This window comes from Macaca thibetana, chromosome 8, assembly GCF_024542745.1.
Source record: "Macaca thibetana thibetana isolate TM-01 chromosome 8, ASM2454274v1, whole genome shotgun sequence".
Classification (NCBI taxonomy): Eukaryota; Metazoa; Chordata; class Mammalia; order Primates; family Cercopithecidae; genus Macaca; species Macaca thibetana.
The window spans coordinates 91,993,622-92,137,800 of record NC_065585.1 but is presented as its reverse complement, the minus strand read 5'-3'; the positions used below and the strand labels follow the sequence as shown (position 1 = coordinate 92,137,800).

Sequence of the window (144,179 nt, the reverse complement as noted above, 5' to 3'; positions counted from 1 at the left end):
CCTGTTTCCCTTTTTCCCACAGGATATAAAGACTAGAAGCAGTGGTTCTCAAAGCGGTTCCCCCAGGCTCCCCTGGAACCTTAGAAAGGAGAGCTGTCCACCTGCTGAGTCAGAATCCTGGGGTGGGACCAAGAGTCTGTGCTTCCACAAGCCCCACAGGGATGCTTGATGCTCACTTGCTTGAGAACCACTTGATTAGAGGATCAGCCGGGGTCCTAGTAGAAAAGCATAGGTAATGAGGACCCCAGCAAATTTGTACAAGCTTGCTAGTCAGTATCAAGCAAGATCATGTAGATTGAATTCAGAAAGAAAAATTTTAAGTTTTATTTAATATACTGAAAGAGGATATTTTTGACTGGCTTGGAGAGGAAACAACGTTGTTTGTTTGTTTGTTTAGAGACAGGGTCTCAGTCTGTTGCCCAAGTTGGAGTGCAGTGGAGTTCAAGCTCACTGCAGCCTTGAACTCCTGAGCAGCTGCAATCCTGCTGCCTCAGCCTCCTGAGTAGCTGAACCTACAGGTGTGTGCTGTTGTGCTGCCATTTTATTGTTTGTCTTTGTTTAATCCCTCTGATTTTTGTTTCTCTCTTTCCCCTTCCCTGCCTTCTTTTGAGCAAGTAGAATAATTTTGGCATTCCCTTTTACTTATTATCTAAATCATTATTAATTTGGTGACTTTTTGATTAATCTGACTTCACAGTATTTTTTTCAGAGGTTGTTTTCAGGATTATAATACACATTACCTAATCTAATTATAATACACATTACCTGTACTTCTAGTTAGTATGTTACCATTTTAAGTACAAAATTGAAGCCTTACCACAATTAAAGTCCCTTTATTCTTCCTCCTTTGTATTATAGTTATTGTATGTATTATAGCTATCTGAAACACTGAATTGACATTGCTATAACTCTCAAATTTCAACAGCCATACATCTTTGAAGGACTTAGAAGAAAAACGTAGTCTAACTTATTTACCCAGATATTTATCATTTCTGTTGCCTTTCCTTTAGTTCTGAAGTTCCATGTTTTTCTCTGGTATATTTTTCTCTAAGCTTAAATAATTTTCTCTAGCATTTTTTAGAGTGGGTCTGATGGTGATAATTTTTTTTAAGTTTCCCTTCTCTTAAGAATTTTTTTTAAGTTTTCCTTCTCTTAAGAATTTTTTTTAAGTTTTCCTTCTCCTGTATTTTGCCTTATTCTTGAAGAATATTTTCTCTGGATATAGAATTCAGAGCTGATAGTACTTTACTTCCTGCATTTGAAAAGTGTACTACTTCCTTCTGGCCTTCATGGTTTCTTATAAGAAATTCACTGTTGCCCGGCGCGGTGGCTCAAGCCTGTAATCCCAGCACTTGGGGAGGCCGAGGCGGGCGGATCACGAGGTCAGGAGATCGAGACCATCCTGGCTGACACAGTGAAACCCCGTCTCTACTAAAAAATACAAAAAAACTAGCCGGGCGAGGTGGCGGCGCCTGTAGTCCCAGCTACTCGGGAGGCTGAGGCAGGAGAATGGCGGGAACCCGCGGAGGCGGGCTTGCAGGAGGCTGGGGAGGCACCGGGGCAGCAGAGCAAGACTCCGTCTCATAAAGGAGGCGAGGTGGTGGCGCCTGTAGTCCCAGCTACTCGGGAGGCTGAGGCAGGAGAATGGCGGGAACCCGGGAGGCTGAGCTTGCAGTGAGCCAAGATCACGCCACTGCACTCCAGCCTGGGCGGCAGAGCTAGACTCTGTCTCAAAAAAAAAAAAAAAAAAAAAAAAAAAGAGTAAAATTTCTGACCAGGCACGGTGGCTCACACCTGTAATCCCAGCACTTTGGGAGGCCAAGGCGGGCAGTTTCACCTGAAGTCAGGAGTTTGAGACCAGCCTGGCCAACATGGTGAAACCCGATCTCTACTAAAAATACACAATGAGCTGGGCGTAGTGGCACATTCCTGTAATCCCAGCTACTTGCGAGGCTGAGGCAGGAGAATCGCTTGAACCTGGGAGGTGGAGGTTGCAGTGAGCTCAGATTGTGCCACTGCCCTCCAGCCTGGGCTATAAGAGCAAAACTCCATCTCAAAAAAAAAGAGTAAGAGTAAAATTTTTATTTAGCTCTTCATGCCTTCTGTTTCCTTGCTGAGACTTTCCATTATCTCATTTGTTTCAAACATGACTGTAATTACTTGTTGTCACATTTTATGATAAATATTTAAAATCTTTGACCAAAAATTTCAACAGCTGCATCATCTTGGTGTCTGTTGGTTGTTTTTCCTGTTAAGGTTGAAATTTTTCTTGTTCTTTTAATGAAGGATGAATTTCAAATAGGCATTTGGAGTATTCTGTTATGATACTCTAGATATTTTTTAAATCTTCTGTTTAAGTGCCAGGTGTTGTAGCTCACGCCTGTAATTTTAGCACTTTGGGAAGCTGAGGTGAGAGATTGCTTGAGGCATAGTGAGATCCCATCTCTACAAAAACTTTAAAAATTAGCCAGGCATGGTGACACATGCCTGTAGTCCCAGCTACTCAAGCAGCCGAGGTGGGAGGATCACTTGATCCCAAGAGTTCAAGGCTGCATGGAGCTACGATTGTGCCACTGCACTCCAGCCTGGGCAACAGAGTTAGACCCTGTCTCTAAAAAAAAATTAAAATTTAAAAATCTTCTCTTTAAGCAGTCCTGCTCTGACACTACACTTGTGAGGCAAGGTGGGCACTACCTTGTTACTGTCAGTTGGGGTGGAAATCCAGATCTTCCCCTAAGCCTCTATTAGCATCTTAAGTGGGTATACATCTCACACTTCCTGAGTAGGAGTGAAAGCAGGATACTCACTCAGTCTTCTCTGACACCTCAGCATAGGAGAAGGATTGCCTTCTGACATTTAGTCAAGAATGAAAATATATTCTAATTTTGCTAATCGGGATGCAGCTTCTTCCATCATGTTTGCCTTGAGTGCGGTGGTTGTTATGTAAAATTCTCTCACTTGCTAGGCTTCCCCTTTCCTGATTCTCTCACTACATAGAACAAGCTTTACAAGGCAGAGTTTTGTTGTTGTTGTTGTTTGTTTTGTTTTTCTGTACCCGCTTGGCATTTCTTTGTTACCACCTTCTCCTGAATCCAGTCTGAGCTATATGAGGCAAAAAGAAAACTCAGGGAACTCACCCTGTGTCCTGGAGCTCCTAGCTGGGTCTGCCTTCTCCCAATCTTTCAGAGACTTCTTAAGTTTGTCGTATATATAACGTTCAGGGATGTTAGCTGTACTTTATGGTAGAAAAGAAGTGTGTCTACTCCATCTTGTTCCAGACCCAGAAGTCTGTGTGATGCAAGTTTAATCATCCTGTCTCAATTATTTTTTAGTAGGGTCACTCATCAAGAGGACTTATAATGGCGTCACCATAAGTCCCTCTTCTGGATTAAAGATTTTATAATTCATTAGCAAACAAGGCAAAATAAGACAAAACTCTTTTGCTTCAAATTTCTGAAAGTCCCTCCAAATTTGATTCTACCTATCACCAACTGTGCAAAGTCATCATTGTTTCATCATCTTCTGATGCAATTTATAGGGCTCGTTCAGAACCCAGCTGTCCTATGACTTCATATTTATCCAGGGTTTTCTTACATCTAATAAAGAGTGCTCAAACAATCAGTTAAATTACCTGCTTACAAAACACTCACATAACTAATTTCTGAGTTGTACGTTAAGGTTTTTCAGAATACGTGGTATGTATTTTCTCAATTTTCTTCAATCTAGGAATTAAATCTCACAGAACTTAAATTATTTATCCAAATTAATGGTGAAACCATGAAGCTTAGGATAGTTATTGCCCATATTTGAAGGTTTTTCTCTATGAATCAGAATTTTTCTGTGTGCCTTCAAGAAAACTAGTGAGTTGGAGTTAAAGGGAGAACATTTCAAGAATCAGAGATTATGCAAAGATTAAATGAATTGCCCGTGTTGGTAGTAACTTTTTCTATCTCTGGAGAAATTCAGACATCAGTTAGATTTTATACAACTCTATTGATGATTTATACTAGGTTTGAATTTTAGAATATAGGGGTTAAGGTGAATGTTTGAATTCATGCTTTGTATCTAAACCACAACTGAAAAGATCACATGCCACTCAAATAAATCATTTATTAAATTTGATTCCCCTGGTAAGTTGTCTACTCACTCTCTAAAAAAATTAAAACATTTTAAAAGTTGTCTACTAACTAAGAGAATAGATTTTAACTCATCAACTGCCAAAAGAATCCATCAAATATTTATTGTATGTATAAAATCTGAATAATTGAAAACATTACATGATCATATTAGATTTTTCATCCACTATTCCTCAGTTCAAAGAGAGATTTGAGTAGGTGTAAGATAAAGAGGCTTGCTGTACTTCACATATGAGTATCAGCCAATTTCAAGAAGACAAGGTTAATTTCATATGCTCTTTGGTGCCCTAATTATTAAAGCAATTGTCACTTTTATAACCAGCATTCCTAGATGTCAAATTGAAGACAGAAAATAGAGTATCATAAACTTGATTACCAATAATTGAAACACAACACTTACTTTAGGAAGATAATTATTGTTGTTTTCAGTGGGACCATACTCTGACAATTGTGAGATTTTGCCTAGTCTCACCTTCTGCCACTAGGAAACATATCCAGGCATATTTGAGAGGAGCAGATGGGCAGTAATAATACATGTTTCCTAAGTGTACTACTCGAAATCTAAATGTCCTTTCCCTTATTTATTTTCTTATTGTGCTATTAGAGGAGTTCAGATGACTTAGATATTGATATCTATAGAGATTTCCTTCATTGAAGTGTCTCTCATTCACAGAATATTGTTTCAGATGCTAAAAATCTCAACTATTTTTTCTGACAGTCAGGAATTGGCATTAAGGCCTTTGTTATACCTTTCTGCTAACATAGTTTGGGATGTGTAGTTAAGACCTTGCTGTAAATTGACCCTCCGGGCTTTGATAAGAAATTAGAATGAAAATGGAAATGTCTGAGTAGGACTAAATGTTGTCTTATTACATGAAAATATCTTTGAATTGTGACTTATTCCTGCAAACAAGATGTTCTGTTTTTATTCCTGGTAAAATAATTTTAAATATCATCTCTACATTAAAGAAAATCATAATAGAACCAATTAGAATATGTCCATGAACATTTTCTTGAGAATCATCAACTTATGACTTATGTTTTAGAATATTTTTAGTATCATAAATCACATAATTTTAATAAAGTGTATAAATTTAATAAATTTTATTTATTGTACAGATCATTATTTTTAGTACAAACCATTATCAATATTAAGTTTGATATACAAAACTGAGAATATCTAAGGTTATTTTCTACTGATTAGAGTCACAATTTCTTTCTTTCTTTTTTTTTTTTTTTTTTTGAGATGGAATCCCTTTCTGTCACCCAGGCTGGAGTGTAGTGGCACGATCTTGGCTCACTGCAACCTCCACCTCCCAGGTTCAAGCGATTCTCCTGCCTCAGCCTCCCAAGTAGCTGGGATTACAGGTGCCCATCACCATGCCCAGCTAATTTTTGTATTTTTAGTAGAGACAGAGTTTCTCCATGTTGGACAGGCTGGTCTCGAACTCCTGACCTCAAGTGATCCGCCTGCCTTGGCCTCCCAAAGTGCTGGGATTACAGGAATGAGCCACAGTGCCTGGCCCTGAGTCACAATTTCTAATAGGTCGTCCCCTTAAAATAATCAGTACTCACCAGGAAAAAAGTATTAATAAATGTCTCCGAGGATTGTCACTGGCATGATACATGAATGCAGAGTCATTTTACTGAAATAATTTGTAGTGGAACCCTTCTATTGTTAGCATTGTTATATGACTTTGGAGGCAATGTGCTAATTATAAAAAAAGATAAAGACACACTAAATGTGTGGCCTGTGCTTACATAACAGAGAAATATGCAGGGCTATGCCATGACAATAGTTCACTATCTTTGCCAACACTATCCTAAGCACTTTACATATGCTAACAACTTTAATCCTCCCAGCTGTCCTTCAAGTTGTTAATACTAACACTATCACCATTTTCATTGTATAGATGAAGAAGTGAATCATGCAGCAGGCCACTGGTCCAAGGTCAAAGCTGTTAAGTGGCTGAGACAGAATTTGAACTGGATAGTCTGCTCTAGATATCATGTTCTTAACTCTCACGTAGTAACTTGTTAGTTTCCTCACTCTACATTCATTTATTCACTGACCACAGTCATTGAAACCAAATCCAATTTCACCAGTTTTGCACATCAGGTGGGGTTTTTTTTTTTTTCTGACCTGTTTTAGGATGGTACTTGAGATATTTTTATTAATTTGGCTTTCCTGGTCTACAGAAAGAATGTTTGCATCTCTGCAAAATTAGCAATTAGTTCCTTGGCTTGGCTGCAAGCATTTTCACATAACTGCTAAGATAATAAACAACTCCTACTTTTCAACAGCAGAGTTATCTGTTAGAATGCAATAGCCACAAAAGGGCCAGAATTTCAAATGAACAGTGATCATCTAAGAAGCTGTACTCCCCTACAATAGCACAATTCCACATGCATGTTCTCAGTGGTCATTCTGCCTAGTTCTCTGTCATTAGGGAACGCTCAAGCCCCTTCTACTCTAAGTCATTACGCTTGCCAGGCTGTGGGCAATCCAGTCACGTTGGACAATACAGTGTTTAGTGAGTAGCTTTCATCAGATTTAGTCCCACTGTGAGATGTTTACAAGGTCACATTTATTAATGGAAAAATTTATTAATTTAAGGCAACTTAAAAATTTTTGTCTTAAGTTTATGTTAATTTTATCGTGGTTCATATGCAATGTAGGACATACATAAAACAAACATTCCTTCACTGTTTTCAACATTAGCATTTCCACATGCAGCCCTCTTCAGTAATGCAGGAGGAACATGCACCAGCTTCACTGACATCTGATCTGAGGACTAACTTGGACTTTCCAGGACACTTTTCTGGGTCGCTACCAATGGCTATTGCAAGCTGGAATCAGTAGTAATGGACAATAGACCACCTTTGTTTTCCAGGCCTCTCTGGGAGGTGGCAGTGAGTTTAGAAGGTAAAATCTATGAGAAAGCTGAGTCTGAGAGGAGGCCCTAAGATGGAATTTCTAAAGATAGAGAGCAAATGAGGCAACCAGGGACAGTCTCACCAGAGATGCTGCTCAATGTTTGGCTGACAGGAGCATAAACCACTTAAGTCAGGTAGAAAGGGCTATAGGCATGGATACTTTAAGTTTTGATGAACTTGGTGCTCGCTAAAAGGCAGTTCCCAAAAATTCTTTGATACCTATAATCTACCAATGTATACAGCACGGATTAGTCCACGTTTGATGAGACTGCCAAAATATTATTGAATTTACTATGATACCTGATTATATTTTTTCTGTCCAAATTAAGGTTCAGTGCTCTGAGATTTCCCGCCAGCAGTAGCGTATGACGTAATTGTAGTGCTTGTCTCTCAGGTAGCTCAAAAATACCATTAAGTACAGAGCTGGAGAGGCACACATTAGGGGGCACAAAAAAATAATATTTGGCCAGGCACGGTGGCTCACGCCTGTAATTCCAGCACTTTGGGAGGCCGAGGCGGGTGGATTACCTGAGGTCAGGAGTTTGAGACCAGCCTGACCAACATGGTGAAACTCTGTCTCTACTAAAACTACAAAAATTAGCTGGGCGTGGTGGTGCACACCTGTAATCTCAGCTACTCAGGAGGCTGAGGCAAGAGAATTGCTTGAAGCGGGGAGGTGGACGTTGCAGTGAGTCGGAATTGCACCATTGCACTCCAGCCTGGGCAATAAGAGCTAAACTCCGTCTCAAAAAAATAAATAAAATAAAATAAAATAAAAAGGTTGATTAAGGGCAAGCTTAAATTGAGATGGAGCAGAGACCCCTCTTAGTGGCCTGGCAGGCCCTCTAAGCATGAACATGAAAGAAAATCCTGTTTCTTTCAAGGAAAATTCCAGGCACCTAGTTGGCCTTGAGAAGAAAACGAGCAGCCTGATAAGCAAGAAGGTAACAGTAGCTTAAAACAACAGCCAGGAAGGTTAGAGGCATGAGATGTTTGGTTCCCTATGGAAACTAAAGATAACATCTTAACGTATGTCCCTGAGTTGTTTTTCATAAATCAAATGGAAAATCCTGTCTGCTGGCAAGTAGACCTCAGATGCAGGGAAATTGAGGACTGAATTCTGATCACTGTTCTTTGTTCTAAATTTCTTTGTAAGGGACCTGGAGGAAGTAATGACCACAGGCCAGAGCTCAGCATTCCTCTCTACTGACCCTAGGATTTTAGACAAAGCTTAACAAACTGCAAATTGGAAAATATTTGAATCCACCTATGACGTGTGGGCCCTCTCCTTGACATGTCCCACCTTTTTACACCAAAAGAATGTATAGCCTCCATGTATTGATTTATGACAGCCTGTAACATCTGCCTCCTACTTTGAAAACTCTTACACGTGCCCAGGCACACTGGCTCATGCCTGTAATCCTAGCACTTTGGGAGGCCGAGGCAGGTGGATCACTTGAGGCCAGGAATTCGAGACCAGCCTGACCAATGTGGAGAAACATCATCTCTACTAAAAATACAAAAATTAGCCAGGCGTGGTGGTGCATACCTGTATTCCCAGCTACTCAGGTGGCTGAGACACAAGAATTGCTTGAACCCAGAAGGTGGAGGTTGCAGTGAGCCAAAATGGTACCACCGCACTCCAGCCTAGGCACTGTCTCAAAAGAAAAACAAAGCCTCTTACGTGTAGGCCATCTGGGAGTTTGAAGCTTAAGCATTTGCTGCCTGATCCTCCTCGTGTGGTACACTTTAATAAATGTCTCACTTTCTCTTGCTGTAAATTCTGATGTCAGTGTTTGGCTTTGCTACACCAGGCAGATGGACCCAAGTTCAGTTCAGTAACAGAATCTGTCTGTAGTACATATAGATTGTTCAAAAGTTTTAAAATCACAAATGGAAAGAAGACTAAACATTTTGAAATAATGCCTTAGATGCTATGTGAAAGTTGAATTTTGTGGTAGCTCACACCTCTAATCCTGATAGAGGCAGGAGCAGCCAAATGCCGCCCAGGTCATTGTGCACAGGGGGTTTGCCTAAATATACCCATGGTGAAAAATTCCATCACTTAACACGTGCATAAGTAAGAGAAATAAATCGATGTGGAGTGGCTCAGACTAAGGGCCCACCTGTGCACTGAAAGAATGGATTGGAGCCACCAGGAATTCACGCCTTATACTGGTGATGAGCCTGGCCTCTTCAGATTGTGTGTGATGGCCTGGTACTCCATTTTTGAGGTAGAAAAGCTGTGTGCAGGATCCCTCTTTTTGTTGAGAGCTTTCCTTTTGCTTAATAAATTCTGCCCTCCTCACCTTTCAATTTGTGTGCCTAATTTTTGCTGGTCATGGGACAAGAACCCGGATTTTAGCTAATCTAAGGAGCAAAAAATCCTGAATCATTTTGGCAGCCCATACAAGGACATGAGGAAGGGTGAGTAAAATGTGGACATCCTCAGATTTTTTTCTGAGGGAAGGGGAATCTGCCCCCCACTCCCAGTCACTCTCAGAGGTCAGAAATATCAGCCTTGGTCCAACTCAGTCTTTTCTATAGCATTTTCCTTCTTTTTCAGGATGGTAATAGCACGTATTTTTTCTTTTACAAATTGTGGGTCCCCCACTCCCATGGCTGCCCCCTTTTCCTCCTGGCTGGGGCACGTGGCCATGTCTACTGCATGTGTGTGCTGTGTCCAATGGCCATGGAGGGCAGGAAGGAGCCAAAACCACTGACCAGCTCCCAAGGTGGCCTCAGGGGCCTGGGCCCAGTGTGGCCGGCTAGCCAGTGTCCCCTGCCACACATCCACAGAGTCTTCACCTTCCCTGGCTGAGGGGTCCAGCTTGGTTCAACAGCAATTAAAAGTTTCTCTCCCTGTTGGAGAAACTCATTTGCATAAGAATAAGAGGTTTCTTCCCCAGGCATCTTTTTCTTTTCTCCACCCTGTCAGCAGTTAACACAGCTCTGTACTTAAGCTATTTTTTCTTTTCTTTTCTCCACCCTGTCAGCAGTTAACACAGCTCGGTACTTAAGCTGTTGTTCTTTTCTCTACGAGATCAGGAGTTAGTGGGTTGGTGCGAAAGTAGTTGCAGTTTTTGCCATTACTTAGAATAGCTGGGACCATGATTGTGTTTGCAACAACCTAATCACACAGCCCTGCAAGGAGAGGGGGCTTCTCTATGCCAGAGGCTCTTTTTTTTTTCTTTCCTTTTGGAAGGCATCTTATTAGACCAGGACCCCAATTCACAGGAAACCCTTTTTCTCTCCCTTGTTGGAGGAGGACTCAATTCCACAGCTTCATCTTAGCATTCGGCTTATGTTAAGGAGTCTATGCAACCCCCGAGACATATTTTTGTCCTAAACTCAATTCCAAGCTTTGGAACTCGAAGGCTACTGACAGCAGTGGGGACAGGGCATATGTGGATAAGAGCAAATAATCCAACTCCCTAGCCTCCCTTGTTAACATGGGTGAAAGTCGTGTTGGCACCCATGGGGCGGCACCCTGTCAAGGTCGCTGTGACTCACGGATATAAGCACATAAGCTTACATCCTGACTCTATCAGGATATAAACACAGAAGAAAAAAAGAGGGATTCCTCATCTACCTCTCCCTCACATACCCCAGGTATTTTCTGGGGAGAGAAAGGAACTTGGGACTCCTTGCTCCCCTCTTTCTGGATGAGTTGCCAATTTATTTTCAGTCTGTACTGTTATGCCCAGACTGTTTGTTCCCCAAAGAAGACCACCAGAGTCCAGAGTCAAAGCCAAGCGGCAAGGATCTTTACTACAAGTTCGAACTTGGTCCCTCCTTTACACAGTATACAAGAGGGCCCCGAACAATGCGAGCGTTTGCTTTTTATAGCCCGAAAGTTGTAGGGGAACAAAGAAATTCTTTTGGCTCCTGCGCTTTCAGTAACCTTGAACGGCTGTCTCCTTATCGGAGACTTTCCAGGTGGTGTTTGTACTGGGCTCAGGGAGTTTGAGAGATATATGGTGGTGGGATGGGAGGATGGGATGTGTTTGTGCTAGGCTCAGGGAGTTTTGAGCCCGGGGCTGAGGAATGTGCCCAGCTCCTTTCATTCCCCCCTTCTTTTCAGGTATCTTTAGAGCCAATCTTGGGTCTTATAAGTCTGATTCTGTTTCAGCGTTTACAGGTTGGTATTGGGCTCTGAGGACCATGAGTTGTACGGTGTCAAATCTCTCCCTAACAAATTGTAAAATTCTGTTAACAACACAAGGTCCTACGGTAAGCAGAAATAGTAGACTTAGCAGGGGTCCAAGGAAGGGGGCTAACAGAGAAAACATAGAGGAATTCCACCATTGGTCTGCAGCTGAAGCAAACTGCCGTGTTTTTACTTCAGTGCTTAACTTGCGTAACTGTTGGACCCGGTCCTCTACAAGTCCTGATTCATTTATGTAGAAACAACAGTCTTCTTTTAGAAATATACATGTACCACCTTTTTCTGCAGTGAGTAGGTCTAGGGCCCTCCGGTTTTGCAAGGTTACCTGAGCTAGGGACGTGAGCTGCCGCTGAAGGGAGGCAAGGGACTCAGCCGACTCCTCCATAGCAACGGCAAATTGTTGGTATAACTTGTTACTTTTTATGAGGGTGTGACCTAGGGCTCCCCCCGCCAGTCCGGCCACAATGAAGGATGCGGTGAGGGAGATTCCTGCAATGAGGGGGAGAAATATGGCTCGTGCAGGACTTGGTCTAGGGTCTGGGTGAATAACAGCACTAGTCCAGTTACCGGTATACCCTAGGAACTCGCCAGCAGTTAGTAGAGTCAACCGGGGAACTAATGTGACAGGGAGACATAGTAGGTTATTAACAGAAGGACTAGGTAGGTTCTTAGATAAGGTTCCATTACACCAGAAGAATATGCCTGATGGAGCCCTTAAGGTGATAATATTAGGGGGCGTTGCAGTGATGCTGCAGAGGCTGGAATTGGTTCCTGAGAAACAGTAGGGAAACTTCTCCTGACTGGGGTTTAGGTATAGGGGCACGTTCAGGATAGGAGCATACGAGAGGTTTCGGAGGTTGTTAGCTTGGGCAAAGGTAGAGGATCCCCATGGCAGAGGGACAGCGGTTAGTGGTGGACGTCCTAGAGTGGCGCACAGAAAGCAGCCAGACAGGCTATGAAGTCCTGTAAGGTTAGCAGGTTCTAGTCCTTCTTGTAATAACTTTAACCAGGAGAAAGGACGTAAGTCTTGTGTTAGTCTGTTTTCCTGTCGTTGGATATTCCCGTGGACCAGGGGCAGTACTTGTACTAGGTCTTGCCACAGATAGAGGTGACTGCTAGGCCATGTGGAGGAGGGGGAGTAGTATATAGCCCCATGTTGAGGTGTGGTCCAGTGGGAGTTCCAGGGGTCTCTAACTATCCAGGTATATGGAAAGTCTCTATCCCGTCTACGATAGAAGGGCCATTTAGGGTCTAACTGTTTTCTCTCTCCCCAGTAACGGGGTCTGTGGATGTTACAATAGTTATAAGGACAGCCAGCATTTTGGTGCCACCAATAGTGTTTACAATTGTATTTAGTCTGATCAAACTCAAAGCATATTATTGGTGTCATAGGTTTGGCTATTTGAAAACCAGTAAAATTTAGTAGAATTGGGCTGTTGCACCCTGAGGAAGGGCAATCAGCACTGGCCAATAATTTTCCGGGCTTATGAGGTTGCCCAGGGTGGGTTCGGTTTTCATAAAGCCAGAATCTCCAGACAAAGGGATTATGAGCTGGTTTTGTGATTTCTCCAGCGGCCACTAGGGCGACTAACGTTAGGGTTAGACTACCTAACTGCATGTTTGCAGTGAGCTATGCTGCCGGCGCAGGGTGAGTTTTAAGGGGTTGTTCCTAGCTCTGTCCACAGTCCACGTGTCCGGTGCTTCAGCCGCCGCCGTGATTGGTCCCAGAAGATCGGAGGTTGGGTCCACTGGCTTGACGTGGGTGTAGTGGATCCACGATGCGATGTCTTCTACCTTCAGGGCGGTGGGTGTGGTTAGGAGTACCTGGAGTGGTCCTTTCCACCTGGGTTCTAGGGTCTCTTGTCGGTGTCACTTGACCAGGACCTAGTCTCCCGGATGGGGTGTCGGCGGGGGACCGGTCTCATATAGTTTTTTCAGCTTGGGCCAGATTTCTTGACGAATTTTCTGCAAGGCTTGTAGGGAAAACAAGAGTTCAGAGACATTTTCTGTTTTGGACTTGAGCAGATCATCTTTTAGGCCGGGAACTAAGGGTGGGGGTCTGCCATGCATAATTTCATAAGGAGTAAGGCCCAGTCTGTAAGGGGTGTTACGGGCCCGGAACAGAGCGTAGGGGAGAAGGACCACCCAATTAGCGCCAGTCTCCATAGTTAATTTAGTTAAGGTCTCTTTTAAGGTCCGATTTATTCTCTCTACCTGTCCTGAACTCTGGGGCCTGTAAGTGCAATGTAGTTTCCAATTTGCCCCAAGGATGGAAGCCAAATCCTGACTTACCTTAGCAACGAAGGCCGGCCAATTATCTGACCTTATCTGGACAGGGAAGCCATACCTGGGGAGGATATCTTCCAGGATTTTCTTTGCTACAACCTGAGCAGTTTCTTTCTTGGTGGGGAATGCTTCAGTCCACCCTGAAAAAGTATCTACAAAGACAAGTAAGTACCGATACCCGTATTTTCCTGGCTTTATCTCAGTAAAATCTACTTCCCAGTAGATACCGGGCCTGGTTCCCCTGAGCCTTGTTCCCGTTGCAGCCTGGGATTGGGGGTAGGCGTTGTTAAGCTGGCAGACTTTGCAACTTGTCACGATGTTGCTGGCCATCTCGGCTGTATGTCTGAATTTGAGCTTAGAGCGTCTGATCAGGTCTATCATCCGCCGAGCACCCAGGTGGGTGGTTCGGTGGATGTGTTCTAACATTTGTTGTCCTAATTTTTCTGGTAGGATGGTTTGGTCATTAGTATCAGTCCACCACCCATTCTGGATCTGTTTCAGGGGAAGCTTGTCAATCCACTGGAGATCTTGTTCTGAATAATCAGGGAAATATGGCAAGTCCCGGGGGCCCGGGTCAGGGAGCTGGAGTGCAAGGAGTTGGCTGGGAGCCTTCGCCACCTTTCTTGCAGTTTGATCCACCAGAAAGTTGCCTTGAGCAGTTGGAGTAGTTAGTTTCTGATGCCCTGGGCAATGCACAATGGCTAACTTTTCTGGCCTCCATAGGGCTGTTAGCAGGGCTAGGATTTCTTGCTTGTTTTTTTATCTCTTTTTTTTTTTTTTTTTTTTTTTTTAGCCGTCAGTAACCCCTGCTCCCTGTAAATGGCCCCATGTATATGCACTGTTGCAAAAGCATATCGGCTGTCTGTATATACCGTCAGCTTTTTCTCCGCCCCTAAGGTAAGAGCTTGGGTGAGCACTATTAGTTCGGCCTTCTGGGCCGATGTCCCCGGGGGCAGGGGTTCCGCCCAGATTACCTCAGTCTCTGAAGTTACTGCCGCTCCAGCGTATCTCTGGCCCTGATGCATGAAGCTGCTCTTATCAGTGAACCAGACGAGGTCGGCGTCAGGAAGTGGGCGATCCTGCAGGTCTTCTCGAACTCCGTGCACCTGAGCTAGTACCTCGGTGCAGTCGTGGAGTGGGGCGTCCAGGTCCGGGTTGGGCAGTAGCGAGGCAGTCTCTTACCCAGTGGCCAGCCTCCTTGCAGTAGGCACATTGGTCTTTTTTCAGATTATCATGCCTGGGGGGGGCCGCCTAGGTTGGGTGTACTCTGGCTGTAGATGTTCTTTCTGTACTACTGCTGCCAGGACCTTGGTCATTTTTTCAGTGGCCTTAAATTGCCTTTCTTCTGGAGTATCTCTGTTATTGTAAACCCGCTGGGCTATCTGAAGGAGGTCCTGAATCCGCTTTCCTTCCAAGTCTTCTAATTTTTGGAGTTTTCTTTTAATATCTGGGGCTGCCTGATTTACGAATGACATTACAACAGCTGTCTGACTTTCTGGAGCCTCTGGATCTATGGGGGTGTACTGTCTAAAAGCTTCCATTAATCTTTCTAAGTAGGTGGCTGGGCTCTCTGTCTTTTCTTGCCGAATAGAATATATTTTAGCCAAATTAGTGGGCTTGCAAGCAGCTGCCCGGAGACCTGCCATTAGAGTCTGGCGATAAAGGTGTAGCCGTCCCCTACCTTCTGCCGTGTTGTAGTCCTACGCCGGCCTGGTCAGAGGAAAGGTCGCGTTTATGAGGTCAGGGTTAGCAGTCGGTTGACCGTCGTCCCCCGGGACCAGTTTTCCAGCTTTTACCTGTATTCCCTCTCGCTCCTCCGTGGTAAACAAGATTCGGAGGAGCTGCTGACAATCATCTCAAATGGGCTGGTGGGTGAACATGACACTATCCAGTAAAGCCAGTAAATCTTTGGGGTTGTCTGAAAACCGAGCACTCTGAGTCTTCCAGTTATACAGATCACTGGTGGAGAATGGCCAGTACTGGATCTTGGGGATTCCTGTGTCATCTGGGGGTTTTATTTCCCGAAGGGGTAAAGCCACCATGGAGTCAGGCGGCTGGGGGGGGGGCTAGTCCGTGAAGTGCGCCCTCGCGTCCGCCCCCCCAGCCTTTTAAAGTTACTTTCCCTTTCAGCGAGCCCGCCTTCCCTCCGCCTGCTCCCTCTATCTCTCTCTCTAATCTTTCCGTTTCTGTCTAAATCTTTGATTGACATACTTACAGGGTCTTTTCTTTAAGTTTCTATCTCATTCGCGCGCGCTTTCTCTCTCTCTGTCTCTCTGTCATCCCGTGTCCTTTCTCCTTTATACTCAGTCTCTTTCTCTGACTCTCCACGTCTGCCGTTTTCTCCCCTTTCTCTTTCCGATTTCCCTTCTCACTTTCTCCCTTTCCCGTCTCTATGGTCTCTCTCTCACTTATTTTCTCTTCTCCCCAGTCTCACTTTCTGTGTCTCTTTTTGTAAAGGAATGTGGGTTAGAATTAGGTTGTGGGTTGGAATCCCTGTAAAGGAAATCCGCGCTGGAAGCCGGGAGCCCGGGGACCGGGGCTGCAGGCGCGGCGCCGGAAGCCAGGAGCCCGGGGACCGGGCCGGGAGCGCGGCGCCGGAAGCCGGGAGCCCGGGGACCGGGGCAATTCAGACAGCGAGCGCGCACCCGGGGGCCGGGGCAATTCAGACAGCGAGCGCGCACCCGGGGGCCGGGGCAATTCAGACAGCGAGCACGCACCCGGGGACCGGGGCAATTCAGACAGCGAGTGCGCACCCGGGGACCGGGGCAATTCAGACAGCGAGCGCGCACCCGGGGGCCGGGGTCAGATTCAGGCAGCGAGCGCGCACCCGGGGACCGGGGCAATTCAGACAGCGAGCGCGCACCCGGGGACCGGGGCAATTCAGACAGCGAGCGCGCACCCGGGGACCGGGGCAATTCAGACAGCGAGCGCGCACCCGGGGACCGGGGCAATTCAGACAGCGAGCGCGCACCCGGGGACCGGGGCAATTCAGACAGCGAGCGCGCACCCGGGGACCGGGGCAATTCAGACAGCGAGCGCGCACCCGGGGACCGGGGTCAGATTCAGACTGCAAGCGCGCACCCGGGGACCGGGGTCAGATTCAGACTGTTGCCCGGATCGCGAACCCGCTCCGGCAACTCAGATCGCAATTTAAATCAGAAGAGAGCCAGGGGACGTCTCCCACCGGTCTCCACTGGCTGTCCTATAGCGCGTCCGCCAGGACTGTGCCAGCCTCAGTTTCAGACCTCGCGAGTCAGAGATTCAGATTCAGAACAGACACACAGACACAGACAGACAAACGGAGACGAGCCAGCTCACCTATCAGTAGATCGATCCTAGCAGATCCGTTGACCAGGGGTCTGGTGGGCTTGGGGAATCCCGGACGGGCCCCCAGATGTTATGCCCAGACTGTTTGTTCCCCAAAGAAGACCACCAGAGTCCAGAGTCAAAGCCAAGCGGCAAGGATCTTTACTACAAGTTCGAACTTGGTCCCTCCTTTACACAGTATACAAGAGGGCCCCGAACAATGCGAGCGTTTGCTTTTTATAGCCCGAAAGTTGTAGGGGAACAAAGAAATTCTTTTGGCTCCTGCGCTTTCAGTAACCTTGAACGGCTGTCTCCTTATCGGAGACTTTCCAGGTGGTGTTTGTACTGGGCTCAGGGAGTTTGAGAGATATATGGTGGTGGGATGGGAGGATGGGATGTGTTTGTGCTAGGCTCAGGGAGTTTTGAGCCCGGGGCTGAGGAATGTGCCCAGCTCCTTTCAGTACCCCTTTCAATGTCTCATGAACCCCTGGGACTCCTTCAAAAAAAAAAAAAAAAACCAAAATGCCTTCTTTTTTCCTTTTTCTTCCTCTCTTCTCTCTTCACAGAGGGGTAATTGTGTCCCCATATTACAGGACACTCCATTTGGATGCATCCTCCACACTGAGAAAAGTTAATTTCCCAAGCTTTAAACTGGTTGACTTAGAATTGAGCTTGGAGAAAGGGAACCCATAAGTCTGACATGCTGGCAAAGGGTAAAAGTTTTTTTGCCAGTCAGACTTTTGACTTCCCTCTCCCTGTGCCAACCAGTAAAAGAAATGAGAAAGATCAGTGTTTATATTCTCTGTAAACTTTTGATCAATGGAAAAGTATTTATTAGGTTGGTCTTAATCTGTGACCAATCTGGTGTGCTTTGCATGTCTTGAGACTTGTTGGTTTCACTTGTGAGGTTACTTGTGCTAAAAATCAAAAGCCAGAAATATTTGCCCCTTGGCATGGCTAAAGTCAGGTAATAAAAGATTTAAAAGGACTTTCTTAAAGAGTACTCAGCTTAGTTAGAAGTGGATATCCAATCTATAAGTATATTTAAAAGGCCTTTATGTTTTTCTCTTCATGGATCTTGTTTTCCTGAAAAAGGTTTTTTTCTCAGTTGACTGAATTAGTTTTCTCCATTTTGTCTTGCCACTCTTGGTGCATGCATGTGAGGCCCTAAGATAACTTCTGAGAGCATGGGACTTCTTAGAAAAACAGAAGGCACCACTGACCCTGTTTGGGGGAGAAACTTCTGTTTTTCTCATAGAAAGTCAGGAATTAAAGGTGGATAGATCTCTCTCAAAATCTGTTTCTGTCTTTCAGCCATACCTGTTTATTGGGCCCTGGAAGCTGCATGCTTTCCTCGACTTACTCTCAAAGGGCTCTACCCAGAGGCCAATAATCCAATTAGGAGATTGGCAAATGAAAACTCTTATAGCTACTGGACCTTCTTCTGTCTGTCTGTGTTATATATGTGATGTCTATTTTATAAAAAAGCTCTAATTAATAGGCTTAAATAAGGATAAGCACTTGGATCAAATATATTTTGAAGCAAAGATAAAACTTGTAATGTCTTTTAGTTCATGTGACTTTAATCTTTGAGAAATAAAAAGTCTTGAAGATTATTGGTAAAATGCAAATGTCATTAAAATATAAATAGGTGGTCTAAATCATGCAGGTCAGATATTAGGTTTGCTAAATGTTTTCAGGTTATAAACTGCTTCTCTGGCTTTTGGTTCAACTTGCCTGTTTCACAATTGGTTAGGCCTGGGCACATGTGGAATTAACCACACCCTTAACTATGCTGGAAGGAGTCAAACTTTATCATTGCGTAGTACATAATTAAAACAACTTACAGGATTTTACATTAAAGTTAAAAATTGCTAAGAGTCACCATTATAACATGTAATTCAGACCACTGAAAATGGATTTACATGCAAGGTGTGTAAGAACAGTAAAATGTGTTTGTAGTACAAGATTGTAAGAAGGCATGGAAATGTAAATTTTTGGCTAGGGCTAAAGGATTGTTTTGAATTAGATAAGATAAAGCTAAAACTTTAAACAAGTTATGTAAGGTTCGTAAAAATTAATCTTGCAAAATACATTCTGTGTGTGAACATACTAAATTCAAAATAGTATTATGGCTTTTCTGTAAATTGAGCATTGAAATAAAAGCACAGTAAGGTTTTTTTTTTTTGTTTTTTCTTAAGGCACTAATACACTCTTTAGCAAAATTTGTAAAGAATTTTAAAAGGTTTCTAAGAATCTTAACTTACAGTCAAACTGGTCAAGATTGGATGCAATGGTCTATAAGGTTTCATTTTAAAAATTGGGTTGACATTAATAGTAAACTAATGTAAGTGTAAAATTTGGCTTTCTCTCCTTCATACAAGATTTTCATGTAATAGTAAAAGATAATGAAAGATTTCCATTTGGCTTGCCTATAGTCTGCCAAGGAAAATAAAGAGAAAACAGGAGACAAATTGTTTGGAAAGCTAAGTCTTCCCTCTTAACGAGTAAAGGTTTTTGCCTTGTTTTAAAATGTTTGAGTCATCATTTTGGCAAAATAAATAACTTATGGTAATGTGGAATTCTACTCCATAACATCAAGTGTTTTAAACCTCAAACATATTTAACAGGATTTCCAAAATGAAATTTCAGCTTCAAGGTTCTCTTTCCTGACACCTAGACTTTGGATGCTACAGAAGGCCCCGGAGTACCCAGAAGAGAGGTAAACAGGATTACCTCATACGTTTGGGTAGATGGGATTGCCAAAATGATGTTTAATCTTCTTCTGGTTATATTTTAGTGAATAATATTAATATATGCTCCAAAACTGTATGGGATCTCTAAAGATTCAAATGTCTGAGTATATGCTATCAGTCACAATTAAGGTTGTTACATTAAGTGATTATAAACTACAGAGATAACCAAATTTCTTTGTCAGTCGTGTTTTTGACTGTAACTACCCTGGACATTTTGTTATTCACAGACAATTGTTGTCTTGTTTTGATCTTCTTCAAAAGATGGTTTATAATCAGCTCTAGAACTTTGACAGGTGTTCTTAAATGCAGGTTTCTGATAACATTGGAGATTGTGACATTAGAATAAAGAAAAAACATACAGGAACTATGAAGAGCTGAAATTTTTATGAATATCAAGGAGAATAACTGAATGGACTGAACTAATAGAAAATGAAGTAATTCTTTTTAAATTTTTGTTTAAAACATTGTTGATCCTTGTTTTGTTTTTCAGAGTCAAGGAAACTTATTTTGAGCTATTTATGGCCCTTAATAATTGAGTAAGGTATACTCCTGTGAAAAATGTTTGGAGCATATTTGTTTCTCTCTGCCTGGTTTCTCCAGAATTTGGAAACCAGTTGTGAATATTGTTAACTTATGGCAATATGGTTATTTGCACTGATGCTAATAACCATATAAGAACCCATTTTCTTTTGCCACAGGATGCAATTGGAGAAACTGGTTGTTTTACTAAGGCTTTGACTAGAAGGGTATGCTTATCTTTAAGGAGTCAAGCTCAACCTGCAGAGCCAATAAAAGCCCCTTGGGAAAACTGGCATCATACCTTCTCTACACAGTCCTAGTACAGGGTTTGTAACCTGTGGTGAATAAAGAATGTCACTTCCTAACAGGCCCAGGAACCCCATTTTCTTGGGATCTCAAGAAGAGAGGAATTCACCCAACTTATAGGTACTTGAGGATACAAACCCATCGCTGGGCTTGGCTTTAAAAGGTGCTATCTGAGATTCCTTGTGGAACAGAGTTCCATCAAAGCCAATTTTAAAAGCCTATGTAAAAATAATTATTCTTGCTGCACGTTATGCAAATAATCAGGCCAAATATAAGACTAATGTTTATTTTGCAAACAACTCAGTCCTATCATAATTTTTTTTTAACAAAAATGAGGACTGGAGATAAATTATGCTTCAAAACTTATCATACATTGTCATTAAATTCTAGACACATTAGGTGTTTTTAAGCTATTTTGCCTACATTTTAGACTAACCCTGCTTATTCCTGTGAACCAACCAGCAATGTCTGACTGCAGCTCAGAAGAAGTAAAAAGGGATAGGTAATGTAAAAATCTGTATCAGTATTCTAGTTCTGGGCAATTATCCTGCAAATCCTGCCAGGTGATGAGAGTAAATAGAGTACCCATTATCCAGAGGTTTCTTTGTTGGGAAAATAAGACCAAAGGAGCTACCAAAGCCAAGCTCCATGCACACAAATCTTAGCAGGCAGATTGTCACCAGTTATCTGGGCACGCTGGCAGCCTTGGGATTTTTGAGCTGTCCTTAACACCCGTTTTGTTTCATTTTAATACATGTCTTCTAATAACCCTGTTTGTCTCATCTTGTCTTCAGGCCATCAAACTCCAAAGAGTCATGCAACCAGAGCCTCAATTGATGACCCCCTTTTACCAGGGACCCTTAGATAGGCCTCTGAGGAAGACCTGATTGCCCATTTCCCAAAACAGCGCCCCCTGTCTGCAGGAAGCAGTTAAGATCAGTCATCATCTTTATCCTTATTCTAAGGGCAGTTAAATGTACTTCTTTAGAAGGGGGAATAATAGAGGCAGGAGACAGCCAAATGCTGCCTAGGTCATTGTGCACAGGGGGCTTGCCTAAACATGCCCACGGTGAAAAATTCCACCCTTTAACAGATGCACAGTAAGGGAAATAAATTGATATGGAGTGGCTCAGACTAAGGGCTCGCCTGTGCACTGAAGAATGGGGTGGAGCCACCAGGAATTCACGCCTTATGCTGGGGAGGAGCCTGGCCTCTTCAGCTTCTGTGTGGTGGCCTACTATTCAATTTGTAAGGTGGAAAAGCTGCATGCAGGACCCCTCTTTTTGTTGAGACATTTCCTTTTGCTTGATAAATTCCACCCTCCTCACCTTTCAACGTGTCTTTGTGCCTAATTCTTCCTGCTCATGGGATAAGAACTAAGATTTTAGCTGAACTAAGTTGTCAGAAATCCTGCATCAATCCCAGCACTTTGGGAGGCTGAGGGTGGATCACTTGAGGTCAGGAGTTCGAGACTGGCCTGTCCAACATGACAAAACCTTGTCTCTACTAAAAATACAAAAATTAGCCACGTGTGGTGGTGGGTCCCTGTAATCCCAGCTACTTGGGAGGTTGAGGCATGATAATCACTTGAATCCTGGAGGGAGAGGTTGCAGTGAGCCAAGATCATACCACTGCACTCCAGTCTGGGCAACCAAGCAAGACCCTGTCTCAAAAAAAAAAAAAAAAAAAAAAAAAGTTGAAATTTTCCCAGAAGACAAAAGCCATTCAGAAGTAGGTGAGATTAAACTGTTAAGGTAACTTTTAGAGTAGTCTGTGATTTAGACCGTTGAGCAACACAATTTTGGGTTTCTGCTTTCTCTTTTGTTACATTCTCTTCAAAAGTTAAAGAAAACAGATTCCAACTCAAAATTTTGTGACATCTTTTGAGATAATTTGACCTATTTATCTATTGATTGTAGTGATTTTCTTGTTCATTTGTATTTATTTTTAATTGTATAAAATAGTAAGCCTTTCTCATATTTGTAGAAATAATATTTCTTTGTGCAATGTTGGGCATTTCATTTTCATTATTATATGTACTAAAGAGAATTGTTCATTTGTGTGTGGAAATATCCACCTGTTGTTAATTTACAGTATTTAATCCTAGGATTCTTGTTCTTTAGTGTTGTCTGCAATTCGTAGCTTCAGTTCATCTGGATATTATTTTGGGGTATTGATGAGATGAGGAGCTAAGTTGATTTTTTTTTTTTTTTTTTTTTTTTTAGAAGCAATGCAGTTGTCTCCCTTGACTAATTTTATAAGGTGTGCTGACTTGGCTAAGTTGGTCTCATTCCTCTGATGCTTTATGAAAAGGATTCAGTGGACTCAGTTTCCTCCCTCTTTTAATGGTCTTGCAGTCTAAAATGATTGTTTCAGCCCCTAAGCAGAGACAGCTGAGGACCTGTTGTCACGGGAAGAAGTGAATGCCCTGATGGTGGGTGCACTGAATAGTGCTTCAGGGGTTCTACCAGGCAGACGGACAGGAGCTGGCTTTAAAAACTCGAAATAGGCCGGGCGCAGTGGCTCACGCCTGTAATCCCAGCACTTTGGGAGGCCGAGGCAGGGCGGATCACAAGGTCAGGAGATCGAGACCATGGTGAAACCCCGTCTCTACTAAAAAAATACAAAAAACGAGCCGGGCGCGGTGGCGGGCGCCTGTAGTTCCAGCTACTCGGGAGGCTGAGGCAGGAGAATGGCGTGAACCCAGGAGGCGGAGCTTGCAGTGAGCCAGGATCGCGCCACTGCACTCCAGCTTGGGCGACAGAGCGAGACTCCGTCTCAAAAAAAAAAAAAAAAAAAAAAAAAAAAAACGAAATACAATCATCCGGTTATCATCCTTTCACCATCAACAAAGATAAAACTGCCTTTCTCTTTTTCATGCAAATACCTCCTAGGCTATAAGCTATATCATTTAATTTTTTAAAAGGGTGGATCATTTGTTTTGAGCACTGAGTCTTTTCTTGGGTGCTGTTAATGATTGCAGCAATGTACATATTTTTTAAATGTCACCCTTGTAAAGTGTCATATTTTCCCCATGTTTCCTTTCTTTGAATTCCTCCCCCCCCCCCCCCTTTTTTTTTTTTTTTTTTTTACCATATTTATCCTGTGAGTAGACAAAGACAAAGGATTCTGTTATCTGAAACTGCATCAGGATAGATTTAGGCTAGACACAAAGAACGTTTCCAAAATAAAATACACTTGTTTTGGGTACCTTTGCCAGCTGCTGTTCCTGCCTTCCTGGACTCATAGCCTAATGCGACAGGCAAAAAAACAGGATGCTGAATTCAAGACAAACACATGTAAAGTCAGACAATAAGTAAAAAAAAAAAAAAAAAAAAAAAAAAAAAAAAAATTCTAAGGCAGCTTCAGGTTTAGCAAATACCTTAAAGTAGTGGTCCAATTTGATGCTTAACATGTTTGATATTGGGAAACTAAAAGGAAGGTAGTGGCCACTTTGGAATGAGAAGAGTCAGAATCAACTGGGGTAGAGGATTGGGACCCCAGCCTCTCAACTCTATATCCCTTTCCTTTCATAGTAGATACTTAAAAGTAAATCTGTTATGAATAAAATAGATTTTACATCTGAGTTAAAGGGAGAATAATACTGCCTGTTGTAGAAAATGGGAAGTGAGGAGTAGGAGTTTGAGATGAGGTCATTTCCATTTGTCTGTAATAGTTGAATTCCTGAATAATGAATAAAGTTCATGGTCCTGACCCTGGGCTAGTTCATTAACCTCTCTACACTTCAATGTCCTTATAAATAAAACAGAGAGAGGGAGAGAGAGAGATTTTATTTCCAGGTTGAGAAAGATGGTTAATCTAGGTCCTGACTATAAGAATTAAAGAAAGAGGAAACAAACACAAAAGATGGCTTGCCAGTCAAGACAGGTTTATTTTAGAGAAAACAAACCTGAGGGGGGTGTCTGGCAGAGTTAGGTCAGAGGTACATTCAGGGTGGGAGAGTTTATCAGATGTTTGGACTGTTTCTGTGTCTCTTTGTGGTGCTTATCTGGGAGGGAGAGTTGTGTCTGTTCCCATTCATCTTTCTGCAGCTGCAGGCATACCCCCTGAGTCTGCTTTTAGCTTCCCTATTTCAGTGCACCTGAAGTGAAAGGAATGTGCTTATTAAGGCCCACTGTTTTACCGGGGCCCATTGTATGATGGTGAAGTTTGGCAGTTACCCAAAAGACTTTCCCCTCACCTCCCTCTGTGCCCAGGTTGTCTTACCTGTGTTTTACTGTCTGCTCTTTCTGGCTACTTGTAGTTAGAAGAGAAGTGATTTCCTTAAAATACATGAGGCTAGAAAGGGAGCTGGAACTTAAAGTGACAGTGTTTGTCCAAGATGATGGTGCTCTTGCGCTGTCACTGACTCAACTCAATTTTTGAAATTCTAGGAAAGAAATAGGTGGTTAAGATAATTTGGAGCTAAAACTCTGAACAATGCTACTCTGAACAGTGTCAACAGAAACAAAAGGGACTTAGGAGCTTGCTAAGACTTCATTTAGGGGAAAGCATGGAATGGATAGAAATAAATGAAGCCATAGACACTTATGGGAAAATAAAGCATATACATACATATACATATATATTATATATATGCATATATATGTATGTAGAGACCCACATATATGTGAGAATATATAAATCAACCATTATAATTCTTTTTAAAAAAGGAATGAGGTGGAACACACATATGAAGTCTGTGAATATGCACATTTAACCCTACTTACTCAGATGAAAATGTAGATTATATTTGGCATCTAAGAAATCCCTCTCATGCCCCTTCCTAAAACATGGACTTCTGTCATCATAGTTCATTTGTCTATACTTGAACTTCATATAAATGAAGTAATTCAATATGTAATCATTTGTATCTGTTACCTTTAACTCATTATTATGTCTGTGAAATTACTTCATGTCATGTGTACCAACAATTCATTCACTTAAAGACAGGGTTGCTATGTTGCCCAGATTGGCCTCATACTCTTGCTCCTAAGGGATCTTCCCACCTGAGTCTCCGGAGTAGCTGGGACTACAGGCATGCACTACCACACCCAGCAATAATTCATTCTTTTAAACTGCTACATAATACTCTGCTGTGTGAGTATACCACAATAGATTTATGCATTCTTTTATTGCAAAGCATTTGGGTTGTTTTCAGGTTTTATCTACAAACATTATTTTACATGGCTTTTGGTGAACATATGCAGTCATTACTCTGGGGTAAATATTTAACAGTGAGATTGCCATGTCAGAGTGCAGGACTACATTTAGTTGTGAAATATACTGTCACATTTTTCAAATTACTTCCCACCTGTAGTGTATGAGAATTCCAACTGCCTCCCATCTTTGCCAACAGTTGTAGTTGTTATTGTTAGTCTTTTGAATTTTAAGCATTCTAGTGGGTGTGAAGTGGTACCACATTGTGGTTTTTATTTGCATTTTCCTGATGACTGATGATGTTGAGCACTTATTAAAAATAGTCATTAAAACTGATCATTTGGTTATCCTCTTTTATGAAGAATCCATTCAACACCCAGTTTTGCCCATTTCTAAAATTTGCCTAATTGTCTTTTTCTTAGTATACATCTTGAGTCTAGGACTTGCCTTTTCACTCTCTTAATGGGGTCTTCTGATGAACAGAAGTTCTCAGTTTTCATCTAGTCCAATGTATCAATATTTTCTTTCATATTTTTAAAATTATCCTGTTTAAGAATTTTTTTCTTCACAGGGAAAAGAAGATATTTGTCTATGTTTTCTTCCAAAAGTTTTATTGTTGTATCTTTCCCATTTAGTTCTGTGATCCATTCCAAATAAACTTTTATGTGTCTTAAATAAACTTTGTGGATAGCATGCAGTCAAGGAGAAGGTTCATTTATTTTTCACCTAGCACCTTTTATCAAGAACACTTTCCTGCCGGGCGCGGTGGCTCAAGCCTGTAATCCCAGCACTTTGGGAGGCCGAGACGGGCGGATCACAAGGTCAGGAGATCGAGACCATCCTGGCTAACACAGTGAAACCCCGTCTCTACTAAAAAATACAAAAAACTAGCCGGGCGAGGTGGCGGGCGCCTGTAGTCCCAGCTACTCTGGAGGCTGAGGCAGGAGAATGGCGTGAACCCGGGAGGCGGAGCTTGCAGTGAGCTGAGATCCCGCCACAGCACTCCAGCCTGGGCGACAGAGCGAGACTCCGTCTCAAAAAAAAAAAAAAAAAAAAAAAAAAAAACACTTTCCTTTTCTTACTGAATTCAGTGGTGCCTTGGTAATAAATCAGGAGACCATATATACTATATGTGGGTCTATTTCTGTACTCCGTTTTCCACTTTACTTTGTGAGCACAAATGAGGACTGGATTTGAAATACTGGATAGTAATTTCCCAAAATGCTATTTTTAGATTGCGACATGAATTGTTTTGTCTTGATAGAGTTCTTTTGATTCTTTTCCCTGACTTACTTTCCATCTCTTTATAAGGAAAAAGATAGCAGTGAGCTCCAGAACATGCACTGACAGTGGCAACCCTAGAATTTTTTTTCCATAAATTCTGTTGTCTTTTTCTCATACAGTTTAATAACACAAAATTTAATATGTTGCTTAATCCAATACGCAGAAAGGGAAGCGAAATCATACAAGTACTAAGGAGACTTTATTTTGCATTTTCACAATTCATATTCATTTTCTATATTCATGACAGTATATACGAACATCTGGAAATATCCTACGAATGTTTTGAGATCTGAGAGAAATATCAGATAGTGCTAAAATCTAGAACTTTAACTTTTCCTATTTTTTAATGTGTAAAGAAAAATATTACATCACTTTAATGTTAACATTCAATTATAGTTATACAATCTCTGTTTGCAATTACACTACTTAAAATTATCTTTTAATTAGGAGAGTACATTTTTGGCTCCTGCTTGTGAATGAAAACATGAGCTACAAGAAGAAATATTTATATACACTTTGGCTGAGATACTTTTATGAACTGATTCTATATATTCTTTATAAACTGACAACTAAAAAGAACTCTCCTGGCCAGGCCTGGTGGCTCACGCCTGTAATCCCAGCATTTTGGGAGGCTAAGGTGGGTAGATCACGAGGTCAGGAAATCGAGACCATCCTGGCTAACATAGTGAAACCTTGTCCTGGCAGACTGAGGCAGGAGAATTGCTTGAACCCAGGAGGGGGAGGGTGCAGTGAGGCAAGATTGTGCCACTGCACTCCAGCCTGGGTGACAGAGCGAGACTCTGTTTCTTTTTTTTTTTTTTTTTTTTTTTTTTTTTTTTTGAGACGGAGTCTCGCAGTGAGCCAAGATTGTGCCACTGCACTCCAGCCTGGGTGACAGAGCGAGACTCTGTTTCTAGAAAAAAGAAAAAAGAAAAAAGAAAAAAAAAAAAAAACTCTCGCGATTTAATTATTAATCAGTTTCCCTGATGCGTCTGGTGTAACTAATATACCTAATTCAGTTCTCTACAAGTACTTGGTCACTGAACTCTTAATGTCTTCTGAAAAGTTCTAATGTCTATCTCAGAATACACCTGGCTCCTATAAGGACAAATACATTAAGCAGTAAGTGCAGCTTTAATTGTAAAATTATGGATTTCTTTTTTTCCTAGATTCACTCTTGCTTCCTTGAAATGTTAGATGAGCCCTTCTAAGTTCCACCTAACAAACACTGATAGATAGCAGCTGAGTAAATGACAGCTATTCAATAGTTTAGACAAAGAAGGTTCTGTTAAGATAAACTTAGAGTAACTGGGCATTGTTCATTAGAAGCCAATTTGGGCTAATTATCACTGTGGAAAGTCTACGGTTTGTTGCATTCACGACATATGCAAAGTAAAGACCAAAAAGGAACCTCAGTTTTGCCTGAGATCTTTCTGTGAAGATCTTAGTTTTTAAGATAAGCCAAATACAGCTAAAGGAGATAGATGTGGAAGAAGTGTCAAAGCTAATCACTTTCTCAGTTCAATTATTTTTGAAGCATGTAAACTACCTTAAGAAATGTTGCTGGGCGTGGTGGCTCACGCCTGTAATCCCAGCACTTTGGGAGGCCTAGGCAGGCAGATCACCTGAGGTTGGGAGTTGGACACCAGCCTGACCAACATGGAGAAACTCCATCTCTACTAAAAATACAAAATTAGCGGGTGCGATGGTGCACGCCTGTAATTCCAGCTATTGGGGAGGCTGAGGCAGGAGAATCACTTGAACCCTGGAAGCAGAGGTTGTAGTGAGCTGAGATCGCACCATTGCACTCTAGCCTGGGCAACAAGAGCAAAACTCTATCTCAAAACAAAAAAAAAAAAAAAAAAGAAAAGAAATGGTTATGAGGTTTATGAGGCATTTCCGTAACAATCCAAAAAGGGCTCATTTAAATTTTAATAAGTAATCCTCACAGTTTAAAGAACTTGTCTCATTTGGAAAGAAAAAAATAAACGTGTGCTTTAAGGTTAGTTCTCTAAAATATTTAATTCCTATGGGGGAGAAAAACCTCTATATTTCATATATATCATGCTTTCCTTAACTAGTTTTAGAAAAAAGCAAAATTGAACTGTGAAAATAAAAAAGATTGCTCCCAGTGAATGATTTAAATTATTTTTTAAATTATTTTTGAGATGGGAGTCACTCTGTCATCCAGGTTGGAGTGGAGTGGCGCAATCTTAGCTCACTGCAGCCTCTGCCTCCTGGGTACAAGCATTTTCCTGCCTCAGCCTCCCGAGTAGCTGGGATTACCGGTGTCCATGACCATGCCCGGAATAAATTTTTCTATTTTTAGTAGAGACGGGGTTTCACCATGTTGGCCAGGCTGGTCTTGAACTCCTGACTTCAAGTGATCTGCCTGCCTCCACCTCCCAAAGTGCTGGGATTACAGATGTGAGCCACTGTGCTTGGCATGAATGATTTAAATTAAAATAAAGATTAAAGTATTTGAAAATATATTTGTTAAAATTATTTTCAAACACAAAATGTGTATACTAAATAATCTTTAGATGTTGCTAAGCCATCATTAATTTAATTTCACTTTTTTGAGATGGAGTCTTGCTCTGTCACCCAGGCTGGAGTGCCAGGCTGGAGTGCACGATCTCAGTTCACTGCAGCCTCTATCTTCCTGGTCCAAGCAATTCTCCTGCCTCGGCCTCCCAAGTAGCTGGGATTACAGACATGCACCACCGTATCCGGCTAATTTTTGTATTTTTAGTAGAGATGGGGTTTCACCACATTGGTCAGGCCGGTCTTGAACTCCTGACTTCGGGTGATCTGCCCGCCTCGGCCTGCCAAAGTGCTGGGATTATGGGCATGAGCCACCACACCCAGCCTAAACCAACATTAATTTTAGGATGAAAAGTTAAATATTTTATTTGTAAAAGCTTTTTTTTGTTGTTTTTGTTTTGAGACAGTCTCTTTCTGTAGCCAAGGATGGAGTGCAGTGGTGTGATCACTCATGACTCACTGCAGTCTCGACCTCCTTGGCTTGAGCAATTTTCCCACCTCAAGTGATCCTCCCACCTCAGCCTACTGAGTAGCTTGGGACCACAGGCGCATGCCACTATGCCTGGCTAATTTTTTGCTTTTTGTAGACACGGTGTTTATTTTGCCCAGGCTGGTCTCACACTCCTGGGCTCAAGCAATCCTCCCTCAGTCTCCCAAAGTGCTGGGACTACAAGCATGAGCCACCACATTTGGCCCACTTTTCATTTTTAAAAGATAAATACAATCTTTATCCCAAAGGAAAACAGGGAAGAGAGTAGAAATGCATTTTAGTGCCTTCTTAAATACATAGGTGTCTTCTCCCACATCTGAGCAACTTTTTATGGGATTTGGTGATGGGGTGAGGTAGGGTGGAGAGCTTACACGCCTTTTTTTGTAAAGAAAGATAATAACAATGAAGCCTAGAAAGACACCCTGCAACTTCTAATCAGTGTTTTGAAAGTATGTGGAAGCTTTCTGAAATCTTTCTAGGAATATGTAAATATTTCTACAGCACGTTTCAATATGCAAAAATACTTTTACTTCTTCTCATTGTGTACACCACAGTAAGTTGTGAGGATTATCTTATAGATAGGGAAATTAAAGCTAAAAAAAAAAGTTGCATAGGCTAACGAGTAATTTCCTTTATAATCAGGGTTTCAACCCAGGTCTATAAACCAAAAGTGTTCTGCACCTTGTCAGAATGTGACATTGTATCATATCTACAATTCTAGGCAGCAGGAGCTGCATAAAACACTGGAATTTTCTGGAGGAAAGTGGTTCTAGAGATGTCTAAGCTTAAAATATTTACCAAATAATGAGGTCTATGTTCGACTCAAGCATTTTCGAGGTTCAACTATAGACACTGATGCTGTGGACCTACTGATAAGCTTGGGCGAGGTGCAGTACTGACATTCTAATGAGCAGAAAGTAAACTGCAAGCTGTAGACACAGGCAGTTTCGCCTTGCCCTCAGTGCACTCAGAGTGACTTTTCTAAGCATTAGGCTTCAGCATTGTTATGGTCTATTGGTTAAGTGTAATGGATTCACTTTGTTTGATTAGGTTCAGATTTTTCCTTAGAGCGGAGGTTGTATTTCTTTCAAGTACAAGGACTAGATCCAGGTAAAATGACAAAGGTCGGCCTTGCAAATAAATTCTAGCTCTTGGGTATTAACTCTGAAAATGTGGACTCGTTTCTGTAGTAGTGCATTTAATATTACAAGAGGCCCACTGCAGAAAATAGTCAGCACACTATTTGTGTGATGAACCATATCCTTTCAAGGTATGTTCGATTGTCTCTTCTTACATTAATGTACTTGCTCCAGGAAGGAGTCAAGGCAACCACCAGTAACATCCAACTTACTATTAATCTTGAATATATGATCTCTTGAAAAGGTTTGAAAAGAGCTTGTGAGAAAGGTAGACACAGTGGCTCACGCCTATAATCCCAGCACTTTGGGAGGCGGAGGTGGGAGAATTGCTTTAGTCCGGGAGTTCAAGTCCAACCTGGGTAACATAGCAAGACCCTGTCTGTAGTATAAAAAGTAAATTAGTTGGGCGTAGTGGCAAACACCTGTAGTTACAGCTACTCGGGTGGCTAAGGTGGGAGAATTGCTTGGGCCTGGGAGGTTGAAGCTGCAGTGATTGTGCCCAGTACACTCCAGCCTGGGCGACACAGTGAGACCCCATGCCAAAAAAGAAAAAAATATTTTAAAACGGCTTGCGAGAAAATATCATACAAAATAACTTCAATGAATTGATATTCTAGTCACTTTCCATTTTGCAATTGTAGGCATTTTGCTTTGGCCCTTCTAATCAAAATAATTTCTCTGTTAATGTGAGTTCAAAGATCATTTTGATGTCAGGCGTTATTTAATGAAGATTTTTCTGAACCTCATTCTAATCATAAACTTCTAGTGATGTGCCCTGAATTAAAATAATTAGAAATAATATTGTAGTGATGCATTGAACAGGTATTTCAGTATGTCAAAAGTTGGAATTTTTCACATTTATGTTAACAATTTGGGCTATTTCCAATTCCAGGATGGTTTAATAGACAAATGCTAAAGCGAACACACAAACAGAATCAGGCACCCCCTACGGCCTGAATAACATTAGACAAGTTTTTTTAAAATATCAATAATTACCTAAAGAATCAGTCTGAGTCTGTGGATGTGTGGCTAGGATTTTAAAACAATGGGCAGTCCAACCAAGATAATGTGGACTCGGCTGTAGTCTCAGAGGTGTAACTAGACTATAATTACAGTCTCAAAAAAGCTAACACCTGAAAAATTGAAAAAGACAGCATGAACCCAACAGGGATGAGAAAGTGACCTAGAGAAGGGTGCTGGGGGAAGGAAGACGTGTGAGCTACACTGAGAAGGCACGTCCACCCACATTAGGCTACCACAGCTGGGCCATTAGGGCACCCGACTACTAACTCTTGCTCCCATTTTCAGCTTTCCAGTCAACGTTTTGGTAATTCTGCTTTCCAACAAAAAGAAAGAATCCATTTATTAGCATATTTTTCTTGGCAACTACATCTTTTTGATTTATACCAGTATCATACCCCGCATGACATGCCCTGCATGTATACAACATGGAAAAACTAGTAGTAAATTATAAAATTTTTCAATTTCAAAAGTTTGATGAAAACACACATAAAAGGAAAGAGATTTCTATCTTTCAAGCAAAGAGATGACAATACATGCACACACGTGTGCTCTAAATGTGGAGAAACATCTTGGCATTCCAGTTATATTCACAAGCCTCTACTCACCTCCCGATCCTCTGAACTAGGGATTGTTGCTAGTTCATGATGTGAGATTTCAACTACCTCAAATGAGAATACTCTGTAACAGTAAATGGTTGTTTAATAAAATTAACATTCGATTGTTTGAAAAGCCTCTCTGATGTCTTAGGAGTGCACAATTGTTCATGGTCATCGCTAGTTAATGTGGAGGTCATCTGGGAAATAACAGGTTTCAGAGTTAGGCAGTGACCTCTGTCATACTCCCGCTTCACATGGGAGTATCAGGACCAGAGAGGTGAGAGAATTATCTTATGGAGTAGCATTTTTAGATGCTCTTACTTATGAAGTTATTTAATAAAATACTATTATTTGTAAGGCACTTCAAAATATTTTAAATATGTACAATTGCCTTTAGTGCTAATTGTTAAAAGGAAGAGCCCTCTGGTAAGATTTCCAGTGTGAGACGGCCATTGTCAGTGTTTAAAGAGTAAGTCGCTCACTCATGCTTCCCTGTATTCTTTGATGGCTATACGCTAAACTGGGGGAATATTAATAAAAAAATGCGTTACTTTTAGAAAAGATCTAAGCATATGGTGGCATGAAAACAGAAAGGAAAAGGCACAGATTTTTACTGTACTATGGAGAGCCTACTTTAAAGGTGACATGTTGACAACTCCAGGAGTCGTTACTTCTCAATCAGGTAGAATGTAGAGATAAACTTTTAAGAAATGACTAGGCCAGAAATTGCTGAAAGAATGCAGTTATAGTGTATGCTTGTGAAGATAAGCTTCATACTTTTGGAGAAGTTTAAGAACTCATTCTTTAAGAAACTAGGCAATTCATGTTAGAAGCCTGGGCTGGTTAAGGACCCCACTGATAGAATTCCAAAGAGATTACAAATGACACCTATATTAACTCCTCACTAATACTACAACTATTAGAGGAATTAATTGATGGTATTTCCAGAGCAGTCTAAGAAAAGGATATTACACCACTGACTTGGAACTAAATTGTCAAAAGCATCTTTGCTATTATGTCCCACAAAACTGGAGAGTTCATTCCAAAGCAAAACATAACAGTTGTAAAAATAGCTCTTGAGAGCCTAGTGTTGCAAATTCTTAAAATTGTCAACATTTAAAACTTTAGTGATGGTTTCGTACAGTTAGAGGGATTCCTGTCTCTAGAAGGCCAAAGGGTGACATCGTTAAAATGGTTCACTGGCACAGTATTTCAATGGGACATAGACACTGGGTAAAGAGGCAGTCCTATGTGCATTCTTACAGGACATCTACGTTATATTACTGCTTTGATTAGAAGAGTACATGGAGGACTAATCTTGCATTTTGTTATCTTGAGGCTTGCTACTTGTTTCTACTAACATTAGAATTGGTATTGCTATTAAGCTTCATTTTAAGGTGGTAATGAAACAAACAGGTGGAGCTCTAACTGGTTTCCAAGTCTGAGACACCTAAGAAATATGTAAACCCAAATAGCTAACAGCTGACTGTTCAGTCTCATTACCACTATGTTAAGAATTGTTTGAAATAACTTCCATCTTACCCATAAAGATGATAAACTACACAAAGCATTTTTTAAAAATGGCCAAAGACAGCTTATGTCCTAAGAGTATGACTAACATAAGAGCTATCAATTAGTCTACATATTAATGTTTTCACAGCTTTCCAGTTTTTACTAAGTAAAACTGATAAATCTATGAAAATTAGATTTTAAAGTAAACATTACCAAATTTGGTTGCCTTTAGGCATCATTAAATCATATGCTAAAAACAAACAAACAAACAAACTCCAAGTATACGTATAAATTTTTATCTACATCTTAAAGGGCAATAGCTATTTTAGACCTAACTTAAAAAGAAACGTGATTTTAAAAAGATCACAATTTCCTTGCAGCTACTCTTATACTTTGACTCTGGGTTGGCTCTGTGACTTACTTTGACCAAGTGACATGACTTGCAAGCTTCTTTTGCTTCCACTGTTTAAGAAACCCCAGGCATTTTGATAGAGGCTCAGAAGGAACCAAGGCATCCGTTCCAGACATGATTGCAGTCACATGTGCAAATGGTTATTTTAAGCCAGCAAGTGTAGGAATGAACAGTTACACAACATACACCTGATACAGAAATTAGCACCAACAGTGAAACTGCTGCCCTAACAAAAACTTAGAACACATGACACTGCCTCACAAAGGCTGTAATAGTGAACAGAATTGTACTAACAGAGGCTGGAAAAGTAAAGAAACTGCTACTGAAAGCTGGAAAGACAGGAACTTGTGTCTTGTGGTGGCAAACAACTGGCAAAACTATGAAGTTGTGATTCTGGCTAAGGTGGTTTCCAGGAAATGTTCAAAGCATCAATTGGCTTATTTTGGCTCTGTATAGTAAGGCATGGGAAGACAGAGATGAAACAGAGAATCTGTTCTGCTGGGTTGGATCCAGTCTCTGTAGCAAGTTGAAAATTCTCAAAAGACAGTGTTTCAGGGTAAGGATAGAATCAAGCCTGTGGCTGTTACGCCCTTTGCTATGACTTCAGATTTAAGTCATAAACCTAACAGACCTTCTTATGTAGACAAAAGGTGCTCCTGGGAATCTTGTTTTCCCATAGTACACTAGCCTTCCAGAGAGGTCTGTGTGAATTACGACTTAACTTTTAGAGAACTCCAGTCAGTTTTATAGGAAACCCAAAGTTTTTAAGGAAACTATACTTTGCTGAACACATATAAAGATATTTAAAAATGAAAAGGGCCTCAAGGCCCCCAACTTTGAACAAACAGGAAATAACTAATCTATTGTATAAGTCAACCTCAGAGCATCTGAGGCAAATGCTGCAGTATTAATTTTGAGCAAATGTATTCTTTAGTCCCTTTTTGTTCTCTTGGGCCCATGCATTAAAGTAACGACATTCAGTGATTAAACTATTTTAACCACTAGAAGAAATTAAGGTACACACTGAAATATTTCCCCCTAATTGGAAAATCACTGTTAGAAGTCAGAAGTGATCAATTTGACTCCTAGATGAGATTATAATTCTGCAACAGTGGCCAAGTCACTAAAGTCTCTGAGCCTGTTAGGCCAGTAGTAATGTCACAGAAAATAGCAGATTAGGACCCTCAGAGAATTGGTCCCTCCACTTAAAGTACCTGATGCAAAAGTCCTGTACAAAATACTAGCAAATTGAGTTCAGCAGCATATCAAAAGGATAATATAATGACCAAGTGAGATCTATTCGCAGAATGCAAGGATGAGTCAACATACAAAAATCAATTGACATATTACACTAACAGAATAAAGAAAAAGTCCCATATAATCATCTCAATTTAGGCAGGAAAAGCATTTGACAAAATTCAACACTTTTTTCATGATAGAAAACGACAACAACAACAACACTCAACAAACTCAGAAGAAAACATCTTCAACTAAAAGATCATATGTGAAAAACCCAAGCTATCATCATACCGTTATGGTGAAAGACTAAAAGCTTTTTCTGTAAAATCAGGAACAAGATAAGGATGTATATTTTCACCATATCTGCTTGACACAGTATTGAAATTCTAGCCAGAGAAATAAGGCAAGAAAAAGAAATAAAAGGCATCCAAACTGGAAAGGAAGATGTACAACCATCCGAATTTGTAGACAATCTGAAAATCCCAAAGAATACATGACACATATACACATAAATGGTAGAGCTAATAAATTCAGCAAAGTTTCAGAGTACAAGATCAACACACAAAAATCAGTTATGTTTCTTTACCCAAGCAATGAATAATATAAGGAAATTAAGAAAACATTTCATTCACAGCAGCACCAAAAAGAACAAAATACCTAGGAATAAATAAACAGAGGCAAAAGTCCTATACACTGAAAACTACAAATTTTGGTGAAAAAAAATTAGACACAAGTGGAAATATTTTGTGTTCATGGATGGTAGACTTAATATTGTTAAGATGGCAACATTCCCCCAACGTGAGCCACAGACTGAATGCAATCCCTATCAAAACACCAATGACTTTTTTTCCAAAATGGAAAAATACCAACCCTAAAATTCATATTGAAGGTGATGGAACCCCTAAGAGCCAAAACAATCTTGGGGGAAAAAAAAGTTGAACTCATACTTTCAGATTTCAAAATTTATTACAAAGCTACAGTAATAAAAACACTATCATTCTTTATAAGAATAGTCTCTACAAGTGGTGCTGAGATTACTGGATAGCCAGCCACATGCAAGAGAATGAAGTTGGATCTCTACCTCATACCATACACAAAAATTAACTCAAAACGGAACAACCTAAATATAAAAGAGAATACTATAAAACTCTTAGAAGAAAATATATAAGTAAATCTTTATAACCTTGGATTTGGCAATGGATTCTTAAGTTGTGTCACTAATAAAATACTTCTAAATCATGAGTTTAGTATCCAGAAAATATAAAGAACTCTTACAAATCAATAGTAAAACAAGACAAACTAAAAAACAGGCCAAGAGCTTGAATAGATATTTCTCCAATGAAGACACACAAATGACCCACAAGCAAGTAACACTCACTAAAATGGCCATAATTTTTTCTTTTTTTTTTAAAAAAAAAAAACAAGAAGTGATAGCAAGCATATGAAAAACTTGGAGCCCTCATACATTGCTGGTAAGAGTGTAAAATGTTTCAGCCACTGTTGGAAACAATTTGGCTGTTCTTCAGAAAGTTAAACATAGTATTATCATATTTTCTAACAATTCTCTTAGGATATACCCAGAAGAATTGAAAACAGGTAGCCATGTACATATGTGTTTTCATAGCAGCACTAGTAACTAAAGCCAAAAACCTAAATGTTTATGAAGAGGTGAATGAATAAACAGATTATGGGATATATATATACACACACACACATACATATATAATGGAATATTATTTAGCCATAAAAAATTAAGTATTGATACTGTTCATTTTCAAATTACTAACTTTATGTGAATTTCATCTCAATATAAAAAAATGAAACAAAAAGGACTAAGTTAGATGATTTCTAAGATTTCATAAAGGTTTAAAATTATAAGTCTATAATTCTTCCTTATTTTCTGGATACAGAAGTTCAGCAGTTTAATGCCCTACTCTTGAATATGAGGAGACAAGCCAGGATCATAAGACATTTGAGGAACACTTCCAACATGAAATAAAGACTAAATGAGAAAAAAAGAGCATGGAAGACAACAGAGAGAATAGAAGAAAATTAGAAAACACTAATTTGTATTTTCAGAGTTAAAAAAACAAAACAAAACAAAACAGATGCATAGGATTCATGAAAAGGTGATCAGCAATCTTGTAAGTTAAAGCCATAGTTGTCAACGCAAAATTCAATGACATGGCTTAAAAGACACATTGCGCAAACTCCCAGACAACACTAGAATATTAATTAAATAGAATGTAGGAGATAATATAAAAAGACATTTTCTAAAAAAACAAAAACAAAACAAAAACAAAAACAAAAAAACTCCCTTAGTGCTACAGGACATACATCTCTAGGCTGAAAGGGTTCTCTGATTGCCTAGTACTAAGAATGGTTGGGGGTTGGCAACGGCAAGACATTATCATCAAACACAATCTATAAAAGAACACAGATGGAATGGTATTAGATTTCACAATACCCCAAACGACAGAAGACAATGTCTGCAAAGAAATGACACTGTTAAACTATCAATCATGAGCCTACTTACAGAGGTTCAGAAAATTTATTTCACGAATTCTTTCCTAGGAAGTCACTTAATCAAAACCTCTAGTACGAAAGAGAAGAGAGTCCATGAAATGCAGCTTCCTAACAAAAATGTTAAGGAAAGTCCTAGAATACGAAATAGCTTAAAGAGCAAACAGATGTTTGAAGCAGAACAGTTCCACAATGGAGGTCTGAGAAAAGTGGCTTGATAGACTAAATATGAAGCAGCATCTGCATCTGAAAATACTGAAGCTATGATAACTACAAGGTAACAGCACAATAAGAAAGAAAATAAAAAATCTTCAAATAAAAATCTGTGGGCAGTACAAGAAAAAGTAATCGTCTTAAGTCGTCATAATGCAAATCTTAATGCACAAACTAGAACGTAATAAAGTATACAGGAAAGACAGAAGTGGGCAAGTTATGAAAGAACTAAATCTTATATGAGAAAGTCAATTAAAAATGTACATGGATTTATCAAAATATCAGCAGAGCCATATAATTTGGTACTCCATATAGAAATGTCTTTACAAGTAAAAGTAATTGCCTCTAGGTGGCAAAATTTGGGAAACAGGACAGGGATCTTGGGGTGTATTATTTTTTGGAAAGAATGTGCATGTGTTTGTATCTTGACAATTTTAAAAAATCAATAAAAATGACCGTTCATATGATTTTTGCTCATTCTTAGTATATCCACTCACCTTTGCCAAAATAAATCAATCTATGTAATTCGTGTGCTTAAAGTTTATGTGTAAAATGTTATTTAAATCTTCACTTATGTAATAAAAGGAGCTACATTTCCATGCAAGTCTGAATAGTACCTTACAGGTTTGATTGTATTACATAAAGAAATCTTCATAATAGCTAACACATGTTGAGTGCTTAGCATATGCCTGAAATTGTTCAAAGCCCTTTACACTTACAATTCTTAATCTGCAAAATATCCCTCTGAGGCAGGTCCTATTATTACCCCATTTTAGACATGAGAAAACTGAGGTTCAGAGTTTATGGAACTCACCTAAAGTTAACGTTAGATCTAGAACTGGAAGTGAGGTACCCTAATGCCAAAGATGAGGGTACACCACCTTTACCCAAAGCTAATAACTCAGTTGATGAGTTTAGATTTCCAAGTTTCATTTCTCTTCAACTTTTTAACTAAGAAAATTATTTCATTTTTTTGTGCTTTATAAAGATACATGTGAACAATAACAAGACAGACACAAAACAGCATATAAGGAAACTATAGGCAACAATCTCAATCTTCAAAAGCAATATTAATAATGATTTGATTTGATATCATGTGTCACAAAAATTCCACAGTACAATGACCACATATGAAATTTGAAGAGTACCAATTAAGTCAAAATGGCCTAGCTGGCAGATTCATTTAGACCTAACCGGATCTGCTTCACAAAATCGCCCTCTATATAAAGTTATTGCTTTAACAGTCTTTGCATAAAGATGTCATGGAAAGATTAAATAGAAACATGTGAAATCATTTGTTCATTTATTCATTAACTTGTCAAATTCAGTTTTCTATACACTATGATGTTTATTCCATTTTGTACTATTAGATACACATATTTAAAAAAATATTTAACTTATTTTTATGAAGAAATTAAATATTTTCTGAAAAAGAATTATTTTATTATTGTTCTCTAGCAACAGACCTCAAACAATTCTCATCCAACTCAACTAACTCATTTAAATAACTTTGCTCAATGGCAACTTCTCTAAAGATCTAGTTTACACAATTCTATTCTACATAACACTGTTTACCCTGTTACATAGTATATAGTTAAAGAACATTTTTGTAATAAACATGTTTCTCTTTGATATGATACATAACAATATTTTCACACTTCCCAGCAATCACTCAAATATATTAAAAATGTATCCTTCTTTAAAAGGCACACACATTTACAGGTTCAAATCTTTATTGTTTTAAAATTGTACAGTTCTTTTACAATACAATATTTTGTTATTTAAATGACCTCTAAATGGTTAATGTGCAATGAATATCTTTTGTTCTGAAACTCAACCATGAATTACGATTTCATCAATATGATTATTCTAGAGTCATAAAGATGTTGGGAAGGTTTGAGTCTGCATTTGAAATGGTTAGTAGCACAGACTCTTCCCTTTAGAACCCAGATGACCAATCCATTGAAAGTGCTTTTGAAGATTGCTGATTATTTATGGCTGATCTTAAAATCAGTCAATCAAATTACAGTTCCTTTTTTTTGAAACATCAAAGGGCATTTAAGAAAACTGAAACAATTTGCTTTAGTAATCTACTGAGGCAAACTCAAAATGATTATCTGCATGCAATAACACTCCTCTTTAAATAGTTTTGAAGAATTTATACATTTTATAAAGAATGTGTTAAAGAGTGCAAGTATTCTGATACTGATTTCACAAAAGGACAAATGCTGGTAATAATAACATTTAACATCTAAGTTCAAGCTAGTGTATATTTAACAGGCAATTAATATGGCTCATCATAAGCCACAATGCACAAGGTATGCCCTTTGAGAAAATGAACTAGTTTGGTCCGCATTTCTAGAGTTGTCTGGGTAAAAACAAAAAACAAAAACCATTTTAATTCAGCCAAGGATTTTGATGAATTAATTATTCCTAAAATGAAGCCAGTTAAAAAGTAAATGATGTACACCAATGAAGCATATTGTCACACTGACTTTTGCATAAAAAGATGGCCTGCTGTTTTTGGAGTGATGAATGAGCACTGCAGGACAAATCAGAAAAAAAAGTCATAGAATGTATTAATTTTGTCCATAAGTTATACTTTCTTATTCCATGATACGGCTTTCACTCTGTAAAACTTTGTCCCCAAAGGAACTTTAAATCTGTTTTGTGCCTAAGAGGGAAAGAAAAAAATGGAATCACTAAAATGATTAAACCACATCTCACACACACACACACACACACACACACACACACACCCCACAAAAACAAAAAGAAACAAAAAAATAAATAAACGATATCACACAAATACCCTCTTATCACATTACTCATTGCTGAGTATTGAAGGGTTGGAGGGATGTGATGGTCTTTATCAAACTATGTAAGATCTACCCCTCACCAACAAAGAATATATTGAGTGAATAGCAAAGACAAAGTTGGTAGCCACTGCTAAAGACTATAATACAAAGTGAGCCATACATCATTATTTTAAGTATCAAAGAAACCTCAATACTATATGGTTCAAGTTCTATTCATGTTTTGTACATCGAGGCCCCAAATTATAGTGAGTCAAGAAGAATGCTCAGAAGGTTTCACTGATTATAGAGTACTGATATTGTTACACAATCAGTCCAATTTTTAAGTCACCAAATACTTTAGACTACCTTTCTTTAATGGGGGTAGAGTATGAAAATAATAAAACATCAACTGTATTTACAAATAAAATTCCCTTTTTGTCACTAGTTATGCATGCAGGGGATTTTTTTTTCCTGCAAATTAGTTACACTAGTAACCTAACAGTCATAGAACACAGACTTTGTAGTAGTTTTCCATTATATATTGATAGGCTGTAGTTAATCTATCTCTACTATCTAAGGACAACATGAATATTTATAAATTGCCAGTTCAAACTCATTCTCATTAAAGTCAAGCTCTAACTCAAATAAGCATAAAAGCCAAGAACAGCAGTGGTAATGATTTCTATATAAAGCAGTATTAAAATATTCTTTATAGTTCCTAGGCTTAGTATCACATGATGTGGTTTTTACCTTTTTGGCTTGACAGTATTCTTTTTCCATTACTTTTCCAAGTACCCAGGGTCTTCTAGATGCACCTGAAGCTAAGGAAATTAAACAGTTAATTTCTTTTTGAAAGTATGATAATAACTATTCATGGAAACATAACTGCCAGAATTAAAACAGACTAAAAAAGCTCTCACAAGTGGAAGAATATGTAAGACTTCAAAAACTGCTGAAATCACTGAAATGCTTAACGATTTACAAAACTAAATTCATGTTACTTTTCAACCAGTAATGTGTGCATAGCTCTTGTTACTCTAAACGTACACGATATGTCAAGTCACAGAAATAACAGTTCAGGAAACACTAATAATCTAAGTACAAATCATGAACAAATATCTAGGAATTCTAGGCTAACTCAATAGTGCCATCTATTGAAAGAACTAAAAGATAACCTTTCCCATTTCTTTAAGCAAACAAAATGTATAGGTTCAAAGCAAAACACTCTGAGAGGCAGTATTTTTAATACAAGTTCTCAAAGGCAGCAACTGAACAGTTCTCACATCTGTACGCCATAGTGCTGGGCAAAAGAGTGTGTATACAAGCTGGTACTCAATAAATAACTAATAAGGGTTAAGAACCAAAAAAGTCTAGAAGGGCAGTACTTGTGTGAATGAAGGAAAGTTGAAAAATGTGAGAGAAGACAGGATAATCCTAGTCCTTATAAAGCCAAAATGTGACAAGTCAAGTGATATCCATTCTCTTTTAAAATTCATCAGAAAAGCAGCTGTCATACTAAAGTTGACTTCAAAAGTATTCAGGCAATAAACTACAGATGCCTCTCAAGGTTATGTCCAGATTAAACCCATCCCATATTGAAAATATCAAAGTTGAAAATGTATTTAAAACTTCTAATCTACCATACACCATAGCTTAGCCTAGTCTCAGAACATTTACATTAGCCTACAGTTGGGCAAAATCATCTAACAAAAAGCATATTTTAAAGTGCTGAATGTCTCGTGTAATTTATTGAATACTAAAAGTGAAAAACAGAATGGTTGTATGGATACTGAAAGTAGGGTTTCTATGAATGTGTATCACTTTCGCACCATGGTAAATTTAAAAAATCTTAAGTAGAACTACCGTAAGTTGGGAACTGTCTATATTTTGTTTAGGCTAAACCCTTTGAAAGAAGGCATATGAATTTTTATTCCATAAAAATAATTTGGGAAGATATACATGAAAGATATCCCAAATAAATAATCAGAAATGAACCTGAAGAATACGATCAATGACAGAAACATAAAAGCTCTTGGACAATAGAGTGTGGTGACTTCTCTGAAGAGTAAACTAACACTTCACAGCCAATTACTAAGATCCAAAAAGAATCATCTAAACTAAATGCTTGTATGAAGCCGAGCTCCACTCTCAAAAGGCATAAAAACACTCTGGTAATCCACACTCTTCCAAGGCAACAACACAGTAGGGTAGCAGGACCCCAACTGGCATTCCTCAAAGGAAAAAAGGAAGGCGGGGTTATTCATGGTTAAGTAAGACTGTTAAATAAATTCTTTTCTGCAGTACTTGTGAAAGCCTTTAAAATGGCAGTGTGCATTTTAAAAAATGTTTTTTAATATTTCCCAGATTTAAACACTGAACTCTAAGAAAATGAACATGTAAATGTTGAAAGGTAATAGGCTAAGATGTAACTTATCATCATGCAGTTCTGGGGGAAAAAAGTGTGCACACATTTGTGTATATTTATATATTAGATACATATACATAAAGAGATACTGTAAGTGGGGTAAAATGTTAACAGGTAAATCTGGGTCAAGAAATATGGGTTTTCTTTGTACTATAGTAATCTTTGCAACACTGTGTAAGTTTAAAAATCATATTCAAATAAAAAGTTTAAACAACTGAAAAAAACAAAAACATAAACAAAAGAAATATCAGGTTCATTCTTTTCAAGGTAAAAAGTACTAAGTAAAAATAGTAAGTTATAAGCTATCTTCTCATTTTTCATGGTTACATGATTACTGTTTCATGGATACTCTAAAGAGTCAACCACAAATAGCCATGATGGAGCTGTCACAGGAAAGCGGCCTAGTTCAAGACTAGGAATTTGTCAGCCTGGTCAACAAAGCGAGACCCTGTCTCTACAAAACAAAACAAAACAAAAAATGGGCATAGTGGTGGTGCACATCTATAGTCCCTAGTCCCAGCTACTCAGGAGGCTGAGGCAGGAAGATTTCTTGGGCCCAAGAGTTCAAGGCTACAGTGACCAATGATCATGTCACTGCACTCCAGCCTGGGTGACAGAGCAAAAACTCATCTTAAAGAAAAAAAAGGCCGGGTACAGTGGCTCAAGCCTGTAATCTCAGCACTTTGGGAGCCCAAGGCAGGCGGATCACGAGGTCAGGAGTTTGAGACCAGCCTAGCCAACATGGGGAAAACCCGTCTCTACTAAAAATACAAAAATTAGCTAGGCGTGGTGGTGCATGCCTGTAATTCCAGCTACTCGGGAAGCTGAGGAAGAAGAATTGCTTGAACCTGGGAGGCGGAGGTTGCAGTGAGCTGAGATTGTGCCACCGCACTCCAGCCTAGAAAACAGAGCAAGACTCCATCTCGAAAAAAATTATCTATCTATCTATCTATCTATCTATCTATCTATCTATCTATCTATCTGTCTGTCTGTCTATCTATCTATCTGACTTTGTTTGCGAGGCAGTCCAATTAGATTAGGAACATCAATCTAAATGGACTTACTTATAGAACAGTATAATGATAAACAAGGTAGGAACACAGGATGATACAGGATAGACATTTTATAGTTTAAGAAAACTTTTGTTTTGCCAAAAAATAATGCTTTTATATAAACAAATAAGCCTACATTAATCTTGAATAGTCTGTACATGAGAATTTTGACAATATAATTATGCAACTGCTAGGGTATGAGATGTCCGAATCACTGCACATTCTGATCAACTGGTCCCTTGTATAAGCTACACTCCTTAACTCTGAATTGTAAATGGAATCCATGAAAATAATCTAGATAATGTAGATTTTATTAAAAAGCAGATTAAACAGGGTTCCCTCTTAGTGACTTAATTCTTATATAATTAAACAGGGAAAAAAAAATCTTTACTTATATAATTTCCTCCATTCCAGGTTTATATTTTAGTCATGGAATGACACTTACCACCCTCACCTGGTTTGAGATCCAGGGCAGGTAGAGACTCTGAATGTAGAAAATACAAAGTAGGACTAACAGTAAATAACACATAATTGTCATGGCGTTCGTCTAGGATGATGAGTACCAAATCTCCCACCTGAAAACTGAATAAAGAAATGCAATTTTATTGACTTAGAGTTACTTCAATCTCCCTATTCTGAAAACTTAATTATATATGCTTCAATGCTCAACTACATATTAAGATATTAACACAAATATTAAATTTCACTTTTACATGATATTCTTTTTGTATTCTGCCCAGGTCCTAATGAGACTGCTGGTCATGCACAGATATTCAAAGGATGATGTCAGGGGCTGTCAAAGACCAAACATTTCTTTAATCAAGTTTCCATTATCTAACGTTAAGAAACTGGATGAAAAGCAGAAAAAGCACCCGTTATAGTTTATCCAGTCACAGGAAGATTTCTTCTACTAATCTTTCATTTCACACCAAAAATTCAGAGAGACATCTCATATACAGTCACAGTGTCAAAGAAAAATTAGATCTTGTCTTCAAGCGCCGTGGCCGTGCTCTTCAATTTACAAGAAAAAGCAATTGAGCTAGGTCCGTAAGTGCTTAATTAGGTCTAAACAAGTCAACAGATATACTATTTTGGGGTATAAGCCCGAAAGAAGAAGACAGGGAAAGAGAGAAGTGGGTACAACCAATTACATGCTTAAGTGGTGTTTGTCTCTTTACAGCCTTTTTTAGAACTGTTGTTCAAAACATCAAAAGACCTTGAAAATCAATCTCATATTTTTCAGCTGTCAAGATCATTTAAGTTGGTAGATCCTATACCTAATAAATCATCAAAATCAGCTGGAGAAACTTTTAATGTCTTTTATTTATTAAGTTACCCTACAAATACTTATTGACTACCTAACAACCATGTGGCAGGTACTGTTTTGGCTAAACACCAAAAGCTAATAACTTAAAATGGGGAGTTGGGAGATGAGGCCTCTATGAGGCAGTATCTTTGGAGTTCCTCCCACTCTCTAGTCTCTGAAAGACCATTAATGAACTGCCCATTGACATGACATACAGCTGGTAAAGACAGATGCCACCAAGCCCTTTCAAATCACTGAGAGAAGATGAAATTTTTAATAAGACATGAAAAGTCAGAATCACAGATATCTGACAACCAAAAATGTGGTCAACAAATTTAGAAATTTAGAAACAAAATACAAGAAGTTAAATAAAGGGTCTTAACTTTCACAACCTTCCTGTCAGGAATAACTCACTATTCATGAGTTGCTAACAATGCTTTTATTATTCCAGAGCTCCACCTTAAATAACCAAAGCTAAAGAAAAATTGTAACTATGGGGTAAAACAGTTCAGGAAAATTATTTAACGATTCAACTGATAAATTCTGTAAACCAAAAATCAAATTTGAAGCCCCCCAAACCAACCATCTGAATGAACTTCCTCCTCTAGGCCAGTGCCCATAATATATAATTTAACCTGAAAGACTGGTTCAGGCCATGACAAGAGGCAGGGGTTGGACTTGCCTCATCATGTCCTCTTCCCTTTTAGAATTCAGGAAAAGTCAACAAGAATTTAACATTAAAACAGAGGTTAAGTGTGATAAGAAACATTTCAAACTATTATCTGTCAAGCCTGCTACCTGGAGGCTTCATCTGCATGATAAAACTTTGGTCTCCACAACTTCTTATCTTAACCTAGACATTCCTTTCTACTGACAACTCTTTCAACTAACTGCCAATCAGAAAACTTTTAAATCTACCTGTATCTTGGAAGCTACCCTCCCACCTTTCACTTGTCCCACTTTGTGGACCAAACCAATTTGTATCTTCAATGTCTCATGTTTCCCTAAAATGTATGAAATCAAGCTTCCCCCTCACTACCATCCCTACCACCTTGGGCACATGTTCTCAGGGGCTCCTGAGGGCTGTGTCACAGGCCATGGTCACTCATATTTGACTCAGAATAAATCTCTTCAAATATTTTAGAGTCTGACTCTTTTCATTGACAATTTCAGTTTATTATGAATTTGTAGAATATTAATAAAAGGAAATCTAAAAGCTAAAAATAGGGAAACATTGCAACTTAAAAATAAATCAAAACTCTCCAATATAGATTAACAAGACTAAGGAGATAAATGAGATGTAAAAGAGGTAGCACATGCTGAAAAGTTAACTGCAGGAAAAGGCTTCAAGGATATGTATGTGAATCATAATGCTATAATAGGAAAGTTTTGGCAATCTAAACGTTTCCAGAATAACAATTTAGAAAAATCCTGCTTTCCAATAAAAAACTTTTACTACTACTGAGTGCAAAACAGCTCAATGAACCTGGACCTCAATTACTCTCACTGAAATATATTTTCATTAACAATTCGGTGAATGTTTTTCACAGAAAAATACCCACAAAACTAAAGTACTTACTCTCTAATAGCTATCTTTTCAGAATGCCTTGAAGATACTGAAGACATGCTCTGAGACATCTAAAAAAAAAAAAAAAAAAAACAAGTTTATGAACTTACACAATTTGAGTACCACATGTATTCTTATCGCAAAAATTTCACCCACTGTTACATACATTCAAGTCTGTGTCCAGCTTTAAAGAGCCCAAACTAATAACAGTTCTTTTTTTTTTTTTTTTTTTTTTTTTTTTGAGACGGAGTCTCGCTGTGTCTCCCAGGCTGGAGTGCAGTGGCGTGATCTCGGCTCACTGCAAGCTCCGCCTCCCGGGTTCACGCCATTCTCCCGCCTCAGCCTCCCAAGTAGCTGAGACTACAGGCGCCCGCCACCACGCCCGGCTAGTTTTTTGTATTTTTAGTAGAGACAGGGTTTCACCATGTTAGCCAGGATAGTCTCGATCTCCTGACCTCGTGATCCACCCGCCTCGGCCTCCCAAAGTGCTGGGATTACAGGCTTGAGCCACCGCGCCCGGCCATAACAGTTCTTATGTTCATTAATAATTCCTTTACTTCAACAATTAGCAAATTTGGTTAGATTAAAAACTGATTTTAGAATCACATTTTATTTACATTACATATTTAATCTTAAAAATAAAACAGAGAAAAGGACAAGTTTTTCAAGAAGGCTTTGAAAATTCTAATGCATTAGTTTCAAAATCTTTCCTTTTGGAAAAATAAAAATGTTGGAAACAAGTGCTCAGCACAGCCAAAAGAAACAAACACTTGAAACATTTATCAGCAAAGCAACTTTACTTCTGCAGAAGGGTGCTGCTCGCAGCCGTCAAGGTTGCAAGAGAACACCAAACAAAGGAAGGAAGGGGTTTTTATCTCTAATGCAGTTTGTTTCTGTGTCCTATTGCCTAGGGTTGGACCACACAAACTAAGCTGATCCCAGTTGGCTTAGACCTAAACTTTTTACAAACAGGATTTGTTGAGAAAAGGAGAAGGCAGCGGGGAGAAGTGGATGGGGTTGATTTACAATCTTACAACTTATGAACAGGAAGTTGAGTCTTTGAAGAGGAACTTAGTTGTCCCAACATACAAAAACAAACAAACAAAAAAACCCAAAAATATTTAAAATCTCAAGCCTGGGCAAAATGGTGAAACCCTGTCTCTACCAAAAATACAAAAAATTAGCTGGGCGTAATGGCAGGTGCCCATGGTCGCAGCTATTCGGAAGTCTGAGGTGGGAAGATCACCCGAGCCTGGGAGGCAGAGGTTAGAGTTATAATGCAGCAAGCAAAGACCACCTGGTGACCATCAAACAGGCCATCTGGAGGCAAAACGCTATCTGAGGAATTTAGAAGTAATTAAACTTTCCTAGCATGTGGATACAGGTCTTTTTCAAAAATGTTGTAAGTAACTAGAATTTCTACACATCTCCGGAATGTATGCATGCCAAAACTCACTGAGCAACCCTTGCTGACACTGAGACACAAAAATGTCTACAAATGTAATCTTTTATCATGACCCACATGGCCAATATTGATCCAAACTACCCTTAAGATCCCACCTTAAGGTCCATATATGCTTGTAGGGAAAATTCACCACAGCGCTCAGTCCTCTCTTGCTGAGGCGCCCCACTACACTCTTCAGCAGCATTAGCTCTAATAAAACTTTCCTTTTTCAAACCTATACTGTTGTCGGTAAACTCTTCTTACCAACCCAGAGTCAACCATTTTGCAATGCCAGCGCTCTGACACCTTGCCTAGCAAACAATACTACTCTGTTTAAACTGGGGTAGGAGCATAAAGTTCTGAAGGCTGAGAACAAACCTCTTTTCTCATCTTCAATGCAACTTCTGAGATGTCTCAGTTTAAAAAAACTTGTGAACAATCACGAAACAAAGATGTGATAGCCACCCATTTCCTCTATTGATGATGAGCACAATGAAATGGTAACTGATAAGCTACCTGATAACCTATAGCCATACAGCTTATCAGGTATATGGTAGCTGATAAGCTATAGCCATCGCTCAGTTGGGACTGTTCTGCTCTTCAAAGAACCTTCAATCCATTTATCCACACCATCTCATAAGACCTGGAGCATGGAAACCAAGGTCTTTGAAGCTTGAAAGGGTGGTAAAAACATCTATTTTTCCCAAGCAAAGCAAGCACAATGCATGGTTGCACAAACCAAGGACAGATAAGGATTTTTTTGTTTATTAAGTCAAATTTTGATGCTCTGAATTTCCTCCATTTCCCTCTGAACACTATCTGGTAAAATGCAGGGCTCTCAATAGGTGTTTTAAAAAAGAGAAATAAAACAATAAATAATTAACTAGGAAGGCCTAAAATTGCATAGCAACTTACTAAAATTATCCAGACAAATGGTCTATATCCTGCCAGTGAAGACTGACCATCATTTTTAAGACTATAATTCAACTTTAATTTTTTAAAAGCTTAAGTTTTTTGTGTATTATAAATGAAGACAATGGAAGAAAAAATTTGTGAATATAGCTGTAAGTCTATGTGAAAGTGTGATTTACATTTGGACACCTTTCTGAATGTGACTGTAACGCTCTCTGGGTCTGAAAGACAATTTATTCTGTGAAAAGAAAACAAATCTTGGGAACCAAAAATCACTAAGGAAAAGGGGAGGCCAAGCTGGGAACTACATCAGGCAAACCTGCCTCCCATTTTATTCCTAAAATAACATAGCTACAAAGACCTCACAATTTGCCCACAAGAAAATTTCTTGTGGACAAAGAACAGACAGAACTTGAAGTCACCCCTCTGTTCTTCTGCTCACGTGAAACAAATGCATATCTGATCGTTTCCTCGGCCCTACTGTTTCACTAAGTCAGACTAAAGCATAAGTGACAATTCCTCTACTCTCCTCTGACATGTAAATTGTGTATTCAGTGAAAGGCTAATCACAGTTTCAAAATAATGCAACCATTTGTCTCTTATCTACCTATGACCTGTAAGCCCTCTCCCCAGCTTTGAGTTGTCCCACCTTTCCAGACAGAACATCTTACAAATACTGGTTGATATCTCATGTCTCCCTAAAATGTATAAAACCAAGCTGTGATGTGTCCTGACCAACCTGGGCACAACAAGGTATTTTTATTTTTTAAACAAACTAAATTCTAAAACGTATTTCAAAACTTTTCAAAAGTACTGAACAGAAGCCTTAAACTGTTCCTACTACCTTGTAAACTGTAATTATCAGAATTTGAAAAAATAAAGTTATTGCTTTATTAAAACACATAATTTGCTATAAAATGGACTGTTCAAATAACTGGTTACATTCACAAGTTAAAGCCAAGGCAATTTGGCTGGGTGCAGCAAAATTCCAGGCAATTCCAATTTGCCTGGAATCCCAGCACCTGGGGAGGCTGAGGCAGGCAGATCACTTAAGCTCAGTAGTTCGAGCCCAGCCTGGACAAGATGGTGAAACCCCATCTCTAAAAAAACAAAAAAACAAAACCTAAAACCAAACCAAAACAACAATTAGCCAGGTGCGGTGGCACTCGCCTATACTCCCAGCTACTTGCTGAGCTAAGGCAGGAGGATTGCTTGAGCCAAAGAGGTTGAGGCTGCAGTGAGCCAAGACTGCACCACCACACTTCAGCCTGGGCAACAGAAAGAGACCTTGTCTCGATTTTTTTTTTTATTAAAAACAAAACAAAACAAAACAATAAAAACCAGGGCAATTTACAGTACCATATGGGATCTCTTGCCTTTCAGGCACTTTCACCTAAAAATAAGACTCATGAAAAGGGCTGGGTGCAGAGGCTCACAGCTGTAAATAGCAGCACTTTGGGAGTCCAAGGTGGGCAGATCACTTGAGGCCAGGGGTTTGAGACCAGCCTGTCCAAAATGGAGAAATCCTGTCTCTACTAATTATGCAAAAATTAGCCGGGTGAGATGGTGCACACTTGTAATCCCAGCTATTTGAGAGACTAATGCACAAAAATCACTTGAACCCGGCAGGTGGAGGTTGCAGTGAGTCGAGATTGCACCCACTCCAGCCTAAGCTACAGAGCAAGACTCTGTCTTAAAAAAAAAAAAAAAAATTCATGAAAAGATATAATGTATTAAAATTATGCACACTTGTGAGTAAATATATTAATCTTCAAAAGGCTTATGAAGCATAGCTCAAAACTGATTTTGATGATTCTTTCAAAAATAATCTTAGGTGCTTCAACTGATCAGATCTAAAGTCGTAAATTCGCCAAGACATTATTTAATTTCACATTAAGAAAAAAGTCCGAATCTAGAGTCAGGAGATAACTCTGGCCTGACTCCAGCATTCTGAAAATCAATAGGATTCAATGACCAACGTGGACCAACAAACCTACTATAGATAAGTCAATCAAAGCATACATTCTCTGATGGAATATAATGCAAATCATTTAAAATGTTAAGACCAATTTACCAAGAAGAAAAATCTTACCAGTCTTTGATTTAACCGTTTATTTTCTTCTTCTTTCAATTGCAATGTCTGCAGGTAGAAAAAAAAAGAGAGACCTGTGGTTTATCCTTGTACCTACTCAAATAAATCTAAACAGTGATTGTCAAAAAGTTTTCATCCGACAAAAATGTTTGGTTCGGGCATGAAAAGTTCATGGGGATATTATTTTCGATGAATCCTTTCCAACTGTTTTCATTATCTACTGGCTTAAATGAGAACCAGAGCAATTTTAGATACATTTACCAAGGACTGTCAAACATTAATACGCATTAGAAACACCTGTGAAATACATAAATATGTAGTAAAATCTGAGATCTATCCCCAGAGACTTTGTTAACTAAGTCATGCCTAAGAGAATATATCTGGCATCTGTAACATAACATCTCAGGTTAAGCTGACGTAGGAAATCACATAACCCTTTAATAATAGAAAACATGCTATATTCAAATGAAGTTGTACAATTCTGAATTTGGATTTTTATCAATTACACTTGTAAAGAAAAAAAGGCATTGTTGAAAATCTATACACGTAAAGAATGAAAAGTAATCTATGAGCAATGATCTGCCAAATGTGTACCAATTTGATCTTATAGTACCCTTAATAAAGGAAACCATTTATTATCAGTTTTTCCTTGTCCATTGCAATTCTTTATTTAAAACATAACTCCCTTCATTACTTATTTTTGTTTTTGCCCATTTCTAAAAAGTATTTAATACTTTGTTTTTGAAACAGATGTTTAAAATGGCTATTTATGTTATTTTGCTGAATTCTGAACTATTAGATAAAACTATTACTTTACACACGGATTTAATAAAAACTACCAACTTTTTCCTCTCATACAGACTTAATTCATTGGGAAATTACAACAAATGGGAGGGTTGAAATACCACCAACTGCTTAGCTAGTAGTTTCTTTAACTGTATCCGAAAGTGAACATATTAAACATGGTACTTCAAGAAGATAATTTACTTACTCGTTCTAACAGCATTATCCGCTGTTTTTCTTCAGACAACATATGAATATTTTCTCTAAAAGTGAGAGAATAATTGAGTTTCGGTTTGAAATTCTAAACTTTACATTCTTCAAGATTTTAGAAATTAAAATATTAATACAGATCACTTTAATAATTTAAGGGTTTTCATAAATTTTCAAAAGCAGCTTATTTCAGTTAGCATGTAATTTCAATGTTGTATATTCTCTGTAGCAGACCTAGATCTACAAACCTTTTGAAATAATAAGTAAAACTTTGTGTATGCATTTATCTAGAGATGTCTTTAAATTTCTTATTTTTCCCAGGTATTAAGAACCACTCTTCTTCCTACTTGTGACTGAATCCATGTTACTGATAAAGTCGTAGTTCTTGAGTGGCTAAAGACTTCAGTAGATTTACTAAGTGGATGCTATGCACTCACTAGTTACTATCCCAGGTGTGAATTTGCCCATTACACTAAAACATCCAAAAACAAACTAGAAAATTTTTTAAAATGCTGTTAACATTAGAAAAAACAATTATTTAGGTTTTAAAATTCATCTACAGGTATAATCCCCCAATTATATTTTAAGCAACTTGATGCAAGGCAGGTATTCTGTCTTCTTCAACATGCTAATTATTTAGGAAGAGGTTTTGCCTAATATAAAGATCATAAAGATTGAGTTCTGTAGGAGTTTTATAATTTTAGCTTTTACACTTAAGTCTATGATCTATTTAAGTTAACTTGTACATATGGTGAGGAAAGGGTCCAACTTCATCCTTTTGCATCAGGATATCAAGCTATGCTATCCCTGCACCATTTGCTGAAAAAGCGATTTCCTTCATGTAACTGCCTCAGCACCCTTAATCATAATGCAAGGGTTCAACTGACCATGAATACAAGGGCTTATTTTGGACTCTCAATTCTATTCCACTGATATATGTCAGGCTAGCACTACAGTGTCTTATTACCCTCGCTTACAAATTTTAAAATTAGTCAAATAGTGTGAGACTTTGTTATTTTTCAAGATTGCTTTGGCTATTTTGGGACTCTTGCAATTCCGTATAAATTTTAGGATCAGCTTGCCCTTTTCTGCAACAAACACAGTTCAGATTACGGTAACAATTGTGATGAATTTGCAGATCAATTTGGGACAGGCTATCATCTCAAGGAGATTAAGTCTTCCAGTCAGTAAACACAGGATGCCCTTCTGTCTTAACTTTTTTCCACAATGTTTTGTAATTTGTACAAGTCTTGAACTTCTTTTGTTAAATCTATTCCTAAGTATTTTTACCTTTTTGATGCCATCAGAAAAGAAACTGTCTTTTAAATCTCATTTTTGGATGATTCATTGCTAGTAGAAAGAATGATAATTTTTTTTTTAAGAGACAGGGTCTTGTTTTGTCGTCCCTGTTCACAAACTCCTAGGCTCAAGCGATCCTGCTGCCTCAGCCTCCTGAGTAGCTGGGACTACAGGTATGCACCACCACAGCTAGCGCCAGTTTATTTTTGCACACTGAACCTGTATCCTCCAACATTACTGAACTAGTTTATTAATTACAGTATTTTTTTAGAGGAGTCCTTAGGATTTTCTAAATAAAAGATAAGGCTATGTATGCAAATAGAGTGTTTTATTTCTTGCTTACCAATCTAGATGCTTTTTTTTTTTTTTTTTGAGACAGAGTCTTGTTCTGTTGCCCAGGATGGAGCGCAGGGGCACAATCTGCAACCTCTGCCCCCCAGGTTCAATCAATTCTCCCGTTTCAGCCTCCAAGGAGCTGGGATTACAGGTGCCCACCACCATGCCCAGCTAATTTTTCTATTTTTAGTAGAGACCAGGTTTCACCATGTTGGCCAGGCTGATCTTGAACTCCTGACCTCAGGTGATCTGCCTATCTCAGCCTCCCAAAGTGCTGGGATTACAGGCATGAGCCACTGCATCTGGCCAATGCCTTTAATTTCTTTTTCTTGCCTAAGTGCCCTTGATAGAACTTCAAAGTACAATGTTGAGCAGCAGTGGCAAGAGCAGGCCATCTTCATCTTGATTTTAGGGGAAAAGCATCTTACATTATTGAGTATGATGTTAATTGTGGGTTCTCACAGATGCCTTTTAATAGGTTGAGGAAGTCAATTCCTAGTTTGTTGAGTGTTTTTATGATGAAAGGCTGTTGGGTTTTGTCAAAAGCTTTTTCTTCATCTATTGAGATAATCATGTTTTTTTCTGTCCATTCATTCTACTGATACAGTGTATGACATAAATTGACTTTTAGATGTTAAACCAACCTTGCATTTCTGAAACAAAGCCAATTGGAATTTGTTTTGTATTCTGCCAGATGGGATCTATTAGTATTTTGCTGATAATATTTGTGTCAATAGTTACAGAAGATGTGTTTTCTTCTTTTTGATGTATTTGTCTGATTTGGTATTAGTATATAATACTGGCCTCACAGGCTTATATGAAGATGCAAATGACTGCTTTCCTCTGAGTGGGCAGGGGTGAGGTACAAAGGACCCCGCACCTACTGGTTTCTTACTGTGTACCAGACCTTCTCAAAGGTGCTCATTAAATTTAATGCCTGTCCGGGCGCAGTGGCTCAGGCCTGTAATCCCAGCACTCTGGGAGGCTGAGGCAGGTGGATGACCTGAGGTCAGGAGTTCGAGACCAGCCTGTCCAACATAGTGAAACCCCATCTCTACTAAAAATACAAAAATTAGCCAGGCATGGTGGCAGATGCCTGTAATCCCGGCTATCTACTCGGGATGCTGAGGCAGGAGAATCGCTTGAACCTGGGAGGTGGAGGTTGCAGTGAGCCGAGACTGTGCATTGCACTCCACCTGGGGGAAAAGAGTGAGACTTTGTCTCAAAAAAAAAAAAAAAAAAAAAAAAAAAAAAAAAAAAAAAAAAAAAAATTAATGCCCAAAGCAACTATCTTGATGGAAAAATAAGGGAAGATGACTTGCTTAAGTTCCCAAGCAGGTGCCAGACTCAGAATTTGAACCTGGATCTGTTTGAACGAAGGGACCATGGTGATTCTATGATATCTTTTGGTAATCACTTGTTCGAATTACTTTATCTCACATGGGGGTGTAGTGTTCACTGACCCACTGGGCATAATTCTTTGTGTGGCATAATGATCTGGACTTTCTGCCCTTGGAATCTCAGTTCCCATATCTGAAATCCCAGAGGTGCAACTAGAAATGCAAACTCTACTTGCAAGGTCCTTTGGAGAGGAGCCCTTTCTCCTCCCAGTTCTGGGTCCCACAGATATAATTGTAAGCACAATTTTAGTGGTCTTTCACTATATTCAACAGAGAACTGTTAAGAAAGTTCTAAATTCCAGTAAGCTCTGCCAGGATTTCAATGTAATTCAGTAAACATTTGCTATATATGAATAAACAATAATAATAAAAAAACCATTCCCTGCCTTTCCTCACCAAAATGAATATATTCATTACTACAATAACCCCTTTATAGGTAATGGACCACAAAATGTCAACATTCCTTGTAAGTAAGAATGGCTCAACACTACTGCCATGACCTTACCTTGGCAGTATAGGATAATTCTGGTGCACATACCATGTACAGTATGAGAGTTCCCCAAAATAATTCATTCGGTAATGTTTTCTTACATTTACAGTTTAAAGAATTAAAATAGCACAACTTTCAGATATACGGGCTGTGGACAACCAGTAATGCTAAAAATATTTCCTCTCTTCAGAGCTTTATAACTTATGGAATTGCACTACTGCTTTAAAAGCCTTAAATAACAGTTGAAAATAGCCATACTTACTGTACAGACATCATGCTTGTCTCCATTGCTGAATCCACTCTTCCTTCATCTGCTGTTTCCACGGCGGATCTATCTGATTCACCTGGGAGTTCAGGTGCACAAGCTCCATAAAGTTCTGGGGCTGTAGCTACATATGGTGAAGGAACAAAACTGCTACTACGCAACTTACTGACTTCTTCTTCAAGCTTTTTCTTTTCCTCAAGCAAACGAGCTCGATCTTCAGAAAGTGACTCTATCAAATCTGAAAGACCCCCAAATTGAAAAAAAGTATTATGTAATGAAAAAAACCATTTTGCACGAATGCATCTTTTTCACTTTGAAAAATTTAAAAAATAGTACAAAACAGTACAAACCTTTATCCCGTTCTTGTTGCTGCATTGTACTTTTCAACTTATCACTAAGATCGTTTATTATGTTTTCTTTTCTCATTTTCTCTCTTGTTAAAACAGTGTTAAAATTGGTCTGGAACAAGATAATAATAATTATTTAAATTTATCTACATGTACTTAGCAGCTAGGACTTAGAAAATAAACTTGCAAATATTCTTTTCTGTGGCACATTTGTACATGGAGATGATAGGGTGTGATTTGTGAAATGTTTTTAAAATGAAAATGCAACATACTGTGGGCAAAGGTTCTACTTTCTTGGTTCCAATTTAAGTCTCTTAAAAGCAAATCCTATTTTCTTATTATTGTCCATGTATTTACTGTCAGAGATTTTGAAATTTTGAAGAATTAGAAGAATCAATAATTTAGAGTGCTGTTAGACACTTTTTTCCTGGAGTAATCATCCTGCCTCTGAAACCTTCCTTTTGTCTTGAGCATTTGATCACCACCCTAACAATTTTGGATATGACTCTATCTTCCTTATTTCTCTTATTTGGATATCTGCCATGGTCACTGGAATGCTGATTTATATTGGCTAGACTTGTTACTCCCCCACTTTTATAAACTCTACTATGAAGCTCACATACCCAACTGCCTGCATGGATCTCATGAGACAATCTGGCAATTTTAACTGCACAGTTCTTTAATAAAGATGACTGAATTTGTTTAAAAATTTTGCTTAGGCCGGACTTGGTGGCTCATGCCTGTAATCTCAGCACTTTGGGAGACCGAGGTGGGAGGACTGCTTGAGCCCAGGAGTTTGAGACCAGCCTGAGCAACAAAGCAAGATTGAGACTCTACAAAAAATTTAAAAATTATCCGGGCGTGGTGGCACATGCTAGTAGTCCCAGCTATTGGGGAGACCAAGGTGGGAGGACTGTTTGAGCCCAGGAGTTCCAGGTTACAGTGAGCCATGATTGCACGACTGAATTCCAGCCTGAATGACAGAGTGAGACCCTGTCTCTTAAGAGGCAAAAAAAAAAAAAAAAAAAAAAAAAAAAAAAAAATTTACTTACAAGATTTCTGAGCTTCTTGAAATGTAAAAGCAATGGATGAATGATGAAATGATCTAAATTGACTCTTCTCATCTGCCCAGTATTTCTAATTCCAAAATTTTAAGAGCTCTATGGTCCTTGGATCAATGAATAATGCTAACAATGCTGGCAATAGGGAGATTTAGGAAAAGTAACACAGTATTTTTAATAAAACTTTAATAAATTCATTAAATATTGAATTAAATACAATTTCTAGCCACAAAGCATACAGGAAGATCTCTCAAAAAGAAACACTTACGATATGGCTTTGTATTAAGCCATCTCTATGTATTTTATTTATATATAGAAAATAAACACTTATATAATATAAACCATTATGTTTATTTTCAAGATCTTTGCCATTTCTGTAATTTGAATTTTTAGGAAGATTATCACAACTTATAATTGGCATATGAAAAAAGGGGGCTAGTTAAGAACCAATTAGTTCCAACTCAGAAATCACCTATACACAGTTAGGTACAAATCACCTTAAATAAATATAACTTAACATACACATCATGGAAAACTGGAAGGTACCTTAGAAGTCATTTCTCCCGCTCTTATTTTACAAATATTAAAAGAGGCATTAAAACATGAAGAACTAAGTTAGATAGCTGTCAATACTATACTTTTGGTTTCAGTTAATTCACTCTTAATTTTAGAAATTGTACACGTGTTTATAAAAGAACACACAGAGAGACAACGCAACACAGACAGATGAATATGCAGAATAAATCAGAGAGAAGAATCTATAAATCTAGATTCTTAAAGAGAGAGGTTACTAATGACCTTTTTATTGCTAATTCTTACTTAAAACTTGGCTATTCCTCCTCCCTGAACACTTAACTTTCCTTGGCTTCCCTTAAGCCACACACTTTTTTTTTTGGTTGCGCTTTCTCATTCCCTTTTCCCAGGCTCTTCTTTCTTTCCCTAGGCCTTAAAAATCTAAAATTGTTATGAGGTTTGAACTATATTTTCTTCCCATTCTCTGATTTACATTTCTTCAAATTCTACAAAGACACTAATTAATCATAACATTTTAGGAAAAGGAAAAATACCACATAATATTAGGAAATACCACACATTTTAGGAAAAGGAAAAATACCACAAAATATTACATGTGTACAACAACCATAATATGCAGTTTCAGAAATGTATCCCTCAAAATGTATCCCGCAAACTGCAATATTTTCTCTGGCCTGAATCCTACCAGTAGCTACCAAATTGCTCTTCCAGCTGACTGCTTTGCAGTTCTCCAATCTTTCTCCACGTTCCAGTGGGTGATCTTCATTAAGTATCAATCTAATTATGCCATTGTATTTAGTTGCTGTCCAGTACTTTAGGTAAAGTACAAGCTCTCTAACAAGGCATCTGGTTTTTGATCTAGCCCCAACATACTTCACAAGCACTACCTCTTACTATAGACCAACAACAATAAGTACATTAACAAAATTCAACAATATTCCATCTTAATCTACTACCAGCCTATCAGAAGGATAAGAATTACAGAAAGTGTAGGATATTTATGTTGATCTGAATGTAATTTGGGATAACAAAGTTTAGAGAATTTGAAGCTTAGAGAAAAAATAAAAATCATTTTTCAAATTAAAAAAATCATTTCATAGAAAACTAATCTTAGTTCTAAAGAGGTTAAATGATCTATCCAAGATCACATAGGTAGTGAAGAAACCAGGAACAAAATTCACATTCCCTCACTTCTAATCGAAGACTGTCTCATTTTGAAGCACCTGGTATTGTCATGTGACATATTAACATGAAAAATATTATTTTCCGGATGAGTAAAAAAACTAAAAAATAAAACATTCTTAAAAATACATGCTTTTGTCATGAGGAAATTTATTAACAGGATCAATGTAAGGAAAATCACATCTAAGATATAAGAAACCCTCAGCTACATAAAGAAATTATATTTGTTAGTTTACGTCTACCTTCTTTAGTTCTCAAATAAATGAAATGGGAAAAGAGATACAGACCTGTTGTTCTGCAATCAAAGATGTTCGAACATTTTGCATTTCTTCATTCTTTCTTTTTTCTTGCTCTTCAAGTTGTTCTAGAAACTTAGCTTTTTCTTCCTGAAGCTTTTCTTGAAGTTCAGCAACTAAGCTTGAAGAATCTTCTCTGGTAGAGTCAATGGCAGGACTTATAAATTAAATATAGCATTAAATTAAAAAAAAAACTACAGACACACAAATATACCAAATATCATATTTATGACATTTATCTTCCTCAAGCCTAATAATGTAGTATGAAAGATATCTGTGTGAACACTCTCTTTGAATCTAAAAAGTAAAGGGAAATACGTAAAAGTTTAATACAGATTAGATGCTGACACTAACAAGGTTTACTGATTTTTATCAGTATATCAGATACATTCAAGATAATTTGCTTGTATCAACATACATAAAAATCAAGAGGCTGCTCTGCCCATGAAGTAGCCATTCTTTTATTCTTTGGTCAAGCTCTGTGGCTCACACCTGCAATTCTAGCACTTTGGGAGGCCCAGGTGGGAGGATCCACTTGAGCCCAAGAGTTTGAGATCAGCCTGGGCAGCAAAGTGAAACCCCAGCTCTAAAAAAAAAAAAAAAAAAAAAAAAAAAAAAAAAATCAAGAGCCAAGCACAGTGGTGCATGCTGAGGTAGGAGAACTGCTTGAGCACAGACGTTCAAATCCTGCCTGGGCAACATAAGGAAAAAGTATTTTTTGGTAAGGGACTATACACATAGGAAATAGGTAAACTCAACTTCAAATGTCAGTTTTGCTATTCCTATACATGAAATTTACACAATGACTTAGGAAAAAAGAAACATCTAAAGATTGCGTATGTTGAAATGCTTTCATTTCCATAAAACAGGCTTTGATTTATTTTGGTATCAAGTAGGCAACACAAAGCTAAAACTGAAAAGTGTTTACACAAACAAATCTACATATTCCTGAACTCATACTCATTTCCTGAAGACTTGCTAACCTCTCAGGTGTTGCTGACAAAGTGCTAGAGATGAGAATAGGACAATGTAAGAAGAAATGAACAAACACTGGTTAGTGATTATTTTAACTTATAATTAATAACTCAATAACTTCTAATTATAACTTCTAAGTATTAATCTTATCTACTTTCAACTTAATAATCCTTAGCATTAAAAAAAGGTTTCTTCAAGAAGATGAAAAATGCTTAGTATTAAAATATGCTGCTAAGCCTCAAGAAGTTGCTGTTATTAAAAAACTACTTAACAGGTCAATTTTTAGGCTTAAATGTCCCTCTATTTGTTTTTAAATGATATGTTAATGTTTTTGAAATCAGGGTGTGTTCTGCAATTAATATGGGCATGTATTTAAAATGTTCACTCTACACGTATCTTACGTAATTTCCTAATCTAATTATATGATAGAAATACACTATTTATACCAACAATCATACAAAAAAATTATTGGAATCTTTTTATTCATGCTTCCAAATTTACTGATAAAAATCTAGTAACTTAAACTTGCTGCTCAGATAACCTTTCCCCCAAAGAGATGGCTTTAAACAGCCAAACACAGAATATGCAGTTTGAAACAGTATCTCTATCAAAGTCTGAGACTCCTTATTTAGTTCCCAGAAAGGCTGGAATAGGAATCCCCTATTTCATAATATAATTAATTAAAGGACAGGATATATATTCCATAATATAATTAAGACGAAGGATTTACTTTTAAAGGTTCTCCTTTGGGGCTGAAGAGGGGGATGTGCAAGTTTAAACTATTCCATGGCTGGAAAACTGACATACTACATAAATCAAAGTCTTACTAAGGAACAAAAAGGGACTCAGACTACTAACAATGAAGTGCTTGGGATAAAAATAGGTATAGGCAGGGTTTACAAATAATCCTGTTTGGCCAGTGTCTTCCTTGAAGAAATCTCCACAGTTCTAAGGTAAGCTGAAACTTTCAGGAGTAAAAAACAAGGCCGGGTTTTAAGGAGGAAATCAAGAGAGCACTGAAGTTGGAGAAGTGAAGGACAGATAGTGAACAGTAAAGGATATGAATTTCATTGCGAGTACCATATAAAGTCATTGAAAGTTTTGGTCTAGAGAATGATACGGTGTGAATCTAGGTTTTGAAAAGACTATTGTGAGAAAGGGTATTAGTAAGAAATGGGGCACAGTAAAGAAGCCTGAAGGAGAGCTTTCAACATGATAAAAGATCCTAGAATTGTATTAGAAAAAGTGTGGTTCAAATTGTGCAAGTGAGGGAGGGGAGGTCATGCACAGCCAGTACTTATAATTTCTAGGTGTCCTGCATCTTTGGATTGCCTGGGGTACTCCATTTCAGGGTCAGTGCTGTGCTGGGATAATACAGGGACAAGAGGACACAGTTCCAGGTACACAAACAGATATAGACACCACTGACACTCTGTAAACACTGTATCATCCCCAAAACCAGAATGAGAACACTAGGTGATTAGCATAGGGTATCTCATTTACTGACTCATAAAGTAAAAGCAAAAAATGGACAGGTTATGACATGAAAAATAACCATTATCCCGCCGTACTGAAGACAGGTTTCTTATGGCTGTATTAATCCGGCCAAAAGTACATACTATGCTGTATTGTTTGAAGCTCCCATTAGAAAATGTTCCAAGTGACTATCTGCCACACAACTTCTATTGTACATTACTCTAGGATCTGAAATGGCCCTATGAGGGGAATTAACCCTAGCAATGAAAGGCTAACAGCTAAAATAGGTTTTGTGTTTTAACCAGCATCACTGCCTTTCTTTGGGGAGCAAGTTGTGTAGAGGGGAGGGAGGTCATGAAGAAAAGGTGTATCACAGTTTAGTTAGAAAAATATAGTAGTCCCCCTTTACCCACAGGGAATATGTTCCAAGACCCCCAGTGGATGCCTGAAACCGCAGATAGTAGCAAACCCTGTATTTTTTTTTTCCAATATATGCACTGTGGTCCTAACATTTGCAGTTTGAGGTGTGATGGCAAAAAGAGAATGAATTGTCTCCTTCTGCACAGTTTCACAGATAGATTGGGTCTTACTGTAGATCTTTGCAGTCTCAGCATTTAATTTTTTTTTCTTACTAAATCAAGAACTTTCATCTTTTCACTTAAACGAAGCACTTCAAGGCTTCTTTTTGGCATACCCAAATTGTCAGCATCATTACTCTCGTGCTTTGGAGCCATTAAATAAAGGTTACTTGAACACAAGGACTGTGATACTGATAACCCAGATGGCTAACAAATGACTAATGTGTGGAGACTGCACAGTATGGATACACTGGACAAATCGTGCTTCTCAAAACGGTATCCAATTTAAAACTCAGGAATTGTTTATTTCATTTAATACTTTCGAACCATGCGGTAAGCGAAACCATGAAGAACGAAATCACATAAAATGAAACTAGAGAAGAGGGAATGACTGTATTTAATCTAACAACACTACAACAGAAACCTAAGGAATTCATCAATAAAGGTTGTCCACCTAAAAGAAACTTGCATAATCCTGTCTTTGCATATCTGAATACTTTAAAGAGGCTGGACATTGAAACTCAAGGAAGCAGATACATTTGTTATCAGCTGGGAACTTTAGTATCATGGAAACTTGAAAAAAAGCATCTCTAAAGGTTGACAGTTTTTCCCACCATTAAAATGTCAGTTCTAGCAAAGGACTGTATTATATCCAAATATTCTATCAACTAGAAAATTTACATTGAACATAAACTAGATTGTCTCGATGCTTGAACTCTTAACACTGACTAAATTAAAATGCGGCCTAGTAAACAGTTAGTTCACTGTTTTTTCAAAAAAAAAAATATCTTCTATCGCTTGAACCCCGGAGGCAGAGGTGGCAGTGAGCCGAGATCGCGACACTGCACTCCAACCTGGGCGACAAGAGCGAGACTCCGTCTCAAAAAAATAATAAACAAATTAAAAATCTCTTCTTTTGAAATTAGAATTACAAAATTAAAATGCTCCCACCCATACTCACTCAGATCCATATCACTACTTCCTAGGAGCAGGGACATTAATCATGTAGTAGGTAGATTTCCCGACCCACAAAAACCACATACACACATGTTCTGCTCTCATTTCCTCGTACAAAGGTACAGGAGAAAGCTTTCTCCTACATTTTCAAAACTAATATAAACTATTAATAACTCCAAATTAAATAGAAGATATTCTGATCTTGCATTTCCTGAATCACAAGTAGACCGGACAGTATTTACATTTTGGCCATTTGTATTTCTTCTTTGATCTCGTCATATCTCTGTCCATTTTTCTAACAGATTGTGCGCCTTTTTCTTATTGATTTACTGTGGGAGCTCTTGACATTACAGACATAGCTAATTTGCGTATTCATATCTTACAAATGTTTCTCCTTCGCAGCTGGCCTCTCAATGTTGCTTCTGGCATATGTAGAACCTAGTGGTGAAAGGGAAATGTGCCGGACTGTGTCCTCACATAAGCATCATTCTTCTTCAAAGGTTTCCTCTGCATGACAGAGAAGCCAGGGATATTATCCAGAATTCCTTCCTCAGTAGGTTCTATGTTTGAGTTTGCCAGTGGAAGATACCCACACCTGACCTGGGATGCTGAAGTGAGAGACTCTGGAGGTGGTTGTAGCCAAACATGTGGGCAATGTGAGATTCATAAGAGATCTGCAAGTAAACCACCTGTTTGGGGGTCTTGGTAGACAACTGATGAAAGTCTTCGAAGAACTGTAGCAGTTTCCTAAGCCACCAACTTTGGTGGTTCAGATGATTTTCTATTTTAGATCTCCTGGCCTTCACCAGATTACTATCCAGTCTCCCAACATTCGTGTAAACTCTAAATCTGATACTAATCCCTTTAATCCTGAAATATTTAAAAGTGGTTGTTTTATAAGCTCAATCCCAATACAAAAAACGATTCGAGGAAAAAAAAAAAATCCCATAAAACATGGAAATCTGAGATTAATTCTCTGATCTGAAAGCAGTAATGACCTCATTGCCAGTGCAAAATAGAACACTGGAAGACCAGGGCAGTACATGGCAGAACAGCAGACACTTGTAGTTGTTTGAAAACCAGTGACGACTAAGGAGGGCAAGGCTTTGGGACATGTCCCAGCTGTGCCTCCAAATCCCATCAAACCTCCCTTCCTGGAAGCAACAGCCTTTTCTACCTTGTCTGAGGAAATCAGTGTCCCTTCACTTGAGGTAGTCCTCTTCTCAATGAGATGACCCTTTTCAACAACATCTCCCACCATTACTTCCAGACCCGTTGCTACACTCAAACTGCCAGATCTCTGGAGATTTAAAAGTCTAACAAAGGAGGAATTGCAAAGCAATTACAGAATCTTTAATATATTTTGGCAGAAAAACGGAAAATAAGTATGGGAATGGATCTAATGAGAGTTACAAGAGGAGGGACAGACTTTGCTAAGTTGACTGCCTGGAAAGTAGACTTAAGAATAACCAACATTAAATGAAAATTAGATGGCAAAATGAGATACTCTAGACCAAGGGCAGGTAAATTCAATCCGCTGTTTTTTATAATTAAAGTCTTGTTGGAACATAGCCAAACTGTTCATTTATATTGTCTCACTGCTGTCTTGCTAAAATGGTACAGCTGGGTAGTTTGGATAGAGACCATTTGGCCCACAAAACCTAAAATATTTACTATCTGGGCCTCTATAGAAAGTTTGCCAATCATTTCTTCAGGCTCATGATTCCCAAAGAGTGATCCACAGAAGCCTGGGGTTAACCAAACACATTCAGAGAATGAGTGAAGTCAGAACTGTTTTCACAGTAACACTAAAGTGTTGTCGTTTTTCACCTTGTTAATATTGGCACCAATGATAAAACCACTGGCACCTGAACACACATTAAAGACATTAGCACCAAACTTTATGTGTAGTCATTTTATCTTTCACCACAAGTCACTCAAAGTGGGGAGGAAAAAGGGGAGGTTGTTTTTTCTTAGACTATTCTTGATATAGTAAAAATTACTAGTTCTAAAATATGTCAACAGTTGGAAGAGCTGCATTAACTCAGTGAACTAGTGTTTTCCAAATGACCAACTCATGATGCCATAAAATCATGCATGAGTAAAAGATTCAAGTACAAGAGATGTACCAATAAATGTTAAGATTATGAGAAAATCCACTGATAGCTTCATATTCCACAATAAAAACTAATGTTCAGAAATTACCACTTGCTGATTTTGATTTAGTAACAAAGAATATCAACAATCATCTGAAAAGGCTATTTAAATATTCCTTTCTTTTTCCAATTACATTCAGCATAAGGTTGGATTTTTTTCCCATATACTTCAATCAAAACTTAAGAGATTTGCAAATATATAGAACAATGGTACTCTTCGAACTAATTTTCATTTCAGACAAGTTTTTATTAAAAAGTCTTTATGTATGGCCAGGCACGGTGGCTCATGCCTGTAATCCCGGCACTTTGGGAGGCCAAGGTGGGCGGATCACAAGGTCAGGAGATGCAGACCATCCTGGCTAACATGGTGAAACCCCGTCTCTACTAAAAATACAAAAAAAATTAGCTGGGCGTGGTGTCACCCACCTATAGTCCCAGCTACTCGGGAGGGAGGCTGAGGCAGGAGAATCACTTGAACCCAGGAGGTTGCAGTGAGCTGAGACTGCGCCACTGCACTCCAGCCTGGGCAACAGAGCGAGACTCTGTCTCCAAAAAAAAAAAGTATTACATATGCCAACATGTAATAAGGTTATTTGAAAATGGCTAAGTTTCAATTTCTTGGCATTAATCTTTAGTACAGAAATACTGACATAATCCCTACAAACAAAATCAGTTTGGAGTCAATTTTTTGAGAGCATAAAAAGATACTGTGACAGAAGTTAGAGAGCCACTGTTCTTGTTTTTCACATATTTAAAAGATGGTAAACACACACATACAGATTATATTAATAAGTCTGTGTGTAACCTGCAAATGCTAAAATTTTTACTATCTGGACCTTTAAAAAACAAGTTTGCTGTCCAGGAATGGTGGCTCACACCTGTAATCCCAGCACTTCGGGAGGCGAGGCAGGTGGATAATCTGAGGTCAGGAGTTTGAGACCAGCCTGAGGAACATGAAGAAACCCTGTCTCTATTAAAAAAACAAAATTAGCCAGGCATAGTGGTACATGCCTATAATCTCAGCTACTCAAGAGGCTGAGGCAGGAGAACTGCTTGAATTTGGGAGGCGGAGGTTGCAGTGAGCAGAGATCATGCCACTGCACTCCAGCCTGAGCAACAAGAGCGCAACTCTGTCTCAAAAACAAAACAAAACAAAAACGTAAACAAAAACAAGTTGCTGACTCCTGATCTACAAGAAGGCATCCAAAGGCAGGTATACTGGAAGGGGTTTATTACTTATACCCTCAGAGGGCCCAGAGAATACATTCTTTACCAAGGCTTTGCAAAATACATGCTTAAAAGGCTCTGTAGTGGTGCTCTGTAGAAAACAGAGAGCAGAGAGAGATGAGAACACTGAAATTCAATGAATTTAATGGGAATGACAGGCTTCTGGAGTCGCAGAGGTCAATTAGTGGCATTTCACCACCAGAAACATAATGCGGCTCTATCACAGGCAACAGACCCAGAGCAGTAATTAGAAGGTTTTGACCCAGAGAAATCTGCGGTCATGGTTGTCCGTAGGCCCTAATACAATGAACCGGTTAAAGACCTATTAAAACTGTAAAAACAAAACAAAACAGAAAACTCTAAATCTAGTATTCAGAGGCTTAGCTTATCAAGAGAATTCTAACCTTCACCTAATTCCAAGATCTGAGTTAGTTATCAACTACAATGCTGAAGAGATCTACAGCCATTTTCCAGACTCCTGGGGGAATACTGAACACCAGCTCTGAGAGGACTGTAGTGACTGTGGTCTACCAGGAGGAGGAGATTATTGGTGCTCATGTGACAGACTTTGGGCCCAATGGTTCCCTCATCGAGATAGGAACAAGTTGAATAACCCTTAATGGAAATGCTTGGGAGCAGAAGTGCTCTGAATTTCAGATTCTGGAATACTTGTGTTATATTTACCAGTTGAGTATACCAAATGTGAAAATCCAAAATCCAAAAGGCTCCAATGAGCATTTCCTTTAAGCATCATGTCAGGGCTCAAAAAGTTTCAGATCTTGGAGCATTTTGGATTTGGAATACTCATCCTTACAGACTGGCAGAATCCCCGTGTTGCTTCCCTTACTCGTGGAACAAGGACTATTATGGTAGAAAAGGCCAAGTAAAATTCCTAAAACTCTCATTCACATGACACAGGGGAGGGAGGTTTCTATCATGTTCTCATTCAACATAAGTATGTGTCCTGTCCAGAAGACATGGAGACAAACAATGGATTTTAATGAAATTTTTCAGGTGGAGACTGTTTAAAAGTGATAAGGCAAGACACAGGTTGAAATATATATGTATTCACTTGGAGAATTAATGATAGAATGAATTGACATATTAATTATGTTCTAGAAACTGTTTATTGGGTCACAAAACCCCCTTCAAAGATTAAAAATAAAAATACTAAAAACCATCTTCTGTGATCAAAAGGCAGTAACATCAGACAGTAACAATAATAAAAATATAAAAACACCACCAATCCACAACCAAAGTATCAAACCTGCAATTTAAAGACATCTTTCAAACACAGAGGAAATAACTGAAATTGTATTAAGAAAATAACAATAAGGAACACTCTATATGTTCCTATCTATGATTTAGCCTTTAGTAAACAATATGCAGAAGACAATTTTACAGTCTTTTATATACTAAAGAGAACATATATAGGTAATTTTCTACTGAAGAGTTTAGAAAAAAAACTGCGAATAAAGAGAGAAACTTAGAAGGAAAAACAAAGAGCTCTTTAAAACATTTCAAACTTTCAACAAAACATTTCTCTGAAAATCCAAACTGCTGATTCATTTTTTAAAAGCCACTCATGGATTTAGTCTGTTAGTTCTGTTTGCAAGAAACACTGACAAAGGGTAAAAGTTTTTACTTCATGAAAATACCCTAGTTGCTACATTTACCCAAGGTAAATGAGTAAATCAAGGTACTATGATTACACACACTTCCAAAAACACACGAATCACTGATATTTTAATTTTATAATTACAGACTAAACGGAATTCTTACCTTTTTGCTATTTGGTTCTCAAGATGTTTTACTTTTTCTAATAACTGTTTCTCAACAACTTCTCTCTCCAATATAAATTCTTTTAGGGCAGTCTGAATAGCTTCATCTTTTTCACAATTAAGCTTCTGAATTAACTGTTCTCTGTCTTGTTCCTGGCTGATGACCAATTTTTGTTTGTCTTTCTCAAGGTTCTGGATAATAGCTTCATATTTCTCTTCTTGTTGGGTGATTTTTTCATCTTTCTGTTTTTCAAGAGCACTCAATTCTGAGTTCAATTTACTCTGCAGTTCAATTATTTGTTCTTTCAGGGTGTTTTCTATTTCAAATGCTTGGAGATGCAAAGATGTTACTTTGTTTAATTCAGCTTTAAGTATACTAGATTCTTCTTCATGTCTACTAATCAACTCAGAAATACACTGATCTTTTTCAATTGTCATTAAAGTTCTTAGCTCTGCTAAGCCCACCTGATAATTTTCATTATTATCCTGAATCTTTTGGTTGAGTTTACTAATTTCTGTTCTCAAATTTTCTGTCTCCTGTTCAAGAAGAGATTTCAAGGTCTCCTTCTGCTGGGCTCTGCTTTCTTCCAGCAAAATTTTTATTTCATCAGTTTCTGCTTCCTTCAATGCAAGTTCAACCTCTAACTTGCATCTCATGTCTGACAAATCAGAAACCTTGAGTTTTAATTCCTGTAACTGTTGTTCTTTTTCCTGGATAACTGCAGCATGAGATTCCTGTATTTGATTAATTATTTGTTGGTTTTCCTTTTTTAATTCCTCCAAAGAAATTCTGTGGTCTGTCATAACCTTCTCAAACTCTTGTATGTGTCTAACCTGAAGTGTGTCCTCTAATTCCTTTAGATGACTTTGCTCCAAAGACTGAAGTTCTGCCCTCAATAACTGTAACTTCTCATCATTTTCAACATGGAGCTTTTTTAAGTCTTCTAACACTATTTCTCGTGACTGCTTCAGTTCTTTAATTTCACAATTTTGAGAGTGCATTATATTTTCCATTTCTAACAACTTCTGATCCTTTTCATTCTGCAGGCAGATTACAGCTTCTTTTTCATGTTTAACCAAAGCAAATTCATTATCTTTATTTTGTAAAACCTCCTCAAGGCATACTAACTCTCCCTTCAATTTTTTAATTTTGTTTTCATTCTCTTCAGTTTCCTTTATTAGTGCGTCAAGTTTACCTTCATATTCATTTTTTAAAGACTGTAGTTCTTTTTGATGTTTTTCTTTTAGTGTTATTTCCAGAGAACATTTTACTTTTTCAATAATGTTTCTTATTTCTACTGCTGTACATTTTAATGAATTTGAGAAGTCACACTGTTCTTTTTGTACAAATGTTCTAAAGTGGCAAAGGTCTTCCTTAATGGTTTGTATACTGAAGTGAGAGTCTTGGGCAACAACTCTACATCTTTCTAACTGGACATTCAGAGAAGCATGATCTCCAAAATTCTCCTTACCACATACATTTGTATCCTGCATACGTCTACTGTCTATTGCATTGATAACTGATGAATAAAGTGATTCCACCATCATTTCTGGGCTTTGTGGATCACTTATAGGATTAGGAGATGACAGATTTTCTTCTATTACAAACTCATTCACAGCAGACATAAAATCTGATTCAGGACTTTCTGCTAATGAATCCAGGTCTAAAGAAACTTGGTGAATAGTCTGTTCTATGTTTGGATGGGGAATAGTTTCAAAATCAAATGTATGTGCATCAATGCTATCTGGAGATAATTCTTCTAAGGGACAAACTGCAGGACATAAGGGATCCTGAACAGTCAGCGGTGGAGGAGTTCTTGGTGAGGTAGTAGTTGTAATTCCTGCTGTACTTTCCATCCTTGGTGAAGAAGCAGACTGTGGGGATGTCTGACTCACAGATGCCTGGAAAACAGAAAGAAAGGCTTAAAGAGCTGTACCAACACAAACATTTTTCACTAATGAAGAAAATTGTTTGAAAGAACTGAATTTGCCTTTTGTTCACTCAGTAGATCTGTAATGGTCTGTGACATTTCATCCAAACTTTGTGCTGCTTTTACCAAATTATGTAGAGCAAGTACATGCTGGTGTAGAGGTTCAAAGTCACAAAGTAAGGGAACCCTGAAACAGAATACAATGAAATTAGACTTCTGATTTCTTAATGAAATAGCAGATAACAGCTACCAAATATTTTGATATGTCAAAAATAACAAGAGCCTTATCATTCCTTTTAAAATTAATACCAGAAGTACTTTAAGAACTTTGTGTCATAATCAGTAAAGTAAAAACTTAGGGCCAAGCGTGGTGGATCACACCTATAATTCCAGCACTTTGGGAGGCCTAGAGGCAGGTGGATCACGAGGTCAGGAGTTCGAGACTGGCCTGGCCAACATGGTGAAACCGTATCTCTACTAAAAATACAAAAATTAGCAGGGCGTGGTGATGGGCTCCTGTAATCCCAGCTACTCAGGAGGCTGAGGCAGGAGAATTGCTGGAACATGGGAGGTGAAGGTTGCAGTGAGCCGATATCGCGCCACTGCACTCCAGCCTGGGTGAGCCTGTCTGAGACAGACAGAGCGAGACTCCATCTCAAGAAAAAAAAAATATATATATATATAAAAAGTCAGAAATTTCCCAACAGCATGCAAAAAGTAACTACTGGAAAAAAATAATTACATGTAAGGCATACCTTCCTTTACTTTACCTTCATTTTCGATCATTTTTTATTCCTCAGAAATTTCTCAAAGCAGTCACAGGAAAGCCAGTCTATCATAAATATTTCTTATCTTGGCACCTCTTAAGATTACTGGTACTACCTGGCACAACTCCAGAATAATAAAAACATTTTAAGGTTATAAATTAGTTTAAAATACTGATGACATTTACCTGAGGAATGGCTGAACTTCCGAAGGACAAAATGATTGCAGAAACTGTAAATCTTTTAATGAAATATCTGGAAGTTCACAGTCAAACTTTCGAGGCTTCTGAGTCTGTACCAAAAAATAAATTAATTAAAAAAAATTTTTTACACAAAAAACAGAGGGCAAATTTATATGATTTCTTACTATAATTAAATTTACTATACCAAACAAACTAAAATGCTTTAAATGATTAAGAAACAAAAAAAGAAATATCATTCAATAAAGATATGGCATATTATTTTTCTGAGCCTTTAGTAAACTGGGACGTGAACTGCTAGTGATCAAGGGATGCGCTTGTTCCTCCCCTTCTCTGCGTTTAGCATCATTTTATGGGAATTACAGTATTCCTATCCTGTATGTATGTGCGTGTGTGTGTGTGTGTGTGTGTGTGTGTGTGTGTGTATATGGTAAATATATATGTACTTACATATATATTTACCACGTTAAAGTCACTAATATATTAAAATATACACATGTATTTTTTTTTCCCATGTAACACTTTCTTATTTGCTGTTCCCTTGACCTTCCCATTACATATTCCAGAAGACAAAGTGTTGGTCAATTTTAGCTTCTATAAAAAATATTAACTGGTAAATCCTACCAATTCGTTATTTATAAAATTGCCAAGAGTTGCATCAAAAAAAAACTTCAATAGTTTTAAATCATTACTCAAGCAGATGTGGAGATGCCAAGATGTTCTTCATAAAAAAGAGTTCTCAGATAAATAAGTAGGGGAATCGCTATGTCACCAATTCTTAGATATTAAAAAATACATACATTTAAAACACTAAGAAATCCTGCAGTACAGAAACATGTTTAACAGCTAAGCACAGCTGGGCGTGGTGGTTCACGCCTGTAACCTGAACAATTTGGGAGGCCAACGTGGGCAAAAACACTTGGGGCCAGGAGTTTGAGATCAGCTGGCCAACATGGTGAAACCCTATCTCTACTAAAATACAAAAACTTAGCCGGATGCGGTGGTGGGCACCTGTAGTCCCAGCTACTTGGGAGGCTGAGGCACAAGAATAGTTTGAACCCAGGAGGTAGAGGTTGCAGTGAGACGAGATCGTGCCACTGCACTCCAGCCTGGACAACAGAGCAAGACTCTGTCTCCAAAACAACAACAACACAGCTAAGCAGTACATCTGATGGGGGTAAAAGTCCCCATATTGCTTTGATCATGGAAATGTTTCTTCTCATGTAATAAAATTAATGACCCCAGATAATAATGGTTAAGAAATATACCAAACTAATATTTAATTTCAGTGAAGTCTAACTGAGGCTTTATTATTCTGATTTGTCAAAATATAAAGGGGGGTGGTGTGAAAATATAGAAGGGCAAGGAGGAGGCAGAGGCTGTAAAGGAGGAGGGAGGGAGAAGAGCGGTGGAAGAAAGAGGAGGGAAGGATGGAAAGAAAAAAAGGAAGAGACAACAAAACAAAAAAAACTAAGTGAATCTATTTCTACCAATCCTAACAGTGCAGTATAAGCTATCTTCCTGTGTTATGAAGATTCTTTATAAAAAATTATGAATGCAAATATCAATCTTTACGCTGACTTTTATCAAGCTTTATGCTGACTTTTAAAGTCAAAAACATTTTTATTTTGATTTTTTTAAAACCACAACAATTTCTGCAAGTTTCTGATAAATGCCTCTACTTCTGGAAAAAAGGTTTTAAAACATACGAAATTTAGTCATGGTTAGAAAATAAATACATACACAAAAGGAAGGGGGCCAGGAGTCCAGTCCCCTAAACAGACGATTTCTTAAAAAAGACTTCCCTGTATAAAGAAATTAACAATATGGTTATTTTAGAGCTTTATTTAAGGCAAAAAATTATCTCTGGTTTTTGAAAAAGTAAACTAAAAGTTGACAGTACTTCAAGTTTAAAATTTAACAATGGATTCAATTCTATACATTTTAAAAGGAATGGTAATTAACAGCATATACATCAAGTATGCTACAGAAATCCAAGCTTATAAAAACTTTTTTCCTTTACAAAAGTAATTGAAATTATTAATGAACACTTACTAAATAATTTCCCAAAGGATTCCCTTTTTGATTTTTCTGCTTCATATAATCTCTTTCCATCTTTGACTAAAGCACCAGCCCACTAGAAGAGGAACGCTTAATGTTAAACATAAACATACACCAATTCGTTAAACTTCATATACAGTTAAAATAGAATTCAACTTGCATACCTCCCTGTAGTGTTTTATGAACATTTTTCTTCTTACAACCTCAACAACAGCTAAGCAGTACATCTGAGGAACTGTACTAAGAGCTTCAACAATTTTGACTCTTTCTAACAGCTCTATCACGAGGCGGAGCAAAGCTTGTAACTTCTCTCCATCTTGATCAGCATGAAGCATTACAAAGCAACACCACCTAGAGAATAAAATCCATTATTTTCAAAATTCACAAAACTTTACTTAGTTACTTAGTAAGTTTACTAACTTAGTTAAGCCAAAGAAATCAAGATATATAAGCTCTACAAAATTCATCAATAAGGTATTTCAATAAAATGGCAAGGGAAAAACTAGCCCCATCATTTGGGAGAAATAAATATAAACATCAACTCTAAACATCTTAAAACAGATATATAAATGAATCACTTACTTCAGTCTGACATGTAGGTTATTTGCTAGTTCTTGTTTGGCAGTGGTACACTTCTGCTTAATATCTAACAGTTTTCTATGATTTTGCAACATAATCATCAACTGATTCGCGTGACTCAGGCATAAATCAGGTAATACAGATGCATCCTTTAAGTTTTCAGCTCTCTTCTGATTAGCTAAAAATCCCTTTGAGAAAAAAAGTGTTTCAAAGGACATTAATTTTGTTTCATGAAAGGTATGGACATTCAGTTAAGTGGAAAATCTTTATGTTAAACACAGCCCGTTCTGTGCCTTCTAACAATATTTTTAAATCCTCTATTTTTCTTGAATGTAGAAGATGCATAAATGGCACAAGACCTAGAATTTTTAAGAATCCTATGCTCATCTTTAATTTTTCAAACTAGAAGAAACAAAGGCTGGAAAGATAAAGCCACTTAGCCAAGGACATATTTAGTAGTCGATGAGAACTAGAAGCTGTGTGTCTAGACTCCTATAGCATTATCGGTCAGTCACAGCACAAACAAAACAAGGTCACTGAAAAACAATGAGGGATTTAATAGTACATTAGACACTTCCCCAAAATACAAAAATAATAAAATGCTCTTATAATATTTATCGAAAAGTCACTGCCCTCTCCAGTTATCTCTGGACTATATTTTGTTCCACTGATCTGTGCTCCCATCACTAGGACAATGAACTGAATTGTGTGATTTTGCACACAGTTAATACTTTATTATTTGGTAGAAAAACCTTTTTTTGTTTTTCTTAGCTGTCCTTACTCATTTGTTTTTGTAGGTAAACGGTGTATCTGTCAAGTAGGGATTGTTTAAGTTACTAATTAATTTCATAGATTTGTCATAATCTTCCTTCATCTCTCCCAAGTATATTTACTTTTCTTTATATGTGGTCCAAAGATAACCTAATAAGGTTATTACTTCATACTTTATTGCTACCACAAAGTTTTTTCCTATGCTATATACTAAGTGGCTTATATGTAATAATGCTTTAGGTTTTGTACATCCATCTGATTGCTCTATTGATACTGTAAATAAATCATTATCCTTCTAGGAACTTAACTTTATGACCAGCTAAAGGATAAGTGTGTCTTCCAATTTTCTGGTAGTTCTCTGTTTCATGTTTTCCTAAATATTACAATATTTAGATTTAAATGATGTATATTAAAGCCAAACTGGTTCAATATCCGAAAACAAGACAATTTTTATAGTAACTGCAAGCTTTTTCCTTTCAAGATACTCTTTGGTTAACTGCAACTATAATTTTTCTATAACGTAATCTATTAAAAAACAATTTGCTACTTTTATCTCCTTTCGCAAAGTCTGGTTTTCAATTACTTTTTATTGAATCCATGAAAAATACAGAATCAATCCCAAATCTAAATTCTAGACCATTAGTAAAGGATTTCCTGACATCAAAGCATGTAAGTACTGTATTGCTAAAAGAAGGAAAAAATACTGTTTTTCAATAAACTGAATTCCATATTTGCTCAACCATCCTCAATATAATCCAGACCAAATAGAAAAAAACCTCACAAATCATGTAGTACTAATTACTAATATTTCTACACACAAATAAGGTTTGACAGCTACATGATAGCACTACAGTACTCACAATCCTGTTACAGATGCATTCTGCCAACTTTGGTTTGGGAAGAAAACTCCCTGATATTTTCTAATTTTGCTGATACCCCTCAAGGATACGAATGGCTAGAGAACGAATATTCAGGGCTCCAGTGTTACACAGCTTCATAGGTTTGGTGAGTGAGGTTTTGTTTTGTTTTGTTTTTTTGCCAAAACCATGTAGAAGGGTCTACAACAAATCCTCATAAATGTTGTGGTTTTAAGAAATTACCCCTTCAAAGGCATTTGAAATGGTCTGTATCTTATGAAATGTTCAGGCAATAAATAATAAATCCCTTTCCACAATTTCTTTTCTCTTTTAATTGGGAGTGGTTTTAAGTTTTAATTGCTATGTAGCTAGAATGTATTATACTACATTGTAAATGTATTTAGCAAGATGTTAAATCAACTCCTAAAACTGGTTAATCTGAATTTATCTAATTTTCACCAACCACATTCTGAAGGAAGTACTGACAAACTATCTGCAACAGGGAAATACCATTGGCAGCAACAAAAGTAACTGATGAGATATCTGTAAATAAAAATTTTACACTAGCCAGAGGCTAGATAGAATTGTAACATTTCTCAAATTCAAAAAACACAAATCCAAATTCTCATTTTATTAAGTATTGATGTGTTCTTACTATGTATGTATCAGGAATGTGTGGTAAGGCCTTGTAGATAGAGCAATAGAAGACAGACTAGTGTCCTGCCTCCTTGGAGCTTATATTCTGGAAAGAGACTGTATTAAAAAGCATGTAATTAATAATTACAATTGCGGTACAGGATAAGTATAGCATACTAAGAGAAAATAAACCTGATGATGTGACCAAGACTTCAAGACTGGAAACGTCTGGCTGAGGAAGTGATGCTTCTGCTAAAACCTTGACTCTGTACATCCCTTGGCAGCCCAAATCATGACAATATAGGTGTGAAAAGTTGTCTCACTTACCATATACCTCCTAGTTTCAACTGGGTATACCTTTTCTCTCATGAGCTCACTGAAAATAATCTTACTAACTGAATCCTCTCACAGTCAGATTCACTCAGGCACACTCAACTGAAATCTGTCTACCTCGGGGTCTACATTTCTGCCTTACAATTTTGCTCCCAATATACAATCAGACAACACAGATGACTTCTAAATATACTTACTATGAATACTTAGGAGTATCAAAAAATATCCATTGGAGAACTTAAATAATCAAATATTTAATTGCCTCAAAATGTTTAAAAGGACTATACCACTCAGGTATCAAAGAAAGAAAAGATATTTTATAAAAGTAAGAATATTATCTATAGTATTCATTTGGTGTTCTTTATAGTCCATGAGCTACCATAGTTTAAAACAATAGCAAAATACTACAAATAAATTAGGGGGAAAGAAGATGTAGAAACAGGATGCTCTATGAGCATAAGACAACAAAAACTAACTTTGTAATTTTCATCGGAACAGAAATTCTCACTCAATTTTACTTCAGTTTGGATTCAGGGAGGTTACATGGTCAGATTTAGAAAGCAAACAAGAAAACCTCAAATACGCAAATAATGCATTCTTCCATTTTGAGAAAATAGTATTATCACCCAACTATACTCCCAGAAAAATACTTTTCCTTGTATGACAAAACTCCATTTGCTGAAACCAAGTAGACTTGAGGGCAATATCAGCAATAAATATCTTTTTATATTATTAACAAATACAAAACCATCCAATGTACCTGCCTAATCGACTGTTCAAGTGATACAAAGGAGGAGGACTAACAGCAATATTTTAAAATATTGAGAGATTAAGGGGAGCAAAGAAAAAGCAGAGAGAGAAAACTAGAGTGTCTAAGGTAAGAGAATTGAAAGCCCTGGTTTACTCCATCTGAGAAACAGTTATAAAGAAATCCACAGGATTTTTTTTTTAAAGCAACAATAATTTTAAAATATAAAAAAATGAACAAAAACAAGTAATCCGCATCTGATCAGCTTGCTGCACTTTGGAAAAGGCTTAACTTAAGCCAGTGTGGTGCTGAGATTTTTTTTTTTTTTTTTTTTTATTATACTTTAAGTTCTAGGGTACATGTGGATAACGTGCAGGTTTGTTACATATGTATACTTGTGCCATGTTGGCGTGCTGCACCCATCAACTCGTTAGCACCCATCAACTCCCAATGCAATCCTTCCCCCCTCCCCGCTCCCCATGATAGGCCCCGGTGTGTGATGTTCCCCTTCCCGAGTCCAAGTGATCTCATTGTTCAGTTCCCACCTATGAGCAAGAACATGCGTGGTTTGGTTTTCTGTTCTTGCGATAGTTTGCTGAGAATGATGGTTTCCAGCTGCATCCATGTCCCTACAAAGGACACAAACTCATCCTTTTTTATGGCTGCATAGTATTCCATGGTGTACATGTGCCACATTTTCTTAATCCAGTCTGTCACTGATGGACATCTGGGTTGATTCCAAGTCTTTGCTATTGTGAATAGTGCCGCAATAAACATACGTGTGCATGTGTCTTTATAGCAGCATGATTTATAATCCTTTGGGTATATACCCAGTAATGGGATGGCTGGGTCATATGGTACTTCTAGTTCTAGATCCTTGAGGAATAGCCATACTGTTTTCCATAATGGTTGAACTAGTTTACAATCCCACCAACAGTGTAAAAGTGTTCCTATTTCTCCACATCCTCTCCAGCACCTGTTGTTTCCTGACTTTTTAATGATTGCCATTCTAACTGGTGTGAGATGGTATCTCATTGTGGTTTTGATTTGCATTTCTCTGATGGCCAGTGATGATGAGCATTTTTTCATGTGTCTGTTGGCTGTATGAATGTCTTCTTTTGAGAAGTGTCTGTTCATATCCTTTGCCCACTTTTCGATGGGTTTTTTTTTTTCTTGTAAATTTGACTGAGTTCTTTGTAGGTTCTGGATATTAGCCCTTTGTCAGATGAGTAGATTGCAAAAATTTTCTCCCATTCTGTAGGTTGCCTGTTCACTCTGATGGTAGTTTCTTTTGCTGTGCAGTAGCTCTTTAGTTTAATGAGATCCCATTTGTCAATTTTGGCTTTTGTTGCCGTTGCTTTTGGTGTTTTAGACATGAAGTCCTTGCCCATGCCTATGTCCTGAATGGTATTGCCTAGGTTTTCTTCTAGGGTTTTTATGGTATTAGATCTAACATTTAAGTCCCTAATCCATCTTGAATTAATTTTCGTATAAGGAGTAAGGAAAGGATCCAGTTTCAGCTTTCTACTTATGGCTAGCCAACTTTCCCAGCACCATTTATTAAATAGGGAATCCTTTCCCCATTTCTTGTTTCTCTCAGGTTTGTCAAAGATCAGATGGCTGTAGATGTGTGGTATTATTTCTGAGGACTCTGTTCTGTTCCATTGGTCTATATCTCTGTTTTGGTACCAGTACCATGCTGTTTTGGTTACTGTAGCCTTGTAGTATAGTTTGAAGTCAGGTAGCATGCTGCCTCCAGCTTTGTTCTTTTGACTTAGGATTGTCTTGGCAATGTGGGCTCTTTTTTGGTTCCATATGAGCTTTAAAGCAGTTTTTTCCAATTCTGTGAAGAAACTCATTGGTAGCTTGATGGGGATGGCATTGAATCTATAAATTACCTTGGGCAGTATGGCCATTTTCACGATATTGATTCTTCCTATCCATGAGCATGGTATGTTCTTCCATTTGTTTGTGTCCTCTTTTATTTCACTGAGCAGTGGCTTGTAGTTCTCCTTGAAGAGGTCCTTTACATCCCTAGTAAGTTGGATTCCTAGGTATTTCATTCTCTTTGAAGCAATTGTGAATGGAAGTTCATTTATGATTTGGCTCTCTGTTTGTCTGTTACTGTTGTATAAGAATGTTTGTGATTTTTGCACATTAATTTTGTATCCTGAGACTTTGCTGAAGTTGCTTATCAGCTTAAGGAGATTTTGGGCTGAGACAATGGGGTTTTCTAAATATACAATCATGTCATCTGCAAACAGTGACAATTTGACTTCTTCTTTTCCTAACGGAATACCCTTGATTTCTTTCTCTTGCCTGATTGCCCTAGCCAGAACTTCCAACACTATGTTGAATAGGAGTGGTGAGAGAGGGCATCCCTGTCTTGTGCCAGTTTTCAAAGGGAATTTTTCCAGTTTTTGCCCATTCAGTATGATATTGGCTGTGGGTTTGTCATAAATAGCTCTTACGATTTTGAGATATATTCCATCAATACCGAATTTATTGAGCGTTTTTAGCATGAAGGGCTGTTGAATTTTGTCAAAAGGCCTTTTCTGCATCTATTGAGATAATCATGTGGTTTTTGTCTTTGGTTCTGTTTATATGCTGGATTATGTTTATTGACTTGCGTATGCTGAACCAGCCTTGCATCCCAGGGATGAAGCCCATTTGATCATGGTGGATAAGCTTTTTGATGTGCTGCTGGATCCGGTTTGCCAGTATTTTATTGAGGATTTTTGCATCGATGTTCGTCAGGGATATTGGTCTAAAATTCTCTTTTTTTGTTGTGTCTCTGCCAGGTTTTGGTATCAGGATGATGTTGGCCTCATAAAATGAGTTAGGGAGGATTCCCTCTTTTTCTATTGATTGGAATAGTTTCAGAAGGAATGGTACCAGCTCCTCCTTGTACCTCTGGTAGAATTCAGCTGTGAATCCATCTGGTCTTGGACTTTTTTTCGTTGGTAAGCTATTAATTATTGCCTCAATTTCAGAGCCTGCTATTGGTCTATTCAGGAATTCAGCTTCTTCCTGGTTTAGTCTTGGGAGAGTGTAAGTGTCCAGGAAATTATCCATTTCTTCTAGATTTTCTAGTTTGTTCGCGTAGAGGTGTTTATAGTATTCTCTGATGGTAGTTTGTATTTCTGTGGGGTCGGTGGTGATAACCCCTTTATCATTTTTTATTGCGTCTATTTGATTCTTCTCTCTTTTCTTCTTTATTAGTCTTGCTAGCAGTCTATCAATTTTGTTGATCTTTTCAAAAAACCAACTCCTTGATTCATTGATTTTTTGGAGGGTTTTTTGTGTCTCTATCTCCTTCAGTTCTGTTCTGATCGTAGTTATTTCTTGCCTTCTACTAGCTTTTGAATGTGTTTGCTCTTGCTTTTCTAGTTCTTTTAATTGTGATGTTAGAGTGTCAATTTTAGATCTTTCCAGCTTTCTCTTGTGTGCATTTAGTGCTATAAATTTCCCTCTACAAACTGCTTTAAATGTGTCCCAGAGATTCTGGTATGTTGTATCTTTGTTCTAATTGGTTTCAAAGAACATCTTTATTTCTGCCTTCATTTCATTATGTACCCAATAGTCATTCAGGAGCAGGTTGTTCAGTTTCCATGTAGTTGAGCGGTTTTGATTGATTTTCTTAGTCCTGAGTTCTAGTTTGATTGCACTGTGGTCTGAGAGACAGTTATAATTTCTGTTCTTATACATTTGCTGAGGAGTGCTTTACTTCCAATTATGTGGTCAATTTTGGAATAAGTGTGATGTGGTGCTGAGTAGAATGTATATTCTGTTGATTTGGGGTGGAGAGTTCTGTAGATGTCTATTGGGTCTGCTTGCTGCAGAGATGAGTTCAATTCCTGGATATCCTTGTTAACTTCCTGTCTCGTTCATCTGTCTAATGTTGACAGTGGGGTGTTGAAGTCTCCCATTATTATTGTATGGGAGTCTAAGTCTCTTTGTAAGTCTTTAAGGACTTGCTTTATGAATCCGGGTACTCCTGTATTGGGTGCATATATATTTAGGATAGTTAGCTCTTCCTGTTGAATTGATCCCTTTACCATTATGTAATGGCCTTCTTTGCCTCTTCTGATCTTTGATGGTTTAAAGTCTGTTTTATCAGAAACTAGTATTGCAACCCCTGCTTTTTTTTGTTCTCCATTTGCTTGGTAGACCTTCCTCCATCCCTTTATTTTGAGTCTATGTATGTCTCTGCATGTGAGATGGGTCTCCTGAATACAGCACATGATGGGCTTGACTCTTTATCCAATTTGCCAGTCTGTGTCTTTTAATTGGACCATTTAGTCCATTTACATTTAAGGTTAATATTGTTATGTGAACTTGTTCCTGTCACTGTGGTATTTGCTGGTTATTTTGCTCGTTAGTTCATGCAGTTTCTTCCTAACCTCGATGGTCTTTACATTTTGGCATGTTTTTGTAATGGCTGGTATTGGTTGTTCTTTCCATGTTTAGTGCTTCCTTCAGGGTCTCTTGTAAGGCAGGCCTGGTGGTGACAAAATCTCTAAGCATTTGCTTATCTGTAAAGGATTTTATTTCTCCTTCACTTATGAAACGTAGTTTGGCTGGATATGAAATTCTGGGTTTAAAATTCTTTTCTTTAAGAATGTTGAATATTGGCCCCCACTCTCTTCTGGCTTGTAGAGTTTCTGCCAAGAGATCTGCTGTTAGTCTGATGGGCTTCCCTTTGTGGGTAACCCGACCTTTCTCTCTGGCTGCCCTTAAGATTTTTTCCTTCATTTCAACTTTGGTGAATCTGGCAATTACGTGTCTTGGAGTTGCTCTTCTCGAGGAGTAGCTTTGTGGCCTTCTCTGTATTTCCTGAATTTGAATGTTGGCCTGCCTTACTAGGTTGGGGAAGTTCTCCTGGATGATATCCTGAAGAGTGTTTTCCAACTTGGTTCCATTTTCCCCCTCACTTTCAGGCACCCCAATCAGACGTAGATTTGATCTTTTTACATAATCCCATACTTCTTGCAGGCTTTGTTCATTTCTTTTTTTTTCTTTTTTCTTTAGGTTTCTCTTCTCACTTCATTTCATTCATTTGATCCTCAATCGCTGATACTGTTTCTTCCAGTTGATCGAGTCGGTTACTGAAGCTTGTGCATTTGTCACGTATTTCTCGTGTCATGGTTTTCATCTCTGTCAGTTCGTTTATGGCCTTCTCTGCATTAATTATTCTAGTTATCAATTCTTCCACTCTTTTTTCAAGATTTTTAGTTCCTTTGCGCTGGGTACGTAATTCCTCCTTTAGCTCTGAGAAGTTTGATGGACTGGAGACTTCTTCTCTCATCTCGTCAAAGTCATTCTCCATCCAGCTTTGATCCGTTGCTTGCGATGAGCTGCGTTCCTTTGCAGGGGGCGATGCACTCTTATTTTTTGAATTTCCAGCTTTTCTGCCCTGCTTTTTCCTCATCTTTGTGGTTTTATCTGCCTCTGGTCTTTGATGATGGTGACGTACTGATGGGGTTTTGGTGTGGGTGTCCTTCCTGTTTGTTAGTTTTCCTTCTAATAGTCAGGACCCTCAGCTGTAGGTCTGTTGGAGATTGCTTGAGGTCCACTCCAGACCCTGTTTGCCTGGGTATCAGCAGCAGAGGCTGCAGAAGATAGAATATTCCTGAATAGCGAGTGTACCTGTCTGATTCTTGCTATGGAAGCTTCCTCTCAGGGGTGTACTCCACCGTGTGAGGTGTGGGGTGTCGGTCTGCCCCTAGTGGGGGATGTCTCCCATTAGGCTACTCAGGCGTCAGGGAACCACTTGAGCAGATAGTCTGTCTGTTTTCAGATGTCAACCTCCGTGTTGGGAGATCCACTGCTCTCTTCAAAGCTGTCAGACAGAGTCGTTTGCGTCTGCAGAGGTTTCAGCTGCTTTTTGTTGTTGTTGTTGTTGTTGTTGTTTAGCTGTGCCCTGTCCCCAGAGGTGGGAGTCTACAGAGACAGGCAGGACTCCTTGAGCTGCTGTGAGCTCCACCCAGTTGGAGGTTCCCAGCCGCTATGTTCATCTACTTAAGCCTCAGCAATGGCGAGCGCCTCTCCCCCAGCCTCACTGCTGCCTTGCTGCGAGATCGCAGACTGCTGTGCTAGCAATGAGGGAGGCTCCGTGGGCGTGGGACCCTCCCGGCCAAGTGTGGGATATAGTCTCCTGGTGTGCCCATTTGCTAAGATCCTTGGTAGCGCGCAGAATTGGGGTAGGAGTTACCCGATTTTCCAGGTGTTGTGTGTCTCAGTTCCCCTGGCTAGGAAAAGGGATTCCCTTCCCCATTGCGCTTCCCAGGTGAGGCGCTGCCTCGCCCTGCTTCAGCTATTGCTGGTCGGGCTGCAGCAGCTGACCAGCACTGATTGTCAGGCACTCCCTAGTGAGATAAACCCAGTACCTCAGTTGAAAATGCAGAAATCACCTGTCTTCTGTGTTGCTCGCGCTGGGAGTTGGAGACTGGAGCTGTTCCTATTCGGCCATCTTGCTCCGCCCCCCCCGCCCCCCATAGGATTTTATAGAATGATGAGTTCATAATATGAATATAGGAATGAATTTGACTGCACCAAAATTTAAAGCTTCTGATTTTCAACCCATATAAATTATCAACAGACAAGTATCTGTATAATCTATAATAAAGAATTATCTAAACAATATATGAAAAATTCTAACAAAAACATGAAGAAGAAAATGTGGAGAATGACAATTCAGAGTAAATACATGGCAAACACTGATAACAGAGAAATTACTCTTCTCCTTACATACTGGAAGTGTTGACTGATTTTGCTTCTATAGCAGGCATTAGAACATTATTAATTAATATTTAAAATGAACAAACACCTTAATCCAACAATCCCACTACTGGAGATTGTGCCTACAGAAATACTAGAACATGCATGTAAAAATGGGTATATTGAGATATGCAATGAATATTTCTAATATGGAAAAACTGAAACAAACTAAATAATCACCAAAAGAAGTATGGTTAAATAAATTTTGTTTGATTCATTCTATGGAAGTTAAAAAACAACAACACTGCAGAAGAAGCAAAAGATCAGGAATGCAGAGTTCTGTCTCTAGTAATGGTAGTGTATAATGTCGATCAAGCTCCCTGTGGCTTTAGGGATGGGAGATCTAGGAAGGCAGTGAAGAAGCCAGGCACAGTGAAAGGGCTAGAATCCAGGAGAATGAAACCGAGAGGAGAAGTTAGGTGACTAGGAATGCTTTGCTCTGAGGAATTCTATTGATTCTTGAAGAGGAGTCCAAAATTAAAAATAAGCAGTCAGCAGTCCTGACTTCCCTGAGGGGCTAGAAAATTGAAAATTGAAGACCAGAGCCAGCCAAGGGAAGGTACAATGGAACAGAATTTGTTTGCGTTCAGATCCCTAAAACCTATATCCTATGATTAAGGGTAAACTAAAAGTAGAACGGCCATCCCAATAACTAGAATACCAGCTTCCAATCATCCAAATCTCTGAAACTGAACTAAAGTAATTTACGATGGTAACTGCTCAAAGTACATACCAAAAGCAAATATAAATTCTCTGCAGAAGAAAATGTTATCCTAGGCCTCATAATATTTCTTTGATTTTTCTTATTAAAAAAAAACCAGGTACATGAAAATGCAAGAATGTTAAGAGTGAGAATTATAAGAAACACCACCAAATATATGGCTGGGCGCTGTGGCTCAGCACTTTGGGAGGCCGAGGCAGGTGGATCACCTGAGTTCAAGACCAGCCTGACCAACATGGAAAAACCCTGTCTCTACTAAAAATACAAAATTAACAAGGCATGCTGGTGCATGCCTGTAATCCCAGCTATTTGGGAGGCTGAGGCAAGAGAATCGCTTGCACCCAGGAGGCAGAGGTTGCAGCAAGATGAGACAGCGCCACTGCACTCCAGGCTGGGCAACAAGAGCGAAACTTCCTCTCAAAAAAAAAAGAAACACCACCAAAGATAAACAGACACACAAGAACAGGCAACACAGTGAACAGATAAAGACTTAAATTGCTATATGCTTATTAATGTGATCAAAGAGATGATGAATGGCTAAGACTACATATTTGGGGGTAGAGAATATGAAACTATATAAACAAAAGAACCAAACTGAAATTGTAGAGCTGAAAAATGAACAAAAATAAGAAATGAGCAAACAGTTAGCTAAGTTAAACACTAAAGAAGAGAAGAAGTTAAAATGTAGGTTAAAGGTAAATATCTAGAATGAAGCACAGATGGATAAAAAGACAGAAAATACAAGAAACAAGTGTAAATGAAACGGATATGGTGAAAGGTATAACACGTCTAACTGCAATCACTGAAAGAGAAGGAAAAGCAAGCGAGGGAAAAGCAAGAGCTGAAGAGAAACTGACTCAGATTTTTCCCAAATGGTGTAAGTCATTAAGCCACAGATTCAAGATGCACTAGAAGCCCAAAGTAGGATAAATACAAAGAATGCCACATCTTGGCACCTCATACTAAAATTGCTAAAAACCAAACAAAAGGCAAAGAAAAGACCACAAATAAAATGCTAACAACCTAGAATTTTACATGAACCAGGTAAAAATATCCTCCAGAAATCAAGGTGATTTAAAGAGATTTTCAAACGACAGAACTGAACATATCACTAAAAGGAAATACTAAAGGACGTTCTAATTCACATCAGCCTTAACTATGATGTCAAGGAAGTATGTTTTACCTTAAGAAAAAAGAAAAAAAGTTAATATGGGGATGTAACTATTTATATGTTCCAATGAAAGAACACAATTAGAGGAAAAACACTGGCAAGGAAAATTAAACTAGAAAAACAGGTGTCAGAATCTGATTATGACATTCAACTATTCAGCTATAGGTGGTTTTGCCACAATGCTTGTCATGGTGGGTGAAGGACAAGCAATCATGAATTTAAGAGAGGCACTGGTTTGCTAAGAAACGTCCACGTTTATCACTCTTAGCCATTCCACCACTTTCCTTTGGTTTAAAATCCGCTTTTTCAACAGTTCTAGGATTGTGGCATTAAATTAGATCTAAAACCTAGGTATTACTATTAGAAGTATTAGTAAATTCTTCAAGCTTTTGTATTTTCCTTCTATTCTTAAAAAATTTCATTTCTTATCCTTTGTCCTACGGCGGGGGAGGGTAGTAGGAAGCATTCAAATTTTTAGCACAGTAACTGATAGGATCATACGCTTTCAACATATCAAAAAATGTTCATTTCTGCCCCCAGCCTCAAGTAGCAGTTTCATGGTTTATCTACAGGAAACTCAACCATTAAGAACATGCCCTTCCTGCTTTATTACAAGCAAACAATACATTACAAATATTCAAGGATAAAGTGAAAATATGGTACACACCAAATTGACATTGCACATAAAACATGTGTACAGAAAAACTACAAATTCCTTTTCCTGAGAAAAATCTAAAATAGGTACCTGAGCAAGCTCTTTCTGTTCATTCACCAGTCGGCCACAGCTAGCAATCATCTGGTCCAGGGCGTAGAGCCGATCTTCAAGCCCTTTAATGGCTTTCATATTCTGATTATCAAGTTTGGCAATAGTTTGACGGCATTCTGCTATAAATGGTCGAATAATCCTTGGATCAAGCTAAATGACAAGGAAACACATATGAATACAATTTTCAGCAAATAGTTTAAAATGCATTTCATGCTATTCTGACATACAGCTTAAGAGAGAAAATAAGTGATAAAAGACATAAAAAAGCAAAAGCATGGGTACTCTAAGTTATACTTTCATAAGAAGGTCAAGTACAGGATAAATATCATCCTAGACAACACTAAATTTACACTAGAATACATAATTAGGAATACAGTTTCAGGAATCACACATTTCAATCAGTGTTACAATTTAATCACTTCTCAGTATCTCTCAGAAAAAGGTATTTTCAATGTCAGCATAATATCATTAATTCTCTTATCAATGCAACTTCTCTTTAAAACATATAAACTTCTTTGGCAAACTTATCTCCCTCCTGGAGACAGAAGATAAAACTTCTTTATTCTCAATCTCTAGCTCCTCAACGAATCTGCTTGCTCAATTATGCTTTCTCACTCTTCCATCTCTCCTGTTCCCTGGCTTTAATTATACACATTTGCTGAAATTCATGGAACCTATAAAATTTTCCAGTAATGCTCCTGGTCCCTTAAAAAAATATTTTACCTGGCTGCCTTTCCGTCTGCGTTTTCCATAAAAACCGCTCAGCCAAAAACTACCAATGACCTTGCTTCACTTGAGGCTCTTCAACAGTTAGCATGGCAGATAACCTTTTCCCAACCTTACAGGCTCTGGGAAGTTACTTCTACTGGTTCCTTCATAGCATCCTTTTCTGGCTCCTTTTGCTCTGTCTAATCTTTCTAAAATAGATGATTCAGAAGCCCATTTTTACTGTTCTCAATATGATTTCAGCATTAAGTATAACTTTTCTGGAGATAACTCCCAAGTCTACTTCAATCACTCATCAGTCTCACAAATTCTCAAGCTGTGTTTCTGTTTACTAATAACTACATGTGGGTATCAACCATGAAACCTTCTATTATTGACTTACTATGCTTGTTCCTAATAAACCCCCCAAATGACTTTCTTCTGCCCACAGAAAATATCCAATAAATGTAGAATACAACAAAAGCTTCATTGATCTGATATCAGAGAAAATCAAGCCTCTCATCTTTTCAAGCTGAAATGTCTATCATTTCAAGATAAACTGTGTTTTTCTATCTCTGATCTTTGTTCACAATTCTTATACTGTTTAAGTCAACCTCTCCTTCTATTTAAAGATCCTAGACAAATACTACCTCCTTCATGCTGCCTTCTCTAATCTCTACAGTTGAAAAAAACTGATTAATGCATAGTCTTGTACGCAGAGAACATACAAAAGCAATTAAAATTAAACTCCTTTATTGTTATTATCAAAAATCCAGTACAGTTAAATAAAAGGCTGCATGTCTAACACCACCAAAAAAATTAACAAAACCATTATTTCAGAATAGGCACCACTAGTTTTGCACAATGTTGTCTCAACTGAAACTTGTACATTTGTGAACATTTTCTCACTTTTCTCAATTTTGTGGTAACTGAGTCCAATGTGTATATATTTCTACACCCGAGTACTATGCAAATCAAAGCCTGGTTACAAATTATTAGAACGATAAAGATGAAAATTGGTTCAAATGTTCAACCTGGGCAAAATTACAATTATACATAAACTTAACATAGCAACAACTTAAACCAAAAACAAGGGCTCCGGAATACGACGTATCTGAACTAACTTAATTCATTGAAAGTATAACTGCACTGACAAACATAGGAGAGTATCTGATGATTCACTAAAAAGTTTGCATAACTTCCTAAAAAAAATTTTTTTTTGAGCCAAGTTCTGGCTCTGTTGCCCAAGATGGAGTGCAGTGGCATGATCACAGTTCATACTATAAGCTCCAGCGATCCTACGGCCTCAGCATCCCTAACTGCTGGGACTACAGGCATGTGCTGCCACAATCAGCTAATTTTTAAAACAATTTTTTGTAGACATGGGTCTCACCCTGTTACCTAGGCTGGTCTCAAACTCCTGGGCTTAGGCAATACTCCCACCTTGGCCTCCCAAAATGCTAGGATTATAGGCATGAGTCACCGTCCCCAGCTGACTTCCTAAAATTTCACTGCACTTAATATTTTATTCCATTTGTCCACAGGTAATAAAAATCTTTGAAGAAATGTTTTAGATTACATATATTTAAACCACAGAATCTCATTAGTAATTATTTAGCCAATTTTGAATAATTAACAGGCAGTGATACACTAATTTTTATTCTTGGGCTCTTTGGCATCTACAAAGGCTAATATTATTTTTAACTGAGAAAAAAACTATAAAACAAAGTTTCTTACACTCTCTCTTAAGCCTCCCACCTTTAAACCCACTCCCCTGCATAGATTCCTTAAAATCACAAGTTGTCTGAAGGAAATGCTAAAGCTCAATAAATTATGCTGGCATTAACCTAAACAGTTTAGAAATGTGCTAAATGCAGACGCTTCCAATTATTAATCGTCGGAAACACAAATCAGTGTGCCTTCTGTAGTATAATCTGAAACAGAACACTCAAGCATAATCTTAAAACCAGGTCAGTGGCTCACACCTGTAATCCCAGAACTTTGGGGGGCTGAGCCAGGCGAATCACCTGAGGTCAGGAGTTCAAAGCCAGCCTGGCCAATATAGCCAAACCCTATCTCTACTAAAAAATACAAAAATTTGCTGGGCGTGGTGGCAGGCGCCTGTAATCCCAGCTACCCAGTAGGTGAAGGCTGCAGTGAGCCGAGATCGTGCCACTGCACTCCAGCCTGGGTGACAGAGCGAGACTCCATCTCAAAAAACAAAAACAAAAAAAAGAGTCTTTTTAGCAAGAATACACTAAAATCTAAAAAAATGAGTCTACAAAAATGCAGCAACAATTCTAAATTTTTTCTGATAGATAAAATGGGGGAAAAACAATAATTCACAAAACTAGCATCTCTTAATCCACAAAAATATAAAACTAGGAATCCCATGTTAAGTGACTTATGGATGACAGAGGTAGTAAACGAATGTCAATGCCCAGATTTGAGCCCCTGTGATTACAAATCCTAATTTCCAAAATACCTATGTCTTGACTAATTTCCCGAGAAAGACATTTTAATTTGGCAGTTGAAAATACATGATACAAATACTGCTACAATTGGAATTAATCTGCAAAAACGATAGATTTAAACTGAATTTCCTTTTACGGATAAAAAATCTTGGCATATGTTTTTATTACTTCATTGGCAAACAGCGCTATTGCAATCAGATATCAAGTAGGTTAGTTGTTTTGGACACCTGTTTAATAAAACAGGCGTAAAAAACCATCTCCAATCAGAGAGAAATCTCATACTCAGTTCATCTTCAGAAATGCCACTAGTGTTATCAAGAAAAAGTATAGTACTCCTGAGAGGAGAAAAATATTGATCTAATAAAAACATCAAGGCAAAATGCCATTCATTATGCAATACATCACATTTATAGATCATGTATTTTGTAAAATATAAATAAAAATATATACATAAATTTTTCCAAAATGGATTTTAATTGCTTTAGAATATATATTGTTTTATTTCAAACATTTATTTTAAACTCTGGCGTACACGTGCAGCATGTGCTGGTTTGTTACATAAATGTGTAAATGTGTGCCATGGTGGTTTGCTGCACAGATCATCCCAGCACCTAGGTAATAGGCCCAGCATCCAATAGCTACTCTTCTTGATAGAGCAAGTAATAAAAAAATCTAATGGGCATATGCAACTAGTGAGTATAGGCACCACTTTAAAGTCATGTTAGGCACCATTATAGGCACCACTTTAAAGTCATGTTAGCTAATTTTGAAACAAACAAGAATAACCAAATAAAAGTTTGTATTTTGCTTTTGTAATATAATGGTCATGTAAAATATCACAAAGACTTCAGATGTTGTTGCTATGCCTATTCAAAGTAGCATTAACCTCTAAAAAGAAAAAAGCGATTGCTTAGTAATAACACTATACCTATTTTCTGAAGGTATAAATATTTCTGACATTTATTTATTCATTCATTCATTAGAGATGGAGTCTCACTATGTTGCCCAAGCTGGTCTTGAATTTCTTGCCTCATGTGATCCTCTCGCCTCAGCCTCCCAAGTCACTGGGATTACTGGTACAGGCCACTGTGCCTGGTTGACTTTTCATTAAGTCAGAGGATCACTGTTCCTTTCCTTTAGTCATACAAAGTGAAAAAAATCTATGACTCTGTGAGATTTCACACTAAACATGGAAATATAAAGCCGATTTCAGGTTCTCTTCATATATATAACTCTGTTCTGACATCTGGCACAGTTTAATTATAGAAAATATGACAGGCCAGGTGCAGTGGCTCATGCCTGTAATCTCAGCACTTTGGGAGGCTAAGGCAAGAGAACTGCTTGAGCCCAGGAGTTTTGAGACCAGGCTGAACAACATAGGAAGAAGACCCCGTCTGTGCAAACAATGAAAAAATTAGCTGGATGTGGTGGTGTGTGCCTGTGGTCCCAGATACTCAGGAGGCTGAGGTGGAAGGGTTGCCTCAGCCTGGGAGGTAGAGGCAGCAGTGAGCTATAATCATGCCACTGTACTCCAGCCTGGGCGACAGGGTGAGACCCTATCTCAAAAAACAAAACAAAACAAAACAAAATATCTCAATTATTCTGATCACAATCATGTAAGTGATTATCTACAATCATAAATGGTATTTTCAGGCTACTACAAAGTCAATAGTTTAAGCAGGAACACTAACTTTCATTCATTTTTGGCAGTGATCAATCTTTGCATAACATATTACATACTTCTCTGACAAACATGTCTTAATGGAAAGAAATGCTTAGCCTATAGAATGTCATCAAGAAACTGGACACTGAAAGAATTACAAAACCTAGATTTTTAGTTTTCCATTTTACTGTATCCTATACCTTTAACAGCAATGTATGTATTCTTTTTTAGGCATCCCAGACAATGTGCTATCCTGCTCTAAATAGTGAATCAAAGATGAACTCTTTTTCGACTGCGTGCTCCTTGAAAAGTTTAACTATTTTTAACAATTATCTTTTGACAACAGCAGTCTTCACAACATTATTTAATATTTCTGTAACAATGAAACATGCCCCATCAACTTCCTTCCTGGTGTCAAAGATTTTGCATCAGTTTACGGATCAGATATGAAGGGATATTTATTCCTCAGGTTTAAAAGGTTTTCAGGTGTGCTGGAGAAGACCTTAATCCAAATTACAAGCTCACTATAATTATAAAATACAACTAAAAACACAGTATCTACGTTTCAAATTTTAAAGATCTCAGGCAGATGCAGTACTTAAAATTTCTTCTTTAAAAGTCAGAAAGAGGTTGCCTCTAAGGAAATGGTGACTGGAAAGAGTCACAAGGGGACTTTCTGGGCAATCAAATTTTCAGTATTTTAATTTGTGTGGTGGTTATTCCTTGCATGAACCACTCAAGACCTGTACAGTTTACTGTATGTAAATTATTCTTATTGCACTAGAAATTTTCCTATTAATCTCAAATAATCTTCACAAATTTATAATCAATTCATAAATAAAATTATGAATTAATTTGATTCAACCTATGTTAAAAGTTTCACTCCAAGGCTCACTAATTTCTACTAAAAGGTAATACCCATTCTCTCAGTACATAAAATATTTAGGATAGTAAAATGACAACAGAAATATCAAATTAACATTACTTACCCTGCTCATAGAATCAAAGCACTTCCTGACCAAAGATTCCACATCATTAGGTCTATCTTGAACATTTATCCAGTCTAACAAAGAAACATTAAAAAAGGGCAGATCACCATCTTTAGTGTCTATTGTAGTTTCATCTTGCTGATGAACAGTACTTTGACAAGATTCCCTAATCTCTTTGCCACTTTCAGCATCTGTGGTATCTGGGGACACGTGTTCCACTGACTTGGGAAATGAGGTTAACAAAGATTGGTTAGTTGTTCTAGGCATATCAGGAGAGAGCACCAGTTCAGTGGATCTTTTCATCTCAGCTTTTTCCGTGCCTTCATGTTCAGGTAAAGAATCCAGTCTTCCCAAACATTCTCTGTAACTATGTCTGGTTAGGCACTCCAATAGTGGAATCTTGGCCATTACTGAAACTGCAGTTCCTAAACTTAAAATACAAAAGATCTGTCAGTAAAACTATGAGACTGCTCTAGTTAGGAATTAGCATGTTTGAATGAAATCACATATTATTGCATACACAAATGTCACCACCTCTCCATAACATTATACATACATAAACTAGTCTATGAGTTAGCTATTCACTAAAAGAAGTCTAGTTTAGCAGAGAGAGGCTATCATTAATACATTAAAATATCACTCTAGGGCCGGGCCTAGTGGCTCACACCTGTAATGCCAGCACTTTGGGAGGTGGAGGCCAGCAAATCATTTGAGGTCAGGAGTTCGAGACCAGCCCGGCCAACATGGCAAAGCCCCATTTCTACTAAACATACACAAATTAGCCGGGTGTGGTGGCAGGCACCTGTAATCCCAGCTACTCGGGAGGCTGAGGCACAAAAATCGCTTGAACTTGGGAGGCGGAGGTTGCAGTGAGCTGAGATGGCGCCACTGCACTCCAGCCTGGGTGACGGAGCAAGGCTCCATCTCGAAACAAAAACAAAAACAAACACAAACAAACAAAAAACACTCTAAAGTAAAGCTAGCTATATTAAAGAAGTGAACACTAGGCTTTTATAAAACCTTAAAGATAACAAATTTAAATTTACAAAAAGATTCACCATAGCAGTATCTTAGAATATAACCTTATGGCCTTAAGTAAATCAAATATATCTGATATATTGAAAGCACAGGATAAAAATAACAATCCTAATAAAGATACTCTTGTACTCATAACACCCTAAAAATAGGTTTATGTTGTCAAAAGCATGGGGAATATATGAAAGTGATTTAACTTCTATAAAATCATATGCAATATGATGTAGGTCCCTACTTTAAATTGATACAGCTAATAGAACCCATAGAAAAAGTTACTTGAAAAGGTTCTCATTTAAACTTTAAAAAGATCTTTCCAGTCTTAATGAATCCTTCTCTTTCCTCCCAAGATTTTTCCCATTTTTAAGGCCAAAATCTATCTAATATTCATACCACAAAAAAGAGAAATGTGAATTGAAAAGGTTACCCAAATTTAAAAAAACAAAAGAAATAAAAAGAAAAGACAAAGATCAAAACCAGAACATGCTACTTGCCTCTAATTCAAGGTCAAGATAATTAAAAGAAAAAAAAAAAATCTACAGATCCGAAACAAAAAACCTGAACACAAAATGCTAAAAGCATATGCACACACACACAATAAGGGTTAGTTTCATGCTGAATTACTGTTACATTTTCACGTTAACTATAGCCCTTTTAAAAAAAGAATCAATGTGTATTAAATGTACTTTTATGCAAAGAACTAAAACTTGCCATCTTAATGAGCATTGAAAACACATGGGCTGGCTGGGTGCAGTGGCTCACGCCTGTACTCCCAGCACTTTGGAAGGCCGAGATGGGCAGATCATGAGGTCAGGAGATTGAGACCATCCTGCCTAACACGGTGAAACCCTGTCTCTACTAAAAATACAAAAAAAAAAAAATTAGCTGGGCATGGTGGCGGGCGCCTGTAGTCCCAGCTACTCGGGAGGCTGAGGCAGGAGAATGGAGTGAACCTGGGAGGCGGAGGTTGCAGTGAGCCGAGATCACGCCACTGCACTCCAGCCTGGGTGACAGAGCAAGACTCAGTCGCCAAAAAAAACAGGACTTTTTTTTTTTTCCACCTCATCAAACCTGCATCAGGATGGTAATATTTACAAAGAACTTAAAATTTTCCTCCATTGTCCAGGGTTTGGAAATGTGCCTACTTCTGTTAGATGTTATTTTTCACATCTTGCCTTTTGTTTACTGGACAAGATATAAGCAAAGATTCTTGGTTTTATAAATGACTTCAAAAGTATTTGGGGCCTTATTACAAGTAAAACAATTCAAGAGAAAGAAATGTGGGAGACTCATAAGATACATGGTAAACAGAATTATCATTTTTAAATTAAAAACTATAACCTACAAAGCACTATCAGAAAAGGCTCAAATAATAAACCTCAGTTATAATAAATATATGGCCTATAAGAAACAAATTTGCAGTGATTAAACCTACTGATAAATTTCAAAGGCATTTTAAACAAATATCCATTTTAATGGCAAACATACTGAGTAAGTTTTAACTTGATGTCTTCTATGGACTGCAGATAATTTGAATAAATACTTTCAAACTTGAAAAGTAGCTTTTGGTATGAATTTGAACAGTCCTCCAGGTTGGCCATAATTGCAGCCCAGCCTTGGTGCTGAAGATGTTCATCATGTACAAGACCTTCACAAAAAGAACAAAGTTTCTTGGCAACTTCATACATTTCCTGTATTGAAAAAGAATACAAAAGAAAGTAAAAGAAGGCAATGGTTTGTTTGCAGAAGTTTTCAAACGTTTACAAACATGTATGTGTGAATGCGCGTTCTAGAGCACATTTAACAAAGTGTTTCAAAAGACTGTTTTAGTTTATCTCTGTTTACGTCTGTGAAAGAGAGCCTAAACGTAAGTGAGGTGTTCAACGTAAGAGAGGTGTTATAACCTATAACATAAGTGAGGTGTTTCCGAGCAGGTATCCTAAGACATAGTCAAAAGAAGAATCCATAAGATGCTACCTCTGAAAAACAAACGAATAGTGCTTTCAATTATTGGACTAATGATCAACATCTGCCATGTCAAATGTCACTGTCCTCTGGTATTATCTCAAGACATACATGTTAAAAACAATTTTTCATGAAGGCAAAGCTAAAATACATCATCTACTTCTAGATTAGTATAACTATAACACATTTAGTAACCCTAAATGAGATTCTAGAAAATATTTATGCAGTTAAAATACCTTCAGAAAACAGACATCTGACATTCAATTCCAAAGAATGAGGAATAAAAATAATTATTAAGGATAAATTACAAGGCAGCAACGTAGATTGCTTTATATATGGAGATATATAAAGAAGTCCACTGTCACAAAATATTTTAGTTGGCTAGGAAATAAGACAGATCATTCTACCTTTGTTAACTGATATGAGACAGATATAAAAGTCACAAAAGAGAAGTCAAAACTTTCTGAAGGCATTTAACTTAAGTATCAAAGTGTGAAAAGAATATGAACAAAGATAGGGAAAGAAGTACTTCAGAAGAGTGGAACATGATGAAGTGGCAAAGACAGGAAATATAAAGTGTTATTGGTTAAGAACAAATGGTCTGGAGGAAAAAGCGAGAGAAAAAGGGCCAGATGATCAAAGACCCAGAAAATACTAAGGTAAGGAAGGAATTGGACTTTACTCAGAAAAGACCTCCTGAAGAACTCTTTAACATGAAGAACGTAATCAAATAGATGCTTTAAGAAACTGATAATACAGAAAATGTTATATGGTGGAATGGGAAGGCACCTAAAAGAATGGATGTAAAATGATTATCTTTAAGTTGTCCAGGCAAACTATAAAAAAAGCTACTGTAAATACTGCAATGGTTGGTAATCTAGTTACCAAGGTAAATAAGAAGTAAGATGGTCCTTATGGGGTAGGAACGTCAGTAAGATGATTATGTGCCATGTCACTAAAAATTAATCAATCACGCAGCCACTAAAATAGAGTGGGAAAAAACTCTGGAATTATGAAGTGACAGAAATGATAAAATGTTTTCAGATTTTTTTAAACAGATGAAAGAGATGTGACACCCTTGAAATGATGACTAAAAGAGTTGTTGGGTACATTAAAGCAACAGGTTCTTGCAGTGCATGCAGAAAATGTAGGAGGAAGATTCTTAAATACACAAAAGATGGAGGATATAAAATATTCAAATGTTTAAATTTTTTGAATTGTTAAAATTTATAGATGTAAAATAAGTTGAACTGTAGCACTGTTTACCAGGAAAATAAACTTGGGATATTTCAAAAATGGGAGTACCTTGCAACAATGAAAAAGGAATAATGTGTATAGTATGGGCCAGGCGTGGTGGCTCTTGCCTGTAATTCTAGCACTTTGGGAAGCTGAGGCAGGCAGATCACCTGTGGTCAGGAGTTCGAGGCCAGCCTCGCCAACATGGTGAAACCTATCTCTACTAAAAATACAAAAATTAGCCAGGCATGGTGGCACGCACCTGTAATCCCAGCTACTGGGGAGGCTGAAGCAGGAGAATCACTTGAACCCAGGAGGCAGAGGTTACAGTGAGTCGAGATCGTACCACTGAATTCCAGCCTGGGTGACAAAAGCGAAACTCCATCTCAAAAACAACAAAAAAAGCATAGTATGCTTCCATTTGTTTGGGGAGGCTAAGGTTGGTTAGAAATGTGAAACAATAGAGGTATGAGATAGAAATGCATTTTGTGTGTATCAAAGTCTAGGAAAATGCAAAACAAATGTTCCATCATCAAGATGGACTACGGGATGGAAGGAAAAAGGAAGTATTTTCCTCTATGTATTTTGCTGATAAGCACGCCAAAATTATGACCATTCTGTTTTAGAAGATAATATTGTTAATGAACAAATTTAGGTGAAAAGAAATATCTTTACAGGTAAAATATGAAAGTTTGCTATGTGGAAGTACAATGATATGAACATAAAGAGCACTGGCCTTGGAGAAAAGAGGTTCTTTTTCTTCTACCTGGCTATCTGGCCTTGAAGAAATGACTTAACTTCACCTGTTCTTAATTCCATATGTATATAAGAAAGGGCTAACAGTTTCAGTTGTAAGATAAGGAAGTAAAGATGTCTCTGCCTGCTTCTCCTTCATGAAACCAACCAAATACAAAAGGAAACCAGGAAACAATTACCACCTCTACACATACAATATATGCAGCAAACCTGTGAAGAACATGAAAACTGGATCAACTTGGGTCAAATAAAAAGGGCACCCACTGTGAAAGAATAACAAATCTCAGGAACCCCAAATCACTAAGCCAAGGGAAAAGTCAAGCTGGGAACTATGTCAGGCAAACCTGCCTCCAATTTTATTCCTAAATAAGATAGCTACAAAGATAAGAAAGCTACATACCTCCCTCACAATTTTGCCACAAGGAAATTTCTTGTGGGCTTCAAGATCTTTAACTTAAAATACTTCTGCTAAATTTCACCTTGGCAATGTAAACTGACAGCGTATCTTCACATGTGCAGGACAGAAAGTCATACCTCTGCTCGCCTAAAACAAAGGCCTATCTGCTTCCTCTGTATTATTGTTTATTGTTTATGTAAAAATGCAGATTCACTGAACCAGACTAAATTATGTATTCAGTGAAAGACTGATCAAGGACTCCAAAAAAATGCAACCTTTTGTCTCTTATCTACCTATGACCTGGAAGCCCCCGATTCGAGTTATCCTGCCCTTCTGGACCAAACCCATTTGTACTTCTTACACATATTCATGTCTCATGTCTCCCTAAAATGTATAAAAGCAAGCTTTACCCCGACCACCTTGGGCACATGTCATAAGGACCTCCTGAAGCTATGTCTTGGGTGTGTCCTTAACCTTGATAAAGTAAATTTTCTAAATTGATTGTGACCTGTCTCACGATAATTTTGGTACACACCACTATTGTAGACATTTAGCAAAACTTGGGAGAACTGAATCCTCCTTGTGAGAAGCCTGGGTGGACAGCAAGAACCTCTTGGGGCCCTATCTGAAATTAGAGAGTAGCAGAAGAAGTAATACCTATTTACATGACATACTTGCAAAAAGCCAAAGGAAAAACTGTGAGAAAAAGTCCCTAGAACTGCTAAATTTTGTCTAAGGAGAAGGACAGAATAAGTCATCTCTGTCCCTTTCTTATACATACACATTCTGCTTCTAAACAGGGATCCCCTGTGACCCAGGGCAGCTTCCTGCTCACCAGGTTTCCTACACTGTCTTGTAGAGGAATAATTCTACTCCCTCAAACACAAGCAAAAATTTTAACATATGAAATCTTTACTAAATTACCCTAAGGAAAAAAAAAGTTAAAAGTAAAAAAAACTAAATGCAGAAAAACTCTCCCCAGGACCAAATGGAAATTATAACCAAATTCTTTCCTAAGAACTTAGTCTAATTTTGTTTTATAAAAAAGAACTCAACACAGAGAGTTAGCTCAGGAAATACATTAAAAAGAAACATATCACTGATTGAAGGCTACACTGGAAGAAGACACTGCTGAAAACAGAGAAGTCTAAATCAGGCTTTAACAACCAAGACAAGTGAAATGAAAGGAACTACCATGAAAACAACAGCTAATATATGGGGGGAAAAAAAAGGACAGTGAGCACTGAGTCCATTTCAAGATGAAATCTGAAAGAACTATGGACATTTTGGTACGGAAGAGGTTGCAGAAGTAGAAGACAGACTTAAACTGTCAAACTGTCAAAAAGTATTCTGATTTCTTTACACTACAGTAGTCAAAAGAATGTATTAGGATATTCACAGTAGGTTGAGTCACATTAGTTGAACACTAGAAACAATCTCAATATCCACTAGTAGCAGAACAGATAGAAAAAAAAACCTGTGGCATATTTGTATAATAGAATACAATGCAGCGATGAATACAAACCATCAATACATGCAACAGCATTAATCATTCTCAGGAACATCATGCGCATAAAAGAGGCTAGACACAAAAGAACAGAAACTACATTATTCCATTTATTTACATTCAAAAAGAGACCAAGTAATCTTGGTTTAGAAGTCAACATACTGGTTAGCATTAGTGAACAGGGAGGATGAAAACTGATGGGGAGAAAGTCTTAAGTAGGGCTTCTGGGTTGAAAGTATTTGTTTCTGTGGGTTTTTTTGTTTTGTTTTGTTTTGTTTTTGAGATGAAGTCTCACTCTGTCACCCAGCCTGGAGTGCAGTGGCGAGATCTTGGCTCACTGCAACCTCTGCCTCCTGGGTTCAAGCGATTCTCTTACCAGAGCCTCCTGAGTAGCTGCGATTCAGGCGCATGCCACCACGCCTGGCTAATTTTTTTTTTTTCTGTTTTTTTTTTTTTTTTTTTTTTTTTTTTTAGTAGAGATAAGGTTTCACCATATTGGTCAGGCTGGTCTCAAACTTCTGACCTCATGATCTGCCCGCCTTGGCCTCCCAAACTGCTAGGATTACAGGCATAAGCCACCACACCTGGCTGAAACTATTTTTATCAATGTGTTCATTGTGAAAATTCACTAAGAATGGATGTACAATTACAGTTTGTGCATTTTTCAATATGCATATATCTCAATAAACAAAAATCCATTCTTAAATTCACCAACAGGGTAAATGAGTCGAAGGTCACACCACAAGTAAATGAGGTAATCGGATATAAACTCAGAAAATCTGACTTTAGAGACCACATCCTGGACCATGAAGAAATACCACCTCTAATTCCTTACATAACGAATTGATTAGAACTATGTTGTTGTTTTGGTTATAGCAGCTTTAGAATTTGTTTTATAAGTCTCAAAAGAGGGCAGGCATGGTGGGTCAATGTGTTTTATAAATCTGAAGAGAGGCCAAGTATGCTGGCTCATGCCTATAATCCCAGCACTTAGGGAGGCCGAGATGGGAGGATCATTTGGGCCCAGGAGTTTGAGACCAACCTCAGCAACACAGTGAGATCCTGTTTCTATATAATAAGTCAATAAAATACCTAACGTAAATGATGAGATAAGGTTGTGGAACCACAGCCTAGATTTCAGAAGATGTATGGAAACGCCTAGATGCCCAGGCCAGTTTGCTGCACAGTGCAGCAAACCAACATGGCACATGTATAGCTATGTACCAAACTTGCATGCTGTACACATATACCCTAGAACTTAAAGTATAATAAAAATAAAAAATAAAAAAGTAAATAAATCTGGAAAGGTACATTTTTGCCCCCATCTTCCATTCTTCTTATGACTTTCTAGGCGATTTCTGGACACTGACCCTTCCATATGAATCTGAAGACCATTTTAGATCCAAAACAAAACCCAAAGCTTCTCCTATGCTCCAAAAGAAATATCATGGCAATTGTAACTACAGTTCATAAGTTCATAATTATATTAAAAATGAGATACGTCTTGTCATTTGTTTCATGGCCATTTGTTCATTTAAGAACAATTTGTTCATTTGTTGTGTTCATTTCTTTGTTTTATGTAACTTGTTTTACATTCTTGAATATTTTATATAGCCAAATTGTTAAGTATATTTTGAAGTTCTACAAAACTATATATATATATTATTTTGAAGTTTTTGCTGCTGTTCAGATTACAGTATTTTTTTTCTATTTCTATCCTAATGCAGTGGCCAGTACAGAGAAACTCTATTCATTTGAATATATTTATCACATATCCAGTCACCTTACCAAAACTCTGGAGAGGTTTTCATTAAAATCCCTTAATTTTCCAAACATGCAACCATATTATCACCTAAAAGAAATGTTTTTCATTTATCATTTTCACCATTTATTTCACTGATTTCATTTTCTTATTTCCTCAACGCTTCAAAGTACTGAACCACTGTTTCTGTTTTACACAAACATGGCCCTAGCATTTCACTAATTTAAAAGCTGCTTAGGCTGGGTATGGTGGCTCATACCTGTAATCTCAGGTGAACGTTGAGAGAGATGATTTAGCGTACCTGGTGGAAAAAATTTCTAAGCAGCAAAGCATTTAAGAGGTGACTTGGGTACCTTTAAAGCCATTCAGTTTTATAAGGGAAGCAGAGCATAAAAGTTTGGAAAATTTGTAGCCTAACAACGTGATAGAAGAGAAAAATTCGTTTTCTGGGAATAAATTTAAATCAGCTGCAGAAATTTGCACAAGTGGCAAGGAGCCTAATGTTAATCCCTAAGACCATAGTGAAAATGTCTCCAGGCTGTGTCAGAGACCTTCACGGCAGCCCCTCCCATCACATGTCCAGAGGCCTAGGAGGAAGGAGTGGTTTCATGGGCCAGCCCCAGGGTCCCCGTGCTGTGTACAGCCTAGACACTTGGGCCCTGCCCCCAGCCACGGCTGAAAGGGGCCAACATACAGCTCGGGCTATGGCTTCAGAGGGTGGAAGTCCCACGCTTTGGCAACGTCCACATGCTATATTGAGCCTGAAGGGGCACAGAAGTCAAGAATTGAGGTTGGGGAATACCGCCTAGATTTCAGAAGATGTATGGAAACACCTAGATGCCCAGAAAAGTTTGCTGCAGGAGCAGGGCCCTCATGGAGAACCGGTTAGGGCAGTGTAGAAGGAAAATGCAGGGTTGGAGCCCCCAGAGTCCCTACTACAGCACTGCCTAGTGGAGCTCTGAGAAGAGGGTCACCGTCCTCCAGACCCCAGAATGGAAGATCCACCAACGGCTTGCACTGTGCACCTGGAAAAACCATAGACAACGCCACCCCGTGAAAGCAGATGGGAGGGAGGGTGCACCCTGCAAAGCCACAGGGAAGGAGCTGCCCCAAGTCCATGGGAACCCACCTCTTGTATTAGTGTGACTGGGATGTGAGACCTGGAGTCAAAGGAGATCTTTTTGGAGCTTTAAAACTTGGCTACCATGCTGGTTTTCGAACTTGCACGGGACCTGTAACCCCTTTGTTTTGGCCAATTTCGCCTTTCGCCTCCTGCTGTAATTCCAAGCCTCTCCAGCCATGAGGTACTGTTAAGTCCAATTAAACCTCTTTTTCGTCTCAGGCTCAGGTATGTCTTTATCAGCAGCATGAAAACAGACTGATATAGAATGCTTGGCATTTGAATCTCGGATCACTAATTCAGGATCTCAACAGCAATCATCATCTTTCTCATTTCATTTATGTATTTAAAAAATATTTTACATATGATGCATTAAAAGAGAAATAATGCTAGCTTATATTTAATATAATTCCTGATACATGTATTTCTGCCATTTTGTTTTCTTTGTACTTTCTTGTTTTCATTCTTTCGCTGAATAGTTTTAATTGCTCTCTCTCTCTAATCACTTGAAAATTATATAGCCTAGTTATCCTTTAACTTATTATCATATTTAATACTCTCTATCAAAATGTAGTATGTATACTTTTCAACCAAATCAAAAAACAATTCTAAAAGATCCTATTATGTAAATTCAGTTTACAGAAGTATATTTTTTAAAATTTTGTCCTCCCAAAGCACTTTTGGACTCGTAAATGTTTATTAAATATGTTTCACACAGATGAGGTTACTTCCTTTTAATGTTGTATCCTATGTGAAAAATGGGGGTACAAATGTGTCCGCCTCCCGGGTTTACGCCATTCTCCTGCCTCAGCCTCCCGAGTAGCTGGGACTACAGGCGCCCACCACCTCGCCCGGCTAGTTTTTTGTATTTTTAGTAGAGACGGGGTTTCACCATATTAGCCAGGATGGTCTCGATCTCCTGATCTTGTGATCCGCCCGTCTCGGCCTCCCAAAGTGCTGGGATTACAGGCTTGAGCCACCGCGCCCGGCCGTATATACTGTTTAAAACAAATCTCTAAGAGTTTTACTAATTAAAGCAAATGTTCGGTAACGTTATTTATTTTTACAAAACGTAAATACTACTATTTCACTGGTTCTGACACATTTTTTTCATGATTAAAAGAAAAATGTAGCTTACTACTGACAGCTTAATGTCAATGACATTACTAGAAGGTAAATAGCAAATTAAAAAGGAAAATCAAATGACCGGGAAACAATCCGTGGCAACTGCAAGAAGCAGTGTTAAAAGCTATATATTAGAAAGAAACCTGATTCTCCTCCAGGAACTAACCATAAATATGGAAAAAATAAATACATTTTTAGAGCTATGTAAGTTCTCTGTCTGTATCTACTCTAACGTAGGTCTTTTATTAATTAATGTTCAAAAGTAACTATTTACATCTAGGAAAGAAGGTGACCAAATGATGTTAAGACAGCTGTTCCACTCTAAAATACTGTCATTATCAAAGTAGAATAACTAGCAATGTATGACCCAGAAATTTTAAAACTAGATTAACCACAAAATATTTTCAGTTTGTCAAACTTCCTGCATGCTTCCTATGCAATTTAGACTACTGTGCTATTTAGATCCGAATGCTTTTAGAAGCAATCAGTTAGTTAAAATAATTGTTTATATCTTACCACTGCAAGCTGTGTCCTTGAAGCAACAGTATGAAAAACTGCAGGCATCATAAGAGATTCTTCAACTTTTATTTCCATGTCATTTTCTGTCGAAAAGGTAGTTTTAGGAATAGCAGGTGGACGATCACATAAGATCATTTCTTTGTTAAAAAGAAAAATTGGATTTGTATCCTATATTTTTTAAAAAAGGAGAAATAACCAAAATAAAATGTTATAAATACTGAACGTGCACATTGCCTTCAATATATGAAGCAAATAAACCTTACTTTTGAACACTGAGTTCCCAATGTGCTGTGAAGGTGGTGTGCATTCTTGTGTGAAAGGACTCTTGAATACCTACCGTCCCAGCACTGTAGGTACACACTCTTCGATCTGCAGCCATGCATTCTCCTCCATTAACCACCAGCACCTGGTGTTGAATAGCAATCTTGTATTTGCTTTGAATGGCATGCTTAAGGTCTGCCACACTTCAAAAAAATGAAATAAAATAAATCAGTTGTTTATATTTGCCCAATGATTTTATTTTCCAAGTAGTACTATGTAAAAACACCTTAGAGGTTAATGAATTTCACTCTAAAACTTTCCCCAAAAACAGTAATAAAGAATACAAGCTTCCTATTTAATGAACTGGATTCCCTAACAACTGACTGATCTTAGGTAAATAACTTGCCCATGCGTCATATCTAGAAGTGAGTCTATGAAATGGAGGCAGTAGACACATTTATTTTGGAGTTATCTATATAACACAGCAAAGGAATATGCTCAAACTGATTATCAGGTCTATTAAAATCCTCAGGCTACATAATTTTTGTTAAAATCTCCACACGTTTTAGAAACTACATTAAGTCTAGCACCTGTGAAGATTCCTTCCTAGCCCTGTATTCCAAAACATCATTCATGTAAGGGTAAAACCAAGTTTAATGAAAACTAATTCTGAAAAAAAAAAAATCCATAATTCAATTTTTACAACAAAGATTATTATTTCACACTTTATAGTAATTCCAGTGTCAGATTTATACTGCATTGCCATCAAGTCTTTACTATTATGGTCACTATAAAAATATAAACAGCGTTGGAAATGATACTTAACTACTTCGATTTTCTTCCTGTCCTGTCAAGCTAGAGAATTATTAGATACCTGAGTCCCACTAAATTTGGCTGAAAATATTAAATTTATTTTTTCTCTCATTAACAAACAAAATAAACCTATTGACATTTATTCATAAACTGATCAAAAACCATGGAAGTGATTATACATTGTTTTATGAAGCTTCCAATAATTCCCTTAACAATGGCCTGTGAAACGCAGAACAGCAATTGACTACAGGTACTTATAACAATGGAAATCAGTTTGTTTTGTGGGTAGATCTATTTACTGTGAATATTATATTCATGGCAACAGGACAAAGCACAATTTAAAGAATGTAATTAGTATTTTAGAGAAGGACAACAATTATATATAAAATATGTTGCAATAAAAGATTTAAGACTTGCCATTATGTGGCTTTTTTTTTTTTTTTTTTTTTTTTTTTGAGAGTCCCGCTCACTTGCCAGGCTGGAGTGCAGTGGTGTGATCTCGACTCACTGCAACCTCTGTCCCCTGGGGGTTCAAGTGATTCTCCTGCCTCAGCCTCCTGATTAGCTGGGACTACAGGTGCGCACCACCACACCCAGCTAATTTTTGTATTTTTAGTAGAAACGGGGTTTCACCATGTTGGCCAGGATGGTCTCGATCTCTTGACCTCGTGATCCACCTGCCTTGGCCTCCCAAAGTGCTGGGATTACAGGCGTGAAGTACCAAGCCCAGCCGCCACTATGCTACCTTTTAAACAGTAGAGTAATATTTCTTTAACTTTCTGCATGCAGACAGAATGCAACACTGAAAAAAAAAAAATGAAACACAACTCACGTTTGCACTGTAAGTTCAGTGTCAAATGTTAGAGTAGTTCCAGTGTTAACCAGAAATACATATAACTTCATGATGATATATCTGAATTCTGTGAGCTTATACCTCACCCTCTGATACGGTTACTAGAAGAAACAAGAAAAGTGATCAATTTTACAAATGCAACTACAATCACAAATACTATCATCACTGTGACACACTACAGTATTACTATATAAGTAACAAAAATATCAAAATGGGCTTTGAGGTCTAGGATGGCTAACTGGACAGTTTAGTAAACTCAATGCTTAAAACACATAAAAATAAACAGTAATGAGATCAGTGAAAAGAAAAGCATAACTGTTCTGCCATAGGAAAAAACGTTTGATTTTTCAAGAAGTAAAAGGCCAGTAGCTAGAGTAAAGGTTGCTATGTGCATATTTCACGCAGTGTTTCACATTAAGAATAAAACAGTTGGTCAAACATCTTATCCCTGACAGTTTTCCCCCCACTTCTTCCTTAACATAATAAAAAATACATTAATATTAAGGTTAAACTTACTGATCGCAAATAAGAGTAGCCATTACTTGCAAATTGGGAAATGAATCCCAATTCCTTCCATCAGCTGCCTGTTGATCTGCATTTTACCTCTACACTGAGCTGGAAATCCTCCATAAGAAACTCCTTAATAGTTCCATCACTTTGTATAACAGTAGCAAGGGTACAGGTCTAGAAATCAGAATATTTAAAACAACTCTGCCATTAACATGCCCAAGGAAAAACCTCATCTAGAAAATAAAGCTGCTTCATCTATAAAATGAGGCTGACACAGACAACCAGGCACAGTGGCTCATGCCTGTAATCCCAGAACTTTGGGAGGCCAAGGCAGGAGGATCACTTGAGGCCAGGAGTTCAAGACTAGCCTGGGCAACACGGCAACATCCTGTCTGCACAAAATGTTTAAAAAATTAGCCACACTTCATGGCGCATGCCTGTGGTCCTAGCTACTTGGGAGGCTGAGGCAGGAGGATGGCCTGAGCCAAGGAGTTCAAGACTGCAGTGAGCTACAACTGTGCCACTGCACTCCAGCCTGGGCAACAGAGAAAGGCCCTATCTCAAAAGAAAAAGAGAAATGAAAAAAATCTTAAAATAATGACATATAAAGGGGACAGATTTCATGGTCTACCATTTTATTTTCAACAAATGGAGGAAAAGATCCACAAGATTAATGAAACTGGTGAACGATAACTATAAATAAATTCCCAGAAAGTAGTAGGTAGCTTTACTTATGCTCTTTCCACATAAGCCTTTAGAGAATTATCAGAGAAGGAAAAAGCAAATAAGGTTTTCAAATTAAGATTTCCAGAATCATTATTTTAAAGACAATAGATTAAACTCTGCTAAACAGGTAGAAACTGTGACTTACCGTCAGGCACTGTGAAAAGGACTACCACTTTTCTTAAAAAGTAGATTAAAACTGGTTTATGTTTGCTTTGCTTGAGATTGGCAACTGAATGGCATTACTGGTTAAACTCAGAGAACTGGAAAAGAAAAATTTCTGGTTATAAAGAGAAACAATTCAGTATGAAACAACATATGGTTATTGTTCCTTTCTTCCTTTTGAAACTACCATCTGTAAGAATAATCTCTACTCAGGCCCTTCTACCTGCACATTCACTATAATACCAACTACATGACTTCACATGCCATTTCTACAACAATTTCACTTGGTTTCAGAAAGCTTGGGTTTGGTTTGGGGTCCATTACTTGCAATTACATGATCTTGGACAACTGTTTCGGCTTCCTCTTTTGTAAACAGGAATAAAAATGGCACCTGCGGCAGACAGCCTCTAAGACAGTAGCAATTATCTGTACCACATCCACCTACTGTATTCATACTCCAGTGAAATCCCCACCCTCAGGTGTAGGCAGGGTCTACCAAAAAAATACTGCAAAAGTGATGGGATATCATGTAAGTGATTGTTACTTAAGATTGTAACTCCCATCTTGCCAGCTGACTCTCTTGCCGCGTTGATGACATAAGCTGCCATATGGAAAGGCCCACTTGGTAAGGAATTGAAGATGGCTAGCTAGCAAGAAGCTAAGGGTCTCAGTCTGGTAACGCTCAAGGAACTGAATCTTGACAATCACCACAAGCCCATAAACAGATCCTTTCCTAGTTGAGCCTCAGACAAGACCTCAGCCCTGGCCAACACTTTGAAGTCTTGCAGAGACCCAAAAGGGTCCAGTGAAGCCATGACCAGAATCTATAATAGATTTATGTTGCTTCAAACAACCAAATTTGTGGTAATTTCTCAGTCAACAATAGATGATTAATATAACACAACCATATCACAGGGCTACTAGGAGGATGCTGTGGGAAGTCAGGGACCCCAAACGGAGGGACCAGCTGGAGCTGCAGCAGAGCAACATAAATTGGGAAGATTTCGTGGACATTTATCAGTTCCCATATAACACTTTTATAATTTTTTTTGCCTGTCTTTAATCTCTTAATCCTGTTATCTTTGTAAGCTGAGGATGTACGTCATCTCAGCACCACTCTGATAATTGTGTTAACTTTGAAAACTGGTCTTAACACACGTGTGTTTGAATAATATGAAATCAGTGCACCTTGAAAAAGAACAGAGTAGCAGCGATTTTTAGGGAATAAGGGAAGACAACCATAAGGTCTGACTGCCTGTGGGGTCGGGCAAAAAGAGCCATATTTTTCTTCTTGCAGAGAGCCTATAAACAGATGTGCAAGTAGGAGAGATATTGCTAAATTCTTTTCCTAGCAAGGAATATTAATATTAATACCCTGGGAAAGGAATGCATTTCTGGGGGGAGGTCTACAAACAGCCGCTCTGTGAATGTCTGTCTTATGTGGTTGAGATAAGGACTGAGACACACCCTGGTCTCCTGCAGTACTCTCAGGCTTACTAGGGTGGGGAAAAACTCCACCCTGGTAAATCTGTGGTCAGACTGGTTCTCTGCTCTCAAACCCTGTTTTCTGTTAAGATGTTTATCAAGACAATACATGCACCACTGAACACAGACCCTCATCAGTAGTTCTGCTTTTGCCTTTTGTCCTGTTCCCTCAGAAGTATGCGAATTTTGTTAGACCCTTATTAGTAGTTCTGCTTTTTGCCCTTCGAAGCACGTGATCTTGTACCTACTCCCTATTCTTACACCCCCTCCCCTTTTGAAACCCTTAATAAAAACTTGCTGGTTTTGAGGCTCATGCGGGCGGGCATCAAGGTCCTACTGATATGTGATGTCACCCCTAGCAGCCCAGCTGTAAAATTCCTCTCTTTATTTCTCAGCTGGCCGACACTAATGGAAAACAGAAAGAACCTACACTGAAATATTGGGGGCGGGTTCCCCCAAAAGGACGTCAAAGAAAAAATGTGGTATTTGGCAGATAAGTCAACTCTCCAAAATTTGGGAGGGATCTCAGTCGCCTTACCTTTGTAGTAGAGTTCACTTACTCCCATAGCTGCTGCTACCACCACTGTTGATTGCTGACTCCCAAATCTTTCCTAAACTATCTATCCAATCCCTCTCAAACTCAACAAATTCAAATCAATCTCCTATATGCATTCTTCAATACTATTGTTTCTAAAACCAAGCTTTTTACTTCTCTGCCCCTTAATCCTCCTTGATTTAATTTTTCATCTCTGTTGATGAAGTCTACATTCACCCCGTCTCTCACATATTATTCTAGATTGGTCTTCCTTTTGTCCTGTAAATTCTAACATTTAAATACTTAATCACATGATATCCCTATTCCTATCCCTACTGCCTTAAATCAGACACTGTTTTCAACCTGTACTAATTTCCTCAATCACTAGTCCGTCAACCTCAATGCGCCTTCCAAGAAATCTTCCTACATGTTAGGTTGATCCAAGTTTTTCTGCTGCTTTAAAACTCAAGACAATTATGACTTTTATGGCAGCAGCTACCACTTTGTATTCATTATATCCCAGGAAACTATTTTAAATGCTTTATTAAACGACAATAACACCCAAGAGAGAAGTATAATATGCTCTTCCTTTCCACCACAACTTTTCACCCTCATCCTCTACCCCTCTCCCAGTTTATCAGTCCCAAATATCACACTGCTTAAACTCCCTAAACAAATCCTTCAAAGTCTCTGAGTCTTCATGGGGCAGTTCTCCCTGCTTAGGATTCTATTTGCCCTGCCTGCTATGATCACCCCTTCCACCTGCCCTACCCTCACACACATCTTTCAGACTCAGAAGAATTGCTTGAACTGGGAGGCGGAGGTTGTAGTGAGCTGGGCTCACACCACTACACTCCAGCCTAGGCGACAGAGCCAGACTCTTTAAAAAAAAAAAAAAAAAAAACAGCAGTATCTACAGCCAGGGAAAGTAGGCACAATTATCATAAATGTGATACTTTCTAAGAAATATGTGGAGAGTGACAGGGAACTATGAAAGGCACTTAACAGATTGACAGAAGACTGGCCAGAAGGTGCAGACCTAGAAAAGTCATGCAGATCTGAGAGATGTTAACAAAAGGAAGCTAGAGATAAGCAGGGAATCAGATGACTGTATTAAATAAAGATCTGCTGAATGAATGAGTAAACGAATACCAAATCCAAAAGCATAGGCTTTATCTTACAGCTTAAAAAGAGGCATTTTGTTTTCTCAGAGATTAGGTAGCTAAGGTATGCTGACTAAAGTGGAAGGAATATTCATTCATTCATTTATCCAAATCCAAAACACATGTATTGATATTATGTGCCAGGACTGGGTATTCTGTGGGGAAAAAAACAGACATAATCTTTGTCCTCATGGAGTTCACAGTCTTGAAGGAGAAAGCAGCATTCAACAAAAACAAAACAAACATAAGTTGCAATAAACACACAAAAGAAGAGTGGGTAGGAAGAAGGAATTACTTTAGATTTACAGGATCAAAGGAGGCCTCTATGCAGGTTACATATAAATGGTATTTTTGGGATAAGAAAAGGCCTGAACTGAGAAGACGTAAAGCAGTACAACGAGACACACCATTTTTGTGAAGCTAAACACAAAATCTTAAGTAATAATCACTGTGTTGTTTTTTCTTTTCTCATTTTCCTTTGAATATTATATTTGTTTTGATATAATTCCACAGTTAGAGAAAAATTACAATAGTACAAAGAATTTCCCTGTCCCCCTTACTCCGATCACCAACTGTGAATACTTGTGTTCTATTTGCTTTACCACTTGTGTCAGTGCACACTCCATACATGCTCTCTCTCCACATACATATACAGAGATATATTTTTTCCTGAACTACACGTGAGTAATTTGCAGACAGAATTTCCCTTTATCCATAAATACTTCAGAATGTCTTACCTAACAGCAATAATTTTCTCCTACAAAACCAAAGTACATTTATCAAATCATAAAATTTAACATTGATGCACTAATATTATCTAACCTACAGTCCATATTCAAACTACTGCCCCAATAATATCCTTTGTAGTTTCCCCCCCTCCTCAGATCTAGGATTTATTTCAGGATCATCATATTGCTTTTAGCTGTATCTATTTAATCTCCTCCAATCTGGGACAGTTCAACTTTTCCTTTGCATGTTCTACAGTCAATACATTGCTTTCAATATCAGAAGCTTTAGAAATCATTAAAGAGTAAAGAAGACTTCAGTTCCATTCTCGTCTTCCATGATACTTAAAGCAAACTGAGGGGAACTCCAATAAGCTATAGCAGCTGTTTGCCTTTAAACAAACACTAATCTCTTCATTTTACATGCACACACCTCACCCTAAGAAACCACAATCATAAACAATGCTGACCAAAAAAACCTGAAAGAAATAAACCTACTTCAGAATGAGTTTGTCTACATACTTGATGAACAATTTAAACTATTTTAAGGATAGTTTTGATTACAGTGGCTCTGGAACTTAGGTTAAAATTAATTTAAACTACTTCAAGGATAGTTTTGATAACTATCACTCCAGAACCTATAATTTGACTCCAGTATACAAATTTCCTTTTTTTTTTTTTTTTTTTTGAGACGGAGTCTTGCTCTGTCCCCTAGGCTGGAGTGTAGTGGCGCGATCTCGGCTCACCGCAAGCTCCGCCTCCCGGGTTCACGCCATTCTCCTGCCTCAGCCTCCTGAGTAGGAGACTGGGACGCAGTATCAGGCGCCCGCCACCTCCTGTGCCAGGCTAATTTTTTGTATTTTTAGTAGAGACGGGGTTTCACCGTGGTCTTGATCGCCTGACCTTGTGATCCGCCAGCCTCGGCCTCCCAAAGTGCTGGGATTACAGGCGTGAGCCACCGGGCCCCGCCCAGTATACAAATTTCTAACAGTTCCTAAGTGATGTTAATGACAATATCATTTTCCCATGTTTTCATCCATTGTTTACACTCCTAAGACTGGCATCTTTAATCAGAAGCCTCTTCTAAATTTTCACTCTCTACATCCTCACTAACTGTCAGCTACCAAAAGTCTACCCATGAATAGCACAGGGAAAAATCTAACTACTAACATAAGGCATCATTTCCCCATGGGTCTACCAGTACTGGTAACCTATGAGGAAATGTAATGCTCATGGCTTTCATGGCCACAAATGCTCTTCTTTTCTTCACATGTCCTAAGTATATGGCACATAAAATAAATCATAATCATTGCTAATACTTACTGAGTTATTCATTGTATACCACTCATTATGCTAAGAAGTTTTACATGCATGACTTCATCATTACATGTAATACATTAATATCATTAGTGTTTTCATTTGCAGATGAGAAATTATGATTCAGATTAAACTTGTCTAAAGGAATAAACTTAGTAAGCCAAAACAAAAGTAAACATAGCCAGGGGTGTGAACACAGGTCAATAAATACATTCATTCAATAAAAATATCACCTGAGAATTTAGTAGGTACCAGGCATTTTCTTAACTCTGGGAATAAAATACAAAATAATAAAATTGTCTGCTCTCATGAATGCTAATATCATAGTGGGCAACATGAAAATTTTATATTTATATAAAACTCCATGATATCTACTTTCAGGGAGAAAAAAAGCTACAAGAAAGCATTTTTTTTAAGTAAAAACAAACAAGAAATTCCAAAATACATACTTCCACTTTGCTTTTATTCTTTAGAGATAATGATACTATTGGCATAGCAATAGCTTCCATTGATTGAAACACGACGTAAGAACTGTATGAAGTACATGATATTCTCACAAATATAGTGAGCAAGGTTAAGAATTATCTGCATCATTCAAAATGACAAAACTATGGCTCAAAGAAGTTGTTTCCTGAAGTCACATAGAAAGAAAGTCATCAAAACTTAAAATCCATAGCTGGATCACAGAGAAAAAAGAACATGAACATACTACATTAAAATTCCTTACATAAGATTACATGTAGTAAGCATATTCTATGACTTGGGACTTTACTATTCCTTTAGAAATACCAGCACTTTTTCCCCTTTGCAGATTTTCTCCTTTATGTGACCATTTAAAAAATTTCCTTTACTAAATACAATACAAAAAAAACCCCTCTTTCAATATGAGGTAAGAAGAGTAGAATAACAGGGCACTTTAAATGTGACAAGGTAAGGTTTTCAACAGAAAGCAAAGTCATCATCCAAGAAACGGCATGGACTCAGATCCTGAGAACAAGATTTCCTTGTGTCCATAAATGAAAAGGTGATCTTCACCTACAACCATCTGACCTTCCACAAACCTGACAGAAACAAGCAATGGGGAAAGGATTTCCTATTTAATAAACGGTGCTGGGAGTTTCGGCTAGCCATATGCAGAAAACTGAAACGGAATCCCTTCCTTACGCCACATACCAAAATCAACTCAAGATGGATTAAAGACTTAAATGTAAACCCCAAAACTATTAAACCTTAGAAGAAACTAGGCAATACCATTCCGGACATAGGCACGGCAAAGATTTCATGACAAAAAAGCCAAAAGCAATGGCAACAAAAGCAGAAATTGACAAATGGGATGTAATTAAACTAAAGAGCTTCTGCACAGCAAACCAAACTGTCATCAGAGTGAACAGACAACCTACAAGATAGAAGAAAATTTTTGCAATCTATCGATCTGACAAAGGCCTAATACTCAGCATCTCCAAGGAACTTAAACAAATTCACAAGAAAAAGAAAACATACATGCAGTCAACAAACATGAAAAACAAGCTCAACATCAAAGATCATTAGAGAAATGTAAAGCAAAACCATAATGATATATCATCTTACACCAGTCAGAATGGATATTATTAAAAAGTAAAAAAAAGAAAACAAAAAACAAACAAAAAAACAAAAACAAGATGCTGGCAAGGTTGTAGAGAAAAAAAGAATGCTTTTACTCTGTTGGTGGGAGTGTAAATTAGTTCAACCACATTGTGGAAGACAGTGTGGTGATTCCTCAAAGACTTTGAGGCAGAAATACCATTTAACCCAGCAATCCCATTACCGATGAGAATATATAGACACATGGGCGTAGGGTGGGGAGAAAACACTCACTGGGGCCTGTCAGAGGGTGGAGGGTGGGAGGAGGGACAGCATCAGGAAGAATAGCTAATGGATGCTGGGCTTAATACTTAGATGATGGGATGATCTGTGCAGCAAACCACCATGGCACATGTTTACCTATGTGACAAACCTGTATATCCTGCACATGTACCCTTTAACTTAAAATTTAAGAAAAGAAAAGGTGATCTTGGCATGTAGCAGAGAGAAATTTTTCCATACCTGGTCATCCTGGCAGTGTGGAATTCTCTAGAAATATGCATACTGAATACTTCCTAGCTAAAGAAACATACAGAGGAGAACCTACCTATCATAGCCAAGAACAGAGCTGAGTGTTTAACACGGACAGCTGCCCCTTTGCGCCCTTACACACTTCACTCCCAGGGCACACACTGAGGGCACCTACAAATAGGGAACTCCACTGCTACTGCTGGCAACTTCAGGGCAGTAAGGAGTATAATCTTGGTTCTCGAGTGGAAGACCCAACAGGTCACATGGTCTCCCACAGGGCTTTCAGGAGGAAGAGGAGGGTGATTCAGGATCTGTTCTCAAAGCAGAAAGTAAAATGGTGTTGGCCTCTACTCCCAGGCTCATCCCCCTCGGGTAGTCCCTTGTGGATCCAGAGATAGTCTCAAACTGATGCCAACTGGGCACAAAACATGCCCACCATCCTGGATGGCTCATCCCAGACAAATGGGACCAAGCAGGAGTCTTTTTCTTATTACATTAAACATCTACACATCATAGCCTCAATTTTGCCTCTTGGACAGTAAAGCCTAAAATACTTAACTATCTGGTCCTTTAGAGAGAAAGTGTGTGCCTCTTCCTCTAAAGCTTAAGCAACTACAGACACTTCAGTGAGAGCTGCACATACCTTAGTTAATACCAGGCATCTACTTGTGAAGGACAACCTCCTGGCAAGCGGCACTTTCATCATATGGAAGTGACAGCAACAATACAAAGAAGTCCTGCCAGGAGACAGACCCAATTTCCCAGTTTTCCTTCTAACAGATGATAGACCCAGGACTGATCACAGAATGACTGGTATTCTAGCTTAGGGGGAGAGAAAGGGTAGAAAACCAAAAAGAGGAAGTTGTTTTCCATACCTGCCACCCATCATTTAATTCAAATATCCAAAGATGTGACTGCTGGCGAGAATGACAATAACAAGTGACTAAGGATTACTATTAGCTTTTTAGTAGGAGTGCCTATAAATAAGAAAATCACAAAGACTCACAACAGATAAATAGGCAAAGGGCATGAGTAGGTTATCAAATGTGGAAAATATTGAGGCCTCTTCAGTAATCAAAGAAATACAAATCTAAAGAGAAGACAGTATTTTTCACCTACCAAGCAAGCAAGATTTTTCGACCTAAGATTCCAAGGTTTTCAACGCAAGAGAAAAGAAATAAAATGTATAAAGAAGTAAAAAGTACTTTAGAAATACCAGTATAAACAAGAAAAGTACCCACAGCACAACAGGCGGTGAAGAATTAACATTGACCAAAGAAAGGTCTGGCCTTTGCCCTTCACTACTGGGAGGTGATCTCTGGGCCCCTGTAATGTCCTGCCAGATGGAACTGTCTTTGTTTGACTCAGGGCTTCAGTCATGTCAGTGTAGCAATGTGACTCGTGGATCAGTTCAGTTCTGACCTCCAGAGGAACTACTGACTAAAGACATTGGTCTGACCTCCAGGAAGGGCTAGAGACTAAAGGTCAGTCATGTAGACAGTACAGGATCAAGCCATAATAAACTCTGGACACCAAAGACTCAGGTGAGCTTCCCTAGTGAGCAATACTCTGTGTATATTGTCACACGTTGTGGCCAAGAGAAGGTAATACTGTCCATGACTCCACCAGCAATGATGGCCAGAAGCTTTGAGTTTGGACCCCTTCCAGATTCTGCTCTCTGCCTATTTTCTTTTGCCTGATTTTAATTTTTGTATCCCTCTAATAAAAGTGTAATTGTGAGTATAGTGCTTTCCTGAGTTCCCTGACCTGTTCTAGTGAATTCTCCAAAGAGAGGGTGGATATGGGGAACCTGTGAGTTTGTAGTCAGCTGGTTTGAAGTGAGGGTGGGTTCTGAGTACCGCCAAACTTGCAGCTAGTATCTGAAATGAGGGCAGTTTTGTGGAACTATTCCTTCTAACTGTAGAGTTGGCTAAACTCATTGCACACTCATACTATGGTTTTTGTTTTGTTTTGTTTTGTTTTTGAGACGGAGTCTTGCTCTTGTCACCCAGGCTGGAGTGCAATGGCACAATCTCGGCTCACTGCAACTTTTGCCTCCTGGGTTCAAGCCTCCTGCCTCAGCCTCCCAAGTAGCTGGGATTACAGGCGCACACCACCACGCCCGGCTAATTTTTGTATTTTTGGAGAGACGGGGTTTCACCATGTTGGCCAGGATGGTCTTGAACTCCTGACCTCATGACCCACCTGCCTCAGCCTCCCAAAGTGCTGGGATTACAGGTGTGAGCCACCACAACCAGCCTACTATGGTTTCTAAAAAGAACCTTCAGAGAAGTGGCTAATGCTAAATGTCTGAAGTAGAAAATGTACCAATCACATAAGCCTGGAACATCTTTGATAGCAAGACAACTATCAAAGACTAAAGAGATTAGGTCAAAAGGGCAAGGAAAACAACTTTAAATGGCTTCTACTGGCTATGATGGGACAGTTTGAGCATCAAAAGAATGAGTACAAATAACTGAATGGCAAAAACCTGTAAAAATCCATGTTGCATAATGATACTCAAAAAAACAAAAACAAAAAACCTCAGTGAGCTAAGACAGAACCCATTATAAAAACTGAAAAAGTAAAGAAATCAAGCACTGTCTTTCCTATATGAAATGTATTTTGGATAGCTGGGCACGGTGGCTCACGTCTGTAATCCCAGCACTTTCAGAGGCCGAAGCAGGCTGATCACTTGAGCTCAGGAGTTCAAGACCAGCCTGGGTAACATGGCAAAACCCTGTCTCTACAAAACATACAAAAATTAGCCAGGCATGGTGGTGCACACCTGTACTCCCAGCTACTTGTGGGGCTGAGGTGGGAGGATCGTTTCAGCCTAGGGGATGGAGGATGCAGTGAGCCAAGATCACACAACTGCACTCCAGCTTGGGCAAGAGACAGACCATCTCAAAACAAAACAAAACGAAACGAAAAAGATACGTATTTCAGTCCACTCATGTGGAAAAACTCCAGCTAACAGTGATTCAACTGGACACAGCCCAAGTAAAAGGTTTTCATGCCACCTCAGCCCACCTCTGAAAAATTAAACCTGAATTTAATCAAGCATCTATAGGTACCTACGGTTTCCAGTTTCTAGGAAATATGGACTATAAAGAAAAAGACAAACATCATGATCAATCAGCTAAATTCACAATAAGCATTCCACAAAACAATGACTTTGTTTCTTCAACAAATGGTTTCTAAAAAGAAAAAAAAAGAGAGAAGACATATAAACTAAAAAAGATGGAAGAGACAAAATAAACAAATGCCATGTGCGAACTTGTTTGGATCCTGACTCAAAACAACGTATAAAGACATTTTTGGGACAAATGTGCAAATCTAAATATGGACAGGGTATCAGATTAAAGAATTACAATTACTTTCGTTTGGATGATAATGGCACTGTAGTAACAAAAAATGAACTCTGAAAAATTAGTGTGTAAAATGATGCCTGAGTCTTGCTTCAAACTAGTCCAGCAAAAATAAGTGAAGGAAGGAAGGTTGGAAGGAAAGAACAGAATTAGTTCAGCAGTAGAAAGGTGAGATTGGCAAACTGTTGGTACTTATTAAAGCAAGTGAGATGGCTATATTACGTTCACTGTAACATTCTCTCTACTTTTGTATACGTTTGCAAATTTCCATAATAAAACACTAGAAAAAGTATTATTTTAATCACATTCAACATTCATAATACAGGTAGGAATGTACTTTAAATAATTATGATGTTTCTGGAAAGCAACTGGTGTTTGTGGAGGTGGGTAAGCAAAGGTTTTATGAAATCACATTTCCTTAAGCCAATAACTGTACCATGAAAATCAATTTTAGGGAAAAAATTTGAAATATAATTAAAGCATACACAAGACACTTTCCTGTTTATTAGTAATAAATATTTGTCTACCCATTCTTTTATTATTCATATTTTAAGACAGGATTTAAAATGTTATGGATAAAAACTAAAAATTTGATTTTATTTATTTATACATTTTTTAAGACGTGACCTCGTCCCGTTACCCAGGCTACAGTATAGTGGCAGGATCACAGCTCACAGCAACCTCAACCTCCCCGGCTCAAGTGATCCTCCCACCTAAGCCTCCCAAGTAACTGGGACTATAGGCATGCACCACCACGCCCAGCTAATTTTTTTATTTTTATTTTTTTTGTAGAGATGGGGTTTCTCCATGTTGCCCAGGGTTGTCTTGAAATTTTAAAATACTAGAGAATAACTTTTTTTTTTTTTTTTGAGATGGACTCTCGCTCTGTCGCCCAGGCTGAAGTGCAGTCATGCCATCTCGGCTCACTGGAAGCTCCGCCTCCTGGGTTCACGCCGTTCTCTCGCCTCAGCCTCCCGAGTAGCTGGGACTACAGGTGCCTGCCACCATGCCCGGCTAAAATTATGTATTTTTTAGTAGAGACGGGGTTTCACTGTGTTAACCAAGATGGTAACGATCTCCTGAATTCGTGATCCGACCCGCCTCGGCCTCCCAAAGTGCTGGGATTACAGGCGTGAGTCACTGTGCCCGGCCAGAGAATAACTTCTAACAAGGCTTACAGTATATGCAAAGTGATTTTTTTTTTTTTTTTTTTTTTTTTTTTTTTGAGACAGTCTCACTCTGTTGCCCAGGCTGGAGTGCAGTGGTGCGATCTCAGTTCACTGCAACCTTCCTTTCCTGGTTTCAAGGGATTCTCCTGTCTCAGCCTCAGGAGTAGTTGGGACTACAGGCACCTGCTACCACGCCCAGCTAATTGTTTTGTATTTTGAGTAAGGCATGGTTTCCCCATCTTGGCTAGGCTGGTCTGGAACTCCTCACCTCAGATGACTGTCTGCCTCAGCCTCCCAAAGTGCTGAGATTACAGGCATGAACGACCGCACCCGATCTTAAATATGATTTTTTAGATGGTCAAAAAGAATGCAGAGGAAAGGAAAAAATCTAACTCTAATCTAACCCTAACCCAAAATAAGTAGTAACAAGTGTCTGTAGGTACTAAATTACTCGAGTAAATACTAAATACTCCAGTAAAACATTTAGCTGCTGTCAGAATACACCACCCTCATTGGTTATAATTTGACCTAAACAGAAGGAAAAACAACTGACTGCAGAGGACCTGGTTAAAATTCTTATTCTGCCACTTACAAGTTGGGTGGTTTTAGAAAAGAAATTTATCCTAACATTCAATTTTCTTATCTCCAAAGCAGAGATAACATCTTTCTCACAGGGCTATCGCAGGGGATATCTGTTCTTCAAAATTTACAGGTCTAAAGTAACAAGAGAATGAGAAGCAGATGGAAGTATAGCTGAAACAAGACTGGCCATGAGGTGATAACAACTGAATCAATATGATGGGTACATCATAGCTCATTCTTCTATTGCCTATCTTTCTGTGTTTTTGATTTCCACAAGAATTATAAAAATGCAGCCGGGCGTGGTGGCTCATGCCTGTAATCCCAGCACTTTGGAAGGGAAGGGCAGGTGGATCACTTGAGGTCAGGAGTTCAAGACCAGGCTGGCCAACATGGTGAAACCCTGTTTCTAGTGGGGGAAAAAAAAAATTAGCTGGACATGGTGGCGCATGCCTGTAATCCCAGCTACCTGGGAGGCTGAGGCAGGAGAGTCGCTTGAACCCAGGAGGCAGAGGTTGCAGTGAGCCGAGACTGCGCCACTGTACTCTAGCCCAGGTGACAAGAGCGAAACTCTGTCTCAAAAATAAAATAAAATAAAATAAAATAAAAAACTATAAAAATACAAAAACAGAAAGCTTATAGAACGATCCCAGTGTTTCCGCACCCACACAACAGGATAAAAATGTCTGAACGATGCCAGGAGCTGTTTCACCAAAGCAAGTCCATTTTATAAAAGGCTACTGTAAAGAACCATGTCTACTCTAATACCTACCTACTGGCACAGTGCCTATACAAGAGCTATGTGCATGCTAGAAATTACCTATATAACCGCCTGACATAATTCATGCTACACAAAAAACTTCAATTTTTTTCCCTCTACCTATTCCTCACGCTCATCTTTTCTCATATTGATGGGAAGAGGTAACTGAAACACTCTGAAGGCAGTCTTTCACTGCGGTTAAGACAGAGCTGAGAAATTTTCTTTCCCATTATGTCTCAAAGAAAATCAGCAACATGCTGGGCGCACTGGCAGCAACCTTGGGAGGCCAAGGCAGATGGATTGCTGAGCTCAAGAGTTCCAGACCAACCTGGGCAACATGGTGAGACTCCGTATCTACAAATACACAAAAAATTATCCAGATGTGGTGACGCACACCTGTAGCCCCAGTTACGGGGGGTGAGGGTGGGGGGGCACTGAGGCAGAAGGATGGCTTGAACCTGGGAGGTTGAGGCTGCAGTGAGCACAGACTGTGCTACAGCACTCCAGCCTAGGCAACAACAGAGTAAGACTCTATCTTTAGAAAAAGCAAAAAGAAAAGAAACAAAATCAGCAATGTCTTCTTAATTAAGTCTGGACTAAGCACATCTTATTGGTCACTGGCATATCTTATTTGCGGCCAATCCATTAACATGAGCAGAGCATACAAACAATGTCTAATACACAGTGACCACCCTGTATCCATGGCAAGGCATAAACACTAAATATGCTTTACTAAATAAAGGGAAACAATTGCCAATAATGAAAATTACAGTTTCCTATAAGTGAACACGTATACACAAAAACAAACAAATGAAACTTCCATTTTGCACCAATGCCTAACCAATATAAAGGATATTCAAGATTTTCTTATTCTCAGACTACACTCTCAATCTTAATGTTTAACAACAATCACCACAGGCATGAAAAGTGAAATCTTTACTTAATTTAATTTCCCTGGACCTGTCACTGCATTAAGAGGGAGGCTGACCTAGGTGACACGCAAAGTGCCTAATTACTAAAGATTCTACAAGGTAAGTTATATAAACTGGACTCTCAAGCCAGTGGTTTAGGAAAACACACACAACTGGTCTCTTTCTCAAAGGGCTGTACAACCTTATGCGTATAACAATGTGCGAAGGACCAGATCTTTTTTTTTTTTTTTTGAGACAGAGTTTTGCTCTTCTTGCCCAGGATGGAGTGCAATGGCGTGATCTCAGCTCACTGCAACCTCCACCTCCTGGGTTCAAGGGATTCTCTTGCTTCAGCCTCCCAAGTAGCTGTGATTACAGGCACCCGCCACCATGCCCAGCTAATTTTTGTATTTTTAGTAGAGATGGAATGTCATCATGTTGGCCAGGCTAGTCTCAATCTCCTGACCTCAGGTAATTCACCTGCCTCAGCTTCCCCAGGTGTTGAGATTACAGGCACGTGAGCCACCTTGTGCAGCCAAAAAAGCTATTTCTATCTTGAACTGTTACTTCAACCCTGGATTATTAATCTTTATGTGGTCATGTAATAATTACACAACAAGTTGTTTGTGACTTGAACCATTCAAGTTTTTTGTTGCTGTTGTTGTTGTTGTTTTATATTTCACAGATTGTACGCAGTAAGTGAATGGAAATACAGATTTTTGTGTAAGCAAAATAAAAGTTGGTCAGATTTTAATTGAAATGTATGGTTTATAAAATTAAATACTCTGTATGGGTACCAGGATGAGTAAAATATACTTATTCATGCTAATGTTTTAAATTCTCTTATTAAAAGAAATATCATATGACCTGTATAAAGACCAATTTGTGTAATCTAAGTCAAAGTTATAAAATTCTATTGAATGAATCTTCTCCAGAAGATTCATGAGCTGCATGGCTTTATTATGAGGAAAAGAAATGTAGATAAAAAAACAGGCCAGGTACAGTGGTTCATACCTGTAATTCCAGCACTTTGGGAGGTTGAGGCAGGTTCACTTGAGGTCAGGAGTTCGAGACCCACCTGGCCAACATGGTGAAACCCCATCTCTACTGAAAATACAAAAATCAGCAGAGTGTGGTCGCTCTCGCCTGTAATCTCAGCTATCAGGAGGCTGAGGCAGAAGGATCACTTGAACCCAGAAGGTGGAGGTTGCAGTGAGCCGAGATCATGCCACTACACTCCAGCTGGTTGGCAGAGTGAGACTCCATCTCAAGAAAAAAAAAAAAAAAAAAAAAAGTAAAGAAAAATAAAAAATGTAGATAAAACAATAAAACAACTTTCTTCATCAAATACACGTCTGTTTAAATTTTCATTCTCTAATCTGTAAATGGGGATATATATCATACCTACCTCCTATGGCTGTTGCAGAAAAAAAAAAGAAACCACAGTAAATAATCCAAAAATGTTCTCTAGGGACAGGAAGTAACTCTGTGACATAACACAAAGCACTCAAAAGCATCTGTTGAATAAACAGGGTTTCATAAGCAAATGTACTCTTGGGGTTCTACTAGCAGTACTCTAAGCAAGTGACAAGGCAGAATCCAAATAGTAACTTAGTAACAGAGAGAGACCGCATGCAGGTAGTTAATTTTCAGCAGTTTCTGTATCAGCCAATGTGTTCCCAGTATCTCATATTAAAAGAAAAAAAAAGTAATCAACTTGGTTTAATATGTTTTAACATCATACATAAATAAGTACTCCTTGGTTCCACATAAACAGTTACTAAGTATGTGTATCCTCTCTTCCACTTTATTCCCATTAAGCTATCTAATTCAGAGCTTCCTACTGCATATCGGGCTCTAACAATTACCTATCTGAGCACCTACTAGCTGCGGATTCCATCTCAGATGACACCACCAACTACATAATCTTAGATTCTTTTAATGTTTTTATTTCTCCCCAAACCAAAAATGCTTCATAACTTCTACTCAAGTATAAGTTCCTTAGACTGACACTCCACTATTTCCTTTAATTGGGCCCCTACATGAAGCTCCACACCATTTAGGTTCATCTCCTGAAATGAGGTGAATGGATAAATGGATTTTCATGCCTCTACTCATGTCATTCCACAGCTTCCATTTTGTAACCAAGAACTCACAAATATTCTGTCATAAAGTCTTCCTTAATGTACTGGCTGTCAGTGGTCTTGTTCCGGAAGTAATGACAGCCCATACTTCAAACTATTCAAACAAGTGTTGGTATTCAGAACATAAATAAATGCCCTGTTACACTTTTTTGCCACTTGCCAAATAACTTACATCGCCCAAGCTGTACTGCAAATGGCTAAAAAAAAAATTTGGTCATGACATATTATACCTCAATGCCTAATATACTACCTAGGGATAGTAAAGAGTCAATAAATGTTTGAGGTCAAAACCATGGATAAGGACTACAGCAACCAAAACTGTAAAATCAGAAAGTTGCTCAAAGAGAATCCAAAGGAACACTGTCTCTATCTATTCACTAGACTGTATACTTTACGTTACATACTTCTATATGCTATCAAAATGATCCCATGAAGCTGAATTCTCTCCTTTGTACGTCACAATTGTTAAAAACATTCAGCAAAAAGGGACATTAGTAACCAAATACATATTTGGTCACCCTGAAATAAAAAATACTTAGGCAGAAATAAGAGGTCTGGTTTTTAGCCGTAGCTTCACATCTGCACTCCTGTGGTTTTGAGGAGTTAACCAATTTCTCTGAATCTCAGTTTCCTCATCTTAAAACATAAAAGGGTACACTAGATTATTCTTCTGATCTTCTATAAATACTCGAATCATATATTAAACATGAGTCTAACACACTGAACAAATACTAATTTTAAGAAATTTATTGTGTGCTAGTGCCGAAGAATAATCAATAGCACATTACCTGCCTTCCAAAAAGTTCAATAATAATAACATGAAGAGAGGTATGCAAAAGTTAGACTGAGAAAGAATGGACAAGAATTCACACAAAGGTGACATTAAAACATAAAAAAATTTAAAAAACATAAAAGGATATGTAAAATCAAGTTCCAACTAGGAACTGACAGTTTACCCTCACTGATCACATTACTAAAAACTTAAGAGGATAAACTTAATAAACCAATGATTTCTTTTAAGAAAACAAACATTAAAAGAAGCTAATTCTTTTATTAACTTACAACTTTGGGAATGCTTATTATGTACATGTCCCCCTAATTTATGTAAAATCCATTAAATCCTGTAAGTAGGTGAATCTCCATGATCTAGAACTAAAGTTATTGCATGTAATTGTTAAGTAAGGTAGAAGCATAGAAATCAACTGCTATTCAAGGAATTATAAAGTAACTTTATAAGCCTTATATAAATATAAGCCTAGTACATAAGTATTACTTTTCACCAAATAGTCATGATTTCCTAAAATTTGACCTGATGCTCATTTTATATAAAGTCCTTTCTTAACTTTTATAAAATGAAACCATACTTAATACTATACAAGTTAACATAAGCCAATTCTAAATTAAAAGTAACAGGTTAGTAACTCAACAACTGAAACAACATTTTCTTAAATTATTTGACCCTCTGCTTAAACAGTCTTTAGTTTCTGCACGCTAAGAATTACTATAAACTGCCTACCATATATACTGAGACTTCGTATGAGAGAACAATTGTCAAAGCATGTCAAACATACTCATAACTCACACGGTAGTTAACAAGTTAGTAGGAATCATGGTACATTAATAAACATAATGCATGAAACTGAACAGATCCAAATTGATCTTTGTATTTGCATACATATACAGGTATATCTACACAATAACAGCGAGAGTTCAAATTGGGGAGAAAGGATCAACTTTTCATGCAATGGTATTATGACAAATGGCTATCCATAACATGAAGAAAAATAAACTATCTGGAGGTACATATTCACTAACGAGAACTAAAACATCAACAAGGTACCACTTTTTACCCTTCAGGTTACTACCGATGATTAAAATAAGTGCTAAGTGTTGACAAGATTAACAGTGGGTCCACTGGAACATTTCTGACAAAAACATAAACTGGTACAACTTTTAAGGAAATTTAATCTGCCACTACGTATCAAAATTCAGAATGTACAAACCAGCAATTCTACTTCTGGGAATGTACTGGAAGCAAAGAATGAGACAAGTGTACAAAGGTATATATATATGCAATGATTTTCATTATACCATTACTTTTAAAAATGATAAATTTAAAAACTATCAATGGAGGTTGGTTAAATACATTATGCCTATAGTCCTAGCTACTCAGGTGGTTGAGGCAGGTGGATACGGTTTGCTTGAGCCTAGGAACTAGGTGACCCAGCAAGATCCTCTCTCTAAAAAAATAATTAATTATGACCCAACCCTATAAGGTGTCAAATTTTAGACATTTAAAAATGTTTGCTTCGATCTATACATATTGATCAGTAAGAAAAATTTATAGTGTATATTATGTGATTCTGTTTGTGAATTTTATTTTTACAACTAATGCAGAGGAGAACATATGTATATACAAACACTTAAAAAGTCTGGATCAATTTAATAGTAATCTTTTTAACACTGGCTATCTCTGGATGCTGACTTTTACTTTCTGCCACTTTCTTTAAAAATCACATTTATGATTAGATGGGAAAAAACTTATATCCATTAAAAAAAAAAAAGACACCCTACACATTACAGAGAAATAAAGAACCTGAATTTGTTGCCCCAGAAGAGTTAGTCCTACCAAGAGAGCAAGACAAAGATTCCCACCTGCTTTCCCCATTTCAGTCCCAATCTGAGGTCCTAGAGGAGTTCTGCCCTACTCCCATTCTTTTTTTTTTTTTTTTGAGATGGAGTCTCGCTCTGTCACCCAGGCTGGAGTGCAGTGGGCTGGATCTCAGCTCACTGCAAGCTCCGCCTCCCAGGTTCACGCCATTCTCCTGCCTCAGCCTTCCGAGTAGCTGGGACTACAGGCGCCCGCTACCTCGCCCGGCTAGTTTTTTGTATTTTTTAGTAGAGACGGGGTTTCACGGTGTTAGCCAGGATGGTCCCGATCTCCTGACCTCGTAATCCGCCCGTCTCGGCCTCCCAAAGTGCTGGGATTACAGGTTTGAGCCACGGCGCCCGGCCCCCACTCCCATTCTAAATCTAGCCTTCCCTAAATGGTCATTCATGTTTAGTTTTCCAACTGTTTTCTTTTTTTTTCTTTTTTCCTTTTTTTTTTTTTTTTTTGAGACTTTCACTCAGTCACCCAGGGACTGGGTGCAGAGGCGCGATCTCAGCTCATTGCAGCCTCCATCTCCCAGGTTCAAGAGATTCTCTCTCCTCAGCCTCCAAAGTAGCTGGGATTATAGGCACCCCACCACACCCAGCTAATTTTTTTTTTATTTTTAGTAGAGACAGGGTTTCACCATGCTGGCCAGGCTGGTCTCAAACTCCTGACCTCAAGTGATCTGTCAACCTTGGCCTCTGGAAGTTCTGGGAATACAGGCATGAGTCACCACGCCCCAACTGTTAGCTTTATGTAGACAGAAGAGGGAGAATAGAACTGTGAAAAGAACATGAGATTTGGAATCAAAAGAATTGTATTCAAGTCCTGGCCCGATGTGACCTGGATTGACTTCACCTAACAAGTTTTTTCATTTGATTACAAAAAGGAAAAAGTACCTGTCTCACATGGTTGTGGTCACAATCTAACGAATAATCTACACATATATGGAAGTTATGCAAACCATAAAGTGAAATATAAACATCAGTTACTGTTGTTAACTGATTCAGATCTCTGTTCTGAGTTCAGAACTAGCAGTAACCAATGCTACATATTTCCAACTGGAAACCCTACTGTTACCTCAAACTCAACATGTCTAAATTTAAATTCGGTGCTTTTCCTTTACATCTATTCCTAAATTATTCATTGTCAATAAACTATCATTCTACTACTGCCCCAGACTTCATTTATTTTTCTTTTCTTTCTTTTTTTTTTTTTTTTTTTAAACAAACTTTCCAAAGTGACAATAGACCAGGCTTCAGTTATTTCTGTCCAAGTCCTACCCATTTTTTCCTTTCTAATCCAACCCCTCATTTTCCAATGACATAACCCATACTTAGGAGCCTGCAACCTCTTCTCTCTGCCTTTAAATCTCTATCCTGCTTAAATCCTTCCTAAATACTCCCTAACAGTTACAGCCAAGGTAGTCAGGCTGCTTCCCTCAAATATCTTCCCTAGCACCTTACTGTTGCCTATAGCAGGGCACAAATCTGTGGTTCCTTTACAGCTACACTCTCCTTGTCACCTCCGGTTCAGTACTCAGTTTCACTTAACTGCACTATCTGCCCACCCCTCTTAGCATGTGAATTTGCCAACTTGACATAGGCTAGATTAACAATAAAAAATGGCAGACTTAGGAACAAAATTTACTTGTATTTGAATACCATCTATCTCACTGAAGCTCAGGTAACCTCTACACATCAGTTAACAATCTACAAATTGCAACAATACCTTTCAGAGAGATGAGAAGGATAGCAATAATGTACTTCAGACTCCTTTACAGTGCTAGTAATATACTAACAGCTTTAAAAATGGTGGCAATTATGACTTTAAGTAAACTCCAGCACTCAAGAACTTCATAATTAACCCCAGTTTATTTTTGCAGCAGTATCATCAACTATTCCCTTAAATGACAAACCTATACCCTCACTTTACATACTCCTGCCAGGTAAAATACCCCCATCTTTGCTTATCTGAATTTTACTCATCTTTAGAAGTCCAAGTATCGCTGGGCGCCGTGGCTCAGGCCTGTAATCCCAGCACTTTGGGAGGCCGAAGGGGTGTGGATCACGATGTCAGGAGACCGAGACCATCCTGGTTAACACAGTGAAACACCGTCTCTACTAAAAATACAAAAAAATTTGCTGGGCGTGGTGGCGGGCGCCTGTAGTCCCAGTCACTCGGGAGGCTGAGGCGAGGGAATGACGTGAACCCAGAGATCGCCCCACTGCACTCCAGCCTGGGCGACAGAGTGAGACTCCGTCTCAAAACAAAAACAAAAACAAAAAACAAAAAACAAATAAAAGTCCAAGAATTGTCCTATTACCACTTTTGGGAAGTCTTCCCTTATCACAGGTGGCCTACAGTATTCTTTCTCCCTTCTCTGAATTTACAGAACTCTTAAGTAGTTAATATAAGATAGCAGGAATTCTCTTATCTGGGGGGGAAAAACCTATCTCTCATTATGAGGACATCTGTTCCTCCTAAATCCTCCTGGGATACAGTGGATACAGTCAGCTATAAATGAAGGGGAGAAGAGAGGTGTATTTAAAAAAACATTGATCCAACAGGGTGCGGTGGCTCATGCCACCCAGCACTTTGGGAGGCCGAGGTGGGCGGATCACCTGAGGTCGGGAGTTTGAGACCAGCCTGACCAACATGGAGAAACCCCATCTCTCCTAAAAACACAAAATTATCTGAGTGTGGCAGCGCATGCCTGTAATCCCAGCTACTCAGGAAGCTGAGGCAGGGGAATCGCTTGAACCCGGGAGTCGGAGGTTGTGGTGAGCTGAGATTGCATCACTGCACTCCAGCCTGGGCAACAAGAGTGAAACTCCATCTTAAAAAATAAAAATAAAAATATACTGACCCCAGTGCATTTGTTTCCAGATGTACAGGGATAACAACTGAATCCATATATACCCATATTTGAGGAAAAGAACCAGAAAGTATCTCAGATACTCATTAAAATCTATCCAACTTATCAACTGGAGATTAATTTACAATTTTCTCTTGAGAGATTACCACCACGATGATAGTCAGTTATCCCAGCCTTATTGTCAACTATTCTAATACAGTCAAAACTTAGAATTAGGCTGGACACGGTGGCTCATGCCTGTAATCCTAGCACTTTGGGAGGCCGAGGTAGGTGGCTCACTTCAGGCCAGGAGTTCAAGCTTGGGCAACATGCTGAAACCCCGCCTCTACAAGAATGCAAAAATTAGTCAGCAGTGGTAGTGCGTGCCTGTAATCCCACCTACTGGGAGGATGACCTGAGCCCAGGAAGCAGTGGTTGTAGTGAGCCTAGATCACACCATTGCACTCCTGCCTGGGGGACAAAGTAAGACTCTGCCTAAAAAAACGAAAACAAACAAAAAAACAGTATTTGCTTCTTTATATGAGAAGGTGACAGTGGACACCCCAATGACAATCTCTGACCTTCAAAACTGGACACATTCATTATTCATCCACTATTTTGGGGGCATCTAACATAAGCCAGACACTGCTAGGTGCCTGAAATACAAATATCTTCAAGATGCTTTCCAGCTGAATAGAACACATGAGACTTAGATAACCCTAAAGTGGACTAAAACCTTCAGAGAGAAAAGATGATTGGAAATAATTTTGCCTGATCTCTAGTTCTGTAAACTGCAATTATTAGCAATTCTCCCTCATTGAGGGGTCATGGGCTACTGCATCAATGGAGATAATGTCCTCCACAAATGGAGTGTCTAGGTTGCCCAGGGACTGAAAACTGGGCATCAGTCTCCCCAAATCAGATGTATTCTAATCTGATCCTACCCCTTCTCTGCCAAGAAAAAGAAAAAGAATGAAAGATGAGTAGGTCAGGCATTTTCCTAACATTTCCCTGAAAGAAAACCTTTTTCATAAAAGTTCAGACTTCCTAAATATATGCCTTGTCTATAAACTAGACAAGCAACTTCACCAAAAGAATGAAGCGAACATTTATAAAGGTAGTGCCCAAAGACAGCAAACGAGGTAAAAATAGCAGAACAGGAATACGTTTGAAACAAAAATGAAAAATACTTTGGAGTACACCCTTAAGTTTTTTTCCCTAGGTGTAAAGTATATGTGTATACTCAGGCAATATGGTTTTATAAAAATGAGGTAACACCCTACATACTACTATGGACTTTGCTTGAACTGCATAAAATAACAGAACTCTTTCTGTATCACTACATATGAATGCATTACACATTTTGGTGTCCCTATCATTTATAAAAACTACATAAAATGCATGATTTTAGTGAAAATTTTCTAGTTGTGTGTTTTATTTCATAACGGAATCTAACAGTAAAACCAAAATTATCTATATATCAAATATAGAATTATATAACACAGGGAAGATGGAGAAAAAAAGAAAATGTAGAATTAGCTGCATTCTATTAACCCAAGATTATCTATAAACATATAACAATATTAAACCAGCCTGCCCAAATCTGGCATTTGCAGTAAAACAATTACTAAAAGCCATTATATTACTATAATAATAATATGGCAGTGAATTAATATTTCAACAGGTATGCTGAACAGTTACTGAACAAGTATAATGTGTGGAATGTGAAGGAAAACATGAGTGAACAGTCTCAAATCAGTGACAAAAAAAGGAAATGGATCACAATTATTTTCATCTCCTAGCACAATTACAAGCCAATAAAATATGAGAATTCAAAAGGCAAAATCACGGGTGGAAAAAAATCATGGATGAAAAAAAAAATGGGCGAGGATTGTTATTCCACAATCCTCAAAGCACTCACTGAACAGCTATGAAAGCAGAAACAAATTAACCCAGGAAAGAGGGTACTTGGAGCCACTCAAGTACTGCATTTACAAAAAGTAATCCAACAGAACCGGAACTTTACAAAGGGATGGAAAGAAATGCCATCCTCTCAGGGCCCGAAACAATGGGGGTACAGTTTACAGTCAAATTAAGCTGATTTGGTCCATAATAAATTAAAGAATCAGAGACAAGTAATCTTTACATCCTTTTACCTATGTGAGTTAAGCAAAAACTCATCAACCTAGCACTATTCAATCTGCTTGGCTAGTGTTTTATCTATTCTACATTCTCAAAGTAATCTGCATTTGTCATTTACATCCATTAAAATTTCCAGTGGTTGCCCATTTCCTATAAATAAATATATATAGACATATACGTATTTCTTGTTCACTGTTGCATTGCTGAAGCTAAAAGAGTACGCTGCAGGGGTTCAATTAGCATTTCAGAAATAAATGAGATGAATTTGGCTTCAACTGCTTTCCAGCCATGCTGGGTTTACTTGAATTCACCTGTAGGCCTTTGCACATGCTGAATTACAGTACATTAGTTTCCTTACCATGACTTCCAAACCTGGATATGCAGAGTCCCCCAATCTTCCAATTCTATCCCCTCTCTCATACTAGCCCAGCCTCAGTAACTTCATTTTTCTTTGTATATGCCATGTATATCAGAGCCGTTCCACTTACTGTTTCTTCCACCAAAATTCCTTTCAAGAGAGTCACACACTTACACCCCTTACTTCTCTTGGGCCTTTATTCAAAAGTCAATCAGTGGCCAGGCTTTGGGAGTCCAAGGCAGGCAGATAACCTGAGGTCAGGAGTTCAAGACCAGCCTGGCCAACATGGTAAAACCCCGTCTCTACTCAAGAATAATTACTTAAACATTTTTATGTTCCTCATGCAACTAGTTCAAAAACCCCACAGTGGTAAAAAGATAATAAAAGAATCGTGAAAGTGTGCTGAAAGGGATTGCTAGATTTTCACCTAAGTGACTTAGGCCAGTATTACTACAAAAGAAAAGTGTAACCGGAGTTAGAAAATATCATTACCTGAATGAGAACATTTTATCAGCCATTCTTTTAAAAAGATATTCATAAGACATACACATCTGCAAAGTAAAGCATGTAGGTACTCAAATATTTGCTGAATGCATGATTAAAATTTTTAAGTTAATCTTAAATAGAGTCTAAAAACTTTTCTCAGGCTAACAATCAAAATTGAGGTTCAAAATTTCGAAAACAAAAGTCTTGTGTCCTCTGCCTTTATGAACTTGATTTGCTAAGAGTAAATCTGCCATGCATCCTGATCTTGTGTTTGGCATCAAGAGCTAAAAGAAAACTCAGGGACAAAAGTACCGCTTCATTGTCTTCCCTGTCGTCCAATAACAAACATATAAAGGATTAGGTACATAAATAATCATATCTTGATTACCATAAAAAGTTCAAAATAGACCAAATAAAATTACTTTAAAAACATGTACTCCATCAATATCCACTTTCCATCAACAGAGGTTTCTACACATAAGCATTATGTGCCTAAAGCATCCCTGGCATAAAACTTTATCCAGGTTTTTTGAACACAATCACAAACATTAAAAGACATGACAGGAATGTTATTGACAAAATATCTTCATTAGGGCTATATTCTGTTACAACAAATATAAAAAGCGAACATATTTTCACATTCCTAGCAATGGTCTGCTTATAGATCCAATAATCCAAAAAATAAAATCAGCCACCTCCCTCAGTAGTCCTTTGGCTTCTCAGAGTTTTATCTGATCAGAAGTGGAAGGACCCTCTTTTTTATCGTCTACCAAAATGTAATAACATTCTTGATTAAACACACAATTAAATCTATTTAAATGTCTTCCTAAATTGCTAACTGTCCAAACCTACGTTTAAATCATAAAAGCTTCATCAAAACATAAAAATCTAAGAAACTACACAGTAAAATGGTTAGCAAATAGGTACACTTTAAATGTTTGCAGCAGACTTGAGAACATTCCCATCTGGCTGAATGTCTCGTAGTAACGTGACTCTTTATCAACAGTGAGCACATGAGTCTTCTTTGGCACCCAGGTCTACACTACTTCAAGGTATGACCACACTTCAAAGAGTCATGATGGAAAAGACTAGATTACGAAACCATAAACAGTAAACACAGCACATCCACCAGGCGGTGGAAGAAACTATAGAGATATTCCATTCAGAAGCTGCCATTTCTACTGTTGGTTACTGTATTTTTGTTTCTACCAAGGAAGCTGTAAAATCCGCGTGCACGCCCATCTCAAATCTATCCGTGGGGCGGGCGCAGGCTGAGTCATTCCTAGGAGTAACTTTATACCGATCCTCGCACTCTGGGGTCGGGACAAAGACATCATCTCTCCGTTCCTCCCACTCGGTGAGCTTCGTTCGGCCTCGGCCAAACTCCACTCTCCCGTTTCTCGAGTCCAACACAGAATTAAGGGCTGATCCCTGGCAGCGATGAGCACAAGTCAGGATGTGTCTCGGGAGGTTCGGACGTCCCTCGCCCTTGGCCACTCCGGCAACTAGGCCGGGTGCTGACCGGCAGCGCAGAGAGAGGGATCCCAAGGCTCCGTCCCAGAAAGCCGCTGGCAGCCCCGCAACGAGAGAGCCCGACCCACACCCCCCGCAGCCTGGTGGAGCATCGATTCGAACCGCTTTTGTCTCCAAAGGGGCTCTTGCGCCGGGAAGGCGGCCAGTGGGCAACACCTGCCGGGGCGGGAGGCGCCGGGGCCCTCGGGTGCACACACCTGCGCGTGGGCCGGGCTCGGGCCGGCCGGAACCCTGGACCCCGCGACCCCGGCCCACCGTGCCAGGGCCCGCCGCGCGACCGCTGTGCCAGATGGGGGAAGGGGACGCGGGCGGCGGCGACACTTACCCGGCAGCGCCTCCTCCTTCGCCGGCGGCAGCAGCAGAGCCAGCGACCCCCGGCACCATCTTCCGCCGCCGCCTAGTCCTCGGCGGCGGCTACCAACCGCCCATTCGGCACCGCTAAGCCGACACAACCGCCGGCGTCCCGGGCGCCCGCCCGCCGCGGCCCCGAACTCTAGGCAGGAGGGAGGGGTCCGGGCGGAGAAGGACGCGGGCAGGCCCCTCGGCTCTGGGTCTGGGGCCGGGGGACAGAGGGCCACGGCCTGTCAGAGCCGAGGGGCCCAGGCGACTGGGGGACCCTGAGGCAACGCCGAGGGCTCGGCAGGGCCGCGGACACCGCCGCGGCTTGGTTTGTTATTGTCGACTCCGTCTCTTCCTCCGCGGAGCATGCCGGGAAACGGCCTGCCGGGGGAGGGGCGCGCCTGGAGGCGCAGATAGGCGTCTACGCAGGTCCGGAAGTCGGCAGCCTGCCGGGAAGGGGGCGGCCCCGCCTCCGGCTCTCGGGCGGCGGGGCTTGTTGGCTGTCCTGGGCTGACCCTGGGAGACGCCGCTGGGGCTGCCTGTTATGGTGCTAGCTGCCGTCCCGGCGTGTACTTTCCCAAGGTGAGTTTGACCTTCTTTGCGACAGCGAGTAGGCCCTGACTAAGGCCGACCCACCAAACTTTGGATCGTCCCCAGGCGAAAGAGAGCTTGTCTCCCTCAGCCTGTCGCGGAGGAACGGAGCCAGTCGAGGGCCTGGTGTCGCCGTCGCCTCTCCAGGGGCAACCTGCGGACTAGGCCAACATCTGTAACGGGATAACGTACCAGCGCCTGGCCCAGGCGTTCCTGCCGCCACCTCCCCGCGTATCCGGACCGCCGGGACTGCACGCATCTGGCAAGCGTCCCCGTGTTAACTCTGCAAGGGTTAGGCGGCACATTTTTTTCTCAGACCAGGTAAGGCAAGAAAACATCCAAGAGAGAAGAGAGCGAAGGCTAGGCCGATCGGAATGAAAATGTAAACGCCACAACCACGTTTTCAGCTTTACAAATACTGAATCTTGTAGTGGGTCTAGTGGGTTAGCTGTTAGTATGAGCACCCTAATGGGTGGGAGACAGTTTCAGGGGACTCTTGCATTTGTAAAGATGATCAGTCACAGGTAATGACTTGAAGCCACAAGGCTTGAATATTAAAATCTGATGAGCAGATGTTACAGGTAGAATAATTACATAATAGTTTTCAAATTCCTGCTATATCCAGGAATATCTGGAATGAGTAAAAACTTGGATGTGCCTTCTCTAAAGTTATCAGGGCTTCTGAGTTGTGTTTGTAAAAATAAGAGGCACAAGAAGGCACCAAACTGAACAAAATGTTAGGTGGAAACTGTAAAACGTTGGTTAGCATGAACAATTTCAGTTTTCAATCACCCTGACCAGTGTCTGGAAGTTAGGATTGAGATGGGCTTGTTTTATTTATTTACTTTTAAATTTGTGCTGCTACATATCCAAACAAATCTGGTCCTTATCATCATTGGCAAGCCATTTTACTTACTCGGTTAAGCTGGAATTTTATTACACCACCCCAGCAAGATAGAGCAGAAAAGCGAAAATTAAGCAGTATAATGGTTATTATGCCTTAGGGGAAGGTGTGAACTGGCAAGACAAGAGCCGAATTTAGTAGTACAGCATAGTAATCAGCATACATAAAATAAGTGGTGAGGAGGAGTTTGGCCAGAAATTGGCTAAGAAAAACAGCAGTATGAGGCCTGTAAAGAACATATTGGTACTTGCACTTCCTCTTATTAGTGACATTCATTATTACAAATATAACCCAATTTAGAATGTAAAAATCTTGCTGGAGCTTGGTGCAGTGGCTCACACCTGTAATCCTAGAACTTTGGGAGGCCGAGGCAGGAGGATTGCTTGAGCCCAGGAGTTCGAGACCAGCCTGGGAAACGTTGTGAAACCCCCTTCTGTATTAAAAAAATACAAAAATTAGCTGGGCGTGGTGGTGCGCACCTGTAGTCCTAGTTACTCAGAAAGCTGAGGTGGGAGGATCAGTTGAGCCCAGGAGGTCGAGGCTGCAGTGAACCATCATGGCACCACCGCACTCTAGCCTGGGCAACAGAGTGTTGCCCTGTCTCAAAAAAAATAAAAATAAAAAAAATTGCTGAAATATGCCAGTGATAATCTGGTAAATAATAAATGTTGTCTGACTTTTTTCTTTGGAAAATGAATTAATTCAGTCCTAACCTTCCCTCTTAATCCCAATAAATTACCAGAAATGACTGGTTCATACCTTATACACCTCCAGTGTAAATGTTAAGAGTTTGTATGCATCAGTAATTCTTTCCTAGGGATAAGTGAAAATGTACTAACATTAATTCTATTATATATGTGCAAATATCTAGAGGAAATACTGTTTATAAGTTACTAATACATGTATCCATGGTAATAAGTCGTGACAAGTTACTTTCCTTGCCTATTAGACACTCTCTATTCTCCCTTCCTTAATTTAAAGAGAAAAAAAAAGAACAAACAAAATTCTGTAGCATCACTTCTCAACCAAGCTTTCTGATAGGAAGTCCAATCTCATTTTTGGCCTACTGTGCATTTCTTACTTTAACTTGCAAACATATCATTAACAAGGACCTCCAAATTACAGTAAATTACAGTACTGAGATTTTATTTGAACTTTCTAAAGCATTTGCCATTTTAAATTATTGAACTTTATACTCCTTCCCTTTTGTGCTGTCTCCTTCCTGGCGCCCCTAAATATCTGTCCATTCTTTGCATCTCTTCCAAATTTTCAAGTAATTATAATGGTGTGCGAATGATGCAAAGATAATGTGCTGTGGGAGAACAGAAGAGAGAAACCTAATTCTGGCTTCATCACATTTTTTTTTTAATTTAATAACTATTTTAGATGCTTCAGTAGATTTACAGTGAGGGCAAAAGAAAATGGTTTTCTTTAGGAGTATGGAGGGATTATACAGGATATACAATAAATACCCTAAGTACTTCAAATTAGTTCAGATCTTTAAAATCTTATTTTTCCTTCAGTTCTCAACTTCAATATCACCTACTCTGGGAGTCATTCCCCACCATGCTTGTCTGTTTGTTTGTTTATTTTGAGACAGAGTCTCACTCTGTTGTCCAAGCTGGAGTGCAGTGACACGATTTCTACTCACTGCACCCTCCACCTCCCAGGTTCAAACTATTCTCTTGTCTCAGCCTCCCTAGTAGCTGGGATTACAGGCATTTGCCACCACTCCTGGCTACTTTTTGTACTTTTAGTAGATGGGGTTTCACCATGTTGACCAGGCTGGTCTCAAACTCCTGATCTCAAGGGATCCATCTGCCTCAGCCTTCCCCAAAGTGCTGGGATTACAGGAGTGAGCCACAGCACCTGGCCACATGCTTGTAATTTCTTTAGATTCTCACATTGTATCTTTCAGTATCATCTAACCTGCTGACTATAAGGTCCTTTTTAAAAGATGTACTATACCTGGTATACAATGGTATGCACTGAACAAACATTTGACAGTAACCCACAACTTGTTCAGGCCCTCAATTTATACCTTAATTGACCTCCTATCAGTGTCCATTATTTACTCCATCCAGGACCAGTCTAATCACTTCTCTTCCCTGCCTAACAACTTTCATTGGTCTTGTTTTATATACTAGATACAATTTAAACTTTTTTTTTTTTTTTTCTGACGGAGTCTGGCTCTGTCACGGAGGCTGGAGTACAGTGGTGCGATCTCGGCTCGCTGCAAGCTCCATCTCCCAGGTTGACGCCACTCTCCTGCCTCAGCCTCCCAAGTAGCTGGGACTACAGGCACCTGCCACCACACCTGGCTAATTTTTTGTATTTTTAGGAGAGATGGGGTTTCACCGTGTTAGGCAGGATAGTCTCAATCTCCTGACCTTGTGATACACCCGTCTCGGCCTGCCAAAGTGCTGGGATTACAGGTGTGAGCCACCATGCCCGACCCTGGGCATGGGTAAACAACTTAACCTAGCATGAAAGTCTCTCCATGATGAGGTACCAACCCATCCCTCCAGCTTATCTGCCAGCACTTTTCTCCCCTGTATACGTGCTCTATATGAGTTTCCTCATCCAGGAATGTTCTTCCCCACTTGTTCACCTTTCAAAGTCATCCCTTGAAATACAGTTTGGGACTGGGCGCAGTGGCTCACGCCTGTAATCCCAGCACTTTGGGAGGCCAAGGTGGGCAGATCACCTGAGGTCGGGAGTTCGAGAGCAGCCTGACCAACATGGAGAAACCCTGTCTCTACTGAAAGTACAAAATTAGCCAGGCATGGTGGTGCATGCCTGTAATCCCAGCTACTTGGGAGGCTGAGGCAGGAGAATCGCTTGAACCCAGGAGGCGGAGGTTGCGGTGAGCTGAGATCGCGCCATTGCACTCCAGCCTGGGCAAAAAGAGCGAAACTCCGTCTCAAAAAAAAAAAAAAAAAAAAAAAAAATACAGCTTGGATGTTAGCAGTTTCTAACTTCTAGAGTCTCTACCCTTCTATTAGCTTTGCTCTGTATCTTACAACCGTAAATTTTTTTCTCCCCTCTTAGTCTATGAAACTCTTAAGATTAAGTACTATGCATTATTAATTTTTAAATTGCTGGAACTTTATGGAGAGCTTGGCAGTCAGGAATTATTTATATTGATGGTTGACTAGAAAGTTACTGCAGAAAATTCCTGCCGTCAGATATCTCATAGGCTTGTAAAGGGGACCATTCAAAGCAATTGCAGTAGCAAAGGAAGGGTGCAGTGGCTCACGCCTGTAATCCCAGCTGAGGTGGGCGGATTGCTTGAGCTCAGGAGTTTGAGAACAACCTGGACAACATGATGGAACCCTGTCTCTACTAAAAATACAAAACTTAGGCAGGCATGGTGGCACCCACCGGTAGTCCCAGCTACTCAGGAGGCTGAGATGGGAGGATCGATTGAACCTGGATACAGAGGTTGCCGTGAGCCAAGATCATGCCACTGCACTCCAACCTGGTAGACAGAATGAGACTCTATCTCCAAAAGATAAAAAAATAATAATAATAATAATAATTGCAGGCTGAGTGCGTGGCTCACGCCTCACACCTGTAATCCCAACACTTTGGGAGGCTGAGGCGGGTAGATCACCTGAGGTCAGGAGTTCGAGACCAGCCTGAACAACATGGAGAAACCCCATCTCTACTAAAAATACAAAATTAGCTAGTGGCGCATGCCTGTAATTCCAGCTACTCGGTAGGCTGAGACAGGAGAATCACTTGAACCCAGGAGGCGGAGGCTGCAGTGAGCCGAGATCGCACCATTGCATTCCAGCCTGGGCAACAAGAGCGAAACTCCATCTCAAATAAATAAATAAATAAATATAATTGCAGTAACAAATTTATATGATATTAATTATTTACCAAAGTACATTCAGTTTATTGGGAAGATCATTGTACACATCTTAATTTTGTCAACTCTGCCGGAGGCATTCAGCACATGTATTAAATATTTCTCAAACAATTTAGTGTCATTACCCTAATTTTCTTTTAGGTGATATTCAAATAACCAGCAACCACAATTCAGATAATTTGGCTTTATTCAAAGTATGAGTCACAATTATTGTTCATTTTTAAAAAGGTTAAAAAGATGTACTATTTTGGACTTTGTTTTTAAAACCATAACTAATTTGGTGTATATGATTTTGTACTCTTTAGAGGCTGCTGGCACTATGATAATTAAGTTCATGTTTTCAGTACTGTTTACAGACCTGAAAGCTGCCCTCCTCAGCTGGTCTGTGGGTACTCACACATATTACTGGTAATAATGGTGATGGCTAACTTAGGAATGAACATCTTCAAAACTAGTGATGACTTGATGAGCTCATAAGCAACACTGTTTCCAGTGCTGCAGCAACATAGTCAAGAAAACACTTCTAGAATGCTGAATTTCCTGAAAGATTTAAACCAATAGATTAAGACAAAACATTTGTAGTCATTTTTCAGATTGAAAGAGATGATACCGTTTTGTGTCATATTTTATTAGGTTCTTGTCTTTCATTATTTTGAAGAGCTGCCTAGCACAATGTCCAAAAATAGAGCTGGCACTGTTTATAAAATGCCTTAAGTCAGAAATTAATCAGTCATGTAGACACAGATACAGAACTGATTCAAATGTCAAGTAGTGGTTAGACTTCAGGTGGTGACTTTCTAACTTTTACTGTGATCCACATTAAGAAATACAGGTTCACATTGTGACCTGGTATACACGTACAGGAAAAAGTACTTGCTGCTTGTGATATACTCTGATACCTTCTACTCCTTTTTATTCCTCTTGCTAGTCTTATACACTAAATTGATTTTACTACCATCTAATGGTTTCAGAGACATTAGATTCAATGATTTAGGCCCCAAACCTTGAGATTCTTTGTTCCTGACTTTTCTGTATGCCTTCCTATTTCTGCCAGTGCCTCAACAGTGTTTATAAAAATAAATGTTTTGTTTGTTTGTTTGTTTTTGTTTTTTTGAGATGGAGTTTCAGTCTTGTTGCCCAGGCTGGGGTGCAATGGCGCGATCTCAGCTCACTGCAACCTCCGCCTCCCGGGTCCAAGTGATTTTCCTGCACCATTCTGTAGCTGGGATTACAGGCATGCACCACCATGCCCAGCTAATTTTGTATTTTTAGTAGAGATGGGGTTTCTCCATGTTGGTTAGGCTGGTCTTGAACTCCCGATCTCAGGTGATCTGCCCGCCTTGGCCTCCCAAAGTGCTGGGATTACAGGCGTAAGCCACCGTGCCTGGCCAATAAATGTAGTTTTTAAAAAGCATGACCTAACTGAAGTTCATGAAACACTTATCTTTAGATGCCAGACATGGGTTTTACATTTATCAACCTGTTTAGTTGTCTTAACAGCCCTGTGCAGTTTCTGTAAATTTTCTCTGATTTTACAGATGGGGAAATAAGGCATGGAGCAGTTAAGTTACTAATTCAAAGTACTTTCTTCTAGTTAGTGTTCTTAAATTAGTAAATGTCAGGGCCAGGATTTTAACCCAGCTAATCCAATTGCACAGGGTAATCCTATATCCTATGCATAGCCTATGCTACCCCTTAATTTGGTGCTGGTCCTGCAGGGGTTTTAAAAAAAAAAAAAAAAGTTGGCTGGGCGAGGTGGCTCCCAGTTTGCACCTGTAATCCCAGCACTTGGAGAGGCCAAAGCAGGTGGATAGCCCTGAGTTCAGGAGTTCTAGACCTGCCTGGACAATGTGGCAAAACCCCATCTCTATCGAGAATACAAAAAAAAAAAAAAAAAAAAATTGCCAGGTGTGTGGTGGCATATGCCTGTAGTTCCAGCTGAGGTGGGAAGATTGCTTGAGCCTGGGAGGCAAGGTTGCAGTGAGCTGAGATTGCACTACTGCATTCCAGCCTGGGCAACAGGGTGAGACCCTGCCTCAAAAACAAGAAAAAATGTCTAGCAATAGGCTACAGAGTTCCTCAGTCTCATATCTCCCAGTTAATTCTTTGTTATAAGGGGCTGTCCTGTACATTTTAGGATGTTGAACCTCCTCAGCTTCTGCCCACTAGATGCCAGTAACACCCCAGTTATGACAATCAAAAATGCCTCTGGACATTTTGTGATGTTCCCAGAGGGACAAAATCAACCCCTTCTCAGAATTCAGGGCTAAAGTGTGGTACATTTTTTAATGAAATACTATGCAGCCATTAATATTTTATTTTAGAAGAATATTTAAAGACAGGCCTGGCATGGTGGCTCACACCTGTAATCTCAGCACTTTGGTAGGCTGAGGTATGAGAATCACTTGAGGCCAGGAGTTTGAGACCAGCCTGGACAACACAGTGAAACCCTGTCTTTATAAAAATAAAATAAAAGTAAAAATATAGGCCGGGTTTGGTGACTCGCGCTATAATCCCAGCACTTTTGGAGGCCGAGGCGGGCGAATCCCGAGGTTAGGAGATCGAGACCATCCTGGCTAACACAGTGAAACCCTGTCTCTACTAAAAGTACAAAAAATAAATTAGCCAGGCGTGGTGGCAGGTGCCTGTAGTCCCCGCTACTTGGGAGGCTGAGGCAGGAGAATGGCGTAAACCCAGGAGGCAGAGCTTGCAGTAAGCCGAGATTGCACCACTGCACTCGAGCCTGAGTGACAGAGTGACACTCTGTTTCCAAAAAAAAAAAAAAAAGTAAAAATATAGCTAGGTGTGGTGGCGCACTCCTGTAGTCCGAGCTACTTGAGAGGTTAAGGTGGGAGGATTGCTTGAGCCAAGAGGTTTGAGGCTACAGTAAGCCATGACCACACCACTGCATTCCATCCTAGGCAACAAAGTGAGACCCTAGTCTTAAAAATTTGTAAAAATATGTATTTATTTATTTATCTGTTTTGAGATAGGGTCTCACTATCTCACCCAGGCTGTAATGCAGTGGCACACCCATGGCTCAACCTCCCAGGCTCAAGCAATCCTTCCACCTCACTGTCCCTAATAGCTGTAACTACAGATGCCCACCCCCATACCTGGCTAATTTTTGTGATTTTTGTAGAGACAGAGTTTCACCATGTTGCCCAGGCTGGTCTCAAACTCCTGGGTTCAGGCTGTCCTTTTACCTCAGCCTCCCAAAGTGTTGGGATTACAGGCATGAGCCACTCTGCCCAACCAAAAAATATTTAAAGACAAAGGAAAACAAATTAGCAAGCTACTATATTTTACTATTTTTCATATTTTAACATCTGTGAAATCTGGGTCCATTTAACAGTGGATAGATAGTGGTCCTCCAGGCTTGTCAACCAATGCCATCCATTTCCTGTGCTTACTGTAAGACATCAAAAACACCAGATTGGAAAAAAATCCTAACTATAATGGTGAGAGAAGTGATGAATAAGATGTGTTGTACAACATTCCCAAAGACAGCTTAGGCACCTAGCACCACAGCTTTAGTTCTTTTGTGGATTCTGTAAGGAAATGCTTGTTGCCAGTGATTTCAGTGCTGCAAAGGATAAATTCTGTGGAAAAACCCAGACAACCTCTGAGTTGGAAGTAATATTTCAAAAGTGATGAAATTTTAGAAATACCTTTACCAATGTAATTTGCTTGTATTTTCATTTTTATATATGGGCAATATGATAAAAATGTGTCTAACGAAGTCTAACAAAGCTTTTTAAGTAAGTACAAAATCAAATTCTAAGTGATTTTTCCTGT

The 144,179-nt window shown here is 38.7% G+C and overlaps 2 protein-coding genes across 3 annotated transcripts; one reads left to right on the top strand and one right to left on the bottom strand.

Moving 5' to 3' along the window:
* Positions 1 to 39,835: 39,835 nt before the first annotated feature.
* Positions 39,836 to 135,344, bottom strand: RB1CC1 (RB1 inducible coiled-coil 1). Of its 2 annotated transcripts, none has more exons than XM_050801781.1 (24): positions 134,996 to 135,344; positions 108,375 to 108,489; positions 106,973 to 107,094; positions 105,404 to 105,530; positions 105,064 to 105,234; positions 96,168 to 96,370; positions 93,648 to 94,077; positions 87,796 to 87,966; positions 75,037 to 75,221; positions 74,619 to 74,805; positions 74,449 to 74,530; positions 74,137 to 74,198; positions 72,382 to 72,485; positions 71,490 to 71,616; positions 69,500 to 71,400; positions 60,340 to 60,505; positions 57,279 to 57,387; positions 56,926 to 57,166; positions 53,137 to 53,191; positions 52,146 to 52,193; positions 47,710 to 47,768; positions 45,270 to 45,406; positions 42,098 to 42,168; positions 39,836 to 41,223 (listed from the first exon to the last, which is right to left on the bottom strand). In XM_050801781.1, the coding sequence occupies exons 3-24, from the start codon at positions 107,041 to 107,043 to the stop codon at positions 41,146 to 41,148; spliced, it is 4,785 nt and encodes a 1,594-aa protein (XP_050657738.1). In that variant the 5' UTR covers positions 107,044 to 107,094; positions 108,375 to 108,489; positions 134,996 to 135,344; the 3' UTR covers positions 39,836 to 41,145. The 2 variants fall into 2 exon arrangements, with proteins under 2 accessions (XP_050657738.1, XP_050657739.1); XM_050801782.1 differs by having other exon boundaries at positions 45,279 to 45,406.
* LOC126961426 (translation initiation factor IF-2-like) lies at positions 134,405 to 135,112 on the top strand. Its single transcript, XM_050801812.1, has one exon. It carries the CDS (start codon positions 134,594 to 134,596, stop codon positions 135,110 to 135,112), a length of 519 nt encoding a protein of 172 aa, XP_050657769.1. The 5' UTR covers positions 134,405 to 134,593.
* Positions 135,345 to 144,179: the final 8,835 nt, after the last annotated feature.

What these genes read in the sequence shown, in the direction of transcription:
- RB1CC1 (XM_050801781.1), bottom strand. Translation starts at nt 107,043, where the DNA reads ATGAAGTTATATGTATTTCTGGTTAACACTGGAACTACTCTAACATTT. An exon ending in ATCCTTTGGGAAATTATTTA is followed by an intron (nt 74,199 to 74,448) that starts GTAAGTGTTCAT and finishes TTCTTTATACAG; the next exon opens with GGAAGTCTTTTTTAAGAAAT. An exon ending in CTTTGATTGCAGAACAACAG is followed by an intron (nt 57,388 to 60,339) that starts GTCTGTATCTCT and finishes ATCTTGTTCCAG; the next exon opens with ACCAATTTTAACACTGTTTT.
- LOC126961426 (XM_050801812.1), top strand. Translation starts at nt 134,594, where the DNA reads ATGTGTCTCGGGAGGTTCGGACGTCCCTCGCCCTTGGCCACTCCGGCA.